Source organism: Oryzias latipes, chromosome 11 (genome assembly GCF_053564925.1).
Source record: "Oryzias latipes strain Hd-rR chromosome 11, Olatipes_Hd-rR_3.1".
Classification (NCBI taxonomy): domain Eukaryota; kingdom Metazoa; phylum Chordata; class Actinopteri; order Beloniformes; family Adrianichthyidae; genus Oryzias; species Oryzias latipes.
The window spans coordinates 11,558,505-11,680,400 of NC_136247.1; the positions used below are offsets into that span (position 1 = coordinate 11,558,505).

At 40.0% G+C, this 121,896-nt stretch overlaps 4 protein-coding genes and 2 long non-coding RNA genes across 19 annotated transcripts; 4 read left to right on the forward strand and 2 right to left on the reverse strand.

The window, feature by feature from the left end:
- Nucleotides 1-4,770: 4,770 nt before the first annotated feature.
- thrb (thyroid hormone receptor beta) lies at nt 4,771-72,948 on the reverse strand. 10 transcript variants are annotated; one of them, XM_078954495.1, is made up of 12 exons: nt 72,710-72,850; nt 40,000-40,064; nt 37,314-37,364; nt 37,096-37,195; nt 32,866-32,930; nt 16,692-16,792; nt 16,461-16,608; nt 12,879-13,084; nt 11,434-11,520; nt 11,207-11,353; nt 10,638-10,896; nt 4,771-9,515 (listed from the first exon to the last, which is right to left on the reverse strand). In XM_078954495.1, the coding sequence occupies exons 5-12, from the start codon at nt 32,870-32,872 to the stop codon at nt 9,274-9,276; spliced, it is 1,197 nt and encodes a 398-aa protein (XP_078810621.1). In that variant the 5' UTR covers nt 32,873-32,930; nt 37,096-37,195; nt 37,314-37,364; nt 40,000-40,064; nt 72,710-72,850; the 3' UTR covers nt 4,771-9,273.
- Nucleotides 60,335-63,164, forward strand: LOC144995242 (uncharacterized). 2 transcript variants are annotated; one of them, XR_013658852.1, is made up of 5 exons: nt 60,335-60,509; nt 61,026-61,083; nt 61,226-61,287; nt 62,099-62,194; nt 62,685-63,164. It is a non-coding gene; the product is annotated as an uncharacterized LOC144995242 (long non-coding RNA). The 2 variants fall into 2 exon arrangements; XR_013658851.1 differs by lacking the exon at nt 60,335-60,509 and having other exon boundaries at nt 60,872-61,083.
- A 75-nt stretch (nt 72,949-73,023) lies between the features above and the next one.
- On the forward strand, nt 73,024-76,150 carry LOC144995243 (uncharacterized). The gene is made up of 2 exons (XR_013658853.1): nt 73,024-73,161; nt 73,919-76,150. It is a non-coding gene; the product is annotated as an uncharacterized LOC144995243 (long non-coding RNA).
- Nucleotides 76,151-83,428: 7,278 nt separating this feature from the next.
- Nucleotides 83,429-84,865, reverse strand: LOC101175090 (sclerostin domain-containing protein 1-like). The gene is made up of 2 exons (XM_004074095.5): nt 84,597-84,865; nt 83,429-84,281 (listed from the first exon to the last, which is right to left on the reverse strand). The coding sequence occupies exons 1-2, from the start codon at nt 84,790-84,792 to the stop codon at nt 83,911-83,913; spliced, it is 567 nt and encodes a 188-aa protein (XP_004074143.1). The 5' UTR covers nt 84,793-84,865; the 3' UTR covers nt 83,429-83,910.
- Nucleotides 84,866-87,180: 2,315 nt separating this feature from the next.
- Nucleotides 87,181-91,192, forward strand: ssr2 (signal sequence receptor, beta). Its single transcript, XM_023959990.2, has 6 exons — nt 87,181-87,319; nt 88,600-88,760; nt 89,227-89,325; nt 89,516-89,624; nt 89,701-89,778; nt 90,788-91,192. The coding sequence occupies exons 1-6, from the start codon at nt 87,308-87,310 to the stop codon at nt 90,896-90,898; spliced, it is 570 nt and encodes a 189-aa protein (XP_023815758.1). The 5' UTR covers nt 87,181-87,307; the 3' UTR covers nt 90,899-91,192.
- Nucleotides 91,193-93,722: 2,530 nt separating this feature from the next.
- si:dkey-240h12.4 (death-associated protein kinase 2) lies at nt 93,723-120,226 on the forward strand. Of its 4 annotated transcripts, none has more exons than XM_011481055.4 (12): nt 93,723-93,977; nt 107,426-107,590; nt 107,952-108,173; nt 110,061-110,199; nt 110,291-110,420; nt 112,981-113,029; nt 113,393-113,419; nt 114,779-114,931; nt 116,267-116,312; nt 116,412-116,501; nt 116,619-116,705; nt 119,139-120,226. In XM_011481055.4, the coding sequence occupies exons 2-12, from the start codon at nt 107,529-107,531 to the stop codon at nt 119,244-119,246; spliced, it is 1,113 nt and encodes a 370-aa protein (XP_011479357.1). In that variant the 5' UTR covers nt 93,723-93,977; nt 107,426-107,528; the 3' UTR covers nt 119,247-120,226. The 4 variants fall into 4 exon arrangements, with proteins under 4 accessions (XP_011479357.1, XP_004074142.1, XP_011479358.1 ...); XM_004074094.5 differs by having other exon boundaries at nt 119,166-120,226; XM_011481056.4 differs by lacking the exon at nt 93,723-93,977 and adding an exon at nt 104,074-104,297.
- Nucleotides 120,227-121,896: the final 1,670 nt, after the last annotated feature.

The following is a 121,896-nucleotide window of genomic DNA, read 5'->3' on the forward strand; positions in this document are numbered from 1 at the left end:
AGAGAGAGGGGGGGTAGGAGGGTGATAATAGGAGGGGAAGGGGGGTAAGACCATGAAGCAGCATAAAGCAACAAGTTTACTGGTTGTTAATCATTATGGTAAGGTTCAAACGTAGTACAAAAAGGGCGGGGCCTATCCACACACACACTCAAATGTTATAAACACACCTGCTAGCTGCAAAAATGTCCACCTGTCGACATGTACACAAAACAGATAGTGTTCACACGCATACTTATGCCTTAAAACCAACTAGTGTGAAATATTTCAGTCATTCAATCATGCAAACTGTTAGTGCAAAGGTGAGCTAACACCTGTGCTCAGGTGAGTGTTTATGTTCTTCTAAAATGGATGGTGGAACGTGACAAGAAGGAGGGAGAGTGCCCAGCCATCCCCACCCCAAGACCCCCACCGCAGCAGCAGCGGCAGCAGAAATCCCCCCAACGCCACACGGGAACCGGCAGGGAACAACCGCCGCCCGGGCGACCAAGCCCGCCACCCAGGCCAGGGCCAGCAGGACCGCCGCAAGGCCCCCAGAGCCAGAGAGCAGGGAGGCACGGAGGGAAAGACAGCGCCGCCCCAGCCCAACCAGGAGAGCAGCCCCCCCGCCGCGCCGGGAGCGGCCAACGCAGGGCCCCACCGGAGAAGGACGCCCACAGCCCCAGACGAGCACCCCACCACCACCCAGGAGTTCCGGGCATCCCCCCGCCCCCACCCCAGGTACGAGCCAGGACCCCCCAAGGGAGACCCGCTCCGCACTCCAGGCAGCCATCCGCCCGGCCCACGGTTGGTCCAGGGAGGAGCAAGGCAGGGGCCGCCGCCCCCGCCCAGGAAGGGGAACCCAGGGGAAAAAAGAGGGCCCACAAGGGGTGTTATAAATACGGCCCGACCAGGCTCGGCCATGTTGAAAGTTTGGCGGGGCCCAGCGCTCAGGGGCAAGGACCAGGACCCACCCCACAGGGACACGAACACCCCCGGCTCAGGTGTAATATGAACCCCCCCCACCGTGCGGAGAGAGCACCGCCGGGCCCAGGGAGCCAGCACCCAAGGGACACGGCCGCCATCGCCAAGGGGCCCGCACCCCCCACCAGGGAAGGGGTAGGGGACAGATGGACCCAGGTCCCACCTTCCTTGCAAAATGTGTGTGCGTGTATGTGTGTTTGAAAGGGTGTAAGTGTGCATGTGTGTGTTTATGTTGGAATGTATATGTTGAAGGGGGAGGGGTGTGTGTACTAAGGGGGGTGCAGTTAAAATTGGCGAGTAGGGCACTAAGGGGACATCTCCTGATTACTCACAGTGATGTCCCCTCACCCTCCCCACCAAGGGGCCCTAAATGTCTAAGGTGCGGTTAAAATTGGCGGGTAGGGTGCCAGGAGGACATCTGCTGCTTGCTGGCAGTGATGTCCAAGCACCCCCCCTACCAAGGACCCTACATGTCTCAGGTGCAAATAAAACCGAAAGAGGGGGGGCCCACTCCATACGGCAACCATAGGAGGGGGGCCACTGCCAAGTAGCCCCCCCCCCCCAAGGCGCATCGCAGGCTAGACCCCCCCCCTCACCCTAATATGAGGTTTTATGAGGAAGGGGGTAAGTTGGGGACAGCTGGTAGACTGTCCCCCGGTGGTCAAACAGCTGTCCCCCAGCCCCCCCCCCCCCCCCCCCCCCCAGCAAAGGGGCCAGGGCCACTCAGCCTAGGGGCCCCCCCCTTGGAGGCGCCGACACCCCAGGCCCAGCACCAGAGAGAGAGGAGCCAGAAAGCATCGCCCCCCCCGGAGCAAGCCCAGGCCCCCACCCCCAAACGCCGGCCCTAGAAGAGCTCTGGTCAGGCCTCGACGGGACCGAGGCAGCCAACCGGCCGGGGAAACCGCCGATGGCCTCAGCGGAGACCCCGACCCGTCAACCCCCCCTGCCCCGTACCAATAGTGCCCCCCTCCCTCCCCCAGAATGCCCCCCCACAGGACAGGGCCGACAAGACCCCCCCCCCACCCCACCCCAGACCCCGCAGCCGAAGCGGATGACACCCAGAGCGACCGGGGGCCCCAACAGGGTTGTCCCGTCCCGCCCCAGAGCCAGGGAAGGGCCGATCCCAGCCCCAGGTGTAGATGGACAGCCCATCCGGCGCCGCTGGGCCCCCCCCGAGCAGGGCCCCCCGCCAACCCCCCCAGCACAGGCAAAGGGACCACCCCCCCAAGCCAAGCCAGACCACCACCCCATCCCCCCACCACGCACCCCCACACCCAAGCCCAGAGGACAACGCAGCACCCCAGCCCGCCCCACCCAGGCGCCGGACCCGACCCCCCGACCAACAGAGCCCCCACCACCCCCCGCCAGGCACCGGAGGCCCCGACCCCCACCCCGGCCCACGGCAGAAGGGCAAGGAGCAACGACGACCAGGCCCCCCCACCCCCTAAGTCATGGAGTTAGCTATGGGAGACCAGAGAGACCGAATTCTTTCAAAGTTACTTGAACCTTGGGCTGACATTTTTTCCAAGCTGATATGATCAAGCAACAGATTTCTGTGTTGACTTATATTTATATTTTTCTTGCTTTTCCAATTTATTAAAATAGTTTTTTTAGCAATGCAAAGAGTTATGAAAATGATAGATGCTAATCCTCCTTCTACATCGATGGCACTCATGTCACCAAGCACACAAAGTGACGGTGAAGCTGTGATTGAAACCTTAAGCCAGACTGATAGATCGGCACATACCTGCTGCCAGAGAGCCTGGACAGGCGTGCAGAACCACAGTGCGTGCATGTAATTGTCGGGTAGATTACCGTCACAGTGCTGACAAATGTCTGAGTTGCTGAGACCCATCTTGAACATCCTCTGTCCAGTATAGTAAATTCTGTGAAGTGTTTTGAAATGGATTAGCTGCAGATTTGGACTTTTTGTCAGTTTAAAGGTGTTTAGACAAAGTTCTGACCAAAAGCTTTCATCTGTGCTGATGCTCAAATCCGCATCCCATTTTGTTGTCGGAAGTGAAATATTATTATCTAAATTACATAAAAGTTTGTATATTTTGGAGAGAGTTTTATTCATTGAGAAATTGATCAGAGTGGTAACTACATCTGGTAGCTTTAAATCGTTGTCTCTGTATTTAAACTTTTTAGTAATAATTGATTTAAGTTGCTGATATTCCAAGAAGTTATTTATTCCATGTTTGTCTTGAAGTTCCTGGGGAGTTATGAATCTTCTATCAATAATTATGTGCTCTAGTTGTTTTATGCCCCCTGCTGTTGACCTTTATTTCTCATTTATCCAGAGCAAGCCTCCGTCTCTCTGGATCTTCACTGGATCTCACCACAGATCACAATGCCATCTGCAAACATCACAGGCAACAAAGTTTGAGACAAACTCCAGGTCCTCTCCATGGGTCTTCTCTCCTGCAAAACAAAAGCTGACTTTGACCTCAGTGTTGCATCATCAAAAATGAGGACTGAGGCTGTTTCTGAAAAATGGTGGAATCTAAACGACCGCTTCTGTTTAACGCTGATCACCATTTTTTCCACCAAATTTGCGTATTTTCTAACATTTGGACTTTGCTATTACATGTTATAATTGATATTATTTACCTTATTTTCTTTTTTCTCCCTGCTGCTCCAACTAACTTACTGTTTTATGTTTAAGTTACTATAAACATAATGTACAGTATTTGTCTTCTAACTGTCTTCCAGAGCCCAGCTATTCATGAGAGTTTGCTGGAGTTCTTCTGTCTAATTTTCCATTTAGAATTTGTTTTCCTCTCCACTGTTGCCTTTTTTGTTCACACACACAAAAAAAACTCTTTCATGTCATCTGTTTGCTGGCCTAATACTCTGGATTTAGGATTTTAACATTTTTACTAAATCTAGCTATGCTTACCCTTGTGCTATCTTAGATGGCCCCACCCTTACATTGACGTGTTATTCCTACCATGACAAAGGTGGATAAAGGTGGAAAGATTTCATGTAATCCATGGACACCAGTGAAGATCACAAATCATTGAAGAAAAAAGGTTCAGCACACTGTCTAGTGGGTCTAGATGACCCAACTCCCAAGGTTAAAGTGCCTAGGACAGCACAAGGGGGGTGCCTGTCAGGGCACTAAAAAAACAAACAAAAACGTTTCTAGTTCTGGCTGACGGGTTCTTGCTTCTGCACACATGAACATGCATCTTGGAATATTTGTGTTGGTGAGAATTTTTAGCTGTGATCCAGAAGAACTGACTCTTTTCTGACTTTTTACTGGAGATTTAACCAATTGGAACCATGTTCAAAGAATATTTGCATATTTTAGGGCATTCAAAGACACTTTAAAAACAATTATTACTGTGCCTCTTCAGGGGAGCCGGTTTAGCTCGTGCTGGTTTGCGGCGCCTTCCGTTCGTGAAACCAGGGTTCGACTCCGGGCTGCTCCCTGTTCCCTTCTCTACCTCTGCCGGTTCCAAGCCCGGCTTGAGAAGGTTGCATCAGGAAGGGCATCCGGCGTAAAACATTGCCAAATCTACCATGCGACTTGTTCGCTGTGGCGACCCCTGATGGGAGAAGCCGAAAGTGGAAGGTTATTACTGTGCCTCTTCAGAGGAATCACCAAATACTAGAGCAGGTTCAAAACCTAAACCCTATATTCAGTAAGACAAAGCCTTTAAAAATAGCTAAATGTGCGTCAGAAAAAGGATTGAAAGTAGAGCTTGAATAAATTTGTATTTCACTCAGTGGAAACAAACAGAGAAGTCCAAAGAAGCAAAAATTCCAAAAGAATCCTAAATAATGACCGAAATATCACCAGGATTTTCTTTAAAGGATCTTTATTTACATCAGCTGCAGTCTATCATGTGCATTTACAGTTTCCTGTGGAAATGACTGCATTCCCTCCTGTGTTTCAGTATGTGATGAGCTGAACAGGGATACATTTAGACACACTGAGAGACAATCTGTGGGTCTTCTGCTGCTGCTTATGTGCGACAGAAACGTTGTCCCAAAAGAAGTTTGTGCAGACAGTCCATTAGTGCCTTTAAAAAAACAAACGTTTTCGTAAATTGACATGATTTTCCGAGAATTCATTTTCATAAAACCAAAACCACATCTTTGTTGAGCTGCATGCATCTGTAAAATAAGTCTGCAGTATGAAAATATACATCCTGTTTCCTCTGTAAGAGTTTTCTATGGTGCAGGTCTTCTGGTTGGTTTGTAACTGAGTCATCAAAAGAGGAACAATAGGTGAGAGAGAACAGTGAACTGCCCAAAACCACATTCTGGACCAACAGGCGATGCCGACCACGTCTGTTGGGTTTTAGTGAATTGCTGCTGCCCACAATACCAAGAAAAAAACAAAAAACTTTTCTTAACTGTATTGCTTTTGTCAAACTTGCTGGTAGAGATGTTACTGAATCAAAGCGACATTAGAATAAAAATCCGTCTTTTTTCCCCCAACTGTATTCCATCAGTTTTTCCTTTCTCATGCATGACTTTGTCTGTGTTTTTAAAGCCCCTCCCATAATCCACCACAATAAGAGTCTTTACATTCCAGAAATAGTTAGAATAGGACATTAATGGAAAGTATTTGGATTTTTTTTAAACCAAACTAAGTCCACCTCTGTTTTTAAAAAAAATATTTTTTTCATAATAATCTAACCTAGACCAGAATCGGCTAAAAACATTTAATCTCATGCAAGGCTGTCAACAGATCTAGCTTTCACTCTCCATGCTTTTGGTGCAAAATGCTGCAATTATCAGGAAGTTTTAACAGGAATTCTATTCCTTGCTTCAGTCAATCTAAGAATTCATTTTAAGTCGCTGGATCAAAACTTCTTTTTAACGCCTTTTTAAGGGTGGTTGGAATCAGTATTGGTTCTCACAAAGGAGCTAAGGACTCTTATTTAAAAGAACATTCAGTATATTTGTAGCCTTTATTTTGGATTCCTTTCATCTTCATTTTTGCCCTGTGACAGGCTTGGGACTTGTCCAGAGTGAACCCCGCCTTCGCCCACCAGTGACCCCAACAGGGATAAAGCGGGTTAAAAAATGGATAGATGGATAATCTTCATTGTTTTATTTTAATTTGATTGGTCCAATTTTTATTCATATATCTGTGTTTGGTTTTCCAAGTATTCCTAGGTAAAAGCACTTTGTCATTTTATCTCTGAACAGTACTATAAAATAAGGGTAAGGCTACTTTTAATTTGAAAAGGTAATGCTGGGTTTATTAATGTTTTTTTCCTTCTCTTTGCAAAAAAGGATAATGATGGCATTTTGGGATTATTATCATATCTTTCTATTATTGACATCAGTCCAGTCAGCTGTTTTATAGTTCTCCAGGTTGTTTGCTACATCATATTTTCTTAATATTCATCTAGATCTACTGCACTTTCTGTTTTCCAGCTGCTATACAGGTAGACGAGCAGTTGGCTGCTAACTGAAGGGTCAGTTTGACTCTTTGTTACCCCAGTCACATGTTAAAGCATCCGATAGCTGCCTGGAGTGAGTCAGATTAGATTAAAGTTAAGTTAGTATCAGTCCGTAAATGAGTGTGTTTATGTGAGCAATGTGCTTAGATAGGTAGAAAAGTGCTAAACATGTGCAAACCATTTACCAATTACAACTAGCTCGCTGAAGAAGGTATGTTCGGCCCATCAGAACCACCTGATCAAGGTAACGTGTGTAGAGCAGGTACACAGCTGGAAAACATGAAGGTTTGGTAGATCATCAGGATCAGCTGTACGGGTGAACCACAGGTTAAGGTGGTATAAAGTTTCATGTCTTTCTGCTGCACCCAAACAGACTGATTTGAAATAAACCCACTACTTATGAATCCAAAGAAGAGCTCAAAACACAGTATTATTTCATTCTAGTTTGGACCTCTGTAAATAAGCAGGTTGGGTTTGGGGAGTCACTGATTTATCAACATTAGAACCGAGCCAAATCAACAAAAGTGGTGGCAACAACTGCAGTTACATTTACATAACGTTTGTGCCACTGGTGTCAGCAGTGGGATCTCACAATGCCCCTCTGGTCTGACCAACACTAATGATCATAGTATAAGGTGAACATTAATCACCTACAATTTTGTAAATATGAGGAGGACTTCCTGTAATATTAAGACAACTTGATGCTTAAAACATATCTGGGTCCAGCAAATCAGATCTTGATTGCTCTGTTGTTGTTTCTAGATCCCAGAACTGTTAAAACAAAGGAATTCTATTACATACAATGTAATTTTCTATCTCTAGTCTGTAAAAGTGAAAAATCGTTTTCTAACAACATTTTCTTTCAGCGTAGTCTGGCTTTGGCAGCGGTCATGTTCTCTCCCCCTCTGATTGTCTGTGCATTTGCTTGAGTCTGCAAGGTGTGCAAGTGCTCTTTAGGTTAAAGTCATTTAAACACCGAAGCAAGTCTATTGCTTTTTTTTAAAAAGGCATCACTTCACGGAAATGAGGAGAAAAGTCACAAACTGCTTTGAGGAGGTGCGTCAAGCTTTGGAAAAAAAAAAGCGACGAATGAAAAAGACGTGGACACACCAGGAGCGGCTGAAGATCAGCATCTCGCAGGCCCTCATCTGTGACCTGCCGACAGAGAGAGAGAGCCAGCATCCACCAGCGGCTCACAGTGATGGGGTCTCATCGATGACCTGTGTGTGCCCCCACTTTGAATGCATAAACAGAATGAACTTCCCATAGCACCAGGACTTAAAGTGACAGGACTGTAGAAGGTGAGTGCAAAAGCAGAACTCATGACCTCACCATGAGGAAAGTTCACTGATAAGGGAACAAACTGGCTTAGAAAAAAAAAAGAGTTTGCACAATTGCCACTTCCTGCCCTGAGAGCTGTTTTGTGCTTGTCCTTTCCCTGACTGTGCGCCCCTGTTTTACTGTTGTTTCAATCCCTGTGAATCTTTACCATTAAAACTCAGTTTTTCTGTGCCGTCACGATCTCTCTGTGACAATCAGGTGAGCAAACGTATGAAAAAAAAAAGATAAACTTAAGAAATCCACACATTCCAGGAGTTAATAACTGTTTTCTTCAAAGAAAAAAAAAATTGTTCAAGTGTAACAGCAGCTGTTGTGTTTCAAAAAACATAAACCTGAACTTGAGATCTCACTCAGATTCAGTGAGCTCTGCAACCTGAGAACTTTCTCATTCTGGAACAGTGAACAGACATCTGGGAAGGTGCTGATGTGTAGAACAATCTGCAACAGAACTTTGTGAAAGCAGAAAATGCATTCTTTTCTTCTTCTTCTTCCCGATTTGTCAACTCTCGAAGAAATTCTCTTCACATTCAGGCAACAAAAGCTTTGGTTTACCCTTTATCTGTCTTTCAGGCGCCACAGTCACAGCTCCAGCTTGCATTTTCCCTAATTGTATTTCAGAATGAACAGCAGGTAAACACATTAGGGTGGATTCAGCGTTTGTAAATCTGTATCGTCTGTCTGCCATCCTTCACAGCTTTCATTTCAAACGATCTCATCAAAGCTAACATGTTTGCGTTTCATTTAAGGCAGCAGCCATCCTGACAGGTTTGGTCCAGGTCTGATCCAGAGCTGGTTTCATCTGAAGGTCCTCTTAGTTTGGCAGGCGTGAAAGCTCGGCTGAACTCTACTGAGAACCAGGGTTCCCAGGAAACAGACCTTTACGCTGAAGTGAACCTCAGCGTGGAACCTTCCACGGACCAAAGAGAGGACGAGCATCAAAGGGAGGAAATGACGTAAACATGTTCGGGTTCGTTGAACTTTCCCCGAAAAAGAATCCGATTTAATCGTCAGTCGTGTAAAGTTGAGCTGCATCTTAATCAGAGTTCGCCAGACTTCTCCTGCAAAATTCTATTTTTTCTGAAACTTCCAAACGCGACATCTCCTCTACCTGGACGAGTTTATGATCTTCGGGTGTGGAGCTGCTAATGGGTGTGCTCACAGTGTGATAGCAAAGTACCAAACATCCTGGAGGGAACAAACTGAGACAGGTCGGATAAGCAGAGAAGCGAACTAGGCGTCTTGTAGTGCATCGTCCCGTTTTTAAGAGAAGAAACATTTTTGTGGTTTGTCACCAGAGAACAAGCGTTGATTAGATCAGCACTTTGTCAACAAATCTAAGAGCAAGTCATGAAATAAAAGAAAAGCTAGGGGCTCCTCACATGATCTGTGAGGAATGTCAGAGCTGGACCGTAGCGTGACCCCTAAACTACGGAATGAAGGGACACTCAGTTCATTGAGATGTGCAGCTTGCTGGCTCCGCCCCGGAGACCGTCAGGGTGCCCAGGACCTCGACACACACATACGAGAATGCGCACACGCCCATGGGTCAGTCCTCAAAGACCTCCAGGAAAAGTGGGGGGAACAGCTCAGTGGGACACTCCACCTTCAGGTGGAGGAATCGGCTGGCGTGGCAGGCGCCGATCATGCGCAGGTCCGTCACTTTCATTAGCAGCTTAGGCCAGAAGTGCGCCACTTTGTGTTTGCGGTGGTTGATGTAATGTTCAAAGGCGAGCAGGAACTCCTCTTGGCATCGCTCGATCCGGTCCGTGCTGCTCAGGCCCGGACGATCTGAGGATTAAAGGCACAATAAATCATTCTGATTGCAGTTCTGCAACATTGGAATAAATGTTGCGAAATTCATGAAAAACGTAGGAAGGTTCTAGAGGCCCACTCCTAAGACAACTGTGTTTTGGTGTTTTTAACATGTTTTTGTAGCATTTTCTCATAACGGATGACATATATATAAAAGAATATTCAAATAAGACTGCATTTCTGAGTATTTCTTTTTTCAAATCATGATGGATCAGGAGCAGATAGAAGCCGTAATTTTTTTAAAAGCTCCAATTTCTGACGAAGCAAGTAAAATGGGCGGGCCTAAGTCTCCCTGCTCCGCTCCATTATGATGCCTCCCTTTGCAGACAATAGATCCATTAATGACTTAATTTTCCATGTCTGAGCTGGCATCTGCATCTCACAGGAATGCAGTACAATTTTTAAAACAAAATTACATTTCACCACACTTTGGACACGTCTAGCTTAAATGAATACACACTGCTAGAAAAAACAAGAAACTTTTGGGGATAATTTCCCTGAATTATTTGAACAAGACTTCTAGATACATGATGATGTTGCAACACATCCAAAAGTCTTTAAGTATTTGACACAGTAGAAGGAACTACCGTAATGTGCCAAATACATGTTTGATGAAAATGTGCTTTGAAAAAGCTAAAAGTTTATTCTTTTCATTAGTATTTGCTGAGACGTTACTTTTTTTCTTTTTTAGACATTCTTTTTTTCTCTTAAAAGTAATGATAAATAAAAAAAGTGAAGTATTTTAACCAAGCATGCATTAAAAATGTGGATTTCCTGCAGACCTGCATGGATTTATTTTGTTTTGCAGTCTCATGTCTGACAGAGATTTCCACAAATCCAAAAAAATCAGTACAAGTTTGTTAAATCGCTAAAAAACTATAAGTTGTGATAGAAATTGTTGAAGAGAGCTATATTGCTTATGATGTACTAAAACATTTTCTCTTGGTAATATTGAGAATTTTGTATTTTTCTTTTATTTTAGCTGATTTAAATGTTCCTTTGCTTTATTCTTTTGTTAAACTTTTGCTTATTTTTCTTTTATAGATTGTTTTTCGCTCCTGATCTTGGAAATACCCATTCAGCTGCTGCAGGGCTCACCAGAGGAGAGCAGGATGACAGCTTGCAGGAGAGCCACCTCCGAGTCATCCAGGTTAAAGGAGGAAAGCGACACGCCCAGGTCAAAGATGGCGTCTGAAACCACGCCCAGGCCTCCATTTTTCAGCTGATCCCGGGTGACAGCCATTTCGCCGTTCAGCGTCAAGGTCTCGCTCTCCGGGTCGTAGCGAACGGCGGCACGCAGCGACATAATCTCCATGCAGCAGCCTTTCAGCAGGATGATCTGGTCCTCACAAGGCAGCTGGGTCAGAGAGGGGCAGTCAGAGAACGCAGCTTCCTGCTGTTTGAGCCGCAGCAGCTCAGTCTGTGCGCAGCTTCCGGCCAATCGGCGGCTTACTGCTCCCATATCCAACATCGCGTTTGTGAATTAAGCAGATTTGGAAAACAATACTTTTTCTTTTATTGCAAAGTTTGGACCAGCCAAAAACATTTAGAAAGCTTCATAATAAACATGACAAAAATCGATTTTGACTCAAAATAAAAGAAAGTGTAAAACAAAAATCATCAAAGGTTTCAGAAATGATGAAGATTAAGTCTTAAAAACCTCTTACCTCGCAAAACATTGGCAGTTTTTTGGCAAAGTCCACCACTCTGGTTATAGCAGGGGTGATAATTTTTGTAAACTGACTGAAGGCTTCAATGTCCACTTTGTTTCCATCGGGTGAACTGACCACGGATGATTGACCAAAATCCTCTGGCTGAAAGAACACAGCAAAAGCTGCTGAGTTACTGAGGGAGGGGTCAAGGCAGAGGAGAAACTCAGAAAACCCTTTCTTACCTTAGTTTCCTTTCCCCCCGCCTGACTCTGGTCAGAAGTATAGAATAAATTACATGTTATTTCATTAAGAAGCATTGCTTCCTCGACCTGTCGGATAATCAACAGGAATCGTGAAGTTTCCATGAAGGAGACGCGTCACATGACTACAAGAAAACAGGTTAAACTGCAGACAGATGAGTGCAGACAGAAAAACAAGCAGATGCAGATGAGTTTCTACAGTGGGACTCCACAGCCTCTCATTTATTTGGCATTGTTTTGCAATCCTCTATTAGGTCAAATTAGGATCAGTAAATTTTATATTTGAAAATTAGACATTGTAAATTTGGGTAGAAAAAAAGAGGCTTTAAAATGCAAAAGGTACACATTGTAAAGGAATTAATGAAAATTTAAAAAGTAAAATTGTAAATTTAAAAACAATAGGTTTAAACTTGAACGAAATATTACTAATGTTTTATTTTTATCTGTTGAAAATACAATAAAGCAGCTGTTAAAAATAAACCTTATTTTTTATTTGTTTAACAGTTTTAGGTTTAACTTTATTTTTTAAAATGAAGTTTAAAAGTTTTTTTTTTTCCTTTTGTTTTTCATCTTTTTTCATTTTTATTTTTCCCCCACAATGAAGACTGAACAAGAAGAAAAAACAAGAGAAAAAAAGAAACAAAAAGAAAAATATATACTGAGATATATACTAATATGACGCCTTTTTATATTAAGCAGTGGAATCCTAGTCGTGTGATGTAATCAATGACAAAAAGTGACTCCATATATGCCTTGTTTTAACCTAGACATTGTTTATATGCGCAATTAGCTAATATAACTAGTATTATTTTTTTTATTAGCTAAGATTGATATGTATTTATCAAAATATATAATTTTATTTTTCAAATTTACAATAATTCCTTCACATTTAAAAATGAACTTTCTTGGTTTTTTCAACGTACTTTTATCAAATTTACTATCTGGGCTTTTCGTTCACTTTAAACTGAAATGATATGACCCCAAAACCGTCCTTCACTTTTTTGGTTCTGGGATTAAATTACTTGTAAAACATTTTCTGCAAAATCCCGCCATAGAAAGCCAAACAGCTGACAAAGACTCGGCCGGCACAGATGAACAGAAAAAGAAAGAAAAACTGGTTACAGGCTGAAAGTTAAAGCTGCAAATCAGAGAATGAAACAAAGCAGCAGGAAGGAACTGAAAAAAAGACATGAAGAAGCGATTAAAGGAAAACATTAAAGAAAGACGCTTTAAATGTCTGATATTAGCGCCGCTGCGCTCAGGAACACTTTTCTCCAACGCCCAGCTAATTCTGCTCTCTCTACAAGGAGATACAGAAAGAACACACGAACATGTTAAGGTGGGAACAGTGGTGAGGAACTGTTGGGGGGAGTCTCATCCGAGCATTGAATTGATGGCTGTGCAGAGAAACAGGAAACCCATCTCACCAGGAATTTCCTTTTCTGCTTCCAGTGGCTGCCCTGAGCGTTGGTGGTCGTGTGGGCCTCAGTCACCAGGCGGATGAGGTCCCACTCCTCCTGGGTGGGCTCCAGCCGGTCCCACGCCGTTTTCTGCAGCTCCTCTTTGCGACGGCGCTCCCGGTTCTCCTCGATGAGCTTCCTCTTGGCCAACCGCTTGCCGTCATCCAACACCACTGGAGCGGGACGGGAAAACGTCACACTATCAGCTGCACCTGTTCGACCACCTTCTCCTCCAAAACACATTGCAGCCAATCACAACTGCAGCAGAGTGCCCTCGTCAGGCAGATGGGGTCAGTTGATGTTGTCCCCTGATGTACTTCACGTGAGAGGATGTCGCTCTGCTGTGATTGGTGGTTGAGGGACCCTCCCCACCGAAACTTTTTCATTGCGTTAAAGTCCCACTCTTATCGTCTTTTGAGCCGTTCCCAGTGTTTTCTTTTATAATTATGGCGTTTCTAGCCAAAATAAAATAAATTATCATTTTCAAGGACAGTTTCTGCAGAGTGGCAGGAATTCATCGGAAATTCTTCTCTGAGTTGGGGCACAGAGCGATCCTGCCCCCGTTCCCCTTACCCATCTGCTTACATGCTATCCTGCTAGCTTACAGCCCCTCAAACCTCCAACTTAGCATCATCAATGCAGCAGAAATTAGTGAATAATTATGGAGTTACTCAGCTGTAGAGTTTTGATCCAGATTCCAGCTCAGACGAGTAAAACACAGACATACATGTGAGTGGATGCATCCGAATGGAATGGCTTGCCCACTGCAGCTTCTACATCACAACTACGAGCGTTTTCAAACTTTTTTTTCCTGCTCCTGATTCACAACCATTTGAATCAAAAATGCTATTTTCAGCTTAATTTTCTTTATATATATGTCTTCCATTATCAGAAAAATGCCACAAGAACACGTTAAAACACTAAAAACCGGATTTTCATCAAAGTTGATCTTCATACAGTGATTTCTGAGGAAATACATTTTTGCTATAACACAACTGTGTTGTATTTTCAGGTTTATTTGCTTTTCTAAGAGAAATTCTCCAAACTAAAGACGTTTTTCATAAAAAGTCTTTCTATCCCAGTGAAACGCTTCCTGATGGCTTATTTTGTGTCTTAAATCAAGATCATTGAGGCCACGAAAGAGGTTAACAAAGAGACAGCAAACAAACCTTCTCCTCCACCTCCTCCACCCACATCTCTGGCTGGCTTTGCAGCTTTGTATGTCTAAAATAGTTGCACCAGGTATGTCTGGTAAAGCTGCACCTCTTTACACTGGACAGATGTAGTTGAATAAACGATCTATTCATAGTCGGAGCACCTTTGTGGCACCCACAAGCTCTGAACGTCAGCTAACCACAGTCAAATTAAATCCAACAACATGAAACAAAATTTCTTCTAAACTCCAACCCAAAAAAAATGAGACGGCAAAGAAAACTTTAGGGATCGTTTGGAGGACATCTGTACAATGCCTTTTATCAAAACAGGAAAAAATCCTTATGAAAGATTCTAATCTCTATGTTCTCTGCTTGCCTGAAACATGGCTTCATGAAAGTCCAGCAGTAGCAACATCAGCTCTTTAGACAAAAGACGAATCAAAGGGAGGAAGAGTTATGAGGATACGACTGCACAAAAATAACCTGATATTTGTCACATGCGGAAACTGACCAGAAAGGATTTCAAAGGGGTTCAAAATTGGAACCTGTTGGTTATTGATTATATTAATCATGTTTTTTTGGTGCCTTTGTAAATCAGGTTTCAACCTAATTTCAAATTTTCTGGTGCCAAGTAAAAATGTTATTTTGAACTAGTCTGGTTTTAGACCTGTTTCCTCAGAAACGCCCCCCCCCCCCCTGTTGTTGAATCCCTTCTCACAGCTAAAGCTGCACGACAATCCTGCCGTAATCCCGCTTGATCTTCCTGTAGCCTTCCACACCGTAAAGTACCAAATCCTCCTTTCTACCTCCATGAACTAGACATCTCTGCACTGTTCTGGACTGGATTACATCCTATTTATCTAGGGGAGAATCCAGCTCTCACTGCCCCTACGCTGGTGTTCCTCAGGGTTCTGTCCTCTGCCCCTATCACTTCTCTGTCTTAACACCATTTCTAAGATTCATCGTTTGTTTTCTTTTTACAATTTCTGTCCTGATGACAAAAGTTATCAGGAAACAAAAGTCTAAACTCCTTGTTTAGACATTTGTAATTTCTGTGATTCCTGCAATTATGCATTTGGCATGCAGGTGATCCAAAACGCTGCAGCACGTCTCCTTTTTAACCCCATTAGGTCACCTCAGAGGCACCGTCCTACCTAAACTCTCTGAGTCTACAGGTTCTCCTTCCTTAACAGGAGCTGGAGATCCCTGCAAGAAGAAGACCCGAAAGAAGCTCCATTATGGAGCTCAGCTGCCTCTCTGAAAAATTTTAAGAAGACTGAACTCTTCATCCTACAGCTTCAACCCAGAATGTGACTCTGCTTTAGTTTCTGCTTTTTAATGAAGCTCATTGAGCCTCAGTGGATGGAAGCTTCAGTAACTGTAAGCAAAGTGTTTGCAGTGGTGGAGTCTCAGATGTTCTCAGTGAAGATCCTATAAAAAAAGACTGCTTCAAAAAACTCTTAAAGAAACTGGTTCTGAAGATCTGCCTGAACCTCAGCAGATGATATAAGGTTCTGCTCTGTGATTGGATGAAGAAATTATTGTGCAGCTGAAAGAAACCACCAAACCTCTGAATATGACCATCAGGGTTTTTATGATTGGTAGTTAAATGAATTTATACGCTGATTAAAGACGCAGGGAACATTTCACTCAGATAGAAGAATTTGTTCTGTTGTCAGAAAGAGCTACATATTAAAGATAAATTTTCTGAATAATATATACTATAATTCCCTGTAAAATGCCCCCCCCCCGTTCCAAATAGGAAGTACCCACTGGTTTTCCCAAATCCCACATACCCACATTCTTGCTCTGCTCCTTTTCATAACATGTTCCTGTTAACACTATTTATTTTCTTGATAATTTTTTCTTTATTGCAAGTTATTCAAGCTATAAACTGATCAGTTAGATACCTCAGGAAAAGCATGTGGTCTAACGTTCAAATGTGTGATTGACAGATTATCCTGAGTCCGCTTTCAGTGGCAGGGGTGTGGCTTTCCAACAAGCTCACTCCTGATTGGCGAGAGCGGTTGCTATAGAAACGATGACTCAGACCAACTCCAACCAATTACTGCTTACTGACGTTGTCCGTATTGCAAAAAAATGGTGACTGAATTGACTCAGTTGGTTGGAGCTGGAAGTAAACCATTTTCTATGGGTGATGTCAAATTCACTCAGTCCAGTTCACATGTACAGTCAATGGTCTTTCATCAGTAAATGTTATTTAAGTTCAAATAGATCAAAGATGTAGAGTTTGCAGTACAAATATCGGACTTTCAGAGTTCCTAAATTCAGCTGTTGTTTGTGTTTCTCTAAACTAAAATGATCTTCATACCTCGTCTAGTTTAGACTCCACAAATAAGGAAAAGCATCTGTGAGGAAAGCTTCATGCACTCACAGTCTGTTGCCATTCCCACGGCTATGCATTTCTTGAAGCGACATTCCTGGCACTGGTTCCTGGTCACTTTGTCGATGACGCACTTCCCCTCGTACTTACAGGCGTACGTTGGATTGAGGTTTTTCTGTATGGTCCGCCTGAAGAATCCCTGCGGAGCAGCAGAACAGGGGTCAAAGCAGGAGGAGAGCTGCTTTGTGGAAGAAAAGGGTCATGACGTTGTGTCGGAGTTACCTTGCAACCCTCACAGGTGATGCAGCGATAGTGATATCCTGTGGCTTTGTCCCCGCACACGACACACAGTTCATCCTTGTCCAGGTAACTCGGTATGTAACCTGGAGAAAGGAGCTGGGTTAAAAATATGCATTATTCCAGTTTAATCTTTCTAAATATAAAACAGAATGCTCCTAAACACGTGGTCACATGTTTCTAGCCCCTCTGCCTATTAGGTGGGTAAAAGCCCAGCCCCCCATCTGATCAAGCTCTAGTCTATCAGCCCTAACGAGATCAGACCTTAGAGCATCTGCAGATGCCACACCGATCAATACTTTTTTTGTGTTTGCCGAAACAAGAATACACCACGCCTTCTGGTGCATCTCCATCAATCAATCAATCAATAGAGCCCCCCCCCCCTTTCAGCTCAGAGACCTGTCATCTTGTGACGCCAAGTCTGGCTTCATTTACAAGAACACCCATGATTCACGGATCGCGGTCGACGCTAACACATGATCGATCGTGCCATCTTCACGACACCTCGAAAGGGAGGGGGCCGCGGGACCGACAACAGAACCCCTCGGGGGTCGTACCTTTCCGGTGGGCCCCTTGCATCCACTGCAGGTGTGAAAAGTCGGCTTTGACCTCAGGGAAGTACTCAGGCTGGTAGTGGAAGTGGCTCAAAGGGATGTCGCCGCTGCTGAACTCCGACTTAAAGGACGAAGAGCCCCCGGCATACGAGCACGAGAAGTGCTGGCTGGGGGGCCAAGTCTGCTCCATGCAGGGTGGATGGTGCAGTGGCTGAGGCTCGTATTGTCCGTACCCGGGCCCCTCACCTGGATACATGCAATGCTCCCCCCCGCTTTGTACGGTGTAGCCTCCCACCCCTGGGTGAGGCATCTCGTACGTGTCCGGAATGCAGAAGTTCATGGCGTCAAAGCTCAGCAGAGCGGCGAAGAAACCTCCGAAATCCAAACGGGGGTCCGCGTACAGACCATGAAGCAGCCCAGCCGCAGCTCGTCCCAGACCGAAAACAACTTGATGAGGTTGAGCCAAGTGGAAGAAGAAATCTTTATTCCAGCAAATCCAAAGACTCCACAGAGCACCAGCCTCCCCCCCCTTCTGCCACCACCCGGCCAAATTGGGAGGCAGAGATTTATGACGACGCAGGGCTCTAATCTGACACTCCACAAATCCTTAATGGGCCACTTCCACTGACAATGTCACAGATTAAGACTTCTGCGTGTCGTACCTGCTTTGAGTCCCATCCCAGAGGGTCCAGAAAGACGAAAGGACCAACGCAAGACACATTTGAAGAAATCTAAGAGAAGTGTTGCACTGAAGGATGGACGGCCTCCTAGCCTTAACCTCACTCGCTTATCCACAGGATATTTTACAGCCAGCTTCACGGTTCAGTTTCAGGACAAGACATAAAGTCAGAAGATACGACCACGATTTTTGTAAAAACAGTTTTCTCCTCAGACTGGTGAGCTGCACAGTGAGATCTGCTTCCAGATAATAGGACTCAAGCTGAACGCGGCCATATTGATCAGACTTCCTGTTCAATAATAAGGGGATCAGCCTTCTGCCGCCTTTCTGCTGATCTGAGCCCCAAACTTGGGCTTTGATCAGTTCTGTCACATCCTTCTCTTCAGGAAACTCTGTCCAGATTGTTTCATCAGTCCATCTCCTGCCATGTTCCTGCTCGAAAACTATCAAAAAATGACTTCATTTCTGCTGTTTAAATCCTTTGGGGCTGAAGTTTGAAACATTATTTTCCCCCAGGAAAAAACCTCTAATTATTGCTTCGTCACAATCTCTTCCAACTACATTTAAATAAAATACTTGTATTGAAAAGAAACAACCAATGTATATTTTGTACTTACAAAAGAAGCAGAATGATGATAAATAAAGTTGAAACAAATGAAAATAAGGGATTTCTGCATAAAAACTGGATGTTGTTTATGTAGAAAAGCAAAATAAAATTTGATGGCAGTTAAAGCTCTAAAATACATGATGGAAAAAGTCTGACAAGTGACTAAAGGTAAAAGTTTGCTTTTACACGTCAGATTTTTGAAGAAATGTTTGGTTTTATTTTGTGTTTAGCTCTGCAGGTGAAAAACTTAAAGGAGTTTGACAAATCTTCAGTTCAAAGCCTGATGGGTAACTGATGAACTGCGACTCCATCCACAGCATAAGAGGCCGAGCTAAAGATTTTTCTGTCATTTTCTTGTTTTGCGTTTCATCACAACATTGGATGAAATGAGAAACTTTAGTGTCGAACGTAGCAGGAAATTCCAAAAGAAAGTTAAACAAATAAGGTTTTTATAAAAGCACATTTTTACCATTACTGTTGCCCCATGCTTTCCCTCTACATGTTCATCTTCATCCTATTTATTAAACTATTTCATATAATAAAAAAACCTACATTTGCAGTTTTAAAAAAATGTTTCAGATGTGTTTGAGCACTCTTTCCTAGTTCCAGCCTTAGAGTGTTCAATAATGTATAGCTGAAGAAAAGAGGCCCAATCTGAGAAAAGTTTTTCCGTTTTGGACAAAAGCATCTCAGGCTGCTTCAGGCTTCATGGTATTTGCTCAGTGACACAAGTGTTTGGCACAGAATAAAGAGAAAAACTGCTACAAAATAGCTTTAAATTATGTAAAATTTTAGAGACTGAAGACTCAAGGGGAAGAAAAAAAATCAAGCATTTCCATTTCTCATCTTTGGAGTATCTTCTGAGTCCTGTTTAGATCATATTCAGCACAGGTGCTGATAATCCTGTAATGCAGCTTAGACCTGCAGACAAAAATCCGACAGAGTGATTAGGTGTCCACATATAATATAAAGCTAAAGCGCTTTAAACTTGTGTTAAAGTAACTAGTTGGGGTGCAAAGTGCTGCCTCTGTAATCTCATTACTCTGGGAGCACAAAAGGGCCTGGGTAGGATGAAGAAACGGCTCCAGATGAAGCCGGGTCAAACCCTCACCTGTTAAACCCCAACAGCAAAAAAAAAAAAAAAAAAAAAAAACAAGTTTAGCTGCTTTGTGACAAGAAATCAGTGACTGATTTTTGTTTTTCAAAGTTTCACATAAATCCTTTTCCTTTTTGGGAAATGAAAGGATGGAATCTGCAGCCTTTTTGCAGATCTGAGATCAAAATCTCACCACTTTATTGATACACAATGCCTGAAACACACAAGAGCGAGCCTTTAGGCAGAATTAACTCTAGAATCCCCCCATCCGTTGATTAATCCCACACATGAGAAAAAACCCATGATCCCCCTCCAAACTGTATTTGAGCTTCAAACTTTACAAAAACTATTCAAAACCTTAAAATAAAACGAAAATTGAAAGCAACAAGTAAAAAAAAACTCCAAGAATTTTGAAACAAATAAATATTAAAATGTTATTTAAATCAAAATCTTGACTAAAGTTCTAGCCTCATAGAAACTAAAAAATAATATTGTCATTTTGAGTATATTTTTTAACGTTATTTATTATCTATTTGCTGTTTTAAAAAGAGGTATGGTAACAAGGTAATTTCCACTTTATGGGGTTAAAAACTATATTTTAATCTGTTCTGTTCTGTTCTGTTCTATTCTATTCTATTCTATTCTATTCTCAAGAACGAAATTGAAGATGAAAAAGAATTCTCATACAAAACTGAAATAGAACTTTTTTTTAATTAAAATATCCAAATAAAAAATAGATCAGAATATTACAGGGTTCATTTTTCCTAGAATATGAAAAAACAAAACTGAATAATAGAAAGAAGACAGTTCTTTTCATTTTTGTGCTCTCCTTCATTTTTTCTGCAAGTGCAGACTGTAGAACTTGTGTTGTCAGTAGAAAAACCAAACCCTGGAGATCAAATTTGCATAATAAATAAAAACAACAAAAACCTAATCAAGAGTGGAAACATCTGAAAATAAAAGTTCAAACGTAGAAAACTAAAAACAGGCGTGTGAGTAAACTAAGGGTCCCGCCTAAGAGTCCCCAACCCCATGTAGGCCTCTTTTCAAATATTTAGGGAAGCAAAAATTGGCTGTAGGCAACCAGCTTTTTTGACGAGAAACAAAAGTGGGAAACAAAAAAAACAAATAAAAAAATGTTGTAACTTTTACTTATTTATTTTTGTGTATTTACTTGTCCTATTCAGCAGCTGAGCAAAAAGAGCTGAAGGCCTCTTGTGTTGGAGAGATTTTATTTTTACATTAATAGAGGGTTTTGATTCCTAGGACTCACAAGGTATATAACTCTATAAACCCCTTTTGTATTTGAGGCTAAACTTTATATTAATCATGTTTGCATTCATTTAAAATTGAGTAACTTTGAAATAAATGAGGTTCAATACTTTTCTTTTGAACCCGTAATTTGACTTTTTAACTTGTAATTGACCTTCATATTTACTTTGCAACGCCTGCACGGGGGTATAGTGGTTAGCAATCTCTCTTTACAGCGAGGAGCCCCTTGTTGAAATCTGGCTGGGTATTCAACTTTGTGGAGTTAACATGTTCTACCGGCACATTAGTGGGTTTCCAGGGACACTCTGGTTTTCTCTCACAGTCCAAAAACATGGAACTGTATGTGAATAAAGGATGGATGTAATTAAAATGTTACTGTTTTAGTAAGATATTTACATATATTTTCATTACATTTTATGCTTTATGAGTTTGGAATTGTTTGAATTATTTTATGTCTTGCTTTTATAATCAGTCAGAGCTGTCTGCATCAGGTAACCTGTGTCTCCATGGCTGGTGTCAGTGTTTTGCCCTAAAATGCCCCCCGTGACAAATTGCTCCTTCTTTTGTTATTGCTCTGATCAAGCGTGGACATTTGACAAAACACAGACTCTGCTGACGCTATTCAGACCTGGGATGTTAAGAACCGCTTCCAGGCATCAATTTACATCACATTGGTACTAATAACATTTAAGGGAAGCTTGTGTTCATTTTTTGCATGAATTTTAATGAAATAATAACATAATTAAGTAAGAAAAAAGATGTTCAAGACTGGCGACCTGTCCAGAGTGAACCCCGCCTTTGCCCAACAGTAGCCGGGACGGACACGCGACCCTGTGACCCCGAAGGGGATATAGCGGATGAAGAAAATTTATGGATGAATGGATGAAGTTCAGCCATCAGAGCAAGATAAATAGCAGTATTCAGAAGTATTAATGCAGATGTATTAAAACAGCTCAATTCAGGAACGACTGATTCTGTCTTAGGATAAGAATTCACCGATAACTAAAAATAAACAAACACTACTATTGGATCTAAAAATGTATAAATGAGTAAAATAAAAATTTTGTTGGACCCACAACAGTCAGGTAAGAACTGGCGAGCGTGAATGCAAAATTTGATCATTTTTTTATGTAATAATAAAAAATGAATCAATTTTTAATAAGAATATGCAGGTAAAAATAAATGAAAACATGACTTATAATAAATGTAAATGGTAATTAATACTTAACTGTCTACATCTCAACAGTTCACACGACATGATTCCAGTAATATGGTTCTAAGGTTTCACTTCAGAAAAGATCATTGAAAAACCTTGTCCAACCCAAGCATCCTTTAGATCTGCAAATAAAAACCTGTTTTAATTTAATTAGTTGGTTTGATTTTTTAAATAAAATAGTGTCACTATTTAGATTTATATAGACGTATTTTTTTAGCACTTTCTCTTGATGATCAACGCCTATCGGTGATGGATGAACTTCTATCAGTGCCGTTACATATCTGTCAAAAACAACAAGAAAAATCCCTTCAACAAACCTTGTTTCTAATGTGTGTTGAATGTTTTTAAAGAGTAATTATGCTCTTTAGCTCAGTTAATGAAGTGAAATCAGCAAATGTTTAGCTGGTTTTGTCAGTAAGTCCTGTTTGAAGCGTCATGCATTCACATTTGTTCATTATAGAGTAAAAGCTTCTCAGTGTTGCTGCACATATTCCTGCAGCTGTATTACACGCGTTGTTGCCATGGGTGTTTGCGATTCCGAGGTAATGGTTGCTGGCGGCTGTGTTGTGAGTAATGGCGCTCTGGCAGCAGGTGCAACACCAACCACAGATGGCTTTGTATTTGCTGTGGTTGGGGCAGTTGGGGCTTCGCTTGATATTGCAGTCTTCATTGTTCAAGCAAGAATTTGAAGATCCTCTTTGACTAAGAGTTTTAAGCGCTAATCTTTTTTGGGCACATTGCTGTTTTGTTCTGGGATTTCAGCACTTTTTCCCTTCTTGTGATGCAATTAGCCTCTCTTCCAAGCATTAATAGTACGTGACTGCATCCCTGATGTTAGGGGGGTTCTCCAACAAGTTTTCCAAGCCTGTTTGAAGTTCCCATTGGCGGAACACTGAACAACCGTCCCCAGGTCTGCAGACCACTCTGACTTTAATTTCCCTCTTGTAAAACACACCTTCAGGCAGAACAGGTCATTACATAAACCTGTGTGTAGGATTGGTCTGCAACACCTTGCCTGCATTGAACAATAATTTTAACAACAAAATGTCCATTTAGAAATGCATGTAAAACAAATGTTATTTTTTTAAGAATTAATTTTCCATCTAAATTTACAGCAAAGTCACAGATTGAAGTATATGTAATACATTTCTTGGCTTAATGCTTCTAATGTGTTGAATAACCAGCATGGTTCAGATCTGTTGATGTGAGTCGAACTAACCTTTAAGAAGAAAACACAAGGTTTGACATCATAACTCTTTTTTTCCAGACTTTGTAAAGCCAGTAGGGTACTAACCTGGGCTACAATGCTACTAAGGAGCGCAGTATCCATCACAACTTTCTCTTAACCTATATACAGTAGGATTAGAGATGTTCACCTACGTCAACAGGTCTGATGGACACCCAACCAAAGTGGATAAATCCCTTTTATAAAGTAAGTTCAGCATGTGCATGACATCATAAAATGCAATAAAAAAAATCACATTTGAAGTTAAAAATCTACTGAAAACAACAGCCTGATTATCAGCACGTCTGATTCTTTTTATTTGTTTTCTTGAGATCACGAGTTAATAAGTCGTCATCTCAAGATGTTTTCTGGAGATCATTCTAAAAGAATTACAGCTCATCTTAAATCCCAGCTTATTAATTGCTACTCTAATAAAACATAGAAAAATAGCTTTTTCATTGCTAATCGTATTATCAAACCATGTTGGCTGATTGGATTCACATCGAACAATCGAACAATATTTTTCTACCGATCTCAAAATAAGGAAAAAATAATTTTGTCATCTGGAGATCTTGACTTAATTACCCACTTTTTGAGAAATGAACAATTATTTTATTCTGTCATCTAGAGAAAACAAGTGTTATCTACGTAGCTCTTGAAAAAGAGCTAAATAAGAAAATTAGCAGTCATTTTCATCTTCCATAAAAAAGAATAAAACATAAAAAACACATTTCAAGAGAATTTTGAAAGACACAGTAAGTTATACTAAGCTTATTTGCATGTTTTTCTTCTACAAAGATACTGATTTAAAATAATAAAAGTTAGTTATGATGTAAACAGGCACTAAAGACTGTGATGCATTGATGTAATTTTATTTCCTAAAATCACAGGTTCAAATAACTTCCGCAGCTTAACTGTGCGACAAATATGTGGAACTGGTGCGACACAGACACACAGTTGCATTTTGTGGCAGCGTGTTCAGCAGAAACTATTTGTTCACGTTAGGGACAGATTTGTTTTCTCTGAGCACGAGCTGTGGGAGAAAATCTGCATTGGTGGTTTGTTGGGAAAAATAGGTGTTTTATTGAGAATGAAAGATATGGAGCTATAATAAAATGTGTGTTTTCAAACAGTAAATGCACAGACAGCTAAACTCATGCCCACATGTGTAACACACAGAAAAATAAAGTCCCTGTTGTTGCTTTTATTGTGTGGTGAATTCGTCTCATGCTGTTGGAATGTGACTGTGTCTGCGTAAACAAGCGTGACGGAAAATAAAAACCATGTGTTGAGCCGGAGAATGACAGCGTGGCACTTCACACCGATCAGTGCGATGACATAAGGGGCGCACAATGTGTGACAGGTGGGCATTTTACCACACAACACCAGTACTGGTTCTGGGCGTGGGCCTGTCCTCACCAGTTGGGGGGGACGTTTGGCTTTCTGTTGAGCTTTTGTAGTTCCTGTTCAATGTACAAAAAGCGCTCTATGGGACGATTGATTTTAACTTGTCATTTCTGTTAAATCCGTCAGGATTCCAAAGGTATAAGGCTTTTTTTTTGGTAAAATGTTTGTGACTTTTCTTTGTTGGCAAAATACTAGAAGCTTTATGCAAACCAATGTAAGAAAAGCTGCAAGATCAGAAAGAAATTCTTCTTGTGAAAAATATGTTTGCGCTCTATTTGCTGTGTTCATCCATTCACAGGCTAATGCAAAAGACATCTAAAGAGCCGACCTTAATCGATGTTCTAAAAAGAAGACTGTTGAAATGGATATTTGAAATCACTGATTTAGCTGCAAATGTCTGAAAATTGTGTTTTCAAGATGTCATAAGAATGTGAACATGAAAACATGGAAGAACAGACACTAGTCCAGGTAACTTCCTTTGCTGCAGTCAAAAAGTCAACCCGTCCTCCCATACGGGACAATCAGACCACCTGTCTCTGCTTTTGACTCTGGTCTGGTCTGGTTCAACACCAATGTGAGCGCTCTCCTCCTCCAGAGAAGCCAACAGAAAGTTCAAAGCTGCTAGTTCCAGATCTTCATTAGCTCACCACTCCCACAACTAGGTGAGATCTATTTGGGCCACCTTCTTTGATGGACCAAAGAGATTAAAAAACACACGCACAAGACTCTTTAAAGCCCAACCAGCTCAGCAAAGAGGCTTCTCCATGAAAACTGTATAGTCCAACTATCTACCAACATCACTCATAAGTGATATTATTACATTAAGAAATCATTTGTAGTATTTATCCTACATACATCTATATTTATTATTTTGTTCTTAAGGATGTATAAAAAGAAAGACTCTTAATCAGAAAAAAACTGTTATGTTCTTCTTTATAAGGAAAACAAATGATGAATAATAATAATCTGTTTACATTGAACGGATTTAGGAGTGTTTTTTATAAATTACTTTTACTGATGCTAATGTTGTGCCTTTGCAGTTTTAATGTCATCACATGATGTAATATGGGAATATTAGCTTTAAAAAGGTAGTGCAAAAATAAATAATTTTGTACAAAGTAGAATTTTTTTAGAGGGATTAATTCTGCTTGTTGCATGCCAAACACTGAAACATCTTGCGCTCTGACGGCCCAACGGCGGAAAAGTTGGTCAAAGTTTGGACAGAAATCTGGGGTTCATAGCACTAATGGAGGTTTTGTTTGGAGGGAACTTGCAGATTCAATATCATTCTCCCCTTCCCTCCGTCATGAGGTTTGACCAAGAATGAGAGAGAAAAAGAAGGGACGATTTCTGCCTCCAAGAAAAAAAGACAGTTCCCAACAACTCAGCCATTTTTTTCCTGCAGTCTGCAGAGGGTTCTCCTCCGCTCTTCATCAAATAATTGTTTTAGTTTGTCAAAGAAAGCCAAGAAAGTGCCCCCAATCAGAGGTTTTAATTTTAGCCGAGCGGGTTTGAGTGTTGGTCACTTTTATGCAACATTTACCTGGACATCAGGGTTTATTCATGGATGTCCTTATAAGTAGATTTTCTTTTTCTTTTTTTTACTCTAAAGTCTTTTTGTTTGCTGACATTCATCTGTCTGAACTTTCTTTCGCTTAGAAACTCTTTTAACTGCTGATGCTCTCTTTGTCTCTTCCTTTTGATTCAGTCTGGTCCTATTGATTAGTTCATTGATTATATTACTTTTATATGGCGCTTGCTTTAATGTTCTCTAATCTTTTCCAGATTGAGCGTCTGCTTTTTTGTGCAGACAGATCCTGTGTTTTTCACGTCCACATTTCTGTGTTGGAAATGAATAGTTGAGTATTCAAATGAATGTCCACAGTTAGTCACACATGAAGTGGCTGATTGAAAAGGCTTACTGCAGGATTAGCGAGTCCATTAATGAACAAGTGCGATAACTGGACCCCATCAACACGCAGCAGCTGGTGGACACAGGTCCTTCCAGGCCAATCTGCTTTCAAAGATGCTTTGATACCAGTTTAACTTTTTGATGAGGTGATGTCCTGGACTAATCTTGTTTGGGAGTTTCTTAAACAACTGTCGACAAACTGTTAAGCATCCATCAGACGGACTTTAAGACAAGTCAATATTGACACAATCTGGTGTCTAAGTGGCCGGCGTTAACGCCTTCCGCACAGCTCTGTCAGTTCAGATGAATTATTCTTCTAAATCATAATTTTCTAAGAAGATTGCAGCAGGATTATTGTTCTCTGTTAGCATGCAATGCATGGTGACGACAGCAGGAACATACAATGAAAATGTTGAATTTTTTTCTACTGATGTTGACTGAAAATGTAAAATTTAACCAATAAAAATTATAAAAATGTTTTCCAGCTGAAATCCTTAAAGATTTTCAAACTTCCAGCTCTGAAAAATGGAAAATTATGGAAAAGCACTGGTTGAAAATGAATACAAAAATCATCATTGGATCATTTCTGCTGCAAGAGGGACATGCAGACACAAAGAGTGAAGATCTTACCATTTCGTTCTCATGAACATGCATGAAGCTTAAATCCGCGCTGTTGTCCAGTTCTGGATCATACAAACTATATTCCAGATGTCATCTCCTCTCTGAAGAAACACCAGCTTTTTTCTGTTTTTATACAACTTTCATGTCATCTTTCCCTACCCCGCACACGCAACCACATCTTCCCGACGGCGTCGCCGGACTGCAGTGGCCTGGCCACCAGCTTTTATTCCCACCCTGATCAATCATTTCAGGACTCGGGGGTTCATCGCTGGCCATGAACAAATTTGGGATGTGTGGGATCTCCTCTACCCAGGGGCCGTTGATTAATGCAGTACTTTGTGCCAGATGTCCCCGGCTACTCGGAGTTACCTGAGGAGGCCACATGAGCTGACCCCATCCCCTCATCATTCAGGGTAAGCTCTGGGAAAAACAGACGTAAGGCTCCCGAGCGGAAAGTTGAAGTTTGAGAGGATTATCTGGCACTTCACGATGCAGGACATGAATGTTTTCTGCAGTTCTCCTGCTGCTGTCAGAGCAACCTCAGTTGGCCTTCATGATGACAGAACTGCATGAACACCACCTAAACACCACCTCAGGCTTCAGGAGTCTTCTGATTAACCCCGCGTTTTAAAGTCAGGCCCTTTTTCTCAAACTCAATTTTTAAAATGAACCAAGAATGAAGAGAAAGTTTATGATACATAAAAAAAAAACACATGAATGATCCCAGCCAATCATCATGAGACAGGAGTCTGTGACGCTGTAGATAAGAGTTTCACTAGAGATGCTGTTGTGATCACCAGCTCAAAAAACTGCTACACCACCATACCATAGATAGCAATTTAAAAAATTGCAAAAAAAACAACATTAAAATTCAAAACTGCAGCTGCTAAAACTGAGTGTAAAAACTTCCTGCATCTTCCTGGTCTTGAAAATCTTTTAAGTACATTTTTTATTATTGTGCTTATTATAAGAGTTTGAACACTCTTTTCTTAGTAAAAATTATTTTGAATGAATACGTTGTTAATTATTGCTTTTCATGACAAAAGGATTCACTTTTTATTCTTTAGTCCCAAATTAACCATCTGTACATTATTCTATTATTTTTGAATGGTACACTGATCTAAGACCTATTCAAATTTCATTGCACATGTGACAATAACATGTAAAAGTATTTTTTTATATATCCTGAAAATGTCATTGCATTTTTTGAAATGAACTACAAATGTTTATGCTTATTATTTTTTTTTAACTGAATCCATCAGACCATGGGTGGACTGATAAATGTGTGAGTGGATGATCATCCAACGATAGCATGGAAGAAAGGACCACAAAAAGTGTGACACAAAATTCAAAGATCGCCTGCAGAGACTGTGGAGCGGTGGAGCTGTTATACCATGATTCAAAACAAATTTTACATGGCATGGATGACAGGTATACTGCTGGACGTATTGTTAGGTAAAGATGTGTAGTAAAATGGTAAATGGTGGCTCCACTGCCACACATCATGCCAACCTATAACCAACAGGAGCAACGCGGGGTTCAGTATGTTCCCCCATGGATATTTTAATTCATGGTCAGCCAAGGTGGGTACCAAATCCTCCAATCAGAGGTCGACCGCTCTATCTCAGCACCACAGTTGCGCATTTATGATAGGACGTCACATACTTTATTTTCTAAATCACATCAGCTTAGCTGCTAGTAGTCACAATGCTTGACATAGTAGAGATGAGAGATGCACAACATTTTTAAATCAAATTTAATTTACCGGTAGTTCGGTTCAGTTTATTTTTAAAGCACCAATGAATTCAGTACTGAGGTTGTTTGAAAATGAAAAACTGCCAGGGCCTTGGGTCTGACACCTCAAAAGCACAGATAAAAGCCCCAAACACACATGCTTTCAGTCATGTGACTGCAGGGCAAAGCAAGGATCTTCACTTTTCACTGTGAGCTAGTTATACCTAAAAAATATCATGTTTCCTAAAATTAGATGAAACTATCACAGTTAAACGAGACATTACTAACAGCTAGTTTATGTCTTATTAGTTTAATTTATAGTTTATGTTTGAGTTTATTTAGTTTTACTAAGTCACAAAAGGTCAAATCTAAAAAATCCTAGATATTTCTACATAAGGGTCAGATCATTTAAATATTATTGCAGTGTGTTTTACTTGTTCTTAATGTTATTTAAAAGCCCATTAAACATGAAAATCATATATATTACAAACAGAATCTTCAACAGTTATAGATAAACCACTGATCATGTGACCATATGATTCTATGTTGAGTCTCAGTCTTTATCAGAATGTTCCCATGTTCATAACAATACATTGTATGATTTTCCTGTTAAAAGCCACGGCTAATACTCCCTTAAATCCAGCATTTTTGAGTCTTGTGTCTGTTACAATTGCACCAAGAACATGTCTGGAATATCCTTTCATAGACGGGAAACTCTACAACATACAATTTTAAGAGAAGTCAATTTATCTTCAAAAACTTTCACAACATTTTGACACAATAGGAAAATTACGGTTTAAACTTTCCTTCTAGCTCAGTCCTTACCACAAATGTTTATTGCATTTGTCTAAATCACCACATTTATGCCCTTAATTGCTGTTGTGAGTCTAAATACTAAGTGATTCATCTAAAAAGGGCAGAAATCAAGCTTACTGTTACAAAAAGTAGTGGCGCACTTTGAACATCAGGGGGCCTCTTCTTCCTGATCGTGTTTCTATCAAGGAAGAAGCTTCAACACACGCTGGGAAGATTATGTCTCTGCACCGACATCAAGACTTGTTTGTTATCTTTTGGAGGAATTATAGAAAGAGGCAGGGGGAGGAAGAAGTGAGCGTGTCCTCTTGGACTAGCACATCCCTTCCAGGAGCTATGACATGTTGATGAAGTCTTTCATATTCCAGCAAGAAGTTCATGAAGTCAGCAGCTAGTAATCTTATTACAACAAATACTCACTGCTTTTAACTTGGCTTAGTCTGCCTGCTCTTACTAAGTTTAGACGAGAGGTGGAACCTGACCTGCTTGTTATATCAGGTAGGTTTTCTGACAAGCAGGACTCCTACCTGACTGGAATTTCCATCAAGCCTACTACAACTTCTACATGAAAGCAGATTTGGTCTTTTTTTTTTTACTAGTCATGACCGACATCCTCATGTTTCAGAGCTGAAGCAGTCAGGAGTCAGACTCCTTCGGGATAACTCAGTTTGTGCCTCCATAAAAAAACCAAAGTGGGCTGGGCAGGTTAATGATATTCTGGATCCACTCTATTGCTTTGGCAATGACTTCCAATTCCATGTGCTCATTTGTATAAACAGTTTGGATCTGTTAAAACCACAGAAAAATTGTCCAATCTACAGCGAGGAAAAAAAGTATTTAGTCAGCCACCAACTGTGCAAGTTCTCTCACTTAAAAAGATGAAAGAGGCTTGTAATTTTCATCAATTGTATACCTCAACTATGAGAGACAAAACGAGGAAAAAAATCCAGAAAATCACATTGTCTAAATTTTTAAAGAATTTATTTGTAAATTATGGTGGAAAATACGTATTTGGTCAATAACAAAAGTTCAGCTCAATACTTTGTTATTTACCCTTTGTTGGCAATGACAGCAGTCAAATGTTTTACGTAAGTCTTTACAAGGTTTTCACAAACTGTTTGTATTTTGGCCCACTCCTCCATGCAGATCTTCTCTAGAGCAGCAATGTTTTGGGGCTGTTGCTGGGCAAAACATTTTTTCTGGATTTGTTTCTCATTTTATCTCTCATTGTTGAGATGTACCTATGATGACAAAGATAAGTCTGTCTCCCGTCTAACGGGACACAGAAAAGCCTGTAAGAAGAGTTTTCAGTGGTGTTTAAATAAACGCTGTCACAAGTAAGGAGTTGAACACTTTTTTCCTCTTTGATAAAACGACAATCTTTGCTTTACATTTGTCTGTTGCTTCTTTCCTACTTTGTTTACATCATGTGACCACCAGCTACGATGTCGGTTTTGGTTCAGTTGTTCCGCTCCCGGAGCAGTTTGCATTCAGACTGAGGAATCTTAGAGCGAAATGAATCTAAGTCCGATTGGAAACTAACCGAGACCGACTCAAAAGATGGGTCAGAGGGCAGTTCCTGGTCCCGGACCAGGGTCCACCTGGGTGTATTCCGACTGAAAATTTGTTCCAGATTATCAGGGGAAACAAACTCTGGTTCACTTTAAGTGTCCAGTCTGAATACACCCTAAAACTAAAATCATCTGCTTTGGGAAACCAAATGCCCCCCTTGCTTTATCCAGTCACTCAGGGACCTGGCTTTTAGTTTTTAGCACTTTAAAATTGAACAGTCCTGTGCCAAAGTCAAGTTTCTTCCAACTGAGATGTACTGCATCAGTCTCTCCACTGACTCTGCTCTCTCCTCGTTTTATAACTGATTGATTTTCAAGGTTTTACAGCTTATGTTTAAAGTTTTACACAGCTTGGCCCAATATATGAAATCGTCACAATGTCCACCTTCCAGAAAGAGCACTCTGCTTGACAAACCAACTCCTCTTACATGTTCCAAGATCAAGGTTAAAACATCAGACTTTTGCAGCGATTTTAACATTTGAATGATCAATAGAGTCATTTCTTTCAATTTTAGTGGAAAAATGTTAACTGAAGACTTTAACTGAAGCAAAAGTTTGAGTCAAAATAACAGCTGAGACGTGCCATCGTCTTAAAATGTGAATCTGATATATACATTTTACAATGCACCTATGCATTTCATTGGACAGTATGCATAGCTTATGGAAGTAAAATAATTTCTATAACAATTCATTGTTTCTCCTCTAATCGAGTCAGTTTGAGTTGATGAACTGCAGGTCTTTGGACACAGAGCAACTTTTAATAGATCCGGGTCATAAAGGATGTTGTCTTATTGTATTTATTATAAATACTAATCGATTTTTATAACAGTTAGGTGGAAGAGTTGATGCCGTATCCAACATGACAGCTTCTTAGCCCTGCAGTAAAGCTGGTAGTGGATTATATAACATAACATCTACCTTTATTAACATTTTGTACATGACACAGTTTTTAATACATTTCAGACATTTTGTTGCTCAACAAAACCTAAAATATATGGTATAAATACTACAAATACAAAAATAAAAAGCAGAGTGCACAGTGTAAAAACACCTTTCCTTACAATTATTTGTAAAAACCTTCAAAATATTGCAGAAGTGCAGCAGCAACATTTGTATAGTAGATTGTAAAAAAGCAGTGTTTAAGCAAAGAGTACTGTGGGACAGAAACAGTTTTCTGCGCCTGCTTGAGGTTAAAAGTTCAAAGGATGATAGACTTTTATTCTGAAGCAGGTAAAGCAAACACTGCACCAGGAAGTCAGGGAGCGGTAGGAGGACACTTGTGCTAGTTTGTTCTTCCCAAGTATTGTGTGTGAGTATAGAAATGATAATATGATGTGTATATTTTTTGTGAATTTAATCCCATTCACACCATGAGCATACTCTACTGGTGATGCCGAGGGTCGTCTGAAGGCATTCACGAGGGTGTGGGCAGGTCCACCATGTCTGTCTTACCTGACATACTGGTGGGGTCTAAGGCCAGGATGTCATCCTCAGAGCCTCTTCAGACATCTGGGTAGCTGAGGAGACAACGGGGGACCATCAGTCAGTATCTATGGATCCATCAGCATCAGAACTCAAAAGAAGGACACTTTCCCCCATTTCATCCCTGCTGCTTCATCTCAGCCTAAACAGCACAAAAAGCTTCTATGTTACCTGATTTTTTAGACTCATCAGAGAACTAAACTACTTTAGTTTTCTGGAGTCTCTCACAGATCTGCTGTTTGTTCCTCTGTATAGGGTGACATCTAGTGGTTACAGATCACAGAGCCTAAGGAGGGGCAGCAGCAGTTTCATTACAACTCTCCTGCTGGGAAAAACACAGTGAGCTGCTATAACACGATGCTGGACGGCCAGAAAGATAGTTCTCCCAAACATTTTGAGGTTTTGGGAAACCCCTTTTGTCTGGTATGGTTTGGCTGCAGGCACCTGCCAATCAAAGACACTTGCTACACCCAAGTGCCGGAAAAGCTTCCACGTTCCTGGAATGACCGGATGTTTGTCTGCCACCTCCTAACAACCCAAGGAGTCTGTGCAGTGTGGCACTGGGCCACCAGTGTGTGTCCCACTTAGGTGTTATTGGGGGCTTTAACACATCATCAAGCAGCCATCTTATTTTTGAAGGGTCACAATAGTGGTATGCATCAAACAAAGGAAACATTTGATGGGAGGTTAAAGACCTAAGATTTGAAGAATCTTGTTCCAGGAAGAATTCCAATATGAAAAAATTAGTGAACATGTAAAGTTTGATGAAATCCAAAGGCAAAAACTTAAAGATATCCATGTCTAACAGTGGAAGTCAGAGCATTGTAGATGTAATGCGAAGCACACCAAAGACTGTTGGACTTGACAGCTGTGTTGATGAAGAAAACCACCAGTCAGTGAAGAAAAAAACCTCCTTACTAATTTAAAAATTTAAATCTGGTTTGAAGGAAAAAAATGGGTCATGTGGTTAAATGAGTCCAAATATATCCCCACACTCCCATCATGCTTAGTGCCTCAAGCCTGTGGGTGTAGGGTGATGATCCAGGGGTGCTTCAATGATCAGGACCAGCTTAAATCCACCATGGGTGGAACCTGACATGACAGACACTTTCCTAGATAAACTTCCAGGATCCATTTGATCAAACTGCGACACAATGGCTACATATTTTTCACACATGGATTGATCACAAGAGTCTAGACCTGCACCCTACTTTATCTTTGGAGTGTGCTTGAGAAGTACGGAAAAAGCAGTCCGACTCTTCCATCATCAGAGAAAGATCTAGGCAAAAAAAATTTTTTTTTTGGACAGGCAGTGAGCAACCACATTCTCCAGTCACTAAGCTGCTCCATAAGCTGCAGAAATGTGGTTGCAGTTTGCAGACCTGTCTGTGCTGCACCGAGCTTGCCTGCACTCCTGCAGGGAGTTTACTGAGTCCCTTTGTTGTGAAGAGAAACCAAAGACTCAGACACTACAGAACTTCTTCAGCCTCTGGGTTCCTCTTGCACAGAAAAAACAAGCTGCACAGCAGAATGCAGCAGATAATACAAGAATGTAATTCAGCTTTAGATGAAACAAAACAGCATTTAGATCTTTTGGTGGATGATCCAGAAGCTTTTACGTTTCTGTGCATTTGGTTCATTGCTCTTTTCTTTTTTGGTAGAATCGGCAGCTGCAGACAAATGACCTTTAGCACTTTTCCTTTATGTTTTACACAATCATCTGTGGATGCAACATAATTATGGTTCCAACAAGACAATGAGACAAAACACAAACAGCTTCAAAACTACAAGAATGACTGTGGGAAAAACAACAACATCTACTGTTTTCAAGTGTCCTTCTATTATGGCTTAGTCATGACTGCTCTTATGGTTAGATACAGGCTGTCTACGGGGGAAAAATGGGCAAACCTTGAATCTGCAAACCTTCTTTGAACCAATGCAGGTACTCCACACTAAATATCCAGGTCGGTGAAAAAAAAGGTTTTCTGCACATTTTTTGGTACGGGCATGCTGCAAAACGTCATAGTGTACACTTACCGGTATATAAATGCAAGAATAAAGTAGGCAGGAAGTAAGTGAGACACAGGTGCATCATACAGATTTTTCATTTTTTCAACTCTGTCCATATCCTGCAGACTGGGTAAGGGGCGCGTAAGTGCTCTTCATATGATAAGAGATAAAACAGGTTTCCCCGTTTTTTACCCGCAGGTAGCCCGTGAACCATCCGCTCTTCTCTATGACCCTCCATGGGCCCAGACAACCCAAAATCCTGCTACACCCATACAGGTCAACCCCATATAGGTGCTTGTGACTATAAGTTTATCTAAATAGTGGGCCCTGTCCAGCCCTGCCCATCCATTGCTCCTGGTGGTTAAGGCTTGGTGCCACTGTTCGGCAGCAGAGCAGTGTGTAAACGTGTGTGCATGGGTGAATGGGACTGTGACTGTACAGTGCTTTGGGCCTTCTAAGAAGGTAGTACAGCGCTACATAAGTATATGTCATTTACCATTTACATCCTGTTAAACATCTTTGGAATGAGTTGGAACATGCCATCTGGAGAGGGTACCTCCTTACCCAAGACAGTCGGCAACGTTTGTTCACGAGGACCGCACTACAATACCTGCTGACAGGTGTGAAAGTCTGCCTGACAGTTACGGACACGCTCGAATGACTCAAAAAGTTGAGTAACAAAATATCGGTCAAGTCGTGGCATGAAAAAAAACATTAGGCTCAGGGAACTGCATGTTCCATTGATCACTAGACTAAGAATAGATCTGATTATTGTGATTTCATAGAAAAGTTACGTGAAACCTACTAACTTTTATCTAAAGTTATATAAATATATGCTAAGAAGTGTGGCTTTTGTCACTTTGCAAACTTTTAATCATTAAGTTTACCGTAGTTGACATGTACAGTATAATCAGGAGGTGGCTGTAGTATGGACATCTTGCAGTTACACTCCTTTTTTCCATTGCAGGTGTCATGATTTATCAGTTGGTCCGATCTTTTTCCTGGCTTACAGAGGATACAGATCCCAGTTTCCATGGTAATGGTTCCGTAAAACTAAAGCCCATGCAGTTTAATGCAGACTCCGCAGCTCCTTCGGACAGGTAAAATGAGGTACATTTCAGGACAACCCTACAGCTTTTTGTGACAGTTACACTCTATATGCAAATTTTACAAAAACAACCAAAACAGACACAAGTTACTGTCATTTCTACTGGAGGTTCAATGTGTTTGCTCCATCCGTATTTTATCTTAAGTGTAAATTTAAGCCAATACCCTGCTATTTTTCAATTGTTGATCTCTGGCGCTCAGAGAAACCCTGCAGGGTTTTTAAAAAAGTTGCAGAGAACCTCTTTTTTTTCCAAAGAGTTCATGTTGTCTTGAAAATACTCCAAACCAAAAATAGATTCCTGAAAAAAAATCTGTTTTATTAATCATGCAAAAATGGAGCTGCAGCTCCTGCCTGATAGGACACACATGAGGCAGGTGACCAGCAGCACATAGAGCCAGGTTATCTGGAGATCATGCAGGACAGTGAACCTCGAGGGCCAAAGTGGCCCAATTCTGATTTCTCCATCCCCTAACAAGCAAACATACACAACTGGTGCCAACAGACTTTGGTCCTCTCAACTAAACAGCAACATAGGCATCCTGGAACTGCGGGGTTTTATCCACACTCTATCAGCACTGTACTTAGTAGGAGGCATCTGTGTGTGGGGGGGTTGTTGGTCACTTTGTCTTTTTGGTTCCTGAACCTGAAACTGCTTAAAAAAACTCCTGAGACAAGAAGTCATCACCGATCTGACGGACGTACAAAAGTTATTAACCAGGTCTGTTAATGAGCAAAATATAATGAAGATTCTTTTCTTTATATTTGCCACTAACGAACAAGCAATGTTGATTATTTTCTGGTGAAATGTGCAGAAACATAAATGGAGAGGTTGATTAAAGTAGATCAATTATATTATGTATACATCACAAATGTGATTTATAAAACATAAGGAAGGATTACAGCTGCTGTCTCAACTTTAAAAAATTGCCTGCCATAAATGAAAGATAAAAATGGCAAAGTGCCTCCAACTGTTACTCTGCAGTCAGTCCTTCAAATACATCCAACCTTTCATCACAGAAAAAAACACATCATTAAGATGAATATTCCATAAACCTTTAACCACATTTGGTAAAATATTTTACCTGTTTTGTATGAAGTTCTGATCTGTTGTTTACCCTCCCAATTAGTTTTAGCTTTATACAGTCATTATCTGCATCTACAGTGGCCCCCCAACACGCCACACTGCTGGAAAACACAAAAACAACACATATAGTATCAGTAATTCTGGGAGCCATGATGAATGTCTGTGTGCATCAAGGGTTAGCGCACGGCGAGCATGACAAAACACTAAAGGCCTTACAAGGGAGGGGTGAGGGCTGGCTCCAGCAGCTGAACTCCCCAAGAGAAACACCTAGGAAAACAGACAAATGCAGAAGACCAGGTCAGACCAGGAGTACAAGGAGATCCTCAAGGAGGAGATAAACATTCCAGATGTGTTAGTAATAACTGTGACTTTTGAAACACCCCCACTCTTTAAAATTCTTAAAACCTGGGAGATTAATTATTTTTTTTGATCATAAGAAAGATACAAAAAAAATCCTTCACATTTGAAATCCACATTAATTTGTGAGAATGTTTATTTGAATGCACCGCATGATCTGAGGAGAAAAGGGAACACAGCAGGAAAAGAGCAGGAGAACTTTCAAGTGACTCTTTGGATAACAGAGGAACTCGATCATGGGATGCCTTCTTTTAAAATTAACAAACACTTTGGAGAAACAGTACAGTGTTTAACATAACCAAATTTAAAAATAAATTAAAAAATGGTACAAAGAGACAAACTGAAATAAGGAAAGACGACAACAAATCCTTCAACCATCAAAGTCAAATCCTTGCAATGTGAACCACTACATCATGGACTGGTACAATGATGACAATACAGAATATTTGGAGCAGAAAAACCTTCAAAACTTCATTAAAACAGACAACCAAAGTTGGTTGAGGCTTAACATTATCACTGTCAAAAATACCTACTTACACAGAAGTAGCTCACACACATGTATACCAGCACTCACGATGATGTTACTGACTGTGGAGATGAAGACAGAAACTCCGCCCCTTCCACTCAGAGCCCACGGCGGTAGAACCTTTATTACCTTCTAAAATACCTAAAAGTTGTAATTTAAACAATGAATTTGTTTTTACTATTTTAGAATTATATATTATTGTTTTTATTTTATTTAATCTAAATATTAATGTTTTTTAATAGGGTATATATTTTATTAAGAAAAACTGTCGTGTTAGGAAAAAAAGCAACAAAAAAAAATGAATGAACAACAACCTCAGTCAGACTGAAACAGCCTGCTTTGGTGGCTCAGATCCAGAAAAAGCTCAGACTGTGATGAAGATGAGCTCAGTGATAAAGGTGGGTTGTAAAAAATACATTTGAGTGAAGGCAGCAGCAGACAAAAGCCCCACATTAAGAATCCCAACCCCTAGCCTCTTTCATGCCATCAGAAATGCACACCCCTCCTGAGCTGACAGAGCCGAGATCGCTGCAGTGCATGATGGGAAAGACGGATCAACTCAGGACAAATGGAGAGGGCTTTGAGGACGCAGCAGAGTACCACTCACACAGAGGAGGAGGAAAAACCAAGAGAACTCTTCTCTGTCTGTTCACATTTTCATCTTCAGGCTAGCATCAGTGCAGCAGCACTTTCAGGAGCTCGAGGCCAAAAGATGAAAACCAGAACCAGCAAACCACAGCACTTCATTTTCTTATAAAGGAAGTCATTAGCCAACTGCATTTTGGATTTACATGGATTATCTGTGAGGATGAAGTGTGAAAGGGTGAGAGGTCGAATAAACACTCACGAATCAGGCAACACTGTGGCAGCGCTGCAGGCGGCATAAGAGGCTCACATGACAAACAGTGTAAGGATGTCAGCCTTCGTTTGCAAAAGAAGCTGCTGCTCCAGCTGCACGAGCCGCAAAAGCCTCATTGTTTTTTGTACAGGTGAGTTTAACCCAACCATCCATCGTCTTCCGCTCATCTGGGACCGGGTTGCAGGAGCAGCAGTCTAAGTCCAAACTTCCCTCTCCACGGCAACTTCCTCCACCCCCTCCACGAACGTCACCATAACGCGGTGAAGGGGTATGAGAGCTTGAGGAGCTAAGCTGTTGGGGTCCCACGCCAGACAGGTCTTAGGTGACGAGCTGGACAAAGAGCGGTTCAGAACCCCTTTTATGAGCCCCAAATTCCATACTTCGTTATGTGGCCTGGATTGGCATCACTGGGGCGCTGCCCTAGCCCTCGCAGGCCAGCGCCTGGTGGCTGGGGCTCTTCCCCCGAAGCTCAGTTGGGTCCAGCCTGAAGGAACAATGTGGGAACAATGTCACTTTCCCATGGGCCCACCACCTGTGGGAGCAAGGGTGCAACGAATTGCAAGGGTGCAATCCCAAATGCAAATTCTGAAGCAGCAACTGATTCCTGGCCTGTGGATCTGTAAGGATCGGATGTTGCTCTTCTGGGCTTCTTTCCACCGGCAGCTGAGCTTTACGGCTGGGCTGTTGTTGTTTCCTGACAGCTGAATGGGCAGCAGACCAGCTCTGCATGGATGTAAAGGTTTGTATAACAAAAAAACAGGGTTTCTGCTCTTAGCGCGTTTCATGTCATTGTTGCAATATTGAACAAGTATGTTTTCATTCTTCAAGATGGAAAAAAAACTGTCTGAGACACAAAGCAGAGCAGAAAAACACAAGCAGCCAAACCACTGTCCTCATTATATTCCATGAATACCACATAAATTCATAAGGATGATCCAACTCTGCCTCAAAGGGAAACCAGGTCCAAACTTCTGTCTTTTCCTGAAAACATTCCTAAACAAAATACTTATTCCAAAGGTTCCATCATCTGTCAGTGGTTTAATGCTTCTACCTGATGCATGTTTGATTGCTGACCTTTGTTCCAGCTTAGTAATGCAAACATGATGCAGCTGATCTATGCTGAAACATGGCAAAAGGAGAAGAAAGATCAGACCACAGACCTGAACATGAAATGAGGGACGTGGTTCAAGAAGCGGGGTAGGTGGAAATCCTGACTATGTTCAGGCTGAAATGACAGAAAAATCAGAATTGACTGTTTCACAAAACTGCAAAGCACCTAGTGTAAGTTTGTTGTTACAGTAACTTAGTTCATAAAATCTAACCAAGCTGGTTTTATATTAGTTTAGGCTCCTCCCAACTCAGAGTCATTTATTGTTTTTTTTCTACATTCACACAGTTCATCTCAAAGCGATGATCAGAAGAAACTAGCATAAATGTGTGTCTTTTAATTGACACCTTTTTTTCAACAACACATGTTATAATGATGCAGAAGGACAGACATTTTTGCAGATTTGTTAGAAAAAAACACTCTAGATTTCTTCAGTGACAAACTTCACACATTTCTTCTTTTCCATATTTTTTTTTCAATTCAATTTCAATTCAGTTATTATTCAATTCATCCTTTTTTAATGCGAGCAAGATAAGTAAGAAGCAAAGAAATTTCAATTGAAAGATTAACCGATCAGATCATTCTTTTAGCAGGATTGAGACAAAAATGTTTGTGCTAGTGTTTTGGCTATTCACAACTAAATGTAAATGATCCTTATGAAACCCTTTTTAGTTGAAGATACATCCAGTGAAATTTATTTGCATATTTTGAGCTCCTTATAAGAATCCCAGTGAATCAGCACCATGCAATGTCAGACCGTCATTCGTCAGACCATCATCTTTTACTTCCAAATTGTATTATTATTATTTTTATTCTTACCCATTACTACTTTGTTTTTTGTAGCCTTCCAACTGCTATTTTTCTTGTTTTTGGCTGCTGTGACAACCTAATTTCCCCGCGGGGATCAATAAAGTCCTATCTTATCTTATCTATTTTATCTTATCTTATTTAGACTGCATTAGGTTCCAGCCTTGGAAGCCCCTTGGTTCTTGCACTCATTCTTTACTCACCCCTCTATTGATTTAAAATCCTCAATCAAATGCTACAATTTCTTGTCATGTCTCGTCAAGCTTCCTGTTGTCTCGTGTGGGGTTTCCTGTTTTAGTTTGAAAGTCTAACCTACCTCTCGTTCCAGACCTTCCCCTTCCTGCCTTGTCTGTTCCCCACACCTGAGTCTGCCTCATCATCCCTGATCATTCCCACCTGTGCTTCTCCTCATGTATTTATAGCCTGTGTTTCCCTTTGTCCTGTGCCTGTTTGTCATGTGCTATCACCTGTCAAAGCTAGCTCTTCTCTTGTGTCCAAGAATTAAAACCTTAAGCTCTGCATCTGTGTCCAGTCCTGTGTTCTGCCTTGTCATTTCTGTTTTTTCTTTATTTGGCAATCAATCTTACTAAGTCACCTACAAATTCAAATTAAATGGCAAGTGCACTTCATTTGTGTGCACATGGCATTAGTGAAATTTGATCACTCAAATTTGATTTGTTTTTTTATCTTTATATGTACAATATTTGTAAAGTTAAACATTCTGTTAATTATACAATTTGACATTTTTACAAACGACACCAGCCTGGTTTGTTTGGAAATCCCAGAGAACTTTGGAATCTTTTTGGTGCTTATAATCCAAAAAAAAAGGAAGCCTTTAAAATAAGCTAAACGAATTTGTGTGGCAACATTTATTTACAGAATGTATGATCTTGGATTGATTGTTCAGATTGGACCTAACAAATCTTTTAGGTTTAGTCGCCCTGGATCCTTTTTATTGTTACAAAACAACTATGCCCAGATATGTTTGTTTCCCTTCACATTGTTAAAACTACTAGTCGTTCTCACGTTTAGAAGGAAAGACTTCAAACCCCCCTATGGTCTTCAGCACTGATGGCACATCTCTGGATCCCTTTTCAAGGCTGGAAAACAGATGGATACAGAAACTGAAGAGATATGGACACATCAGCTCCCCACACTACATCAGTAGTTACCGTAATGTCAAATATTATGGAATGTATTTATTTTTTTTAAAAGAAAGAAAAAGACCAAACTGAGAAGTTGTTTTTGTGGTAGCTGCATTTACTTAGATAAGCAGTTGTTAAAGAGGAAGCCGCCCTGACCGTCATTATCTGTCAGCACCTGCATGTCCCCAATGCAGCACATTTACCCAATGAATTCTGGATTCCTGCTAAAAGATGGTTTTTAGGACTAAATGTGTGGTTCTTATCTCGGTTACTCTCTTTTTTGCCATTAAGAGTTCAAATCAAACATTAAATCCAGGTGACCAAAGGTCAGGTGAGCTTCCAAAAATAGCAGAACATCAACGGACACAAACTGAAGCGACTCAGTGTAAGAAACCCAGAAGTTAAACGGCTCAACTAGCTGATTTTCAATAGGAGATGGAGGAAGGGGTGACAGAAATAGAAAAAGACATATGAGGTTTAAGACACCGCCTCTTAGGATCTCTGCTTTAGGAAAATAGTTTCTTAGTACGACTGCTCCAGTTTTTTGTATTTCCGTCATTTCTTTGGCATCCACTTGCTTCCCTTCTCTCATTGGACAGATTTCAGGGAGCATAAAAACCTTGGCAGGCAGTGAGATCTTTCAGTTCCTCCAAAAGAAAAGAAAAAGAAAAAAAAGTTTTTATGTGTTTAACAGCTCTCCAGGCTGCTTTTCCTCAAAAGCTCACATGGAAAAGAGCAAAAGACCAAATTGCACCCATCCCCTCTTGTTTCTTTGTTTTTTTTCTTAACTGAATTTGAGACTGCAACAAAAACTCTTGATGTATCTGGACGACACACTAAAGGACACAGATGTCAGATCAAAAAACTGTGCAGCGTCTATGTGATTTTATGTGCAGTAATTTGCCGTCTTGGAGCATTTTTTGAGGTTTGAAACATGTTTACTTGAATGCATTTTAAGACGGAATGAAGTTGGCCACCGTAACATCTGGACTCAGTGAAGCTCCAGTCAGCGATGACAGATATCTAACGCTCTGATGGGCAGCTAAACTCACAATGACTTAAGGACAGAAGAGCAGAAGATACAGAGCAGGTTGTTTTGAGCACCAGAATCTTCTGAGTTTTGTGTCCAGGATTTTCTTCACTGGAGCTTACAAAGGCCACCAGTATGTCTGTTCTCCACCTCAAAAGATTATGGCTTGGGAAAGGACTTGGGGGGTCCAAAGGCTCTAAGTTTTCTGATGTTTGGCAGCAACATTCTGAACAAATCAATCCAATCAAATCAATTAAAAAAATGGGAGTCATTGCCTGTTTCTGTGGGGCCCTAAAAAATGAAAGGATGGATGTTTTAACTCATGTTATGTTATGGCGCTATGTTAATGTGTAATGATGTTATTATTGGTGGTTTCTGTGAGATGTTTGCTGGAGAGAGAGATGGTGACTCTAGATGATAGGTCCTAATAAATATGCAGAGAATCTAAAGGTGTTTTTGGAGATTATGGCTGACGAAGCTGCAAAGTTCAAAGGCAAAAACCCAAAATTATGAAGGAATCAGAGCTAAAACACAACAAAAATGTGACAAAATATTGACTGAAACATGACAAAAAAAAACTCAAAAGAATCATTGTAAAAAACAGTCTTAATATAAAAAAGAACAGCAGAAAAATACTGAAAACATCCCATAAAGATAACAGCATGCCAACAAAAACACAACACAAACAGGCAAAGGACAAAAACACAGCGGATAAATATGGAGGACAGAAAAACACTTGAAGGACAAAAAAAAACACAACAAAATTTGCACACGGCTGAAACATTACACTAAAAAGGTGACAAAACCATCACATGGCCAAAAAAAACTCCCAAAACAACGGCAGCACAGCAAAACTGTCCCATAACTTCACAGAAAAAAGACAAATAAACACAACAGAAAAAAATGCACACCACAGAAAGGTGACGAAACCTTGACATGACAAAGAAATTACTAAAAAGAATCCTTCCAGAAACACGACACAATCAAGAAAAAAACATCTCTTGTGTTTATAAAAATTAATGATATTTTTTCCAATAAGTGTGCAGCTTGACATTCTACCAAATCGTTTGGAGCAAACAGCCAGAGCATGTGCCGCTGAAGCTTCTGCTGCAGATGGTACTCTTAAAACTAAAATAAAAATATACCACAGCAAACGTACTTCCTCTTAAATGATGCAATCAAGGCCTGTAAATCTGGAGTCAAAAACCTCTCAATTTTTAAAAAATCATTGATGTGTTTTCTCATTCTTTATTCGCTTCACTTCATACCAACACTGACGTTGAGTAAAGTGTTTCATAAACAGTTTGCAATTTTTGATCATCCGCCTACTGAGAAGGACTTCATGGGCTTAAAAAAAACCAAACACTCTGGTCCTGATCCGTGCAGCTTCATCAGTGAACAAAGTTTTTGTGTTTTTCAATTAAATGCACGCAAAAACTGCGCTAAATTAAACTGATGTCACAGAAAAACTGCACTCCACTGTTACTCTTTTGTTTTGTAAGGGTTTCAGGGGCTCTGACAATAAAAAGCAGCCAGCCCGCTCAGCAGGAAACACGAGCGGAGGCAGTCGAGTAGAACTCTTAGATGTGGTCTGCAGGATGTTATCAGGAAAGGTGTGTCTGAAGACGTAGGCGCCACAACCATCACAAACAACAAATGTGATGACGGCTGAAAGACGCTGCAAGCTGTACTATCAGTCGCTCACAGCACAGTTTCAAACTTCCTGGTGTAAAAATAAACATTTTTACAAGTGTTTATGGATCAGAAAATTAAAAATCATGACAATATTGAAATAAACTTATGATTTCATCATTTTTTCTACGACAAACTAGACAAAGTATCTCCAACACGACTGGATAATCCTATCAGTACAGGTAAAAAAATGTTCTTTTTGAGAGGAAATGCTAAAAACACTTAGTTCTTGATAAAACATTTGTCCTGTAGTAGCAAAGTCAGGAAAAGTGATTCAGACAGGCCAGACAAGCCTCTCCAAATATGAGATGGAAAAGCTGGAGTATGAGATGTTTTGTTTTTCACAACAGGCAGGAGTACGCAACTCTCTAAACACACTCTGACAGCTTCATTATAATCGGCCATTGACAGAATTTATGGTGCTACAGTCTGTATTTTTGAGCCTTTATCCAAACTCTCCTGGAAGGTACGGTAAGCACAATTATGCTCATGGCTGCAAGAGGGACCAAGAAACCAGAGTACAAATATGATGCGCAATAATCTCAGAATAACTTCTGCTGTGTTCATCCAGACCGGATCAGTGTTAATCCCAAATAACTTTATTGATAAGGCTGAAAGGTGACATGAAATTAAAGAGATGTTATTGAATACTGAAACATTTTCATAAACTTGTATATGAATAGTTTGCTGTTGGTGAAACACAGACTAACACATCATAGAGTACAAGTGAATGCACTCGCTCAAACCACTAAAATTCACAGACTGACAGAAACCTAAAAAAGGATTTATGAATTTTAAGAGGACTGAAGCTTTTTGGGACGCAATTCTAGAGCGACAATCATTCATTCATGTATTCATTCATTTTCTCAACACTTGGGACAATTTAGAGTAGCCATTTTTTTTGGACGGTGGGAAAAGGCCGGAGTCCCTGGAGAAAACCCACCCTAGAGCGACAGAAAACTTAAAAAGAGACGATCCCTCAATTTTCCTAAGCAGTCGTTCCCTTAAAACCCAAACCACTTTCCTTTCATCCGCTCATCATAATCAGAGAAAGATCCCTTCCTCCCAGGTTGATAGAGATTCCTAATCCCTGTGATCCAGGGATTCTTACATGACTAAAGATCAGGCGCAGACACAAGTTGGTACAAAAAATCTTGCAAATCTTATCTTGTTAAGACAACAAATCTTAGTGGTTACACTTGAGGTTTAAAACTAGAAACACTGCACTGCATAAAATCTGTTTTGTGACACACAGTTCAGACTATGTGACGATACGAAGAGAAACAATGGAAAAGTTGAAAGGATGAGTTGCAGCTAAGCCAAAGTATAATTATGTCACATTTCTATTAGAGCTGGGCAATATGGCCAAAACATAAAAATCTCCAATTCTTTTATTTCAAATTCAATTTTTTTCTCCCTGCTTTTACTTTCTTTAACAAAAATGACAAATGATGGAATATGTTTGACAAAAACTATTTTATTTTAACATCTGCTTTGGAAATTGACTAATGCAAAGTTAAACTAAACACAAGCTGTGAAACTGTTTGCAGAACAATGCAGCAGATGTTTTGGGAGCTAGCGCTAGCTTGAGCATCTCCTAAAGAGAAACACTAGAACGCACTCAGCAGAGCGTTTTTGGTAACAGCAGCCTTGAAACAGATTTTGCTGCATGTGGTTTGATGCTCCAAGTTTGAAGTCACAACCACAGTGGGTTGGTTGGTAGAAACAAAAATCTACCAAATAAATGATTTCATTATTTCACAATAATCACTATCTGTGTTATTTAAAAAAAAAGATATTACGTTAAATGCAAACAGAGAGAAAGTCACAATACAATGAAAACATCAAATAAAACTGCTACAGAAGTGAAATAAAAATGTAAGGATAAACTTCTCTACTAATCTGTAGAAATAAATCAAAAATGTTTATGTTGCTGCATTGTATTATATAAGCTTGATGTCCTCAACTGTAGGAGTGAAGTTTATATCTTTCAAAAAATGAATTGAAGGTGATTCTCTTTGAACGTTCAGCTCAGCATTTGGTGATAACAAAGGTGTTTGCCTCTTAGGTCAGCTGACCTGCCGCTGCAGCATTAGCATCTCAGTGCTATCATGTGTTTGGGCAGTTGGCTAATGGTAAATAGTATACTTTCACAGCGCTTCACAGTCACACACACACACACACACACACACCAGGCCTGGGAGCACAGTATCTTTGCTGTACCTAGATCTCTGATGTTGTTCTTGCATTCTGCTGGAGGCATTCGTCCAGTTTGGGGGCCAGAGTGTTCACAATTATCACAGGGACCCCTGCTGCCTTCACATTTTTTCCAGCTCTCAGTATGCCCTACCTGCTAGCATCTTCCACTCTACTATAATGAAGTGATTTGTCTAAGGGGTAGCTTTGCACAGCCCCACTGGGAGTCCTGCCTGGTTTGCCCTCTATTGATCATGTACTCAGAGCCTGCTCCTGTGGGCTGTCTTACAGTCCAGCTTTGTGGTGAGCAAACCTGAGCATGGAGACCTTGACTTTAAGAAAAACTTCACAGCACAGCAGACACGCCATCACATGAATAGACAAGCTTTCCTTTTTATAACCAGAGACATAAATATGTCACTTACTGAGCAGAGAAAATGAAACCTTTGATGACATTGACTAGAATTGGCTCCGTCCAACTCAACAATGTGTGGATAACAGCTGGTTGGCCAAAACAAAGTAAACACAGAGACAATCAGATCTACCCATGACTCCAGTCACCAGCAAATATAAAAATACCCAACAAAATATTTCAAATTAAAAAACGTCGAGACCAAAAAAGAAAATTCCTCAAAGGAGGTCATCAATAAGAACTAAAGCGATGAACGAAAAATGTTTTGACATTTTGACATCACACCTCTGTGGTCGTTTGAGAAACTGTAACATTCAATACTTTGACGTTTAGCTCAAATTCGGGCATTTGGACAATAATAACAAGGCTGACTAAAGCATTGTTGCTGGTAAATTGGTGCATTCTTTTGTAATCAGCTCTGCAGTTGAGCACGCAGCAGGAATAAAAATCTACCAGAAAAATGGAGTCAACAACTGTCAGTAACATTCAAACATTTTAGAACAGAATCTTCTGTCTCTGCATTGTCATTCCATTTGCCCTCTTTAGGCCACACCCATTCCTCCTCTGACCCCCCTCTAAAATGTTATCTTAAAGGTCTGAAACGAAAAGATTATGCTGCTGCGGAACAGCAGGCATCAAAAAGACAAAAAGAGCCTAAAGTATCTGGAAGAACAATACAGTGAGTTGAAGTGTTCATGAAAACTGCTTGGTCAACAGTTTATTTATGCACAATGTTTGTATGTTTTACTTCTGTCATAAAGTTGTAGAGCATTGTCGTTTATTCCATCACATTAAAATTAATAACTACTTCCTGTCCATTATAAATAACTTGGGAAAAGAGTTCAAAATGATTCCTCTTAATGCGAAAACTATGAAAAAGGCGTGCAAAAAGATCACTCAACTCAACTCAACATTATTTATATAGCACATTTAATCAACAGCAGCCGACACAAAGTGCTGAACACGAACAAACACTAAACACAAGATTAAATATAAGAGATAAAAACAATAAAACCACTACAGCAACCCAGCAATAACAGAGGTCTCATGTTGTATTAAAAGCCAGAGCATAAAAATGGGTTTTCAGGCGGGTTTTAAAAATGGGCAGTGATGGAGCTTCTCTTATGGACGGTGGCAGAGTTTTCCAAAGCTTTGGAGCAGCGACAGGAAAAGCTCTGTCCCCTCCGAGCTTCCGTCTGGACCTCGGTACCTCCAGAAGCAGCTGATCAGCTGATCTGGGGCACCGGGCTGGCGAGTAAGGAGAGAGAAGTTCAGAGAGGTACAGCGGGGCAAGGTCATGTAAAGATTTAAAAACAAGTAAAAGAATCTTAAAGTGAACTCTAAAATGCACAGGAAGCCAGTGGAGCGATGCTAAAATTGGCGTGATGTGGTCTCTCTTACGACTTCCAACCAGAAGACTGGCAGCTGCATTTTGAACACGTTGGAGACGTGGGAGAGACGACTGGCTGAGTCCAATATACAGAGAATTACAGTAATCCATTTTGAAACGCGTGGATTACGGTTTCAAAATGTGCAGCTGTTAAAAAAGGTTTTACCTTAGCAAGTTGGCGAAGATGAAAAAAGCTCGACTTCACCACTGAGCTTATCTGCTGATCCAGTTTAAAATGACTGTTCAGTTTAAAACCTAGATTAGAGACATTTGTTTTTAAAAAGTTAGTATAGGGACCCAAATCAACCTGGGAAAGTTCCTTAAAATCATTCGGTCCAAAAACTAAAACTTCAGTTTTATTTTCATTAAAACTCAAAAAGCTTTGGGCCAACCAAAGCGGTGTGTCAGCTCCTGTCATGTCCCGAAGACATGACAGGAGCTGCTTCATGGAGAGATCATCTTTTTTTAACGGCACAAGACACAAAGATCACCTTTTTTATTTTTATTTTCTCTGCTCAAATTGGATTTTTGTAATAAAACTATAAAAGAGCAGGGCTTATTTTGGGATGGAAATCATTTTTAAAATAAAGTTCTTGAGAGTGTTTTGAAAACTTTTTAAGGAAGAAACAGATAATTCAAGAGCTACAGATCAAGCTCTATTTTTGTTTCCCTTTTTTTATTCTTTATTTTCTCTAATATTTGGAATTTGGATTTTCCTCTCTTCATGCAGCACATTTCTTTTCAATTTTAGATCTCCAATCCATGTAGATCTTCCCACTGGTTCCAGATCATTTCAGCTCTCCACTGTATTTTTTAATTGGCTTTAATTGAAGCTCCTCACACTTTCATCCTGCTGGAATCAGCATCCTTGTGCATGTGTCTGTGCAGTTCAGTCTGCATCACAGGCTGTTGAAGGCATCTGGACATGAGCATCTGCTGCTGTGACTGCAGCTGGAGGAAGCTGTACGTTTTGCTCTGAAGGCTCTTTAAGACAGAGAAGTGGGAGTCAGGACATAGCATGACTGCTTTCTAAGGGGATATTTAAGAGACTTTCAAGTCAGAGACTCCAAATATCTCCAGAAAGGTCTCTGACCTCTGACCTCTGGATGATTGATTCCTTTGTCTCTGCTTGTTTTTTTGTATCAAACGGAAAAACCATAGCATCAGCTCAGAGTGTAAAACTATTGCAAAGGACATTTTCAAAATAAACAGAACTTTTGAAAAGGCTATAAAAATGTTTGTTTTAATGATACACAAATTCTTTATAATTCTTTACAATTAATAACAATACGTTTTCAAGGGTCTACGGTCTGATTAATCTTATTTAAGAAAATCCCCCATTTCTGTTCAAATTAATGTCCCAGTTTCAGGCGTTTCCACCCCAAAGTCAGCTTTCTGTCTAGTCTAAATTTTCGTTTTTTTTTGCAACAAAGCAGATTTCCAATGACACAAATCTACTGGGTGCTTATGACTAAATTCAAAGTTTAAAGGACTAAAATAAGATCAGATTAACTCTCAATCCTGCACAAGGAGCAGCGACAGAAGCACCAAAGCCTCTGCTTCTCAGCCATTTCCTCTAAATCAGCTTTAATCATTTGATTACTTAGATGTCTGTAAATCTCTTTAGCCGTTTGTCGGCTCAGAAAAATGGCTGTGCAGGCATGGATGTGCTGCTGCACAGTGATTGTTTCCTGTCACTGCAGGTCTGCCCTGGTCCCTGTAGATCTCAGAACGAGGGACACTTCCAGTGAAGGTCCGCAGCAATGCCCACAACTGTGTGGCAATAATTTGCCAACAGGAAGAACAAAAAATTGCAGACAAATAGACTGCTCTTTGTCAATAGCAGAGAAATCCTTCAACCACATTGTGCAATCGTTCATTGCTTTCTGTAGATCTCAAAGTGAAGACAACGAAAAACAAGAACCTGCTATTTTCTGTCAGTTTTCCATATTTGTTACATATTTACAGTCTCATCTCATTTCAAGGAAATTTGTTCACAGTAGTGCTCTATTTCCTATTATTATTATCAGCATCACAGATTTCTACTTCAGTTTCTATGTAGAGTTTAATACAAACGCCATTTCATGTGACATTATCTTGGTTGCATGAGTTTTTCCTTATATTTTGAATTGTTTTAAGTCTGTAAAGCACTTTGCATTACTGTAGTATGAAAATAAAGTTTGATTAGATGTTTTTAATCAGCGTTTTTAACTTTATTAAAGCTCTCTTGGGGGGGGGGGGGGGGGGGGGGGCTTCTTGCTTAGCAAGTACGCTACTGGTCAAAACTGAGACTCAAACTTTACTTTATCCCATCCAATTGTTGTTTACAATATGTTGCTGAGGACGAAGGAGCAAATTTCTGCTTCATCCACATCAGCAAACCTTCAACATGGTGATTTTTTTTTAGATATGCCACAGATTTCACAGTTTTCAAGTTTTTTTAGCATCTAAATTCTGATAAACATTCAGAAATTTGAATCTTCTTCTTTTAACCTCTACCCGTTCAAACATTCAAGATATCTCCTTGTATTTTACTCTTTTATATTATTAAGAATGTGTAAAAGTTTTAGTGTCATTAAAACTCAAAAAGAAAATTTCCAAAACTTTAGCAAACCTAAGCCAAAGTATAATTTATCCTTTTAAAACATAAAGGGGCCTTTAAAAAAAAACTCATTTACAAATTTAGCAAAACTATTTTAAATGAATTAGTCTTCTTAACAACTTCATCATGGCTTTTCCTTTAAATATGTTTAGCATATATATATTTTTAAACTTCTCTTACAGATGTTGCTAATTTTCTTAGCCTTTTAGCTTAACTTTTAGTATTTTAACTAATTTAGAAATTCAATTACTTTAGCATTTATGCAAGTATTTTGCATAAATGCCTTTTGCAGCTTTTGTAGTGAAAATCAGGTACGAGCATCCCATTTCCCATCTAAATAAGGCGTTGCAGGTAAAAGTAACCCAACCACAGAAGGAAGGCCCACATTTGTGCAAAAAAACAAACAAGGCTGGAAGTTGTTAGCCTCCTGCTAAGCAAAACACATGTGTTTATCAGGTGTGGTAAACAAAAAAGAAATTTGCCGGGAAAAAGAACATCCATCACCAGATCCCAGAAGACAAGAAAGAACGAGATCATCTATTTTCCGTCAGTCTATTTTTTTAATGCAGATGTTTTTAGAGTTTTTATGCTATTTGGCATCTTTGGGCTGGATTTGTGCCTATCTGTACAAATTAATGATTACACTGTATAACCATTTGTATCATATTTGATACACATTTTTCTGACAGCCCAATTTCAGTAGCATGATCCAAACTTTCCTTTAAAAACCCTTTTGATGAACACGACAAGGAGTTTGTCGTCTCTTTGTTTACATCGTCGATGAGCATAATAACTCCGCAATAAAAGATCAAACAGTCTGAACTAGGGCTGCATGATCTGAGGAAAACCACCAACTTACGATATTAGTGATCAATATTGTGATGACAATAAAACTTGTGATACATGAACAACTAGCAAAACAACCAAAAACAACATTTCCATTTCACTGCAACAGTTTAATTTGAATAAGAGTCAAAACAACTTAAATTATACTCTAAATGACCCATCCGATTAGTCAACAACATGAAGGGCTCCATCCGATTGGCCAAAAGCACAACGGGATTCATTTGATTCGTTAAATATTTCAAGCTGCCATAAGACTGCTTTAGCACATTTAAGGTTACCTTTTACTGCAATTTTCGACGACTTTTGTGATATGCATACTAAACAGCTTGATATCGCGATAACGATAAATTTGTGATTTAACTAGAAATTTAGGGTCAGCAAACCCTAAAATACACCTTATGGACACATCCTGTCATCTCAGAACCTCTGCTTCATGTTTTTAGTCTCTGGATACATTACTGAACAAGAGAAAGAAATACTAATCCTTAGCAAATAATTAATGAAAGCCCCCTTTCTCATTTGAGTGAGATTTCAGAAAGAGTTGGATTAAAGTGTTTTAGTACTTCAGACAGTTCAGCACAAGTTAACTAATTACAGTATAAGCTCAAGTCCACAACAGTATTGACTCATCACAAACATTATTGTGAATCAGAGTATAGCTCCTTTCTTAGATATGAACTTTTCTGAAGGGAAATTCTTGATAGAGCTCTTAACATAATTCCAAAAACATACCAATCCCAGGAGCAAACCCTGCTGCTGAGATGACGTGCAGCAGTTCTCAAAGTACCGAGTGCATTCAAATCTCTGTGCCCTGGCTCAAGTTTGTACTTTAAACTGCGCCAAATCATGCTGCACTGAGACCCAGAAGCTGCCGCGATGCAGAAATCTCCTTAGAAGAACAAAAACATACTCCAAAAATGAAAATCAGGTCTGTGCATGCTGCATTTTTTACTGGTAGAATGGATAGACGAGGCTGATTTTGAGCATATTCTCTGCAGTGCATTAACTGGTGACACAAAACGATTGTTTTGTTATACAATTGACATGAAAAATTGAAAAATTTCAAATCCTATAGTTATGAAATATATTTTGCATTCAAGTTAAAGTTTAATTTTTGCAAGGGGTATCATCTTATTAGTATTTCACTTGTAAGTAAATATCTTTCAGTATTTATTTTAGATAATGAAACTTAAATCAACATGTAGTTTTGGGGACTCTTTGTTGACTTGTCACAGAAGTTTGGCGACCTTTCCCCCCCTTCTTTTCTTTACTTTTAACTTTTTTTTTCACTTTTACATGTCAACCAAATGCAAGATTTTCCTTTTGAAAAATGCCAAAGGGATATGCAGCATCACTGTGTGTCTCCGACCCAGAAACATTTTTGTCAGGGAATAAGACTCTGGCATGAGGACTGAAACCAGTTTTTCCATCAGCCTGAACGTCCAGTTTGTTTTGGTGATTTCTGCTTATTCAGCACAGTTACATGAAAGATCTGGGGGGAGCACATTTTTGCCAATTTCAAACTAAAACTGGAAACAGCAGAGCAATAATGCACCGCCATAATTAGCAGTAAATAACATTTTTTTGTTATGGCTACCTTGTGAAATTTTGAACATTAAATTATATTTCCTATTTTCATTTAAATGACCTGGAATCTTTTTTTTAATAAAACACATTTTTGTTTTATCAGAAGAGCTTTTTGAAAACACTAACTGTAGAAGACTGGATTTACTTTACATCTTTAAGGCCTCTATTTTCACTTTTGCAAGATATCAACGCTCACCTGAGCTCAGGAGGGAATTTAACATCCAATCCCTGGTTCCCTTTAAAGTAAGTTTCTGTTATATTTTGATCTATTGTAGAAGCGTTCCCAGTGGTCTTTTAATTATCTTTTAGCCAAAATCAAAAAGTCTGTGTCATTTTTTAAGACATAGTTTCTGCACAGCGGCACAAGTTCATCGGATACTGGTCTCCGAGTTGTGGGTGGGACTATTGGTGCGGAAGTAACCCTCCATTAATATCCCATTTGTTTTCACTCTTTCCCGCTAGGTTATAGCCCCTCACATACCCAAATTGTGTAATAAAAATAGCAGGCAATACTGGAGCTATCCAGCCTTACAGTTTTGACCCAGATTCCAGCTTAGACTATGAAAAGAAAGACGTTCATGGATCTATCTGTCTGCAAGTGGATGCATCAGATTGGAGCAGAGCAGGGAGACTTTGGCCCGCCCATTTCAACTGCTGCATCACAACTGAGAGCTTTTTCAAACGTCAACGTTCAAACGCAGTTTTAATAAATTTTTGTATATTTGTCCTCTATTATGGGAACAATGCAACAAGTGGGCGGGGCCTGTCCACACACACTCAAATGTTATAAACATACCTGCTGGCTCCAAAAATGTTCACCTACAAACACGTCAACATGTACAAAATACAACAACGGTAAAGCAGATTGAGGAAAACCGCCTGCCGGGCAAACACATCCGCCACCCCGGCCAGGGCCAGCAGGACCGCCACCCAATGCCAGAGAGTAGGGAGACAAGGGGGACAGAAAGTTCAAGCTCCAGCCTGACCACAAAAATAGCCCCCCCCCCAGACGAGTAGCCGGAACTTGTCGTGTTCTGAGCGTCCACCAACCCCAACCCCAGGCACGAGCCAGGGCCTCCCAAGGGAGACCCGCCCTAAGGGGGGCATTTATCAGCATTCTCACTTGTTTAAACCGAGCCCACAGTGGCTGTCCTGATGCTAAATCTGCTCTTGTTGAGAGTTGTGAACATAGTGCATGATGTTCACTTCAGAAAAAGAAACTGTTACAATCAAGCCTGAAATAATTTAAACCCTTGGCAAGATTTATGTTTTTGTTTCAATTAAAATAAATGGAAAAGTTACAAAAATTGTAACTTTTGGACATCCTGTTATTACTCTCCACAAGACACCTAAGTGATTTCCAACCAAGACGAGACTTAGAAGTTGAATAAAATTAACCAAGTCAAACTGTACTTCAGGATTTAGTTATATTGCAAAGTAAATCTGATGTGTGCACACGCTGCAGAGTTTCTGATGTTTTAAATAGGACTGGAAAATCATATTTGCACCGTGCACAAAATTTAAAGGCACTGCTAATCCAAAACACCACTGACCCATAGATATGATCTTCTCCTCTAAATAACTCCAACCTGCTTTGTTCAAAACCAAAACCCCACAGGTAAAAGCAACCTAACTCTTTTATGGTAATCATTTTTGCTTTGTTTCCCTTGTTAATGAGATTTTCTTGCCAAAGAGCCATCATTCCTGAGAGATTTAGAGGAGAAAGAAAACACTTAACAAGCTTTGTTCCATTTACGGGGCTCAGGAGCATTAATCTACTCTGGATAAGGGTTTGGCTCACTGTCTGTGCTGAGCTGCCTGACTGCTGCCATAAATGAAAAGTTTGAGTTGTTAGTTGTTTGTGTTACAGCAGATGCATTGATTTCTGCAAAACAAGGCCGACTTTGTTGGGATCCACTAGGGCACGCTGCCATATTAAAGTCCTAGTGCCATTTGAGCAGATGTCTTAGACAGCTGCACAATACCATACATACAACACAACAAGCCGAACAACACATGCCACACGCCACAGCTCAGATGGACCGCAGCAGCGGGACAATCTTTCAACGTGGTTTGACGACACTTTCATAACCAGTCACTCTTATTAGAAAAAATGTAAACCAAAGACTGTGAATCAATTGGAATTTTCCTTATTGGTTGAAGTTTCCTTTTAACAGGTGGACCTTTGTTCTGAGCCGGTGTTGGTCTGCAACAAAGTTCAGCTCCTGTATAAATCTATTACCTCAAGATCTTGTTACATAACTGCTGTACAATTACCAACTGTCTCTAGTAGATATTTTAAAGTTCTACATTGACAAACTGTGAAATAGAGACTAAAACCTGGATTTGAAATTAAGGGGGTTTCAGACTGGACACATTTTGTCCGCTTAAAGTGAACCAGTGTTCGTTTCCCCCAATAATCCAGAACAAATTTTCATTCTGAATGGACCCAAGAGACCAGCAACCGATCTCTGACCCATCTTTAGAGGTAATTTTGATTCGTTTCCAATTGGGCTGTCCTTCGGTTCGCTCCGAGATTCCTCAGTCTGAATACAATCTGTCCTCGGAACGGAACGGAACAACTGAACTAAAACGTCCACCGTAGCCAGCGGTCACATGATGTAAACAGAGTAAGAATGTAGCAACAAATGAGCCGCGGACAAATGTAAAGCAACAATTGTCGTGTTCTCAAACTTAAAAAAAGGGTCCAACTGTTTATTTGTTAGAACGCTGTGTCTGTGTCCCGTTACGTGGCACACACCCATGCTGCTGTGACGTCACCCTAAAAGCTACCTTGTAGTTTCCTTAGCAGAATTCTTTTAAAATAATGCCATAACACCACAATGATGAGACATAGCAACTCATTAAAATATGGTCAGATGAATTCAGGCTCATTAAAACAATTTTTTTTATATACATCGTTTCTTACTTTTTCCCCGACCATCTATATATCATAAACACTTATCAGCCAACCTTCATACCCGACGTCTCCTCAGCACTGCAGTTGCTAGCATTTCTCTAAGATAGGAATGAAACTGAATGAGGTATTGTCCCAAACGACAATGTACTGCATCTGGTCCACTTCGTTTAATGCTGTGACATTCTTGTGCAATCGGTCAAGAAAAACAAGTATTAAATTTGTATTTTAGGGTCCCAGATTTGCATGGTGGTAGAGGACCCCATTTTGTGTGATAACAGCGCAGAGGGAGATGTTAACCCATCGTTGACCTGTCACATTGGTGATTGTGTTTTCAAATTAGTACATGTGTGCTTCCCCACTTTGTGGATGTGAGTATCCAATTTGTTCATTTGTGTGGTCATTGGCAATCTGGGGCTTTGTGATGACAAGAAAGTAACCTCACAATCCTTATCTGTGTCTAAGGTGTTGAAATATTTGTTTAGTTTCACAAATCACTGTGTAATGTTTTGCAAAAAGAGTGACGCAAACATTGTTTGTAATGTGTGTAATGACATTGTGTGTAAAATCTGTGGCGGTGTTTTTTCTCCTTGGAGTGGAATTTTGCAAATTGTTAGGAGATTTTTATTTTAGAGTGTAAACAATTGTAAAAAAACACTGTAAGAGCTGCAGGACAGTGCAGGGACCGCAGAAATGTAGTCACTATATCAGTCTAAGAAGGGGGTGAGAAAAAAGGCAAAGCTTTTGAATTATCAATCTGTGTTTCTAACCTCACCAATGCTCATGATTGAAAAATGAGATCCTGGATACAGGTGGCTGAAATGAAATATGTTCATAAGCCACCTGGTCTCTCCCTTAGGCCTTAGACACAACCACCCTTACGGGTAGAAATTGGCTTTCTTTGGGGAAAAATGGGCAGACCTGTACAACACATGTTTTTTATTGTTTTCTCAATCCTGAACCAAAGCAGCTATAAAGAAAGTACTGCTTTGTTAAAGAAGCAGTTGATGTAACAAAAATAATCAGTTTCGTGATTTTTTTTGTTGTTGTGATAGATCCACTTCACCTTGTGTTTAAATCCTGAGAAGTGGCATTTTGACAGTCTTTCTCTACCCATTCCTGCTTAATGAACGGTAGTTCCTACATTTTAGAAGGTTGCTTGCAGATTTTTTTGTGTGTGGGTGCACTCATGCAGGAAAGACCTATTTTTGGCTGCTAACACTTACAGATTCCTTCAACTTCTTGCTGATTGGTCCGACCATATTAACTTTCAAAACCGTATTTATTAGATTCTGACCGAAAATACACAAAAACAAGACATTTTAACGAGATGACAGCATAGAAAGAACTTTACCAAAAGCTGTGCGGTAACCTTTTTCAAGTAGCCTAATTTCTTTTTTTTGCTGTAGGCTTTATGAAAAAATACTTTTAAGAAAACTTTCAAGAATGGGAAAGGATAGTTGACAACTACCATATCTTTAAGTAAAAGTGGTACTTCTTGCATAAGTTATGGAGGAAAAATAGACTGACTGGACTTTGTGAATGAATGCATGATTGAATTAATAAATTAATCTTTATTTAAGTAGCACTTCACAACTGCTTTAGGGTGCCAAAGTGTTGTAAAATAAAAGAAAGACAAAAGAAATTTTAAAATTAGGCAGATTAAGAACAAAAATATAAATAAAAACAGCAAAAAGCAATACATTAAATACAGATTAGAAGTTTTAAGTTGACATCTAAAACTGTTAAGGACTGATATCGTGTGCGTTTCTGTAGGGAATGTTACTCCATAACTGAGTGCCGGCAATGAAAAAAGCACAATCACCCGAGTGTTTCTGTCAGGACCTAGGGACATGAAGCAAATATTGGTTGGCAGACCTTAAAACTCTATAATGGCTACAAACAGTTAAAAGCTCAGTTAACTAAACTGAGGCAAGACCAGGAAGAGCTTTAAAAACAAACAGTGAAAGTTTAAACGGAATTCTAAAATAACAGTGAGCCAGTGGAATGAACGAAGTACAGAGTGACGAGTTCTTGTCTGGATGTTCCAGTTAACAGTCGCGTTGCTGTATTATGAACAAACTGGATGTGGTTTAGTGATCATTGAGTGAAACCAAAGTACAATAAGTTGCAATAATCTGTACGAGAGGTGATCAGGGCATGAATGGCTGTTTCAAGGTTACTTGAGGCATATCTGTTTAAGAAAGTGAAAAAATGTCAAGTTTTTACTTGATTTTATTAACAATCTAAGTTCAAAGCAGCTGATTAGAAAATTCTTAATACCCAGCATTTAATTGAATCATTTTCGCACAAATCTGAAGACGTGAAAGGAGTGTCACTACTCGTGCGCACTTAACCGATTCATGCATAAATGTGGTTTTGTGTGTGTGTATCAGGGGATTGATGCGTACTATTTAAAGATTTGTATGTGTAGGAGCCATTTGGAATTCGTAACTAGTTTTAAGCTGTTGTAGTTTCAAGCTGTACGTGTGTACTGTATTTGAGTGTACATGTGAATACACAATCGCAAGTACACACAGTTATGCACAAAGTGTATTGTATAACCTAAAGATCAAAAATTACACACACACAAATCCAAAGTTACACGCAAACAAGCAGACACAAGTTACAAATCAGGAATTACACACAAACAGAGTCTATTTTCTCTACATAGGGGTGCGACTTATACTCAGGTGCGACTTGTTGTGTATGTGATTTTTTGTTTTTTTATGAAAAGCAACAACTGCTTGAGAAGCAATAAATGCTGCACTTTAAGTTGTCAGGTACACTTTTAATATGATGACTGAAGAGAGGAAATGCCTCCAAACTCATTGATGAGTCAGTAAACAGAGATAAAGGAACAATGTGATGGTGTTAATTCAAGATGAGTGCTGTGATTTTTTTAAATATAATTAAAACAGTCAAGCGGGAAAAAGGCCCTCAGCTACACAAGGGCATCCTATGAGGGGCCGTATAAGACATTATTTATTCTGAACCATTCACATTCATACATTCTTGCTCTCACAGTCATATATACTCTCTTTCGCATACATATATTCTCTTACGCATCCATATATTCTCTCTCTCACATTCATACATTCTTGCTCTCACAGTCATATATACTCTCTTTCGCATACATATATTCTCACTTGCACATCCATATATTCTCTCTCTCGCATGCATATATATTCTCTTACGCATTCATATATTCTCACTTGCACATCCATATATTCTCTCTCTCGCATGCATATATATTACTTTACACATACATACATTCTCACTCTCATTGTCACTCTTAAAAAAGAATGTATGTATGTGAAAGACAAGTATATATGAACGTGTGAGGAAGAGTTTATATGTGTGTGTGAGAGAGGAGTATGCATGAAACGGAAGTTACTTTGCATGAAAAGGAAGGCACTTTGAATGAAAAGGAAGGCACTTTGAATGAAACGGAAGGCAGATGATTTCTCGTGCTCTGATTGGACGAGAGGCCGCCACCTCCCATTTTGAACACTAAACCCTATCACTTGTACTGACTCATAACTATTAAGGTTACACAACTTAAATGTCATTTTGTAGTTGATTCAACTATAAAGTATTAAGCTCTATCAAGATTTTTTCAAATTTAACTTAACAGTGCTAAATATTTTAAAGCTTATTTGTATCTGGCACTCAAAAATTTTAAGATCCGTGAAGTAGCGTTATGACGTCATCACGTACTGGTGGGAGGGTCTTTCGTTTTCTCTACGTTAGCTCAGGTGGCCATGTTGGATTTGCCGAATGCGAGTATGCGACGTTTGAAATTGAAAGTCGAGCATTTTATTATTCTGCAAAGCGTTGCGATTTCGTCCCGCTTCAAGACGCCCCAACCTCAGGTTTTTTTTTCATCCGCCTCATCGCTGATGGTGCCGTCTTGTCTTCAGCCCTGATTTAATTTGGTAAGTATCGTTCATGGTTTATGAATGAATGCTTTAAAAATGCTCTTATACTACCGTAAATGTGGTTTACTGTTGTTTAAACATATGTGTGTTATGATTGTTTTAGAGATTAATGTGGAAATGTATACATGATTAGTTTGTCATAGCAGACGTATGGCGAGCCAAACCCAAAATGCATTTCTGCCCGTAAGTTACGACAGTGATGAGGTTTTTTTTTTTTCAGAGGTAGAAATGATCTGTTATGCTGCAATCACACTAAACATGATCCGCGTGTGAAATTCGCGTTGGAGGCCTCTGTCTGTGGCTAAAGTTTGCTGCTGGACATTTGTCCAAAAATGTCACTCAAAGCCTCTAACGGTTGTGTGGGAGGAGCTACCGCCAACAGTTTTAAGCCTGGTTGCTACATGGAAGCATTGGGTTTTGAATGCAGCTTTAAGCTTTTATAAATCACTGATCTCCGTTATAAAAAAGGTTTTTGTAAAAATAAATTAATCAACGTGCTCGTGTTGTGTTCAGGTACCGAACTACAGAGTGTTCAGTGTTTCACCTCCAGGTAGACGCCAAGGCCAGCGAGGTAACTTGTCTCAGTTATTTGTCTAGAGCTATTTTAAAAAAACAAAAAATGCAATAGGTTGTGTAGTGCAATAAATGTTTTTTGATCAGAATATAATTGAAACATTTTTTAACATTGAAAAATCTCTCTTGGACTTTTTCAGATACTGAACTTCAGAAAGTTCACCAGAAAGTCACCATTTCACCAGAAAAGACCTGTCAGTGGGTGAGTTTTATACTTATTTAATACATTCATCCTGAACTATTACCATTATTAGATTTATACGGCAGCATGGAAACATTTATGCACATTTTAACTAGCCAAAGGTCTAAATAGAGCTGAAATTATTTACAATTTAACTAAACATATTTAGATTGCAGGCTGAAGGTGGCACAATGGAATGGAGGTGCAAGTTGTGTTCTGTTACTTTGGCACTATGCAGTACTACATATAATACTGCAGTACTACATAGCCAATATTCCAAAGTGTTTCCACTGCCATGTATGTGGAGACACTTTGGAATATTGTCATGTCTTTATGACAGTATATTACAATAATAAAATGATGTTGCATTAGCACCATTCCATCATTTGAAACCATGAAAACTCATCTGTCAAGATCTGAAATGGATTTATGTAGAGTAGATGCAGTCAGAGGAAATTGTGCAGTTTTTACATGTTTGTGTAACTTAAAGCTGCCCTTTTCTGAGACTAAGTCCACCAAAACAGACAGGAACTGGCCAGCTTGGTTAGGATTTATGACCTCCAGGTGAATTTCTAATGTGCATAATTCAAAAACGGATAACAAATCATTTGTAAACAGCTGTAAGAAGCCACGGTGTAACTTGCCTTCAAATGACTTTGGGTCTTTGACCTGAAGTGGATCATGACATAAACACTGTATTGTCCTCTTACTAGAAATAGACATCTAGAAAAGGTATCATTTTATTATTTCTTAAAGTTCCTTAAGTAAATATTGGAAGTGTTTGCTCTGCATTTGCTTCAAAGGTAATGGATATTTCTTTTTATTCTTTTAGGACCAGCGTGACGTGAACATGAGACGGGCACTTGTCCTCCTTGCACTTCCTGTTTATCTGCATGAAGATGCCTCCAACTTCTTCAAGACCTGTACAGTAAGTGCACACGACTCCCTGTCAATGGTTTTCACTAATCCTTTAATATTGATTGAGATTTTATTGAGTGACATAATAAATAGGGCAATTGTTTGTAGTTTGTAAACTGAGTGATATTTTTAAATGGTTTTAAAACTGAGACGGAAGATGAAAGGCGAACATCAGGGACTCCTGATTGGAAGGAGTGGAGTTTCGTTTACCTTTTTCTGCTCCTGATCCATCATTATTTGAATAAAGAAAAATGAAGCGTTAGTCTTAAATTATTTTATAAATGTCCTCCTTCAGAAAAATGCTAAAGAACTTTTTAAAAACACAATTTTAATTGGAGTTGGTCCTTAAAACATCATAGCCAGTTGATTAAAAGCTAACAGAATGTTAGCATGAAAAGATTCCTATTGACAGATGGCAGGAATGTCAGTTTTGGACATTAGTGTGATGAATATCTTTGAGGGTCTGAACTCATCTGTGTTTTTTGTTTTGTATTTTCCAGAATACCAGACCTCACAGACACTGCTGTGGGTATCTTCTCAGTTGTCGTGGTGACGCTCCGGATGCTGCCGTCAGTGGTCCCACACATCTGGCTGACTAATCTCTTCTAACTCTTCGGGGACATCTATGCTCTGGACCTACAGCACCCCAAAAAACTTGAACTTGCCTTCATATTTATTCAGAATGCTGTCTTGAGCCTTGAGGACAGCAAACCACTGAAAGGACATTTATTGACGCTGGAGAATGTTTCGTTGAGTGAGTCTTCCAGAATGGACTATTTGTTGGTTTAAGTGTTATGTAACTAATGTGTTTTGTTGTGATCATTTGCTTTTTCTGCCGTAAAATACAAAACCAACTCTTTTTGTCAATATGTTGTGTGGCACTCTTATAATGCAGTTTTATTGCACTTATTGTTTCTTCATCCTCTTGATATTTGTGCTTTTTTTTAAAGAGCAATTAAAAAAAGTGTATTAAGCAATCACTATTGTGTGGCCTTCACGTTTGTTGGTTTTTATCAATGTTAGCCTTTAAAATGTAGTGGGGCAGTATCAATATCTCTGTTTAGAATACATTTTAAGCTGAAGAATTTTAAATATTTTCAATGCTACACATTTAATGAGTTAAAGAATTTATAAAGCATTTGAGTGAATTTTACATATTTTATGAGTTGAGTAATATAAAAATATAGTTAGTTAAAGCGTTTTTTAGTTGGAAAATATTAAAAACTTTAAGTAAATAATCTCTCTTTTATAAGTTGAGGAATCTTAATATTTTTTATATGAAATAATACAAATGTAAGCCAACTGACAATATGAATTTTAATAAATGTTAACTTAAAAGTTTTAATAATATAACTTAACTGTTGCGTAATCTGTTACAAAATAATTTTTAAGTTCAGTCAACTCGCTAGGGATTACAGTGCAGACGCTAACATGAACAAGCAAGAAATCCCAAATTAACAGACTTGTGTTGTGGAAAGGTATGTTTTTCAGCTAGCAGGAATAATCAAAGTATCCGTTCTCTGTTTCAAAATGAGATTGCCACAAAACCGTATGTTATCTCATACTGGAACAGCTTTGGATGTAGAATTCAGTGGGAAAAGGTTTGGACCCTGCCACAAAAGTATTTCATCACCAATAAAATCAGAGAAATTTCTTTCAAAATTCTTCACAAATTTTATCCAGTGAAACATTTCTTTACTAAGTTTAAAAAAGATCTGGACATAAACTGTTCATTCTGTCATTCCTCACCAGAAACTGTGCCTCATCTTTTTTGGTTTTGCTCTTTCACTCAACTATTTTGGAAAGATGTGATACATTTTATAAGAACTCATCTATGTGAAGATTATAGATTATTTTACGAGCATATTATTTTTGGATATTTTACACAAGAAAGACTTAATGCAGAAAAAATATATGTAGTTAATTTACTTATAATTATGGCTAAATACTTTATACACAAGTGTAAATATGCCAACAAAAAAACCGTGTTTTATGTTTTTCAGAAAGAAATGGTTTTGTATGTGAACAGTATTAAATCTTCCACTAACAAAAAAGCTGTCAGAACAGTTGAAACATGGTCTCTCCTGAAACTTTAACAGATTCCTTTGCCTTATTATTTTTGTTTTCTTTTTGCATAACCTGTTTTACATGGTTATCATTATGTTTTTTTGTTCATTCTCATGGCGAACGTGAAGATTGTATTTTGCACACAGTGGAGTTTTGAGTTTGGTATTTTGTATGTGCAAGATATTGTTAATAAAGTTTATTTTTTTAAAAAAACGAACCGGCAAGAAGTAGCCACGGGGGTCCTGCAGCCATCGGAACCTTAACAAATATTTCATCTCCACCTCACCGTTGCCTTTTTTAAGAAATGACAGCTGGTTTTCCCACATTTATATGTAGTTATGGATCGAAAACAAGAGGAATTTGTTTTAATGTAAATGCGTGTTCCAGCGTCTACAGGAAGTGTCGCCCATAATTCACGCAAAGGCTCATGGGGGCTAGGAATAAGGTGGATACGGATTTTCTGTTTCGGTGGCACTTCTATTACCATTATTGGTATTTGAGACATTCCTTTGTGTCTCTAGAGATGCAGACAGATTTGTGACCACTTGAGGTGAAGATAAAATATTTCTTAAGGTTCCGATGGCCTTCTTATTGGTTCGTGTTAGCGTCTGTTCAAAATGGGAGGTGGCGGCCTCTCGTCCAATCAGAGCACGAGAAATCATCTGCCTTCCGTTTCATTCAAAGTGCCTTCCTTTTCATTCAAAGTGCCTTCCTTTTCATGCAAAGTAACTTCCGTTTCATGCATACTCCTCTCTCACACACACATATAAACTCTTCCTCACACGTTCATATATACTTGTCTTTCACATACATACAGGGCCGGCCCTGGTCTTCTGGGGGCCCTAAGCGAAATTTAATTTGTGGGCCCTCTAACTGGTCAGCAGCACCAAAAAACGCAACTGTTGTTGTAATATAAATGAGATATCTCTATTAATACATTTGTGAATTATGGTTGCTGCCAAATAATTGAATACAGTATATTGCCTGGATGTTGGATGCACATTAAGTGGTGCCAAACAAATTTTAAATGCAAAGAAAAAAAATCAATGACAAATGTATATAGATATATATTTTTTAATGTATTATTAGGCAGTCAACAAATGACATTCACAAAACTCCAACTTATTAAAAACAGCAACTTAATAGCAAATCAAATGACAATAAAACAATCCAACATAAAGAAAACAACAGCTCAATGAGGGGGAGTTTGGAAAGTCAGAGTCTTTCTCAGTCTGAAAAGGACCTCTTTGCACCAAATCCATTCTTACTGGATCAGAGAGTGTGGTTAGACATTCAGCTGGACCAACTGGATTTGAGGTAGGTGGAATTTTGGATCCAGTCGGCTCCTCTTCCATATACGCCTCTCTTGGAGCCCCTGGAACATAAAAGACAGAACTTCAATAAAAGCAAACAGTGAAAAGTCAAACAGTCAAATGTTTCCCCTTTCAACAGTAGATGTGGTGACAGCAGTTTCTTCTGCAGCTAAAAAACAAGAATTATTATTATACAATAATCAATGATAAAGCTAATAAAATATCTTTAGCAGAATACTAATAATACTTTAGTGGCTCATTTAAAATCTGTGTGCAGGTTTTTCACAATTTCATGATCTTTTGATATATTTATGAGAGGTTTATTGTTTGATTGTATATTTGCATAAGGTCATATTTCATTAATTTAATTATGAACAGTTTGGAGCTCCATACTCTTCAGCTGCTGTTTATGAAAAAAAGGGTTTATGCAGACACTGTTTTTTTTATTACTTTACATGCTTTTAAAATTACCTGAGATGAAATCTTCAGTGAAGTCAGGAACATCTTGGGATGTGGACGCTGCACCACCTCCAATACTTTTGATGCTTTTTGAGAGCAGAAGAAACTGTCGGCTGAGACGGAACTGTGCAAAACATCATCATTATGTAGAATCAAAACTGCAAAATACAAATAAGAAATAAATGTACCTACTTATAAATAATAAAACGTGAACACTAATTTGAGAATAAGTGGAAATATAAGCCTTTTATACACTTCTTTTTGTATTATTTTGTATGTTCATAATTTTAAAATTAGTACATTTATTTTGTTTGTCATTTATAGATGAGAACCTTTATTTCCTATGTATTTGGTAGTTTTTATTCTCCATATTTCATGCCAATGCAAGATTTATGACACACTCATTGTTGTAAAACTCAGACTACCTGACTATAACAGATAAACAGCAGTTTTTATGCTGTAATAAACCGGAGAATGCAGAACGCACTAAATATGTGTTAGCAAAACAATGTAACAAAACGATATCGTGAGTTAAAACATTTTTCAGCCACCATATAGTTGTCATTATTTACTTTTCTTTACTTTCCGCCGTTTTAGAAGGTCATGTCCAACCTCATCTTGGAAACTTGGGTATCAAAATTATTTTCGAGTTTTCCATGGGAAATTACGACAAAGGGGGTCGTTTATGTGCAAACTTCACCTCAGATCGCTTCGTATTTTACGTAAATTGCGCAGCTGCACAGAAATGCTGGATAATGTAAAAATAAAGCCCCAACATCCTCCAAACTTACCTTGTGGTTGATGTTGAAGTTCTTTATCTTTTTTTAGCTCCTGGTGGTGGATAAAGTCTCTGAGGCATGACGTTTTCTTGTTGTCGCTTTGATCAGCGTGACAAAATGTGCTGTTTTTTTTTCTTTTCCCCAACTTTATTGAAACAAAATGCGCTCGTAAATGCACACCGTGCCAGACTCAGATGCAATTATGTTGACCAATCGTTGCTAAATGGTGTAACGTCATTATTTGGGTTGCCAAATTGGTTCATGTGTGCTGACAGGGGGGATCATTAAAGTGCAGGCAACTTTCTTTTGCACAACATTCAGAGCACACGTTGGTAAGGAAGTTCTATGAAATGGGTTGCCAGATTTGGGTCTTTTTTAATTTAATTTTTGTCGCCACTTCGGGGCCCTGCTGGTGACGGGGGCCCTACGCGGCTGCGTAATTCGCGTATAGGGAGGGCCGGCCATGCATACATACATTCTTTTTTAAGAGTGACAATGAGAGTGAGAATGTATGTATGTGTAAAGTAATATATATGCATGCGAGAGAGAGAATATATGGATGTGCAAGTGAGAATATATGAATGCGAAAGAGAGTATATATGACTGTGAGAGCAAGAATGTATGAATGTGAGAGAGAGAATATATGGATGCGTAAGAGAATATATGTATGCGAAAGAGAGTATATATGACTGTGAGAGCAAGAATGTATGAATGTGAATGGTTCAGAATAAATAATGTCTTATACGGCCCCTCATAGCATCCAGTGTGCTGCATTCATTGAGTCAACAAGTGGGGAATTTCTTCATTAAATTTTAGGAAATGTTTCTGCATTTTTCTTTTCTGTTTTGTTCCCTATTTACCAAAAAGGCCCCCTCAGTATCAGTTGTAAGGGGTGGAAAAAAGAGGAACTCTGTACGGCAAACACGAATCAGCAATTTTACCAGAGAATCAAAGTTTTTGGGAGCCAGACTGTAGCTAAAATAAAGCACATATCCAGGGAAAATCCTTTGCTGAGAATCTTAAATACTCATTGTCATACATCTTTCAACAATACACAGGTTCAGGTATTTTTCATAGTAAACCCCTGACAATTTTTTGGTATTTTATTGAACATGACCATCTGAAAAACAAAAATAGTTTAAAAAAAAACATCTTTAATCTTTAACCATTCAGTAAAAAAAACAACATAGGTCTGAAACATGTTTGAGTTTTAATAAGCTGTTAACAAAAATAAACAGTTATTTTTTCCTTTTTTAGGAAGACTCACTGTGCAGGCTCTAATATACCCAGAGATCTCTTTTTGCAGAGACACAAGAAGAGCATGTACAATGGCAATGAACCCAGAGTGAATGTCAAGAATTTCCTATTCAGATAAAAAGCAGTCTCCATACTGAATCTTTTTAATAGCTAAACCAGAGCATACTGTATGTTGGCCCATAACTAGCTTGCATTTTTGAAGCAAACAGAAAAACAGCGAAAACAGACAGGACTAATATGGAATCTGTCCAGTACTAAACAGGTGGAAACTATAGAGTATTTTCATAGGTGTTGATGCCTTCATGCCGAATGACGTCATTAGGAAGACGACAGCCAAGCTCAGTAGGGAACGTGAAGGGCAGGTTCTGTTTTTTTATACCCGGCAAATCCATCCACAACTGTTGAAATAAAAGGACGATGCAGCAGGTACACAGGTCCTTTTGAAGAATCACACAAAAATGTATTAAGCAAAGAATGGTTGTCTAATGATTAAAATCATCAATTGTGTCCATTTTGTCTCATGTTCAATTTTGAGAGCAGGCCAGAAATCCATCTGGACAATCTGCTGGACGAGACATCACTAGATATTATCTACTGATGAAGAGACATAAGTGGGTGGTGAAACATTTCAAGAAAGAAGATTTTAAGTTCAGATGCCATGACTCAACTTTAAGATGCCACTTGAAAATTGGGAACCTTCACCACCATTACTACGGTCTATTGGCACAAAGAAACTCTAACTTGACTATTTAGAGTATTGGTTCTTTGCAATATTTGATTGTAAAAGGAATAAGTGGAATAAGACACAACTAAAATTAGAGTACCTGTTCTATATCAGTTATCCTCAGTAAGTCTGTTAGTTGTATATAATCTTTATATTGAATAAACATAGAAAAACAATCCAAACTGTCCCAAACTATACATTTTCCCATCTAGAATTTTCCCTAACGCTGCTTTTTCTAACGATCAATCGGTCAACGATTAACACTGCAACTAAAACCATCAAGCAAAATGAATGGGGCGAGCCTACTCTGCTACCAACTGAACTTCACATTTGTCTCAATCAAGAAAATACAGACTAAAGCACTAAACATTTAAAAGAACCACCAAAGTTTTTTTGAGTTAATGTTACATATTTTTCATAAGATCAGGCCCTCTTGAAATCCTTTAAGTTTATATTAAAGAAAAAATCAACGGTGCATTTTATGTCATCTTTAAATTCTGGTTGTGCTTACTGACATCAAATTGATTTTTCTGTGCGACACGTCTGTCAAAATGTATTCGTAAGACTTTGGTAAACTATGAAGCCGCACCACTGGATGGGTTGTTGAAGCATTACAGCTATTGTAATCAGGAGCCTGGCAGAGTGATACGTACAAGGGGGTGTAACGATACACGTAGTTGAACCGAACCATCTCCTTACGCTCTCCGGGAACACTTCTGGGAACACTTCGACACTTCGGTTTTTTCAGCATCCATGAAGGAAAAAGACAATTGAATGCAGTGTCGTATTGTCGACATTGTTACACATAGATAGCGTATGCCACAGGTAACACATCTAATATGTTAACAAACTTAAAACAGCATCACCCGACTGTAACAATCGGGTCTACAAGAAAAAAAAGTGCAAGTTAAAATATTTTTTTCAGGCCAGTGTTAATTATGCAAAATGTTTGGTTTGGCAGCTAATAGTTTTTCATATTTTATTAAGCAGATCACCTACATAGTTCAATTTTATTTATTGTTATGTAAAACCAATAAATGCATTTTGCAAGTAATTTTTTTCTGCCTTTTTTGTACTGAAAAAATAAAGAAAATAGATAGATAGATGAAAACTTTATTAATCTCACAAGGGAGAAATTCATGTGTGCAGCACCAAAACACACACAATAAATAGTTCATAAAATAGCAGTTCATATTAGGCAGATTTGTTAAACAGTCGTACCGAACCAAAATGTACCGAACCGAGCCCTATGAAATTCTGAACCGAACCGAATTGAGATGTTAGCGTATCGTTACACCCCTAATACGTACTGTTCTTCAACATGGGCGACCGTGGTGCGGCGGTATGACATTGACATCTGGTTTGATTCCTTCCATGCCTGCCCATGTGTCGCAGTGTCCTTGAGCAAGACAATAACCCCGACATTGCCTCTGGTGGCTACAGGTTGGCGCCAGTGTTCAGCAGTGGAGCCAACATCAGGGTGTGAAAGGGACTGGGACAATAAAGCAATTAAGGCATGCGAAGAAGGTAGAAAAGCGCTATATAAGTATACGCCATTTACCATTTTACCATCATGAACTAAAAAAGTGAGAGTATTGCTTCATATTTTATTCATGACAATGCTAAAAAAAAAGAAAAAGTAAAGAAAGAAAGAATGAATTAATTTTAAAATGACTAAAAATGAATTGTTCTTCAGTCAAAGAGACAAAATCGAAGGTAAAAAGAGCTGGTTCGGTTTCTGAGCCTCGGTAACAGACACCATGTTAGATAAATGTGGTGATTTAATTGGTTAGAATCTAGACCAATCAGCAGGCTGTTTGATGGCAGATTTGTCAGGCTAAAATGAAACTTATGAATGTAAAATCAAAGACAGGGAGAAAGGGAGTTGAGACACAACGCATGTGAAATAAATTGTGTTGCAAACGCAGATATATTTTATGAAAGCAAAACAAAGGTTTTTGAAATATAATATTTTAATTTGCTACTTAGAAAGGTTTGTTTGCAATATGTTGGCATAAATATCACTTTATACTGGTGGTGTGCTATTAAGTCTTACTATGGGAGAAGTGGGTGGGTTAACAATGGGATAAGCCATTATGATTGGCCATGGCCAGTGTCACGTTTCATGGAAGCCAATCAGAGCCAATGTTGTTTAACACAGACGCACACACACAAGCCCACCTACGTCCCACACACAAACACCAAACAGGTGGAGGAAACTGCAGACACTGTGAGGCTGAAGCAGCTTGATTTGAAGTTGGTCAATAAGAAGTCCTTCCAGACTACTCTATAAGGCTGTGAGTGTTTCATGTGTTTAATGAACCGCAGTTACCACAAAAACAGAAGATTTTTTTACCTTTTAAAAAATGAATAACATTTAGACTACAGATTTATAACTTAATGTTATTTAAATGCTTACTTTTGAGGTGAACAAAATACCTTTAAAGTATAGATTGTTTACGTTTCCATTGGTCTCAGGTTGTTGGAGTTTAATTTATTTAGGAAATATAATAAACACTCGTAATAATTTTCTACTATTTACTTTTTTAAAAGAATAAGTAAAGTGCTACTTGCTGATATGCAATAAATATAGAAAGTTATATAAAAGTACATGTCTATTTTATTCATTTTTAATTCAATTGTGTTAAAAAAAAATCCAAATTTTGATAATCAGCAAGATTCTTTTAACAGCAATGCAAATAGTTACTTTACCTGGTAACAAGCTATTCTTATCAAAGCATATATAGTTAATATCCTAGTTGTTTTGTGTTTTAAATAGAAAAAAACTATTACTAAGACCAATATGTGAGAGCTGATGTGTATTTCTTACAGAGTTATGCCTACATTTTTTCAATGTTTTTCCTGTATAATGGCTAATTTAATTAGCTGTTGTGCTGTCACGTGCTTTTGTCATAGTAGAGTGTTTTCATGATCTAATACAAGTACAATGAAAAAAAAACTAAAATATTTTTAAAATACATATTTAAAAACTACACTTAAAAACAAAAACTTAACCAAATACAAAAATATTGAAAACATTTTTTGTAATACAAAATACAATTTTAAAACCAGGTTACACCAACGAAAAATGATTTTAAAAATTCGACCTCGCTGTTAAAAATTGCAGCAGAAGAATTCTCTTGTTTTTTTTTTTTTAAGCCAGATGTTAGCTGCAGCTGGTAAAGTGAAAGCAAACGGTACAGCGGAAACTCCGGGAGAAAAGTAAAAGTTAAAGCGACAAGGCTCCTAAAACTGTCGGCTCTGCTTTAACCAACTTAACAAGTCTGGGCCCACAAACCTAGCAAAACCCCTCTGGTCCTGACAAGCTAACCCGGGTCCGTGCTGAACTGCCTGCTGAAGTGCAGAACTCCAACCACACAAGCGCACATTCAAGACGCTCTCTCTTTAAAATAACTTCCAGGAGCCACACTGAGAGCTAACACGACACTGGGGAAGCTTTGGTGAACCTGTGAATAATTCGGCATAAATAAAAGTAATCAAAACCGGGTTTACCCGCACGGTTGGGACTAATTTCCCCACGCATCCGTGCCATCGAACCCACATTTGACGCACATTCGTTCAAGTAAAATATCAGTGTTTATCTTTTTTTAAAGCTCGAATGAAGAACCAGTGAGGCTAAAAAACAACCCGATTTGTCCACAACCTTGTCTTAGTTCAACTGATGCCAAGGTAATGTTCACCGATAGCAGGACCGCCGGTAAATGAGCCAAACAGCCTTAATCTACAGACATTTTGAATGGAGTTCGTAGTGTGACACGCAGCTGGTAGTTAAACCATGAACATATCAGTTTAAGCGCAGAATCTGCGTCCGAATGCTTCAGGGCTGAGCAGAAGGTTTGACTTCAACAACACTGTCAGCGTCCAAACAGCTGCCACCCCCCCGAAAGAAGGAGAATCCAACATACCGCTCATCCGAAGATCACACCGTGTTCTCTCGGAGCCGGATCACTCCTCCTCGGCGGGGCTTGGCGTTCATCTCCGTCCGCTAAACAGAACGAGACCCAGACTTTAACCTGAAATGACCCGCGACCAGCGCGCGTACGAAGTCAAGGTTAGGAGCGCAGTGAGTTCACGCGGCTGCTTGGGCTCGTGCTCTGCAAATACACAAACTTGCACACGCATAAAGCTGAAAACACACACACACACACAAAAGGGGAAAAAGAGACAAGCGACCGAAGCCTCCCAGAGCCAGAGATACGAGACCAGAGCTCCACTGCACTGGAAGAGAAGCAGTGCTCCGAGGCGGGGAGAGAATCTTGCCTCGCCCTTATTGCAGATTCCAACGTTTTTAATGAAGACAGGCCTCCATGCTGCTGCACATGTGTTTCCTGCATGTTGGGTTAGTGCAAGTTTTCAAGTGAGTGACATATCTATCTATCTATCTATCTATCTATCTATCTATCTATCTATCTATCTATCTATCTATCTATCTATCTATCTATCTATCTATCTATCTATCTATCTATCTATCTATCTATCTATCTATCTATCTATCTATCTATCTATCTATCTATCTAAATACACACACATATATATATATATATATATATATATATATATATATATATATATATATATATATATATATATATATATATATATATATATATATATATATATATATATATATATATATATATATATATATATATATATATATATATATATAAAATAAAGAATAAAATTGTTATTATTTTATATCTGGGGTGTAATCATTAATTGATTTATACCCCTAGAATCCAACCAGATCGATCTGTCTGAAGCAAGTTATTCATCAGATCAACCTGTGCCATTACAAAATTAAATTGAAATGAAATGAAGCGATTTATAATCAATCTTTGAAAATACTGTTTGTATTGATCCTGGATTGATTTTAGGTCAATGAATCTGATCGTTCAAAAGAGAGCTTTCCCGCTCTCCCGGTACTTCTTTGTTATTGGTTACCTTGATCAGGTTATTTTCAGGAAGGAGAATGGAGAAGAATGAGTGGGGTTACTGGATGGGGATATATATGGACAAGAAACAAGAATTGAGGCCGGGGGTTGCCCTTCAGTGATTAATTCAACGATTCATGGTCCTTGATGTATGTCTTCCTCTTTGGATTTCTGCTGCAGGTTTCTGCTGTCCCAATGGTTGTGAAGAAGATGAAGTAAACAAGGGTAAAGTGGAAAAAAACGCGATTGGAGCAGAAAAAGGAAGAGGAATTGAAACAGGCTTTGCGGACAGGTTTTCCTAGATGACTGGACGACTACATATCAGTGATCAGGGAGACTGAGAGGAAGCAGATAATGAGACTTGGTGGTGAAATGAATACATTCAGGAGTTTGTTAAGAGGAAAAGATGGGACACTGACAGTAGATAAGACAGGACGGGAGATAGGAGTACATGGAGATGCAGCCAGAGATGAAAGCATGTGCAGCAGGTTAGGATGATGCAGGACAGTGATGGAAATGTCTTAAAGTGTGATGCAAAGATGGAGGAATTTATCAGAAAAGATCTGATAAATGAGAAGAATATTAAAAAGCACATAATAAAAAGGTGTCTGATGTGGGGAAGGAGAGATCAATATTAAAGATCAATAGGGATGAAATGAAGAAGGTTTCCAAGTGTTAGGAGAAGTGACAGTACAGTTCTTCATTCATTTTTACTGTATGTTAACTAAAGTAACCTTGTTGATCTTCTTTCAGTAGATTTAACAACATTATATACTAATGGGAAAGAGCACCAATCAATTATAAAGGAAGCCAAGAGAGTATCCATGACCAAAACATTGTACTTGTATTTATATTATTATTTGTAAGTAATATCCACATTTCTATAACAGTTGATTAACAACTCAATTCAATTGGAGCACTGCAAAATGATTTTTTCTGAAGAGTATCAAGTTGTTGTTCAGGTTTCAGCACATCCAATCAGGAATAGCCACAGCGAATGAGCTTTCGCTCATTTGCACAGGTGGTTTCCTGCCCGTCCTGACACAACCATTGGAAGAAATGGATTCAGCTTGGAATTATAAGCTTTCTAAGCCTTCTTCGAATAAAACAGAATAGAATAGAACTTTATTAATCCCACAAAGGGGAAATTGCCCCCCCCCCCCAACAAAAAAACTATGACACTTTAAAAAATAAAAACAGTGTAAATACACTTCTACTTTCTAAAAGTAGAAAGTTTTTTAAAGAAAATAGATTTTGTTAACAGTCAGATAGAGCAGTCAGAAGGTGCTGCAAAGATGAAGGTGGAGTTGTCTTCTTCAGACAAGCCCCACAAATAAAACAAAGTTGTTGAATTTCTGAGGCCCCTCAGTGGCCAGAGAGGAAAAAAGAAGAGCTGCTGATGAACTCTCTTCTCCCCTTTTGTTTCAAAAGGCCTCGCAAGAATGGTACTCACTAGATGTCATCCTGTTGCTATATTTACAATTATTTTTAATATATTCTATCTTTATAATCGTCCTGTAATGTGTTTTCGACTACTTTGAGTTTTTATTGTGTCATCTCAGTTATTTGAATGTTTTATTTGTTTTTAAACCACCAAATTAAATCCAGATTAAGGAGAACATTTTAATCTTAAAACCTTAATCTTACAAGCGGGGTGTTATGGTTGAATTTACCATTAAGGTTCAATCATTTTTCAACCATTTACCATTAAAAAATTCTCATCTAAACAAGACCAGTAAACACCTCTGTGACCCCTGGGAGAAGTTTCTGATTTGACCTTTTTGGCACCATAACTCCCAGGAGGAGGTGCTATCGAGCTGGGAGTGATCTCCTTGAACTTGACTTGCACATTGACAAGAACGCTAACAAATTTGTCCACTTAGTAGTTTTTTTTTCCTTTTAAGTGCAACATTTTTTATGGAAAACCATGACCCTTAAGTTTGAAATAATTCAAACTTTATAATACATTACTGGAACTTATCCAGCAATTTAGTCTCAGAATTTTGTTGTGAACAGGTTCTTGATGTTTTTGCCAAAGCACTTTATCTAAACTCAGCTAGAACTGAGGATTTCTGATGTAAACAGGTTAGTCACAGTGAAACTGCCTTGTAAATTACTGCAGAGGATTGATGAAAGTGTGAAAAAGTTACAAACAAACCAAAACAATCTGAAAAGAGCAGAGATAGAAAGCAAGGCAGACCAATGTCGTGCTGTTTTGAACCAGCAGAGGGCGCACAACAGCTAATTATTGTTCTGTAGTACATCTGCAGTTTTTAAAGACCCACTCTGATGAAAACTGTGTTTTTGGAAGACATATGTAAAGAAAATTAAAGTGAATATGGTATTTCTGAGTTTTTCTACGTTTAAATCATTGTGAATCAGGAGCAGACAATAAATACGGTTGGAAAAAGCCTGTAGGTGTGACATACGTGCTTCAATTGACAGGTCACAAGCTCCCTGCTATGCTCCATTTTTGTTCATTTTTGTTCATCCACTTGCAGACAAATAGATCCATGTATGTCTGTATTTTCCTCATCAGAGCTGGTATGTGGATCCAAACTGTACAGCTGGATGGCTCCAATATTGCTTGCCATTTTTGTTGCACTGCTAATGTTAGGTTGGGGTGGTGAGGGGCTGTAAGCTAGTGAGACAGAGTGTAAACAGATGAATGACGGGAAGTGAGGGCGGGGCAGGCTTACTCCACACCAATGCTCCTGCCTACAACTCAAAGGTGAATTTCTAATGAACTAGTAGTCTGCAGAATGTGTGTCCTAAATGACGCAGGTTTTTTGATTTAGGCTAAAAACGACATAATAATATTTCAAAGACCACTGGAAACGCTTTTACAATAGATTAGAAGATGATTGGACTGGGACTTTAACAGTTTTAACAAGAAAGAGACTGCTGAGCGGCCATGTTGGCCAGTAAACCTGCCAAACGAAACAGTCTGTGGCCGAGATGCCCAAGCCACCTTGACTACAGGACAGTAAACTCCCTGTAGGAAGCTTTTGGAGCAAAAGTCAACTCATTAAATCATGTGGACAACTAATTGAAGCACAACTGAGGGGAAAACGCCCTTCATCTCTGATAAATCCAAAGTTGACTTAATCCAGGGGTCGGCAACCTTTTTTACTCAAAGAGCCATTTGGGACCGCCCCTAATAAAAAAGAAAGCACCCGGAGCCACAACCCGTTTTGACATCATTATATATATTATGCATGTATATATTATTCAAAGGTGCTCATTACGTCGATTGCGATCTACTGGTCGATCTTCAATGACATGAGTGTAGATCGCGGGCCAGAAAAGATAAAAATAAAAAAAAAGTACTTCTTTTAAATCCACCAGCCAATCAAAATCCACACTGAGAAGTACGGGACTTGATTGACATGGAGATTGGCCAATCGGACATCGTCCGAAGCATACGTCGCTCCAAATGCACGTTATGTTCTTTAAAGGATGATGCCGCGGCCGCGTGTGGGAGGAGCTACTGGTTCTGGTCTGATCGCTGCATGGAGCGATGTGTTTATCAATGCATGGTAGACACTGAGAATGTGGAGAGATCATGTTTATTATTTTGAAGAGTTCTACTTGGTAATCATGTTTCCATGTTTGAGTCTTCATGAGATCATCCCAGAGAAAGTCTCTGCTTCAACTCCTGCAGGGAAAGCTGCGTCTCAATCTGACGCCCGTGTTTCCATCTCTCTGACAGAGTTTGAAGCCAAAGCCCCTCCTCCGCCTCTCCACCTGCTTTTCCTCTTTACCTGATCACCTGTTCACATCCTCTGCAGCTGAGAGTTGGTTTCCCCGCGCTCCTCAGTGTGTCCTACACAGAGAGCGCAAAATACGATAGTCGGGGCGCTCCAGCGCCGCACAAGGATGAAAGAGCCGGACGCAGGTTATAGCGAGGATAGAGCGGGTTAAGCAAATGAATGGAAGAAGGCGGCCCGCTGAAGAAATATTCAATATTGTACACATTTTATTATTAGTCTGAACTATCTTTTATTTAGAAAAATCTTTTATATCAGTCCAGTACGAAAAAAAAAACATCAACAAAAGCTGTTTTGGGCGGTTTTTGGCTGGGTCTGGCGGTTTTCAGATGACTTTTCGGCTGGAAAACTGTGACTATCTGGCAACACTGGGGCGAACTCTCAATCTGTCATCAGCGAGTTGCTCTCAAGTTCCCGGCAGAAGATCGGAGTGTTTATTGAAGCCGCCCCGCGTGCCTCTTCCTGCTATCAGCTCTGCAGGTCTCGCCCGATAAATACGAGCTCATTACGAAGCTGTTTTTTACGTGGCTCGCGCTTCGTGCAGAGCCAGCAGCGCCTTTGAAATGCCATGAAAAATGAACAAACTAAAATAAAATTTAATTATTAGAAAATACTCATTATTTACCAAAGTCCCAGGGAGCCACAACAGATGGATGAAAGAGCCACATGTGGCTCCGGAGCCATGGGTTGCCGACCCCTGACTTAATCAAACTCTTTAGAATGTGCAGTGGTCTCAACCAAAGTACTCTTACACACTTAATGTGCTATTTTATGAACCATAAGATTGAACTTCTCATTTAATTTTTTTATGACATATTTTTTTAGAATATTTTAAAAGTCATAATGTGTTGATATGTGGTTCTTGTTTTCGACTGTTTAAAGGCTGTGGCTGTGACCTTCTAGTCCCTGTCCTTGTGAGAATTTCCTTTAATTCTTCTGTGCTGTAATTAATAATTCTGAACCAGACATGGTGTTTTTGAAACAACTGGGTGTCAAAGGCACGCCATATGTCCTAAGTGATGAAATGAGCTTCCAGGACAAAAGAGGCATCACTTTCTCACACATAAGGTACAACCTTGGGCAATGCACAGGTATTGTGAGCTTTCTTCTCATGGGAACAGTGAGAAATGGCATGTCTGCCGTGACCATAACGCCGCAACCCATAGCACAGCCTTCCCTTTCCACCCTTGTCTAGATTGCAATAAATCATGCAAAGATCTCAAGTTTCCAGATTTTGAGGCAAAAAAAAATTAAGAAATTATTCTTCGGATCACATAACAAAGAGGGTCTTCTTTTATGACACATTTATTTGCACACAAACACTGGCTTTTGGGGTAACTCTTGATGAAATTGACAACATAAAAAACAACATTATCTGCATGTAACAATAAGACTTGAGCAGTTGTGGAAGGGGGTTAATTTTCAGTGGTATCAAAGGGGGAAGCCAGCAGGCCAGTAGAGAGAGAGAGCCCTGGGAAAGGCTTGTAAATAGACACCGCGGGTCTGGGGAGGCAAGGTTTCGGCAGGATGAAAGTGGTTGGCAGGCTTTGTGTTGCAGCCGTAGGATCTGTCTCGTGGATAAAACACTATACATCATGACAGTGAGCTCATCCACAGAGCTGGTATAGGAGGGGTCCCGACAGGAAGCAGCAAGATGACAGATGCCACAACCAGACCTGCAATTTCAAACTACTCAGTTGTACATGACTGTGCGCAGAAATTAAATATGTATTGCATATTGAGCTAGATATTTATGTATTTATCTTTGGAGAAAGATTTGAAACCAACATGCAAATCTTTGGACTGTGGGAGGAAGCTGGAGTCCCCAGAGGAAACCCACGCGTGCACAGGCAAAACATGCAAACTCCACACAGAAAGGACCCAGCTAGGCTTCGAACCAGTGCCTTGTTGTTGCAAGGTGACAGTGCTAACCATGCCTCAGGGCAGACTGACTGTTATTAGCAAATATGATTTAGTTTTAATGGGGTTTTATTTAAGTTAAAGTCTAACTCCAGTCCTCTTTTGATCTGTTTTAAAAGTGTTCCCAGTGGTCTTTTAATTGTGATTTTTCCGTTTTAAGCTCAAGTAAAAAAATCTAAGTTGTTTTCTAAAAACACAATTTCTGCGGAGCAGCAGTTTATTAGAAATTCACCACTGAGTTGAGGCACAGAAGTAAGCCTGTGCTCATTATAGATGATTCCTTTGTTTACATGCTCTCCCACTAACTTAGAGTCCCTCAAACCCCCAAACTAACATTTTTGAGACAGATAGCAGCTCATACGAGGAAAACAAAGATGTACAGGGATCTATTTGTCTGCATGTGGATGCATCAGAATGGAGCAGAGCAGGGAGCTTGTAAATCTTCTTTACAAACTTTTATTGAGAAAAATGTTAAAAACACCCAAAACCTATTTTTTTTTTGGTGTGGGTCTGTCAGCAATTCAAAGCAAGACCTCTGAAAATATCCAAATCAAACATTGTATTGGTGCCACCATCTCTGTGATTGCCATAACTGATTTGGTTAATATTTCCTGTTGAATGCCCCTCCTGACACAACCCTTACATGAGATTTTACACTGTATTTTACATCTCAATTTTTTCCTTCTGTTTTTACCTTCAAGTTTTCTTTTATTGTGCTTTACGTTTTTATTCATCTATTAGTTGAATTTGTTTTTAACCGTTTTTATTATGTTTAATGTACAGCACTTTACATTAAACACAGTGCTTTATAAATGAAGATGATGATGGTGGTGGAACCCTCAACATTTAGCCAAACATGAAACCAGCACACCAAAGCACTGGATTGTTCAGTGGAGGTGGAATCATTTTTTGTCGCTGTCTGTAAAGTGAGAATCTGCTGTCAGCAAGACACAGACGGAAAACTTCTTTTAAAATGATTTTAGACAGAACAGGAAGAGAATGACAGAATGCAACAAAGTTGATGCTTTTAACAGAATATTGGTTCGGAATCTTAGGATAATTGCTCATAAACTTTAACGAACTTCAGCAACACTGTCAAGAAGAATAGTCATAGAGTGACATGACAGCCCCTCCATTCCTTGTGTTCACCGTCCACACAAAGCACATCAGTATAATGGCAATTGGCCATAAGGGGTTTCAGGAAACAGACAATGGTAAGGACAATGACTGCAGCATTGTGATTGGATGGAGTGGAGCAAAGTCACATAATCCCTGTGTGGGTCTTTGTGAGACGTGGGTTTTCGGGGCTTTGAAAGCATCCTGCTCACATCCTGCCTGAATGAGAGGCAGGTGTGTCGACGGCAAAAAGATTAAACCTCTTTCACAGTTTGGACCACTGACATGTAGACTTGTAGTGGAAGTTACCATTCACAGATTCATGCCTCAGGACAGACAACAAATGGACCTTTGTATGACTCAGTCTTTTCACAGAGCGTGTTTGCAAAAGAATTTCTGCAGCTTTTTTGTGTGACTCCCACCCTTTTTTTTTTTTTGATGTACCGAGTTTATTATCCATGTCATCAGAGAGGAAAAAGACTGTCTGTGACAGTGGACTGTCTTTGAGCTGCAAACTGAGGCTTAGAATCAGCTCCTCCAAAGCATTGTCCTGTGATTGATGGCTGTTGTGTTAGCACCACCCAGCTTCCTAACACCTTCCTCTCACGGCCAACTTTTGAGCCTGAGATCCTTCTCTTCCACCCTGTGAGCCCTCAAGGTTAAAGTCCCGTAGGGTGCAGTCATTTCGGATTTAAGGTGAAACATCATCAGATGGGTTACAGCTCAAAGCTCACTTAGTCTCCAGACACAATGAGTTACATTTGCAGCAGAAACCAGACCTCCAGAGGGGAATAGGGTTTGTAATTAAAATGTATCCACTCAATAAAAAGCTAAATTGTCATATACCATTGGTTTTGGTGGAAAGTGGATGATTCCAAAATCCTTTTTCCTCAAAAGATTTCTTTCTAAAGAGCACCGTGAGGTCAGTGGAACAGTCAAGTACGGTCATTTTCGGTTACAGCTCCAGGAATCAGGAAACATTCGTCAAAAAAAAAACATGTAAAATGTAAACATTTTCTATGTGAAAGAACTTACGAGCCAAAAACAAGACCTCATTGTTTGGGAAAAATTCAAATTTTACATCCACTGAAGATACAAATGTTTGTAAATGATCATTTTTCCTGATATTGTCAATGTGACGTTCTTTGTAGGACCGGCGAATTTAAATAACATGTTTTTTAATTAGATTACAGAAATACACCAAGTTTGGTGTCTGTTTGGAGTCTAAAGTGGGATAAATAAGGTAGCCCTCTGTTTAATCCTGGATTTACCATACAAGCCTTAAAAATCCAATTTTTAAGGATTCTCAATAGTTGACTGATAGAACTGCAAATTCTCCTTTTTTAATATATATTAGACCAAACAAAGGGCTTGAAAATGTTTGATTACTTGTTTGATTTCTGCTGGTTTCTTAACTGAGAAACATGGATTTTTTTGCACCCTGTCACTTATACGCAGAAAGTTTTTTTCCGATGCTGTGTTTTTATATACATTAGATTATTTACCTGCAGTATAACCCTGGATCAACAGATGACTCATCTTTGACATTTCTGTGAAGAGGTCCATTTATTCAGGATGGTTCCACAGCAGAACATTTTTAAAAAAAGGTTTTAGTTTTTCAAGTTAAAGATTATTCACCTCTTATCCATTCAAACTTCAACTGTGAAAAACAGAATAAAAGTATCCAGGAAAACATATCGTATGATTTTTAAAGAATGTATTTGTATAATGGTGCAGAAAAAAACAAAAGTTCGCTTCAATACTTTTAAATGTAACCCTGGTTAACAATGACAGATGTTAAATGTTTCCAATTAGTCTTCATTAGGTTTATAAACACTGTAGCTCCCATTTTGGCCCATTCTTCCATACAGATCTTCTCAAGAGCTGTGATGTTCTCAGGTTGTTGTTGGACAATGCAGACTTGTAACCCCCTTCACAGATTCCCTGTTGGATTCAGGTCCAAAAACTGCCTGGGCCGCTCCAGAACATTAAAATGCTTTTAGCCACTTCTTGGTTGCCTGGGTCATATGTTTTGCATCATTGTCATGTTGGACGATTAAGCCATGGTTCATCCTCAGTGCTCTCATTGATGGAAGGACGTTTTTACCCAAAATCTAATCATACATGGACTCCTTCATCCTCTACTACAGATCAGAAAAGCAGCTTCAAAGCATAATGTTTCCACCTACATGCTTCACAGTGGGAATGGTATTTTTGAGATGCTTTTGAGCATTCTCTTCCCTCCAAACATGGCGAGTGTTGTACTTACAGACATGACATTCTCCCAATCCTCCTCCTCTTGATGTTGCAACTGGGGTCAATAAAATGACTGCTATTTTGCTCCGTCTCCTATATCCACTTCCAGAGGTGGTGTCAGAGGAGAATTGGAGGCGGAGCTGCTTGAGCACAGTAACACCCATGCAACCTTGCAGTGACCCTGTTCAAACTGCAAAGTTTTTTCAGCCCCATATAGTTTTCAAAAGGAACTCAGCACATAAACAACTTTGTCAAAATAGTATTTGTAGCAGCAAACAGGAGAATCACATGTACATATTTCCTGTGTCGGGAGACATTAAACAGACTCACATCAAAGTAATCAGCATCTTTTTGCAGCTTTGTCAGTGGGTCTGTTTTATTAGGCTGATATATATCACAATTATTAGTGCACATGTGTCATTGTGTGTTTGCACTGATGCTGTTTATAAAAGCACACAAGGGTGGGATTTTTTCACCATTGGGGTATCTGGTTAACTAAAATGTGAAAATACAAAACAAATACGCACCTTGGTTGCTCCTTTGGTTAAAGCTTTGAAGTGCTGAAACAACCAGTAATGTGTTATCTGTAGATGTTGTTATGTCAACACCAAAAAATTCCCTTTCATGCTGAATTTGAAAATCTTTATTATTGTAGACTTTTGGTACATGCATAAGTTACACATCAACAGATATTACCATATCAGTAGCGAATAAAAAACCCAAGTGACATTCCATAAGAAACTGGACAATCTGTTATGTCTAAAATCTATCTGACACTCAAAGGTCTGGTAAGGAAAATGGACTTATACAACTATTGATACGTTTTTGTGATGTTCTTCTATGTTCCTGTTTTTTCCCTAAATGATGTATTCACCTCCAATCAGGTTAATAATGTTACCCCCCCCTTCCAGCTTATATGTTTAATGCAAAACATCTTCAAATCGGTTCAAACCTTCAGAGGTTCATGATCAGGTTTAAAGAGTCAGTAAGATCGTGTTCAATCCGAAAGTCCTGTGAGCATTGATCTGCTAGAGGGCTGGTATGAAAGCTGTGGTAATGTTCCAGAGTTCTGTGGGTTCTGGTATCTCATCTGGTCTCTCTGCTGGTACTTCACGGCCTTTTCCCACTCCGAGCAGCGACTTCCTTTCGTCCCGATTCATTCTGCTGTCTGCTGTAGCGCTTGCACTTGCAGGAGGTGACCACAGCTATTTTGTAGGTCCTGGAGCTGCCGTCCTGGCACTCCAGCCGGACCCGCTGGGTTCTGGTCCGGTCGGTGACGCAGCGCCACTCCTGCACGTCTTGGCGGCTCCAGGATCTCCCGTTGTGGCTGCTGCCAGCAATCCAGTTTGGGAGCAGGTGGGTTGGCAGACACTCCCCGGCACACACCAGCTCTTTGATGGGGTTGGCGCTGGTGCACTGTCCGTCAGAAATGTACTTTGTGGACCTCAGCTCCCTACAGCCCACTTGATGTTGGTCCGGACCTGATAGAAGAGAATTGTGTTACAAAGAGCGCACTTTGAAGACACTTAAGACGCAGCAGTTATTTGAAGTAATATGAAACAAACATGGTTAGTTTGCTTCAGATCCATGCCAATAGCTCTTTAACGCTGATTCAACATCTGCAGGTAGTAGATCATCTGCTGTGCAGGTACAGCTTTTATCTATGGTTAGTTGTGAATAAAATAAAACAAAGTAAAGTAATAAAAATGGAAGTTGATACATTCTCCATCTAGATTGTGAGTTGCGCCATCTGATCCACAGAAGACCTGTGCGCGCGCGCCTTTGCGCTCACTGACCTTTTGGCACAGTCTGCACGAGGCGCCTTCCGCCGCTCCTCGGCCGGTTCATGTCTTCAGCATCCGTCTGCTCCCGCGAGTCATGGACGGTCAGAGGGTGCGCGGAGTCGGTCGCGTTGTTGGGAAAAGCCGAGGCGCTCCCGCGCAAGCGCACGAGCAGCACGAGCAGCTGGAGAGCCGTGGCAACGCGAACCATAGCAACGTGCGGCGGATGGAGTCCCACCTGGTTCCAGTCATTTATAGAGGAATCTTAAGTACTGTAGGTGCTCAGGGGGCGGGGCCATCGTGACTCTACCTGGGACAGGTGAAGATGTTTGAGTTGCTGAAGGGTGTTTTTCTTTGAAGGGTGGTTTTTCCTTTCAATAAACTTCTGTCTGGAATTTGCGCCCCATAAGTATTTCCATTTAATCATTTATAGCTAGATTGTCTTCAGTGCGTCATTACAATGGCTTTTACCGGGTGGATCATGTTGATAATTCTTTTGTTATAATTCTCCTTCTAAACAAGCAATGAGCTCAAAACATATACTAAAGCAAAAAATGTCCTTCTTTTTGGAGATTTGATAGTAGATTACGTCAAGACCAGACTGGGACAAAACGCCAGGCTGTGAGTCCAACACCCTCATGCTCCCTGCAGGAATACACTTTAGCACACACTCATACTCATCCACACTGAGAAATCAGGACCAGTTTATGATTCTGTGTCAAATTCAAACTCAGCCACAAGTCTCCAGCGTTAACACCGTCCGTGTGTTAATTTAAAAAACTTAGCAAGTACATTATTTGTATTCGAGATGAGCATCCTTCGAGTACTGAGCATCTACTGTCACTGAATAAACAAAACCACTTTACTTATATTAGTTACCATAAGTAGCTTTGTTTGTCAGGTTTGGCTGTTGTTCATAGAAATGTTCATAGAAATCTATAAATTAATGTATTATAAGATTTTTCACTAAAAAGGAAAATAATTTGCTTTTTAGTTTCTCAATAACTTTAAGGAAGTGAGCTTTAATTAAAAACAAATATTCATATATATAAAAAAAGTGCTATGTGTCATGAAATATTATTTACGCTTGCTTTAGTCTGGAAGTGAGCTGAGGTTTTATAGAGGAAAGATTCGATGAGTCCATCATTTGTTTGCCTGCAGAACCTTAAAGTAGCACCAAATGTTCTTTAAACAGCAAGAATCTACTGGAGACCATTGCGACTTTTTCCCGGGTCCACAGTTTAGTTCCTGTTACTGCACAGTCTGACATATGAAAACACTACAAAGTACTAAGATTATTAACAGGTAAGTGTATACATATACATTCAAAGTAAATGAATTACACAAATTAAAAAGCGAATAGCACATAGGTGGCTCCATCTACTGGTGTAACAATGTAATAGAAGGCAGAGTATTTCTGATTCTTTTATTTATTATAATTTTTTTCCCAGTCATTCCGCCTCATCAGCAACAGTTTGGGTTTTTAGCTTCCATGTTGTCTGCCAAAGAAAGAATCAAACTACAGAATTATCTTTTTTTTGGGAAGCTACTCCTGTCAGAAAATGTTGGACCCAAGGAAGGAAGGAGGAGATCCGGTTTAATATTAACAAAGTACCAAACTAAATCAAAAGACCAAAATCTTTACACCATTTTGGAATTTGCTTCTGCTAATCTTCCTCCTTCTTTCAATATGTAATTTGATTTAGTGACCTTTCCCCTCTTCTTTCTCTTCAATGCCACCAATGCTGTAGACCAAACCATCTCCACTAGAATTTGGCCGATCAGAGTGATGTCATCTGCAAACTTCATGAGTGTAACAGACTGATGGTCAGACGTGCAGCTGTTAGTGGACAATCAGAAGAGAAGAAGAAGAAGGGTGCTTTCCTGTGGGGATTCAGTGGTAACAGTCTGGGGATATAAAACACACTTCCTGGTACTAATCCTCCATACAAAATAAAGCCTGAAATTCTGAAAGTCAAAATTTTGATCTGACAGGTGAAAAGTATAGCTAAAAAAGATGTGAAACTACAAAGATAATATTTTAAATCCTAAGTAGTAAATATTTAAATTTGAATATGTTAACTTTAAAACAGAAACAAATATAAAATTTATAAAGTGAAAGATGTATTCATGGACCTAAAAAATAGTACATTCGCTTTAGAATAGAATAGAATAGAATAGAATATTCATTTTTTTTATATAGCAAAACATTACAACAATAGTCATCTCAATGGGTTTAGAAAAGAATAGAACTTTATTGAACCCACAAAGGGGAAATTACCTTGCTAACGTTGCTTTAATAGTTTTTTTAGCGGTATTATTGAATATTTTAACATTTACTACAGAAACATGGATTTTTTGTTTGTATGATACAGATCCACTTCTTCATCTTTTGTGTCCTCATATCGCCTTTTTTGGCCTTAACCAACTTCAGCTTAAATGTCTCACTTTTTTTTAGCAAGACTTTTTCACTTAAAACACTCCTAAAAGTCTTAATTCCACCATGTTTCTTTCGTTAAAAAAACAGGGTGAGACTTCAATTTTTGTCTTGTGTAAAAGCAGTTCTTGAAAAAAAGTTAGTGGAATCCTTAGTCATTCCCTTCCTAGACAACAGAGGGCGCTGTAGGCGTAGGTCGTTTTCCGCTCTAAGGTACACGTCATGTACGTTTCGTCTTTAGGACACTGAGCATGCGCAGATCTGTCCCTTCTCTGTCTGTGCTTCGAGGATGCAGTCAACGGTGAGTTCCCGTGACTTTTTTCTGCTTGTAGTCTGTTCTAGTTGTGTCTATTAACTTTAATTTCGCTACCACCGAATTCAGGGCAAGTTTTCATTTCATACTTTGAGTTAAGGTCAGGATTTTTTCTCCTATTTCTGAAGGTAGACTGGACTTGGCTGGTCCACGTCAGCGGTTCATGTAGCTGAGAGCGTGAATGTTTGTATAAATCCATATCTGAACCCACACTTGCAGACTACTCATTACTTTATAAACGTGGTCATGTTGATTTCACCGTAATGTTCTACCGTGGAAAAAGGTTTTTAGACCACGATGTAAACATGTTCTGGAAATAATAGAACCAGGCCGTATGGACTCACTACAACAAAAAAAATTCCTTTTCATTATGAAAATAGAATTCGGAAGAAGGAATCTAAATTTGACTGGAAGTTAAAAGCCTGCAGATTTTTCGTGTGAGATCTTTGTGGTCTTTTCAAAACAAAAGACTTTCACTTCAGACTAAAGACCCTATTGGGTTTAAAAGATGAATAAAACCTAAAGGAATCTGGAGCTGATCGGCATCCTCACTTTGGTTTTAGTGTTATAAACCTCAGTTTTTTTTAATAACAGCAAGTTAAACTGCATGTTTTTAACTCAGATTTTCAGAACGACGGGACATATTTCTGCCTCTTACTTTAAAAACCTCTTTTAGAAAAGCATGTCTAGCTGACATGTAAAGTCAATGGGAACTTTAGAAAAATATGTCAATGGTAAAAATAAATAAATAAACACTAAAGAGCTAAATTTTAGCTGAGTTGTTCAAAAATTGAAATTCTTGCTCACATTTGGCAGAGGAATTGACTTTCGGAAGAGTTGAGTTTTAAGAGTTTCGTGTCGTTTTTAGATTTTGAAGCCAAAAGTTAGTTGAGTAGCATTAAAAAAAAAAGGTTTATCAGTTACCAAGTTGAAAAGTACAACCCCAAAGAGCTGAATATTTTTAAAGATGAAAGAGTTCATTAGTTAAAGGAGTTTTAAAGATACAGAAGGATAAGTAAAAATCAGTTTGGCTTTACAGCATTCCTACTACAAAAGTGTGAGACCAACACAAGCGATGAAAGTCCACTGAATGAACCTAAGTTGGCTAAGACAAGAAAATCTGTTTTGAAGCATGTAAAACACAAACCTTTAATGCCACGGCACAAATATTTTGTCTGCAAATCATGGGCTGATGGTAGGACCTGGATGTTGTGGAGAATCTGCTGTGCATGATTTTGAATGTAATACAATGTAACACATCTCTCCAGATGGTCATGATGCTGCGCTCCTGCATATTTCTCTCTCTGTTCCTGCTGGGCCTTGGAGAGGAAGGGGCCCGCCTGCTGGCCTCCAAGTCCCTGTTGAACCGCTACGCTGTGGAGGGCAGGGACCTCACCCTGCAGTATAACCTCTACAACGTTGGCTCCAGGTCAGGATTAACACTTGGATCACTTTCTGCCACACTACCCTTCTTCTTTAGGAAAAAAAACAATATTGTCCTTGAAACTTTAAGATTTGAACATGTCTTGGTTTAAGTGTTTGAGCCCCGACTAGCACAGTTTTTCTATGTGAACATCAAAAATAGTTTATCAATTAGAAATGTAAAGGTAACATATATTAAAATGTTATACTAATTTAAAGAGTTCAAGCATCTCTGATTTGTAAAGTGATGGTCAGATTAGATCAGTCTAAGGCTAGCAGAGCCTTTTCCGCTTTGCTGTGCTGAGCTTGTGTAAAAATAACATAGATATTATGATTGACTAAAAGGTGTTGAGTATTCACATTTGATTTTTGCTTGAACTCTGTAAGAAGATGAACCTGCGTGACATTTCGCAGTCGTGCCGCTCACACCTCCCTCTGCTCCCCCGGCGGTGTTCGTCTTTTTCATCTCGCAGTGCTGCTCTGGAGGTGGAGCTGTCGGATGATTCTTTTCCCCCTGAAGATTTTGGGATCGTCTCGGGAATGCTGAATGTCAAATGGGACAGGATTGCTCCGTATCCTTGAAGCAAATCGTAGCAACCCTGCAGATGGGAAGCAGAGAGCATGATGCATGCCATGCCTCTGCTCGACAGTCACTGTACAGCTTTAGTGTGCTGCCTCATCCTTAGAAACAACTGCAGCAGATGAAATATCTGCAGGAAACATTTTCTCTGCCCACGTTATTGGATTAACTGTGTATCTCAGAGCCAGTAATGTGTCTCACACCGTGGTGCTGCGACCCCTGAAAGCCGGGTACTTTAATTTCACGTCAGCCTCAGTCAGCTACCTGGCACAGGAAGGAGGACAGGTTGTGGTAAGGGCAGTCCAGATCATGGATTTGTGTGTACTTTAGTGTTTTAAGGCAGCACTCACATGTTTTCCTGCTTAAGGTGGGCTACACCAGTGCGCCCGGACAGGGGGGCATCCTAGCCCAGAGGGAGTTTGATCGGCGCTTCTCTCCACACTACGTGAGTACAGGAGCATCACTGATGAATGAATTAAAACTGCTCATAATTTTGCCTATGAAATAATAAATATCTTTGCATCATTGATCTGTTTACTTAAACTCAAAATCAATGGAAAGATTCAGTTTAGGTCCTGATTTTTCACAGCCTTTTTTTTTAAATAAAGTATCTTTTACCGTCATTGACTTCTTAGTCTTTGCCAAAGAAACCTACATTTCTCCTTTTTAGCTCTTGTGTCTTTTACTGAACAGTGTTCTGACACCAGTCAACTAATATTAGCATCTGTAATAAGTTGTGTCACAAATCTTAGCTGCCCTGCAGCAACAGGGAGCTTCTCCAGTGAGACATCTGCATGTGTAAATCCTAGACTGACGCTGCTGCCTAATGTTAGCCGCTGGATTATTTGTGGCAAAAATGAGCCCTGGAGGGGGGGGGGGGGGGGGGGGGGGGTTGACTGGAAAGTACCCATTGGTCAGCCCACAAGCCAATTAAAAAGTGCGCCCCTAAATATGCACAGTGGTTATAAACAGAGCCACCCTGCTCTGCAGTTGTTATGATTAATAAAGAGGCAAGGGTTTTAAAAGCTGTGGAAATTAGATTATATGTGATTTTGAAGGATAAGTTGGACTTTCGCCCTTTCGAAACCATCCTCCAGTGGTCCTCCTTTAGTTCTTCTTGGTTTGTGTCAAATTTGGAAACATTTAGTGAAGCTTTGCTGTAAATGAGCCTAAAGAACAAAAATCCATGTTGCCTTTTTTGCTTTGAAGACCAACAAAAGGAGAGCCGTGTGTCTTCAGCCTCAGTTTATCTCTGAACATGTAGATGTTTGGCTTCTCGGTTTAGCTTAAAGGAAGAATCGAATGTGTTTTCATTTGCATCTTTTATTCGAACTCTTTTGTGCTCAAAACAAGAGAAAAAAACAAAAAGAAATTCCCATTTGACTGCTTTGTATTCATAAGGATTCAGTGAGTTTTATTTTGTCCCCCCCCCCCCCCCCCCCCCCTCTCTCCAGTTGGATTGGGCCGCCTTTGGTGTCATGACTCTGCCCTCCATCGGCATCCCTCTGCTCCTCTGGTACTCCAGCAAAAGGAAATACGACAGTTCAAAGAGCAAGAAGATCTGACCTGTCCACTCTGAGGTTGAGGTTTGGTAAAGGGCTTATGAGGGGGAGGAGCCTCTTCAGCACCTTGATCCACACTGAAACTGAGAGCGACCAGGAGTGTGGAGGGGGGGCTTCAGGAAAGCAGCAGGAGGTTTTGGCTCCACGCTTGCAGACTAATAAATGTGATTCCAACTATTGTTTTGTTTTTGTTACAGCTGTCTGGACATGCGTTTGTCTGCACAATGATCTGAGTTCAGGTTTCTAACCAGCTGTTTCTAAAATGTAATGAATAAAACGTCACACTTTCTTTCTAAATAGGGGCCTCTGTGGTTTTTCTGATGGGTCTCCGTGAAGCTGCTTGTTCAGGTTGTGTGCAGGCCAGTGAAAGTGTTTCTCCCATTGGTTGTGACACAACAAAGTCTGAATAAAGTAAATTTAGGAAACCAAGGAGAAACGATCCTTGAAAACCTTTAAAAGAAATCTCTGAGGAGGTCATTGACTTTTACTGTTATGCTGTCAGATAATCTTTTTCAAATCAAAATCATAGGTTGATAAGGGGTGAGAGAAAATCTTGAAAAACCTGAAAATTCATGCGGGTTCATATCAGAAAAAATGAGCCGATCCTAGATTCTTATCAGATGCATTAAATAATATTTCCGATTAATTTAAAATGACGCACAGGTCCTTTTATCCATCCAGCGCTGACACAGCACCTCCTGCTTGTGTGAAAACCAAAGGTATGTTCACAGGCAGACTGGATCTTTTAATAAGGTGCAGAAAAATGTATTGATTAGAAAAACACAGTCAAGTCTCCTGTGTCTGGTTGCCTTGGTTACAGCTCAGCCTCACCAGGGGAAGCTGGATGCTCAAACTCAAGGAAAAAAGATTTTATAAATCCATAATCACTTTAGAAGAGATTTAATGAAAGAGCAGAGACTGTCTGCTAAAGTCCAGAACGTTCTGCTGAATAAATATCATTGACATCAGACGAGTCTTATTTACTTTACAGAGAAATCTGACTTTTGTTTTTCAATAATTAAGTTTTACAACTATTTCAAATAGTCTAATGAATTCACTTAATTTCTGATCATTTTAGGAGGATTTAAAGCACCCACACAATTCTATGAAACATTTGTTTCTGTGTCAGAACTATAAAATCATGCATAAAGCATAGGCTCTGATTCCGAGTAAGAATGTGTTTTTCCAGACATGATTACCTTTTTCCCCATGCATGTGGAAAGATCAGCCTTCCTAAGAAGAAGAAATTAAAAAGTTTTAGTGTTTTGCCTCCAGATGAAAAGACCAGAAAATCAGCTACTAGTTTATGTATTTGGAATTTGCTTGGATGAAAAGGTGAAGGAAAAAAAGACTTTTTCTTTATCAATTCAGAAGAAAAAATACATTTGTAGCTTGCAACCTCCCTGTCAAGACATCACAGTTCATCAAAATATCAAACATTTTTTTAATGGAATATAAACATTCAAATGTCTCCTCCTTTGTGCTCCTATCCTTTGTCATGGGTTTGGTGAGATGCTATGCTTCAGGCAGTCATTTGGAGCGAGACTGTAAACCTTTAGAAATACTCTGTAACCCTTGTGCTATCCTAGGCACTTTAACATTGGGAGTTGGGTCATATAGACCCACTAGACAGTACGCTGAACTTTTTTTCTTCAATGATTTGTGATCTTCACTGGTGTCCATGGATTACATGAAATCTCTCCACCTTTATCCACCTGTTTCATGGTAGGAATAACACGTCAATGTAAGGGTGGGGTCATCTAAGATAGCACAAGGGTTAAAGGTCCTTTCTCAGTTGTGTATGTAGATCCAGACTGACCAGAGCCGACTTGTATAAACCTAACATCTGACTCAATAAAGCCAGTTGTGCTGCTGGGGCTCAGAGCCCCCTGGGAGGAGCAGATTGAGGAGACCCGTGATAGGGAACATGCAGGCCGAGAAAGTAGTTAGCTAACTAAAGGGATCTGTAGAGGCTTCGTCTACAGATTCAATCGGTGCATCTGGCATTCAGACTCCTTGGGGTCAGAGGGTTGTTCTAAAGAAAATCCACAAATAACACAAGGTAAGTGAGGCACACTGCTTGGATGCAAACTGGGGCATGATTACCCCCAGTGTGGTTGTCCAAGTGAGGATGTCTGAAGATCAAAGACCCAAAACAACCCATGTTCCTGTGTTCCACATTGAATATGTTCTTTGAAAATACCAGAAAATACCAGATGTCTTTATTGTGACATTTTTAGTTTGGAAAAACTTAAAATAAAGGCATTTGTTCCCTAAAATGGCAAAATACTCATTTAACAATCTTGTTTTCAAATTTTTCCTGTCAATTGAAATGATGCATTCTGCCTAATTCTTGCCAAACAAATGAACATTTCAGAAAGAAACTTCTCACCAGATTTATAAAACAGTTAAAGACATTAAAAAGTCACTTTATTGCTGAAACTAAAAAGTCTGGATCCAGTTTTGTTGCAGAGAGAGAGAGAGAGATTCATTCTGGTTGATTTATTGATGTGGTTTTTTTTTTGGAAGCCATTATAAAATACATGATTAATTTGAACTGTCAAATACTCCCCTTTTCTCACAACTTTGTTTTTTGGGGGGGAGGAAAGTGCAGACAAAACCTATTCTTTGTGTGTTTTTGCTTTTTAAAAAAGTCTCATGACTGAGACAGTGAAGTCTCTCTACTGCATTGTGGTTGTTACTTTTGTTTTCCTGCGGTTGGTGTTTTAACTGGGGACTGTTTGTCGTCTTTAAATGTTTGTTTTAGTTGTTTTGGTTGGGCGTTCCCGTCATTCCTGCAGAGTTGCGGGAGTCCCGAGCTCCCGCAGGGACCTCGAACGCCTCCGCGGCCCCTTCAAGCCCTGCTGTCGCTGATCGGACATGACATCAAACCGCGGATACGCCAGTTTTCCGCATTCCTGCACCGCCTTCCGCACCCGCAGGTGAACGCAGCTGTCCACGCGTTCGTGGAGCGAACGTGAACTCAAAGAAGAAGAAGAAGAAGAGGGAGGAGAGATAAAACGGATTCCATTAGAAACGCAGTGTCGGACTAGTGAAAGGAGGATGCGCTGACGGATCCGCGGTGAGTCTTCTCCACTGGCGTTCTCGCTCTTTTTACGGCTTTTTCGGTGAGGAACCCCGGGCTTGGGTTGTGGTGTCCTCCGTTAACTTGCCCGGTGGGAAGGACAGCGTGCTTGTCACACTTGTAGCATTTTTGTGGTCAGAGAACACCTTTGTTTTTGTGTATTCCTACACGGAGAAATAGTCCGGGTCAGGTCAGGCTCTCCTGCGCAGATGCTGAGGGTCTTCAGATGATTCCTGCACCTCACAGCATGGGTTCTTTGAATAAACTTTTTATGCTACAAACGCACGACATTCAACTCACCTGATTCAAATGTAAATTTCTGTCAGGTTCATTTGTTTATTTATTTGTCTTCTTTTTGCTCCTGAGCTTAACTGGGTGTGTTGGAGCAGGAAGTAAACATGTAAATCATTTCAAATATGCACCAAGTGCTCTAAAGATTCATACAGCTGTTGCAGGCCTTCTGTAAAGCTGGGGGTCTGCAGGAAACTCCTCATGTCAGTTCCCATCTGCATTTTGACATGGAACAGGAAACAACTTCCAGACTGAAATCCGGCCAACCAGCGGCCACTCTGAGATGACCTCTCTAGGTCTGAAACTCAAAGCATCAGTTTAATTTCACTTTGTCCCTTTTAACAAACAATTAAAGCAGAGGAACTGCAGAAATTCAAAAGGAAACTGAAAAAGGAGATCTGTGTATTTGCAGAGTTCCACCTAAACTCTCACACAGTTACATAGATGATGCAGAAGCTGGTAGATGTGTCATTACTCCAAATTTAGTCACACTTTCAGATTTGGGCTCTAGTACAGTTTGCATTGAGGCATTATGCAAATTTCGAATTCAGAAATCCATTCAAATCGATTAGACCTTGAAGTGCGGATCACCTGGTTAACGTGCTGTTCTCAGGCACTCATCACATGCTGTCGCTCCTCGACACTCAGAACTGGCTTTTTGGGCTGGAAGTTCGAAATGTGGCGTCAATGGCGAGCTGTTTTACAGGCTAAACGGATCATCTGAGGCCATTTAGATTCCAAAAAGCCAAAACCCCATAGACTTCATTCTAATTGTCAGAATAACCATTCTCTGTATCCTTTGTTTTAACACGCTCTTGCTAATCCTAATTTTTAAACTATTTTGTTCTGCAGTGAAAGTTATTCAAGTTATAAATTGACCAATCAGATGCCTTAATAAAAGCTAGTGTTGTCACGTCAAATGTTCAAAAACGTTATCTTAGCCCGCTTTTAAGTGGTAGGGGTGGGGACTTTCAACAAGCTCACTTTTGATTGGTGAGAATGGTTGCCATAAAAATGCTAATTTGAATAATTGCTTACTGACATGGCGACGTCCATATTGTGAAAAAATGGCGACTGATCTCATTTTGTTGGAGTTGGAAGTAGTAAGTCATTTCTATGGGTAACGCCACACTCACTCGGTCCAGTTCTCATTTATAGTCAATGATTACGACATGACAAGAAAGGTGTCTGTCCAGCCTGGAGTTGAGTGTCTTGGTGAACATGTGCCGATGAGACAATCCAGGTTCTGCAAAAATGTGTAGATGTACTGTCAAATCTGCAATGGTATGAATACATGGCATTTTTTGTTTTGATGAGCAAAGCAAGTTGAGCAAGATAGGAAAAAAAAAATAGAAACTGCATCTTGGTGATGTTGCCATGACGATCATTTTTATTGTTTAATAAAAGACTAATTTACAGCGACTAAAACATATAAAATCAATCAATTGCTTTATAAACACAGTAGAGATGATCCGTGGAAAAACATAAATTAACAAAAAAAACTAAAGTGCAATTTTATAATCAAATTGTAGAACTGAATTTTCAATAGCCTTAAGGCACATGATCCTTCAATTTTATGACAAAGGTTCATGTTTAAAACCAACTGGAATTCCTATATGTAACAAAAATCTGGTCAAAGCATCAGAAAAAGTGTTTAAATAATGGCCTGTTGGGTACAGTGGTGGACAAAATTGTTGGTACCCCTCATTTAAAGAAAGTCCACATTGCTCACTGAAATAACTTGAAACGTTCAAAAGTAACAATAAATTACAATTTATTGAAAATTAGATAATCAAAATCACCCATTATTTTTGAGTTGTTGATTAACAGAATTATTTAAAAAAACAAACTAATGAAAAAAATGGACAAAAATGATGGTACCTCCATAAAAGACTGAGAACTAATTGCCCAGTTGGTCATGATGAACTCAGGTATGTCCTTTAATTTATATTACAGCTGTTTTCAAACCCATAATCAGTCTGTCTATTTAAAGTCAGACAAATAGTCACGTTGCTGTTTGGTGAAAAGGTGTGTACCACACTGAACATGGACAACAGAAAGCCAAGGAGTGAATTGTCCCAGGACTTTAGAAACAAAATAATAGACAAACATGGTAAAGGTAAAGGCTATAAAACCATCTCTAAGCAGCTTGAAGTTCCTGTGACGACAGTGGGACATATTATTCAGAAGTTTAAGACCCACGGCACAGTAGCCAATATCCCTGGACATGGCCGGAAGAGGAAAATTAGCCGCGTTTACATGGGCAAAAGTAATCGGAAAGAACGCCTGATCGGAAAGAAAATGCGTCATGTAAACACGCCGTTCGGAATACTCTGCCCCGATCAGACTCGTTCGGATCAGAATTTCTTTCCGATCGAGATAGGTGGGTTATACCGATCGTTTATCCGATCGTGGAGCATGTAAACGGTCATTCCGATCGTGTGTCAGTGCTGCTCTGGGTTACGTCACGCATAGATGGTGTGTGGCTCTGCGGACGCCCCGTGAAAAGCGCCGCTCCGCTCTCGCCCCTCTGGCTCTCCCCTCTCTTTCCCTCTTTTCCCTCCCTCTCGCTTCGTGCTCCCCGACGCTCACTCAGTCCACTGGCACCCGAGTGAGCAGAGGAGCTGGATTAATAATTTTGTGTCCGAGGGGGGAGGATGCTTTGTTACGTGTGCGTTTTGTTATGTGTGGGAGAATCCAGACTGCGAGCCGCCCCGCCGCTCTGGGTTAGCGGCTGCAGGACTCAGGAGGAACCGTGTTCGAACAGAGCTCGGGCCGCTAGCTCACAGAGTGGCTTTGGGGCGGCCTGTGTGAACTTTTCAGAGCAGAAATAAATGTCGCGTGGTGTCACGTGGATTTGTGTTTCCAGTTGTGTCCCACCAAAATAAAGGCTGATGTTATTTCCATACATTTATGTGCGCTATTATCGTCTCGTATTACGGAGCTGCAGCACATGCTGTCTGTCTGTGGCAGTGGTTTGTTTACAACGGGACCTATTTCCTAATCCGGGTGATTTTACACTACTGCGCATGCCCAGATGATTCATTCCGAATGAAAGTGTGAGCCATGGGAACGTTTGTTCTAATCGGAAAAAAGGTTTTCTGTGCCCATGTGCACGGGTGAATTTTAACCCGACCATTGATCCGATCAAGATATTCTGCCCATGTAACCGCGGCTAGTGATGACAAATTGAGGAGACGGAGAGTTGGAACTGTATCCAAAGAGCCCTGAACAACCTCCAAAGACATTAAAGGTGAACTCCTAGATCAAGGTACATCAGTGTCAGATCGCACCATTGATCGTTGTTTGAGACAGTGTGGACTTCATGGGAGACGACCAAGGAGGACACCACTGTTGAAAGGAAATCATAAAAAAGCCAGACTGGACTTTGTAAAAATTCATGTTGACAAGCCACAAAGCTTCTGGGAAAATGTCCTTTGGACAGATGAGACAAAACTGGAGCTTTTTGGTAAGACGCATCAGCTCTATGTTCATAGACTAAAAAAGGAAGCATACAAGGAAAAGAACACTGTCCCTACTGTGAAACATGGAGGAGGCTCAGTTCTGTTTTGGGGCTGCTTTGCTGCATCTGGCACAGAGTGTCTTGAAGTTGTGCAAAGTAAAATGAAATCTCAAGATTATCAAGGCATTCTGGATAGAAATTTCCTGCCTAGTGTCAGAAAGCTTGGTCTCAGTCGCAGGTCATAGGTCTTCCAACAGGACTAGGATCCAAAACACACAGCCAAAAACCCCCAAGAATGGCTCAGAGAAAAGCGTTGGACTATTCTGAAGTGGCCTTCTATGAGCCCAGATCTGAATCCCATTAAACATCTGTGGAAGGAGCTGAAACATGCCATTTGGAGAAGACACCTGTCAAACCTGAGACAACTGGAGCAGTTTGCTCATGAGGAGTGGGCCAAAATACCTGTCGACAGGTGCAGAAGGCTCATTGACAAACAGAAACTGTTTAATAGGCTCCGTGCACGTAACTAAGGAGTTCTACTTCCGCCGCCTTGAGTGTGAGGCCGACCATTTCCGGCTTGCGACTTCTAAAGCAGCGACACGGCAGATTTTGATTGCGAAAGATGGCATATATCACCCGTTGTCTACAAGGTCTCCCGAAAATCGACGTGAACGACATCTACAGAATTGTCGACCAGTTCGTGGTTACATGGGCAAAATATCGTGTCGAAAAAATATAGTGTCGAAAAACCGGAAGGGAAATGTGTCCCGTTGTAAACAAACCTTTGCTGTCACATATATTTATGCAGCAGCTCGGTAATATACGAGGCGATCGTCCAAACGTGCTTTTATTAATGTTATGAATATTATGAAGTACCTGTTCGCTCATCATTTTATATTTAATCCTTGTGATCAGTGCTTTTTTTGTGGAAGAAGTACGGAGCTGGAAGAACCCAGTGTTAGGAGAGGCTAACAACACGGGCTAACAAAATTAGCCTTTTGATGGACACAAAATCCAGGACAAAACATGTGGGAAATGCTGCAATCTGCATCCTGGCTGCACGTAAATCTCTGGGAATAACATCAGCCTTTATTTTGTCGGGGCACAACTAGAAACACAATTCCATGTGATTTTTTTTTTGAACAGTTTCTAAGGACTGAGCGGCATTTCTGCTCTGAAAAGCTCACACACACTGTGTGCTCTGCTCTGTCCTCGCAAGTCCGGCAGCCGCTAACCCAGATCGGCGGGTCGGCTCGCAGTCCGAATTCTCACACATAACAAAACAACAAAACGCACATGTAACAAAGCACCCTCCCCTCAAACACATTAATAAATCTGGCTGCTCTGCTCAGAGAGGTTCACTCGGTCCACTGGCACCGGAGCCCGAACGCGGAGCTCGGATGCCGGGTCCAGACGTCAGTGGGCACGCATCCCCCCGCATCTCTTCCGTGAGGGGTGAAAGAGAGGGGAGAGCCCGCGAGGCGAGAGTGGAGCGGCGCTTTGCGCAGGGCGTCCGCAGAGCAGCTGGTTGGTCCAAAGCTTTCTTTCAGCGAAACGCCATCTATGCATGACGTAAGCCAGAGCAGAAGTGACACACGATCGGAATGACCGTTTACATGCTCCACGATCGGATAAACGATCGGTATAACCAACCTATCTCGATCGGAAATAAAGTCTGATCCGAACGAGTCTGATCGGGGCAGAGTATTCCGGACGGCGTGTTTACATGACGCATTTTCTTTCCGATTGCTGCAAATACGAAACACGACTCGTCTTGCTTGGGGTGAAGTCCTCCCACCGTGTTCACCATCCATTCGGCTCTCACCGACACTTATACTGGAAAGCTATGAAAGCTTATAGTACTGTTGTACTTTGACGAATTCGCACACAGGGGTACACAACAATGTTGTGATGTCTTTGTCACGCGTTGCAACACTAAACGCCTCTCTTTTACCCGAAATCCGCTCATATGTACTCAAAACTAGCAACTCAACAAAACTCCCCACAACAATAACACAACCAACAGGAAGTTGTCGGTCTTACACTCGAAACAGGGAAGTGAACCGGAAGTTCTACCGTCCACGTAGGCTATTGCAGTGATTGCCTCAAAAGATTGTGCATCAAAGATTAAGTTATGGGTACCATCATTTTTGTCCAGTCCCATTTCATTAGTTTGTTTTTTTAAATAACTCTGTTAATCAACAACTCAAAAGTAATGGCAGATTTTGAGGATTTAAATTTCAATACATTTTAATTTATTGTTACTTTTGAGTTGTTTAGTTGTTCTTTATTGTGGTTGCTGTAGGCCGTAACCAACGCCGTACAACTTATTCAGCAACTCCTCAATCTCTCCCGCCGACAGTGTTTCTTCCACCTTTTTATTTCCTCGCTCCCGCAACAGCCCTCTTATTTCCCTTATTCGGCCCATAGCTGAACCCCATTGGTCCAAACTACCCAACGACAGGCTGAGCGACAGAACTGAGGGCCAATCAGCATCTCTGGTTGATGCGTTCAATGAACTCCAGAATTTAGAACGCGACTCAACAACAGCCACCCAGTCCAACTCAGTCCGCTACAATATGTTTAAAACTAAAATACAAATGAATGTGTGCATTTTATGTAATTTCAACACTTTTAAAGTACAATAAATCTGTGGATTATTTTCAATAACATTGTTATGCTGTTGCTATAAACGATGAGTATTTCTTAGCATTAATTCAATTTCTGGTGCTGCATGGTTTTGCTGATGGTCTTATCTGCTTGATACTTGGTGAGTTTAAGCTTCATACAGGCGTTGAGACTTCCATCCGTTAAACGTGATCGTAGGTTGGTCTGAATGTTCTTTAGATGTGAGGAAGACTGCTCACATGCAGACGTGCAGCCAAACACACAGTCACACGCTGCAGTTGTGGTATGTGACGGGCAGTGTGTTCGAATTTCTGACAATCCTTGTGCAGTTTCACCTCGTTGCCAGAGCCCACTACCCCTTCTCCAACATTCCCTCCCTGCTGCTGCGCTTGCGCTCTCTCTCAGAGACGGGAGAGCGCAGCTGCAGGCACAGCAATTCGCAGATTTCAGGCTGTTACAAACTCTGTGTTATATAACAGATAATAGTAAACCGATGGCGTTGCGGATTTTTTTTCTCCAAGCACTGCTACTACTGCGCGCCCCCTCTAGCATCGCATTGCGCCCGAGAAGGACTGGTGTAATGAAAAATTTTTTTTATAATTAAAGATTTGTTTGCAAGCCACATGTGGCCATCAAAAGAGCCAAATATGTCTCGTGAGCCATAGGTTCCCGACCCCTGCTATAAAGGCTCTTTGGGAAGAGGTGAAACTCTCTCTGACATCGTATGGTCTCAGATTCTGATGAGAGTACACAAATCTTCAATATGCGCGAGACACGGTCTTATGCAGTGCAAACTGGTCCATCGTGTTTATTTTACAAAACTATATTTATCTTAAATATTTTTCCAGCATGCGATAGATGTCACCAATGTCCAGGAAACCTTATTCATGCATTCTGGCTTTGCCCCAAACTCCTGGGTTATTGGACTGAAGTTTTTTCAGTCATATCACGTGTTATTGACAGCAACGTGAGCCCAAACCCCCTGAGTGCCTTATTTGGAATTTTTACAGGGCCACTTTCGATATCGAAATCTCAAAGGGACTCCCTCGTCTTTTTGACTCTGCTTGCAAGGAGAGTAATTCTGTTAAAGTGGAAATCACCACAATCCCCATCGTCTTCGCAGTGGTTCAGCGATGTTCTGTACTTCCTCAAGTTGGAAAAGATAAGAATGACATTGAATGGTTCCTCTGATGAATTTGAACAAAGGTGGCGTCGGTTATTCCTAACGAAAGCAATTTTATTCTTTTCCAGACTAAATCACTTCTTCTGTGGGCTCCCTTTTGTCTGAGTTTATCTCATGCTGCTTATTTTGATCTACTCTTCTGAGAAATTTGGGCATGTGATAAGTTACAATTGTTGAAACCCATTATATTTTCTAAAGCATTAATAAAGAGGGTTGGTGCAGTTTTGTGTGTCTTTTTTTGTGTGTGTTTTTGTTTTCAGCTCTTTTTTTTAATAAAAAAAAAGATTGTGCAAAAGTACCTTTATTTCAACTGGTATCTGTGATTTTATGGCGATTTTGTACAATTTCTGCATAAAACAAAGAAAGTTAAGAAAATAAATAAATAATGGTCTGTTTTCTTAAATTAGACAAGTTTAGTAAAAATACAAGAAAGCAGCAATAACACCAGTGAATTTTATTTGAATCCATGTGTGAGAGCACAAACCTGACAGACATTCAAATTCTATTTATTCATTTATGGGGGGTTGGCAATAATTTTTGCTTTACAGAGAAGCTGCTGGATGTGAACGCACTTGCAACATGTTTGAGGCCGTGTTAGAAAAAAGATGAGACTTGATGATGTGACGAACACTAGAGTGAAAACTGAAAATTTTCAGCCCTGAGGGATCTCAGAAAACATCAGGCTTTCTGTCTGCGGTTGGTGCTAGGCACAGGATGTAGCTTTATCTCTGACGTGTGCTGGCTAAGCTGTGGCCCAGGGCTGTAACGCTTTTTACCTCCCAAGTAAAAAATATCTTAAAGAGAAGAACCGGTTGGTTTATGAACTGAGAGAGAAGGACATGTGGGGAGGAATAGCTGAGAAAACAAAGGTATAATGGTCAAGAAGACGAGTAAGGAAGTGTGTGTGTCTCTGTGTGTGTGTGTGTGTGTGTGGCAAAAAGTTTGTAGACAATAAATAATATCCAGTACATTACAGGTTAAGTAAATATTCACAAAGGGGATAAACAATCTGTTCAGGTAAACAAAGGTTTTACTGAATTCAGAAAAGAGGGTGGGAACCTGAAATGACCGTCCTTAGAGCCCCACCACAGAAACGGAGCCCAAGGGCGAGCAACAGCTTTTGCGCCGGAGAGCACAAGGCCGAATCCAAATTCTTCCCCTTCCCCTTCGGTTTCTCCATACGCTTAAATTTAGCCCTTCAAACGGAGAGATCTGGAAAAGTAGTGTCCTCAGATTCGGATGTTACTACCACTCGATGACGTCACCAATATCCACCGGTCATCTTCGTTAGCGTGTAGCTGCCAGCGCTTTGAAAATGCAGAACATCGGTTTTATAACTTTAAAAAGTCACGCAAAAACAAAAACTCATAACCTGCATCTAAATGTACTTTAGAACACATTCAAGTGAAGAAATGCCTTTCTCCTCTGCTGCATAGCCCGACACAGATCACTTTCCCGGTGGAGGGATACCCAACCCTAAGTCACTACAGTTACCCATTAAGAAAACACTTTTGGACACCACTACAGCTTCAAATGCCTCTTCCATTGGATCAATTGGAAGAATCCAGAAATGTAGGGGACGAATTCAGATTCGGTCCAAGTCACAGTCCAGGTTAAGATCCGGCCCTCCTGTTGGGGAGGAGGTGGAGATCCCCTACAGGAAAATAAGAATGGGAAGTGGGGACTGTTGCAGTCTCCAGGATGAGGGTGGATAGAGGTGTGGCACATGGAGATGATGATCCAGGACCAACACAAGCGTCATCTGGGTCAATTGTTGTGTAATCCCCGGTACCATCACCAGGCTCAAGGGGCTCAAGACCAGTTTTTTAAATTTCAGTGGTATTTATGCTGGTGGATCAAAGGCAGTGTCAACTCCATATCCAGAACCCTTGAGTATACTAAATGACCTGAACTGGCTCTGACTGTTCCATATTTTCATGACAGACTCAACTGTCTCACAAGTTTCCAAAAGTAGACTGGGGGACTCTGCATGAGACAATAACCACAACCTTCCCATTACCTGTTTTTTTATTCTGCCTCACATGTTTCCATGGGAGAAAATGACAACGCGATCTTCCCTTTTCTGCGATAACTTCCTAATACGAAACAAAGTGAGAGGTGTGTTGGGGCAAGAAGCAGAAACTCGTTGGTCTGTCAAAACACATACTTAAAAAGTTGCTTTTTGGCAGCTCTGTATCTTCTTAATTTTTGGATTGACTGTATTGTTTTTCTTCACCTTGGTTGACTAGAGCCTTGTCAGTTCTGATTCTGCTTTGGGCCTGTTTAGGGCATTTTCACTACTGTTTCCATTATCTAGCAAATCAAAACATTTAAAAAGTTAAAAAAATATTTTGAAAGTTGATCATTAAAATGCTATTATTGGAAATATCCACAGATCAGGTGTCTTATGTTCATTTTTATTGTGAAAAAAAAAGGTTTTTCTGGTGCTGCTATTGTAAAATGAAGTTAGGCTCCGCCTCCTTTCCTCCCAGACCTCTGGCTCAGGTGCAGCTCATCAGTAACTGTGCATACGGGCTTAAGGTGTGCACGGGGAAGATAATGAGAGCTGATGGTTCAGGTGTGGATGAAAGTTTTTAGGAGTTGTGGATGAAGCGTTTTGACTTTTTGGTTTTCTCTGGCGACTCTCTTTGCCGGCCTGGAAGACATGAAGAGTGGGTCTTATTTATAACTCTGTTGGGGTTTTTTCTACCTCGTCTCAGACCTGATCAGCTTAGGCGGCGCCAAACTCCAGGTGGGTTAACTTCCTGTTTTTGTTTCTTTTGATCGAAGCTCCAGAACTTTACTCCAGGACGCTTAGTATTTTAAACCATTTAAAAAAATGCTGCTAATCTTGCTAATTTCTCATCTTTAAATTTGTTTTCATCAAGGCGTTGTTGATCTGCTTTCCCAAGAAGCATTTGTCTAAGGGATTTCTTGGAGCGCATCTTAAAGAAGTCTTACCCTGACTTTTACCCGACGACAAAACACATAAAAAATTCTCTAAAAAAATAGCAAATTTATATGCATGAATGGTAGAAGTTGAAATAAAAAAGGCCAAAATAACAAACAAAGCCCACCTAAATCCAATCATACCCCTACCTGAAAATTAAATTAAAAAGAAATCAATGACGAACACCCTCATATCGTGCCGCCCTACATCATGACCTTTATCCATTTGAGTGATGACTTTCACTCAACAACTCTGCTTTTCCTACAGACCAAGTCTTCTTGTGAGTCATGCAGCAGGACAGGTTCAAACGCGCAGAAAACCGATGTTCTAAACAGAGAAGTTACTATGTAACTGGAAGTAAGGATTGGCATGTTAACCGTCATCCTGCATGAGTTACCACTTCCTGTTTTGATGTCATTAAGGGATGCAAGGACATAAGAGGTGAATCATGTTTTGATAATGTTGCTTCACCTTAAACTGGATTTTCCTTCATTTGACATAATCCTCTATTTCAGTTTTCTTTTTGACTCTCTGAAGCTGCCTGGTCCACAAGGTGGAGTTTTGACTCATCCACCTCGTTTAAGGCCCTGCATTGCTGCAGAGTGATGATGAAGGTAGCGTGGGAACATAAAGAGGCTGCTTTTATTGCTGTGGAGCCTGCAGTGCCAGCAGCGTTTCCACGTATTTTCTAATGGAACCTGGAAATTTAAAGGAAAAGCGAACATCTGTTATTTGGTGAAGAGAGAGAGAGAGAGAGAGGTGGAATACTAAGAATAATTTATTGTTTGCTCTAAACATGCATCCTGCTGAGTGAATTCACAGAAATGCCTTTGTTTGTGTCCAAATGTGACTCTGCTCTGCCTCTCTGTTGTCAGAGGTTTTTGGAAAGTTGGACAAACAACCAACCCCTGTTTTTGAGGTGGTATGGATGGTGGTAGATTTCAGGCAAATGCGGAATATTTGTCAGAGAAAGATTAAATAACTGTGTGAGGAACCCTGCCAGCTGGCCCTCACTGACCTTAGCACTTTCTTCTCATTTCATGTTCTTTGAGGTAGAGAGGCTGGGTGTTTGGAGTTACAAAGTGTTAGGAAATGTTTCAATTCAAAATGGGCAAGAGAGGGTCGACAGGATTTCCATATTTTCTATTAGTTAATTTTCTTACTGTGAGCGTTTTTGGCTAGTTTGAAGCCTTTTCTCGGATACACTCTTCAGATTGAGAAGGTTTAGAGGTTAAGGAGCACTGGCTATCTATGAAGGACCGGATTCTCCAGTTTATGTAGGCCTGCATCTGGCCTGCAGCAGAGGGAAAATATTTTCAGGCCAGATGTTTTTGTTTTTTACCTCCTAAGTTAGACATTGTTAAAACATGGAACCGCCCTGTAGGCATGCTTGATGTTTGGGTAGACCTGATCAAATGTCTTTTCTTCTCTCTGATGGAATGTAGAGACCGCTGTCTTCCATCAGCAGCACTTTGGACATCAACTGGAAAACCCCTTATTGTGTGGTAGTGATGGTTGTGAGAACGTTAGTCCTGGGTGGGATGTAAACAATGGTGTCGAAGCCGTCTGTAGGCTTTGGGAAGAGCAAGTTAAACCGTCTGCATCGCACTGACATGGCGCCTAATTCCATCCAACCATTTTCCTAACGTGCTTATCTCTTTCGGGGTCACAGGGCTGCCTACTTGGCTACTGTTGGGCGAAGGCGGGACAGGTCGTCAGCCAGTCGGAGGGCCACACAATCACACACCCAAACACACTCGCAGTCACACCAAGGGACAGTTTAGAGCAGGGTTCACCAACCTTTTTGAGACCGAGGGCTATTTCATGGGCACTAAGTGGTATGAAGGGCGCCACTACGCCACTAAAAACCTCCTAGCCCCCCCCCCCCCCCCCCCCCCCCCAAAAAAAAAAAAACCCCAACACAATTTGAGGACTTCCTTTTGTGTGCCCTATTTTTATTTGCTCATTTTACACACAAAAACATGCATGAATTTTCTAGACTCGTATTACGGGGGGGGGGTCAAACTCAGTTGCAGAGGGAGCCTGAATTCAAAACAGACTTTAGGTTGCAGCCGAACAAGATAAATATTTATTGAACACACTAAAGCTAAACTTTTAAACCTTTAAAACTTTAACTTAATTTTAACTTTTTAAACATAAATGTAAATAAAAACAGACAGGAATATTAATCCTCACATTAATGGATTACTCAACCACCTCAACCTATTCTCAAAATCTTTACATTACATGAATCATAAGAATGTCCAGAAATTGTGTAATTTATTTGATCTATTTAAACTTTTGTAATAGACCCTTACTTTTATTGATTATTTTTTAAGTTATATTTGTTTACATATTTGGGTTTTCTTTGTCTACCTTTATCTCAGAATTGATATTGTTGTCATTGACAGACATGCCGTGGTTGTTTGTTGAATATTTGCTTCAATAAAAAAAAAAATAAAAAAATTTGGGGGTGCATTCCCTGCGGGCGCCACAAGGGGTGCTCGCGGGCGCACTGGCGCCCGCGGGCACAGGGTTGGTGACCCCTGGTTTAGAGGAAATCCAGCTGTTTAAAAAAAAAAAGATTTATTTGATATTTTATTTTGTTTTTTAATTTTTTTAATTATTGTTTTTATTGCCTCTAGATTTTATTGTACAGTTTGACGTCGGTCATGCTAAGGTGCCATATAAGTAAATAAACTATAACTTTGAAACCCCTTTGGGATCCGTCACGGGAAAACAAAGCTGTAAGTAACAGAGACGAGAGAGTTTGCACTTCTAGAAAACTCCCCCGGCGGTGTCCTCGCTCAGATGTGATAGGTGGTTGAGCGGGTCCTGGTTACTGTGTAGACTTATACTCCAAAGTATGCTTCTTTCACTTCAAACAGAGCTTCATGCAATGACGTGCCGCTTCTGTTGCTCACTTGCAGGTCCTGTTTTGGTGCTGTTACTGGAAGGATCATGAACCGCACGTTTGACTAGCCAGCTCTGAAGTAACAGTTGCAAGGAAGGCCAACGTGAAGCAAGAGAAGCATGGCCGTCTTCAAGTCTGACATCGTAGAAGACCTCTATGAGATTGGGGAAGTTCTGGGAAGGTGCAGTAATGTCTGTTACATTTCTTGTTCATCTTCTTCATTAAAAGGATTGTATTTTACAAACTATTTTCTAAACAGCTGTAAAATATGCATAAAATAATCATTTTTAGATTTGGCTCAAAGTGACATTTCGAGTTTTTCTGTAAATATGGGATTCAAGGAAGGCTAAGTGCTGGACTTTTGAAGCAAATTAATTTCTGATATAAGATAAAATTGTCTAATTGAATTGAAAAAACATGAATTTAAGTTGAAAAAAGACAATATTCATGAGAAAAGTTGAAAATGTCTTTAAATAGTAACCTAAATAGTAAGATGTATGGCGAGCTTCCTGTACTGACGAATGCACCTGTGTCCTTTCCAGTGGCCATTTTGGTCAGGTGAAAAAGGTCCGCGAGAGGGCGACTGGAACCAGCTGGGCGGGAAAGTTCCTGAAAATTCGGAGAAAAGGAGGCAGCCTCTTGGGAATGGACAGAACCAGCGTGGAGCGTGAGGTGGAGATCCTGCAGGCGCTGAAACATCCCAACATTGTGTTGCTCAAGGACGTTTTCGAGAGTCGATCAGAGATGGTGCTTGTTCTAGAGCTGTGAGTTTCAAAATGTGAACCGGTATGTGTTTGATGTCCAGCTAAAAGCAGTGGTGTTTGCACTGGCAGCCTGATGAATGTGAGTGAAGGTTATGAAAATCCGAGTACTGTTGACTTTTGGCACAGTTTAATCATAATAAGAACTCTTTGGGAAAGATGGGCTCACTTTGCAACCAAAACCAGGATTGTCTGCAAAGTGGCGAAGGGACAACTAGAAAGCAAATAGTACACTGACCCCCAAGGACTAGTTTTGGTCATCCTTGTTTCAAAGAGTCAGTCACTGACTTACTTATGGCATTGGCGTTAGCTCACTGAGTGTCTTCCAATCTGTTGCATCTACTCCCTGAGCAGAGGGCATGCAGCTTTTTTCTTTCTAAAAAGAGAAACGATTAATCCACAACACTGGAAGCAAAATGATATTTAAGCATCTAGGAAAAGGCAGAGAAGCATCGGACTTGGTCTAGATTCTGTTGAAATATTTTGGATAATGCTGCTGTTATTTCACTTCTTGTAGTTAGTGCAAAGTAAGTTACTCTGCCTAAAAACTCCTGATCCAGGTTGATCAAACACCCCGGTTAGGAAAAACTACAACAGCAGTGTTCCCACGTTTATAGAGTCGCATTCTAAAAGAAACCCGTACCAGACGAAATCTGCAATGTGGACAGCTGTAAAACCCCTCAGTACACGCTTTGTTCACCTTTCTTAGACAGACAAACATTTCACACTTGATCAAAATCTCAAAGTTCAAACAAAAGGAAAACAAAGGTCTGATCGCGATTGAAGATTGATGTGAATTTAGCAAACTAAACACATTCTGTACTGTACAGGAGATAGAAGAGATTAATTGGCAGTGGTCTGTAATCAATCAAGACATAAGCACAATGTGTAAAGAAAAGCAAATTTAAAAATATCAGCAAAGCGGCGAGAGATGAACTGCGTTATTGCAAAAGACTCTTGTACAGTCGATCCTTTTTGTTTTTATTTTTTGAGCCAAGTTCCATGCACTAAACATTACTAATAGATGCTGACATTTTGGGCGGCCGTGGTGCAGCGGTAGGGCGGTCGTCCCATGATCGTAAGGTTGCAGGTTCGATTCCCGCCTTGCACGCCCATGAGTCGAAGTGTCTTTGGGCAAGACACTGAACCCCACCTTGCCTCTGGTGGTAGGCGGGCGCCTGTGTTTGGCAGCGGAGCGACCACCAGTGTGTGAATGTGTGTGTGAATGTGTGTGTGACTGGGTGAATGGGTCTGTGACTGTAAAGCGCTTTGTCCTTGTAGGAAGAAAGGCGCTATATAAGTATACACCATTTACCAAATAGTTGGCTAGTTTCTTAATTAATTTCCTAAAAATGATTTATTATTGGTTTTGGCTGTTTTAGAGTAATCAAATAATATTGTATGGAGATTTATTACCAGCATTAGTTTTATATATTTCTGGCTGAAAAGCTATCCAAAGTGAAGCAAATCTGAGCAGGAGATGACCGTTCTGCCATTGCTGAACCTGCTGAGTCATTTTTTCAAACCGGAGCCTTTTAAATGCTATGATAGATATTCTCAAAACTCTGGATGGTTTTAAAATTTGTCTTTATTCAAAGCAAAATAATATTGTTTATAACTGGCACTGATGTGGGATTAGTCGTCTTATTTAAGAACACAACAGCTGCTTACATACAGCCGTCCTTTTAATTTGACCTCTGATTGTTCATGCATCATGAATGAATGAATGAAAGGAGCTTTATTTGTCCTTATTCAATCGCACATGAAATGACCACAAAACGGACTCTTATTTTGAAAGGCAAATGTTGGGAAATGCAAATAAAAAAAATTGTAAAACACAAAAAGAGCTGTTGTTCCTCTTCTCTCATTTTATTGATTTTTATCTCTCAGCATTTCTGGAGGTGAGCTGTTTGACTTCATTGCTGAAAAAGACAACCTCCTGGAGACAGAGGCCATTCAGTTCATGAAGCAGATCCTGGAGGGACTGAGGTTCATGCACAGCAACAACATCGCTCACTTCGACCTGAAGGTACCGTGCACCGACTGACGTGCACCACCCACACAACTCAGCTGGTGGTTCTAGCTTGGGTGTTGACTGTGCTGTGCTGGTGTGCCTTCAGCCAGAGAACATCATGCTGTCCGAAAAGGTGTCTCCTCAGCTCAACGTCAAACTGATCGACTTTGGCCTGGCCTACCGTTTTCACCAGGGACAGGAGTACAAGAGCACAAGTGGCACGCCTCAGTACGTTGGTGAGTGTGTAATAAAGTTGTTTGTGTGCAATAGAGGCTGATCAAGTTTGAAGTTTTTCCTCCAGATGTTCCAGCTTTTCTTGATTCCACCACTTGGCAGGCTTCTCTGTCTCCATTAAAGTAGTGCTGGAACCCACTGTGATACAACACCCGTTAGCTTTAGGTGAGCAGTAAAGTACAGCTGATCGTAGAGCGAGACGGACCATCCGAGGACTACAAAATGTAGGTTCTTCCAGAGAGATTACAAAGAAAGTCCGTGTAAGTAAGATCCGCTTACTGACGGGAAGAACAGTGTCCCAAAGTCAGGCCTGGATCAGAAGAGACGATTCTGAGGGTTAACTTGTGCGTAATAGGAGCCTGACAGGACAACAGCTTCACTGTAAATAGTGTAAACTAGGCTCAGTCTAAACTGTGAAGCAGCAGCTAAGAGCTGCAGGGTTTACAGGACGAGTCGCAGCAAGAAAGGCATCGCTGAGATGTCAGAGTAAGACAAAGCTGCCTGCCTGGGCCAGGAAACACAGGTCTGCTGCTGAACTGGAAGGTGTTATGAGCCTATAAATAAAAGTGATGACAGTGATATCTCTGGTTCATCACTGCATCTTTATATGCCGTGAAAGGAGGCCTTCACACTGTGTAATGTCAGCAAACATGGAGGAGGAGGAGGTGGGATTTTTTACTGGACCCATTCTGAGTCTAGGTAGTCAGAAGTTCATCCTTACTGGATAGAAAATAAATTGCCTGCAACAGTTGTGGGAAACTTAGAACTTTTTAAAGAACAGTTATTTCTTTTGTAGAAAGAACACCGTCTGAATGTAACTGTTTTCTAGTTTAAATTCATTTAAAGAGGATTCATTAAATGACTCCAGGACTTCTATCTATGATTGTATTTTGAAATATCTTTGCCCCTATGAGCTTGTCACTCAGTCATGCATGATGTTAGGTTTTGGTTTGTGGTTCCTGATTTTAAGATCCACTCCAATCATCTTTTGACCTATTTTAAAAGCATTCCCAGTGGTCTTTTAATGACTATAGTTTTTTTGTGGACAAAATCAAAAAAAAAATTTCAAGGACATAGTTTTTGCAGAGCAACAGGAGTTCATTAGAACTTCTCCTCTGAGTTGTATGTGGGACTGTTGGCACAGAGTAAGCCTTCCCTACTTCCCCTCATCTGTTTACACTCTCTCCCGCTAGCTTACAGCCTCTCACACCCTCAACCTAACATCACTGGTGCAACAAAAATGGCAAGCAATATTGGAGCTATCCAGGCGTACGGTTTTAAGTCAGATACCAGCTCAGATGAGGAAGACTACAAACTAGTTTCCGACGGCATTTCTTTTCGTCTGCTCCTGATTCACAACAATTTGAATAAAGAAATGCAGAAATGCATTTTTACGCTTCATTATCTTTATATATGTCTTCCATCATGAGAAAAATGCCATGAAGAACATATTAAAAACACCAAAAACATGATTTTCATTGTACTTGGTCTTTAAAGTGGTCTTCTCTGCTCTCTGGTCTTTTGTGTCTCTGGAGTTGTTCTGGTTCTTGTCCATTTAACCTGATGGATGATTTGCATTCTTGTCTGCATTTCTTCTAACATCCTCTTATTTTTCTTAAATGTAAACCATTGGGTGACTATGTGGATAGATGTTTTTGTTCCGTCACTGTGCCTATTCAGCATGTGGTTGCTGTGTTTTCAGTATCATTCAGTCCCCCCCCCCCCTCATGTTTGCTCTTTGTTGCTGTGGTTTCTCTTTGTTTTATGGCCCATCCTGGCTTCAGTTTAGCTCAGGCTGTTTAGGTTTTCCTTCCTCTTATTCTTTGTTTGTGATGAAGCTCACCCATGTATGGTGTTGTGTGATTATGAAAGTGTGCAGTGTTCTAATGACCATAACAGGCACTGATGTGGGCCTCTTAAAGGCTTTTGTGCATTTTTTACAATCAAGATTTCTTCCATAACCAGTTTAAACCTTTTTTTTTTTTTACTGTCGTTCTTGTCCTTTCCAATATTAGGTTTTTATAACGGTTAAAAATGAACATAATGATTGTGATGCAATGAAAAGGGTGTCTTTGGTGTTTTAAACATGTTCTTGTGGATTTCTTCTGAGTATTTCTTTCAAAACGGTGTGAATCAGGAGTAGATGAAAAAATGCTGTTGGAAAGGAGCTTATTTGTGATGTAGAAAGTAGGCTGGGCGCCCAGCAACGGGGAGGGGAAGGGTAGGTGGGGCTGCTCCGTGCTGATGGTACCGTCCACTGGGAGGCGAATTTTTGATCAACTACCGTACTACCGCTCTGCAGAAACTGTCCTAAAAAAATCAAAAACTTAATTATTATTTTTTTGGCTTGAAAATGCTTTTAAAACATATTAAAAAAAGATCAGAATGGGACTTTAATATGGCTTTGATGTCCATCCCTGAAAGAGTCAGCCTGGCCAGATTTGACTTGTTTTCACAGCACCGTGTGGCTCCAAAGAATCAGTCAGTGGAGTTAAAGTGCACAAACGTTGGACTGACAGTCCTCATGAAACCTCACTAAAGATCTCTGTCTGTGTCCTGCAGCTCCAGAAGTGATCAGCTTTGAGCCACTGAGCACCGCAGCAGACATGTGGTGAGCCCGCCGCCACAGCCTAAAAAAACCTTTCACAGCAGAAACCAACAGTTCTTATGCTTCACACTATCTGAAACCTTTGAGCCTATTTTTGAACTTTTTAGTTGCCCTTTGATGTTAAAGAACGGCAGAAATGAAGTCTTTGTTTTAGAAAGCTTTTCAACGTTTGGTCTTCATGCTCTTTCAAAAGATGTTTCTGTTCACCATCAACGTTTGATAAGTCACTTCAGGCACAGCACACACACACCGGAGGAACCTGGCAGAACACTGATTGCTGCAGCAGAAAGCTGAAGTGTTTAGTTTGTAACTGAAGCGTTTGTGTTTATTTTCCATCACTTATGTGTTCCGTCTCTGTCCCTTCAGGAGCATTGGAGTCATAACCTACATTCTGTAAGTCAAACATCTTCGTTTGTTGGGTGGTTTTGGGGTGTTAAGCTTTGTGTTGAACTCAGTGTTACACCGTTTTTCCTGGATAAAAGAGGCAGAGTTTCCTTATGCCAAGCCCACCCAAGAACATTCTTGAACAAATGGTAAAAAGTCTAAAAGCTAAATGTCCCCTGAGTTCAGAGTAGTAAAGCACGTGGTAATAGAACGGTAATGGAGTTTAAGCAACACACCTGAAATCTGACCCCTTCCAAACATCCAACTGGACTTGGACACATACAGACGAGGATCAAATTGTAGGACCATCTTGCTTATTGAAAAGAAAAACAAAGCCAGTGTTCACTGGAAAAACCAGAAACCGACAGAAATAATAGTAGGAAAAACCTAAGAATTAACTTTAAACATCAAACATTGCTTTTAAGCGTCTGTTCAGCAGAAACCTTAAAGAATCGAATGAAATTTGTGCAGGAAGGTGGTGGCACACTATGCTGGTAACTGGCAGCTTCAGCCTGCAATGTTACTAAATTGAACCTTGTATAATATAAATGTAGCATGGTGTGATGTGCGATCTATTATAGCTGATTCTGTCACCTTAAGGTGAAAGCGGCTGTGAATTAAAACAGTTTTTTATGATTATCTCAACATAACTAGATAATTATGTCTATATTTCTAATTCAAGGTCACAACAGGTTTTTTTTTCCATGAAAACATAATCATTTATCTGGTTATGCTGAAATAAAAAGAGGTTAAGGTTTTATTATGATTGTGTTCGACAAAAATTACACTAATGTCAGGAAGCAGTTGACAATTATGTGCTTGTGGTTTATGAATATTTATTTTTTCAACAGTAGTTGTTTTATATCAAAGTAACCCCCTAAGAAACGGATTTACAGCCAAAAGAGTGAAACTCTTATTACGTTTTTGTTTGGGGAGTAGATGTTAAAGTCTATCAGACGGAAGGGTCCACTTTGGTCTGCTGAGTAAGGGAATGCACTGATAAAACCTTTCACTTCTGCTATGTAATCCAGAGATTAGGGAATGTGGATTACAGTTTTAAAACTGGCAACAACTGCATCAAGAATAAGCCCATACATGTGCAAGAACATGCAAACCTCTTATAAGAAAGACCCACCTAGAGTTTCAACCATACCTCTCTTGCCTCAAATGTGTCCCAAATCTCTTCATCAGTCAATCAAAAAACCAGTTTGTCAGCCTCACTTCCACTTAAAAGACCCCCCCTCCCCCTTTAGATTTCTGAGAAGCTTTAAGATCCATCAAAAGCTTTGACAGGTGTTGAAGTTTGAGAATAAATCTGTTTGGAATTGTTAGGTCTTCTCACTCTTGCTAAACACTCTGTGTCCGTAGACTGAGTGGTATGTCACCATTTCAAGGTGATACGGATGAAGAGACTCTGAGGAACGTCGTGGCGGTGCATTACGAGTTTGAAGACCTTTACTTCAAGACGACCAGCTCCATGGCCAAAGATTTCATCCAGAAGCTTTTGGTGAAAGATTCCAGGTGAGACCCTAAGGTGCTACCTCTGGACAAGTCAGAAACGTCGTACAGTAGGAAATCTGCTCTGAATTTCTCTTTTAAATTTTTTTTTTTCAAAGTAAAAGCCTCTTGAAACACTAATTTCCATCATTTGCATGTTTTGACATTATTAGTCCTTCAACCGATCTGTTTGGTCGTTTTAGGATTAGTTCTGAGTGGAAGAATAAAACATAACATTTAATTAAAAATAACTACAATTAAATTATTATTAAAAGCTTACACGAATTTAAAAGTTGAAAATAATACTCAAATGTCTATTTGCTTGATTCTTAAAATGACATAAAAAAGACAGTTTCGTTCAACTAAATGACAGAAACTATTCTGTTTTTTTTATTGAAGTCCTGCTCACGTGCTTAATGTGTCTTCCTGTTCTCCTGTCCGTTACCTCTGTTTGTTTATCCGAACAAGTAATTTTTCTTTCAAACTTTTCATCTCTAAAAATACATTTAATAAAAGCCTAAAGCTGAATGTTTAGCTTCTTATTTAGCTAACAAAAAAAACAGGTAAGAATAAAATCCTGAACTTTTTTTTAAAAAACAGATCGAGCAGAGCCTAACTGCCTACAAGTTACCCCTTGATTATTAAGTCAACCAGTTTTTACTGATATAATTTGAAAGAAAAGTAATAGAAATACTAACAAAAAAGAAATTCAAATTCAAATGGGAAAAAAAATTGGCGAAACCTTTTATTAAACAAACTACTGAAACGGTCCTCAAACTTTTTTTTTTAACCGTCTCATACTTAATGCACATATCAGATTTAAAGGTAGTCTGCTCCAGATGGAACATTTTAGCTCCTCTAACAAAAGGATTTAGATCCAAGCTCTGAAGGTCTCCTCAAAGTGTTTCTAGTAGTTTGTGTTTAGAGTCATTTTCTTGCTGTAAGACCACTGACCTGCCATGAGACTGAGCTTCCCGGCACTAGACGACACATTTTGGCTCTGATAGGCTAATTGTACATGTTCGACAGTACAGTCGGGGCTGGTTCATCTGGATTCTCCACTTTTTCATCCAGGAACGTAGATCATGTGGCTTGTCGTAAATCTTTTCTGTCCGAGTCTGTTTTGTTAGTTTGCTTCTTAAACAATTCAGTTTAGCAGCAATTCAAAGGTAACATCTGCACGCCATTTGTTAATTTTGAAAAAAGTTCAATTCATTTTTATGCTTTTGTCCGTTTTCAGTTATTTCAGTGAACATTTTATTTATAGTGGTTAAATTATAGAATTCTTTGCTTCAACATCTTTAGCAGAAACACAGATCAGTTAAAACTAAGAACAATTCCCTGCTCTTGTGTTTTCAGAGAGAGGATGACTGCAGAGGAGTGTCTACTTCATCCATGGATCAAGGTGAACCCCCCCATACTTAATGGGATGATAGCAGCAGTTGTGTGTGTGTGTGTGTGTGGTGTTATGTTTTTTGGTTGGGACAACTGTTGTCTTTTCCAGCCCATCACACGCAGACAGGTGGCCAACCGCAATCGCTCCTCCATCAACATGAGGAACTTCAAGAGGTTCAACGCCAAAAGGAAGTGGAAGGTGAGTTTCAGGAGGCAGAAAGCCCCAAACGTGTGTGACAACATTGCTGAATTAAAGCACCAGCTTGTGTAGGATTGAAAAGACGAGAGTAACTCCGGTCGACCTCTGACCCCACAGATGTCCTACAACATGGTGTCTGTTTGCAACCGGCTGGTAAACCTGAGGCTTGTGTGCAAACACAGATCTGATACCGATCTGCTACAGGTGAGCCCCACCAGATGTTGATGACCCTTTGAGAAGCTGTTTGACAGATGAGGCCACATCAGTGCCAGAGAAAGGAGCTCATGATCTCATGGCTTCATTTTTGAAGGCCCAGGATGCTCATCTACGGACGTTTTTCTGTTCCATCAGATTTGAATTTTTTTTACATGTTTTGCCTTTTGAATACAAAAATCAGGATCTAATGGAACAGAAAAAACATCTGTACTCATCAGCCCTCCTTCGTATATTAATGGTTTTGATGCTTTCACAAATTACATCTATATAATCCCTTATTTTATTAAAAACTTAGAATTAAATGAGAGATTGATAGAGCTGACCACACAGGTTGACATTTATGAACAAATGACCTGCAACATGCTATGGATTTAAAGATTTTATTGGGTCTATATCCTTTCAGATTTGGCTCTACACCAACTCCACAGTCGTGGTCAAAAGTTTTGAGGGTTACATAAATATTGGAAATTGGAAAAGTTGCTGCTTAAGTTTTTATAATAGTAATTTGCATATACTCCAGAATGTTATGAAGAGTGATCAGATGAATTGCATAGTCCTTCCTTGCCATGAAAATTAACTTAATCCCGAAAAGAACTTTCCACTGCATTACATTGCTGTCATTAGAAGACGCACTGAGATCATTTCAGTAATCGTCTTGTTAACTCAGGTGAGAATGTGGATGAGCACAAGGCTGGAGATCATTATGTAAGGGTGACTGGGTTAGAATGGCAGACTTGACATGTTAAAAGGAGGTGATGATTGAAGTCATTGTTCTGCCATTGGTAACCATGGTGACCTGCAAAGAAACGTGTGCAGCTATCATTATGTTGCATAAAAATGGCTTCACAGGCAAGGATATTGTGGCTACTAAGATTGGACCTAAATCAACAATTGATAGTGTTACGACCTTGGGGTGTGGGAGGGAAAAGGGAATCAGCAATACAACAAATCCGTATTAACTGATTTATTCGGACCAATAAGCTACAACTGGTTCTGTCACACAGATATCCTCCCACATGGGATCACAACGTGTTAACAATAATCAAAGAACATACGCCCGTAAAAAGAAGCATTTAAACATGGCGAGGATAAGTAGAAATCATTCTAATGTGCCAAGAACCGAAACGAAACACAAATAAGTGCACAGAACACAAATGGCGAGCTGAAGAGTCAGCCGCCCTGGTGCTTGGGCCACGTCAGCTTATGTCCGTGCCTCCAGCGCAGAGGGGCGGGGCCGACGCTGTAGATGGAGTGACAGGCCAACCAGGACGACGAGGCAATGACGTCCAACCTAGAAGAAAGGAGATGGGCCGATCGCCTCCTAGATACCACCGCGTTCAATTAACACAACTAATAATCCAAAGCAAGAAGAAAGCTCATCCACCCCCGAAAGACTCGGCACGTAACAATAGGATCAACAAGAACTTATACCCAAGTCCAGCAAGCACCAGGATGGTCTCCTAAAGAGGATTCAGCTGCGGGATCGGAGTGCAGAGCTTGCTCAGGAATGGCAGCAGGTGTGAGCGCATCTGCGCGCACAGTGAGGCGAAGACTTTTGGAAAATGGCCCGAAGGGCAGCAAAGAAGCCACTTCTCTCCAAAAGAAACATCAGGGACAGATTGATCTTCTGCAAAAAGTATGGAGAATGGACTGCTGAGGACTAGGGCAAAGTCATATTCTCCCATGAGGCCTCTTTCTGATTGGTTGGGGCATCTGGAAAAAGGCTTGTCCAGAGAAGAAAAGGTGAGGACTGCCATCAGTCCTGTGTCCTGACAGTAGTAAAAGCATCCTGAGACCATTCATGTGTGGGGTTGCTTCTCATCCAAGGGAGTGGGCTCACTAACAATTTTGCCCAAAAACGCAGCCATGAATAAAGAATGGTACAAAACACCCTCCAATGGCAACTTCTTCCAACAATCCAGCAACAGTTTGGGGATGAAATATGCATTTTTGGAGCACCGCCCCATAAGGTAAAAGTAATAACTAAGCCCAGAAGTTGATTGAGACTCGAATTGCAGAGGTCCTGAAAAAGAAGTATTTATGCAAATACTGACTCTTTGCATAAATGTCATGTAGTTGTCGATAAAAGCCTTTGAAACGTATGAAGTTCTTGTAATTATATTTCAGTACATCAAAGAAACAACTGAAACAAAGATCCAAAAGCAGTTCAGCATCAGACTATGTGAAAACTAGTATTTGTGTAATTCTCAAAACGTTTGACCATGACTGTATTCCCTGTTTTAGAAAAAAAAAGAGGGTCCAATTGGGGCTTAGAAGTGGTCTCTTGAAAGTTTGGGGGCTTAAAAGCATAGTAAACATACATTTACTACCGGAGGGCTCTAATTTCACCAGGTGTCCCCTTTACTTTAGTTCTGACCTCTATGCAGAATAACATGTTTTGTTTTCATTTGTGCTTTTAAGAACAGAAATGCATCCTTGTCTCTGCAGAGACAATGTGAGAGTGACGTGGAAGACTCTGAGAGCAACCCCAGCTCACTGTTACGCCGAAGACTCAGCAGCAGTTCCTAAAGATGACCAGCAGAGGCCAGCAGATCCAGCAGGCTCACCGAACCAGTCCTCTTCAGCAAAGGAGATTTCTTCCTTCTTCAAGTCGCAGAAGTTCTTTGAGGAAAAGCTTGTTTTTATAGAATATACACAGGTTTTCCTGGTATTTCTCACTGATGACGTCTACATCAGGCAGGTTTTAGAGATGACGATCGTTTCTGGTCAGAAACAACATTGTTTCAAGTGTCGTCATGTGACGGCAAACAGTTCTGGTCCCCCCAACACCAGAGCAGCACAGTTTCTGAGGTTCCGGATGAACTGATGGGTTCTTATGATCAGAACTTCAAGCATTGGTGAGTAGGTGGAAGAAGGTGAACTGTGCTCCTGTTTGTGTTGTTGGGAAATGTGAGAAATAAAACATCTGTGAGCTTTTATCTAGGTTTATATTTAAAATATTCAATGATGCACAACAAACAGCAGCTATGTATGCTGGTGCTTTTTTTGTAACATTTTAATTTTTATTGTCTTTAACCAGTTTACCGAAACCTAAACTCTGAAAAGTGTGTATTTGTTACGTGTATGTTGATGTTTATAATTGTGTTTCTATGTTAAAAGTAAAAATAACTGTTTGTGTGACTGGGTTTGTTTAATGAACAGATCATTTAAAATCTCATCTATTTGATTAGTTTAACCCATCAAGTTGAAACTGACCACATGGAAAGATTTAAAGGGATTTTTGTAGTTGCTGGTTGAATCCTGGAACCAGCATTGGGTGTATTTTTAAAAAAGAGTTTACACTTAAATTTCTGTATAAATTTAAGGTTAGCTTGTAGTCCTTCAACAACACAGACAGATTTCATGGTCACATTTCAAAAGTGTTTTTTTCTTTTTGTTTTAAAACCCTTATTTGAGGTTAAAATGTATGACAAATACTCATTCAAAATGACAATTTTGTTACTAAAAATGCTGAAATATTTCGAATAAAAAAAAACTTTAATCCAAAACTGATCTTTCATTTTGGTGTTGCTGTGTAAACTAAGTTATGTAATTTAATTTTTTTTACGACACTTTTATGTTTTAACTTTGTAATATCGACTACCCCCCCACTCTAACCCCTTATCCCCCATCTCTGACATCCCACTCTGTTTCTTTATCTCCTTATTTCTTTTATCCGTCCAGTCCAACAAGGAATGCATACAAGTATAATTTTCATAAATAAAGCTTAGCCTCAAATACAAAAGGGATTTATACAAATATACTCTGTCTGTCTGAAGATCCACAAACCCCAATTGTGAGAATAAAATCTGTCAAATCAATACAAGAGGCACTCAGCTCTGATCTGCTCGCTCAGCTGTTGGACAGGACAAGTTAGAAAGGGAAAAAAAATGTTTTAAGAAATTAAGAAAATCAAAAATTAAATCCCAGCCAAAAAATAAAAGCCTCGTGTACTAGCTAACAGCAAAAATGTCTTTCTTTGAATAATTAAAGATCCAAAACAAAATTTACCAAACAATTACAAGTCAGACATGAAAAATTTTCGGTTTCTTGCATAACCCCGGTTCTGTGAGTGAGATGTCTCACTATGCTTTCTCCACAAAAGCACTTATCTCATTACGCCAATCCTGCTTGGCTGGTTATCGTGACGCTATATTACCTCTCTTTAAAATAGCCAGGGCTACAACGCAGAGTCATTCAAGATAAGACTCTCTTCTGGCTTTGCACTGCAAGAAGGGCTGTCTGGTGAGACATCTCCTTCATGCTACTGAGAGGACTGAGGTTTCGCAAGTTAAGTTCCCTTTTTTAGCATTTGTTTTGATGTCGCACCATGGGATATGGCAACTCCTGTATTGCCAGACAAGCTTATCTCAAGCAGCCACCAATAATCAGGAACTGCTTCTCCGATCATGTGAGAGCCCAAAGGCAAGTAAAGCCTGGCTAACATTTGAAGCAGCCATATCCTGTTAATAAAAACGGGCAAAAGTTGGAGGTGAAGACCAAATTGCTGCTGTACAAACGTCCTGGATAGAAACACCCTTTTGTGTAAAGCCAAGGAAGCAGCAATACTTCCAGTAGAATGAGCTTGCAGGCCGATGGGGGGCCTGATAGCCACAAGTGGTGTAAGAAAGCGTAATAATGTAAATAATAATGTAATAAAAGCATTGGGTATGTTGAAATACTGGGATAACCGAACATCATCTAGCCAAAACTTTTCCACCTGACCTTAGAATTTCTCTGTACTCCAACCTGATCTGTGGCATGTAAGCATGAGTTTTCAACTGCTGGAGGAATTGTATGAAAAAAAAAATCCCAGTCCACAAGCATCCTTAAAATCTAAAATACAATTACTTAAAAAGGAAATTATATTATTGTATATACTAGATGGATGGCGCAATTGACTGCATGTAGGACTGGCGCATGCACGATAATATTTATCCAATGTGGGTTCTTGGGCAAGACCCTTTATCCGGTTTCTAGCTCGGATAAAATACAAGCCATCTGGTGTAAAAATCTCCGCCAAACCACTTGTGTGATCTACTGTGGCGACCCCAGAAGGGATATACCGATAGGTGAACTATAACACATCCGTCTCATCACATCAGTGTGAGTTGAGTCAGTCGACTAGGCTGCAAAGATCTGGTATGATCATAAAGACCTTGAGAGCATTCGATGGATG

Bases quoted from the DNA above. Each gene is read 5' to 3' on its own strand.
- thrb (XM_011480959.3), bottom strand. From the start codon at position 17,600: ATGAACTTCTGCATTCCGGACACGTACGAGATGCCTCACCCAGGGGTG. The intron at 11,354-11,433 runs GTAAGAAAGGGT...GTGTTCTTTCAG, and splicing joins CGGGGGGAAAGGAAACTAAG to CCAGAGGATTTTGGTCAATC. The intron at 9,516-10,637 runs GTGAGCCCTGCA...TTTAATCCTCAG, and splicing joins TGTCATCCTGCTCTCCTCTG to ATCGTCCGGGCCTGAGCAGC.
- LOC101175090 (XM_004074095.5), bottom strand. From the start codon at position 84,792: ATGGTTCGCGTTGCCACGGCTCTCCAGCTGCTCGTGCTGCTCGTGCGC. The intron at 84,282-84,596 runs GTCAGTGAGCGC...CTCTTCTATCAG, and splicing joins CGTGCAGACTGTGCCAAAAG to GTCCGGACCAACATCAAGTG.
- ssr2 (XM_023959990.2), top strand. The intron at 89,326-89,515 runs GTATCCTTGAAG...TGTGTATCTCAG, and splicing joins AAATGGGACAGGATTGCTCC to AGCCAGTAATGTGTCTCACA. The intron at 89,625-89,700 runs GTAAGGGCAGTC...TTCCTGCTTAAG, and splicing joins AGGAAGGAGGACAGGTTGTG to GTGGGCTACACCAGTGCGCC.
- si:dkey-240h12.4 (XM_011481055.4), top strand. From the start codon at position 107,529: ATGGCCGTCTTCAAGTCTGACATCGTAGAAGACCTCTATGAGATTGGG. The intron at 108,174-110,060 runs GTGAGTTTCAAA...TTTATCTCTCAG, and splicing joins ATGGTGCTTGTTCTAGAGCT to CATTTCTGGAGGTGAGCTGT. The intron at 110,200-110,290 runs GTACCGTGCACC...GTGTGCCTTCAG, and splicing joins TCGCTCACTTCGACCTGAAG to CCAGAGAACATCATGCTGTC.